General features: G+C 39.5%; 1 protein-coding gene across 1 annotated transcript; it reads right to left on the bottom strand.

The window, feature by feature from the left end:
• Nucleotides 1–44,457: 44,457 nt before the first annotated feature.
• Nucleotides 44,458–105,840, bottom strand: MXRA5 (matrix remodeling associated 5). Its single transcript, XM_063450165.1, has 7 exons — nucleotides 105,737–105,840; nucleotides 75,822–76,023; nucleotides 73,582–73,711; nucleotides 67,263–67,653; nucleotides 60,681–65,717; nucleotides 55,711–56,611; nucleotides 44,458–46,504 (listed from the first exon to the last, which is right to left on the bottom strand). The coding sequence occupies exons 2-7, from the start codon at nucleotides 75,995–75,997 to the stop codon at nucleotides 44,599–44,601; spliced, it is 8,541 nt and encodes a 2,846-aa protein (XP_063306235.1). The 5' UTR covers nucleotides 75,998–76,023; nucleotides 105,737–105,840; the 3' UTR covers nucleotides 44,458–44,598.
• Between the last annotated feature and the right edge of the window lie 38,339 nt (nucleotides 105,841–144,179).

Genomic DNA, 144,179 nt, shown 5'->3' with positions numbered 1-144,179 from the left:
CACTTGTTTTAATATCTTGATAAAGACCTTAGGGTCGAAACGTTGATTTTCTTCACCGAATAAATAATTTTGAATAAGACCTCTGGAGTGCTCTATCTACTTCCTGCATATATTTCCACGCTCTGCAGCACCGAGGCTTTTTGCATTTGAATCTATTTTAAGGTAGAGTGCCAGACTTTGAACATTTTATATATATATTTATATATATATATATATATATATATATATATATATAATTTTAGAGTGTTGGGCTTTGGTAATTTGGCATGTGTACATTTTGTAATGTACAGCTACCTCAATTAAAGAAACCACAGCACATACAGCATAATACAAACCTAGATAGGACCAACACATGGTTCAGAATGGAGGACAGGGAAATTGGTCAGTTTGCAAAAGAATCTCATGAACTCCTTAACCGTTCAACAATATTATTTTGACTATATTCCCTGTTTATATTTCTATGAGCTAGATGAAAAATAGAGCTATTTAGAGTTTAGCACTATTATACAATTCTCTTTGGTTTACGTACATGCTGATAATTTGGGTGATTAAAGTGGTTAAATAAATCTGTTAATGGTTTTGCTAGTACACCACTAAGCTATTTTAATCACTTTGGTGTATTCCATCAGGTCCCATTGACTTATTTGTCTTTACTTTTGACAGTTGAAATAGAACTTCTTCCTCTGTAAACTCACATGTAACAAATGACTAATTTGTCCCTTTCCTTCATTTTCATCTGTAAATACTGAACAAAAAATATTCATTGAGGCAGTCAATCCTCTTCTACATACCTTCCTTCTTTTGTTTTTAATCTAACTAATCCTTGTTATACTTTCCTTTTCTCATTTATGTATCTAAAAAATTGTTCTGTCCCCTTTTTTTACTGACTGTGCTATTTTCTCTTCTGTGTGATTTGGAAGCTCTTATAACTTGATTATAAGAGCTTCCAAATCATCTTATAGATGATTCTGTCTTCCTCACTCTGTTTTTTTGAATAATTACTAAATGCTAACTTTTAGTTTTTTACTTTTTTGGCCACATCTGCGGAGTACCACAGTGGTTTCTTGAATTTTTTTGCTTTTACTGACAAGCCTAATGCAATTTTCTGTTGCGTTCAGCAGTGCAACTTTTGAATAATCCCATTTCTCTTGGACTCCATTTAAATTACTCAATTCTGATAATGACTCCTTTACACATATTCTAATTTTTAGAAAAGTCTGTTATGGTTTTAAAGCTAATCCTTTGCTTTGCCAAGACTATAATTGTCCAAAAACCCTTATACAAAAGTATATATTTGTAGAACATAGACCCCCAGGGGTATGTAACTCAGCTGCTGATTGATCACTGTGAGAGACGGTCATGGTTACATTGTCAGCAAAGGTATTTCATCAATGCAATTGGCTCCCAGGGCAATCAGACAGCCTAGAAGACAATCAATCATTATTGCTTGACTGTCTTACTGCTGAAGGAGTCGGCTATAGCCCATAAACAGCTGATCTCAGCAGGCGCTACTGGCTGTAATCCTATGCTAGTAACATACTGTTCTGAGACTTCCAGTAATAGAATGGTACTGCAATCATGGCTTATATCATTCTCAATGGAGGACCCAAGGAGTACTGTACTGATTGGCAAACAATCACTGGGGCACACTGTTTGGGTGATCACTAGCTTGGGAGCCCACCAGATGGCTCTTTCTGTAATATCTGATTGGTGTATGTTGTTGGCCACCATGTGTGCAACTGATTACTTATTACATACTTCCTACTACAACACAGCATGTTGTTGGTCACAAAGAGGCTAAATGAGTAAAGGGAGTCATATGGTAGAGGTCTTCTGTGGGACAGGATGAGCAATTAGAAATAAGGAGGTGAACTTTACAATGCAGGTTTCCCGCATTTTAAGCCATAAAGGAGATGAGAAGTGAAATAAGCATGAGAGTGGTAGTAGTGTAGAAGGGATTGAGCTAATAGGCTGGAATGTAGGAGATTTAGAGAGGCAATCCAAATTGGAAGAAGTATTTGGATACGAGAAGGAGTATTTTCATGTCTTGAGGGAGGAGTGCAAGGACATACAGACTAAATAACAATATAGTATGAGAGATCACAAAAAGTATATATCAAATATTACACTAAAACAGTTATAAAAAAAAAAACAATATATGCTATACATATAAGTAGCTATACACATAAAACCTTTCAATAGCTTAAAATGCCATAAAACAAGTGTGAGGACTTAGTGGATATGTTCCTAATGTAGACAATAACATGGTTGCCAAAATGACATATAATACTAATATCAAAATAAGTAGAATTCTGCAAGTATTGACACATACTTCTTACTATAGTATAACAACCAGTTTATCAATAAAAGTGGTTATTTTTATCCAGTAGGCGATGCTGCTGATTGTCTCCTATATTCAGTGTATGTATGCACTTTCAAACACTGTAAAAGATATAAAAAAAACACAAAGTGTAATATTGTAACTTTATTGAATTCCCCGTCCAGGTTAAGAACTCTTATATTGTTAAAATGTGATACTTATTTCCAAGGATCATAATGCAGGTAAATACAGTATTTGAGTGATGTAATTCAGTTTCTTAGTGTCTTATACAGAAGTTGAGGCATCAATCCTGGATTCCGCAAGACTATGGGGATGGATACCACTGAAATAACCGAGATACCTGGACATACACACTGCTCTACGCCCTTCAATGCATTTCACCTGTCGACAACTCGGCTTTCCCAACATAGGCACAGAGGCATTGAAAAACATTTTCATATTGTCTCACAATAAATTTCTTTAACCCCTTAAGGACACATGACATGTGTGACATGTCATGATTCCCTTTTATTCCAGAAGTTTGGTCCTTAAGGGGTTAAAGGGACTAATTTTAGTAAAGTATTTCTCAACAACAGTATTAGTGATCTAATTTTAGTAAAGTTTTTCTCAACAACGGGAACATTGGATTTCTCTCTTTACATTTACATTTCAAGATTAAAAAAGCATTATAGGAACCTTCTTCTCATATGAATTGAATACAATATGTAAATGTAAAATACAAAGTGAGCAGTGTAAATCAACTATATATGTATTTCAAATATTCAGAAAAATTGTATAAATATACAAAATATAAAAAATATTAAATGGGGGGGCGGGGCCTGCCGCCGACAGGATCAGACGTGCTCCGTCTGAGCTCCTGCTTCTGGGCCGAAACATCGGTGCCAACTAGGTGCCAATTGCAACTGCAGACCCATACTGGAGCCCACATTAACCTCCAGCAGCTGGGGGTCACGGAGATACCGCTCAAGACCATGCCTGGCATTCCGAAGTAACCTGATGAGGCCTGAAGCGCTCCGGAGCTTGAGCCGGGTAGGGATGGCCGCTCTCCCGGGTCTACGACTGGTGTCTGGCTTACCCCCCCCAGTTGGACCGGGGGGGTCATCCCGGTCCCCACCCAGTGGCCACAACACCTACAGGCCTACCAAGACCCTGCAGCACCACTACCGCGATCAACGGCCTAAACATCCCACCAAAGATGGCGGACGCCATGCGTGCTGAAGGCAAGGAGGAGGCCTGCAACACCAACTGAGCACTCACAAAGCGTGCCTACAGGTACAAACTAACCGGTTACCTCCCAAAGTCAAGGGTGATCCCCCAGCGAGACGCCATCGCACAATTCTCACTATCGGAGACACAATGTTGGACTCCAACACTAGCACCAGGGCAGGCCCAAAAAGTGAGAGTGAGATGGAGGCACAGTAAACCAACACCCGCACCGCACTGGAACACGCCGCAGTCGCACAGGCAAACGCCTACATCCCAGACACGCAAGGGAACCGTCCTGCCATACAAAGAGCCTCACTCCACCCGCAGGAGAACGAACACCGCTCTACCACCAGCACAGAAAACGCCGCACAGCACAGAAACAGCCGGTTCGCAGCAGGACCTCACGCCGCCCTGGGAGGGCTTCAGCACAGCGGAGAAAAATGGCAAGCTCATAAAATGAACCACGCTTACTCTTGTTTTATTCTTAGCTTGAGTGTAATCATTACTGTAAGCATGTTAAAGAGACGCTACCCTCATACAATCTGCTACTGAAACCTAAGAAATCGCCTAATTTTCATAACGGTTCATAAGCTCATTTAATAACATAATCTACAGGCTCTGCTATTCTTGTTTAATTCTAACTACTGTGGTATCGCATTTGTCAAACAAAAAAAAACAAAAAACATAAAAATTCTCACAGTAATCGATGTTACCAAATATGTCTAAATACAATTGTTTAAGCCTGATAAAAACAAAAAATTGTGCTTGTTATGTTCCACGTGGGAAAAGCCAGAGGACTGCTTCTGGGGCACCTCTCGCCAGATTGTATTATGTATATGCACGTCAAAAATAAAGAATTAAAAAAAAAAATATTAAATGTAATTAAAATTATATTAAAACATATTTAAAAAATATATTTGAAAAATCTTAAGTGTAAATTAATTTTTTTTTTAAGAATGTAATACTATTTACCCTTGTGAAGCCATTCAAAATACATATTACAAATATTACTGTGGTGGAATCTCGGTAAAAATAAATTTAGTAGGCCGAGATTACCACGTGGCATGCGTACGTGCATATACTGACGTATCGGTCGGTTGGTTGCACGTGGCAAGATACGATCAGTAGTGTACGGAGCATGTGCGAGAATACAGGATGTAGTATTCCCCTCCTCCATTGTGCTGGACAGGCCATGCGGTCAAGCAGGAAGTTAATTCTTATTTGTTTTGATTGGTTAAGAGAATGTGCGGGTGGAGCTTAATATGGGAGGAGTTATATGCCTATATAAGGAGCCTGCACTATTGTCCGGGGCTCAGAACTTGTTGTATTTTGGTGACATTAGTCCCTCTGAGTCCCGATCGGTGAACCGAATAAAGAATCTCTTCCTTCCTGAAGAAACCTGTGTCCATCTCTCTGTGCTTGGCTTCCGTCAGTTTCTCTGGTATCATTTGGTGCATTGGCCGGGAAGCTCATCGTTCAACGGTAGCTGAGAAGCAGAGGCGTGAGACGGTCTATCTTTGCCCACGTTCTCTACGGCTGCACCCCTGAACTTCTGCGTGGACCTCCCTTCGTCTCGGCGCCACTGGTCTGTTGTCCAGGAGATCATCGGCCTCTACGTAGTAAGTGCTGGGGTGTCCCCGTCGATGAGTGTGAACTCAGGTTCAGGAATGAGGAGGTAAGACGACCGCTGTTTTAGACGGCGGACCCACTAGGGGTATACCGATTGTGCGGTAGGCCCATAAGGGGTTAATCTGTGTATGGAATCTGCCCCCTCTGTCGGAGGGAAGGAGCGAAGGCGCACCGCTCAATCGAATGCTCTTTAGTAAGACCGTTTTATTTGGTTTGGAGTCAGGAGGGGTTCTGTGTAAATAGCCCTAGCCGGACACCGGTGTCTTGTCTAGACTAGCGTTCTAGGGTGTACAATTTGTTCGCTAGGTCGGAGGGACCGGGAGACTAAGCGGCGTCTGTGTAAATTCGGTCCGCTAGCTCTCAACCTATCTTGGCTAAGTGGGAAGGCGTGTAAATTTGGAACCCACTAGACTATTAATAGAGTAGAAAGACTAAAAGGGTTCTGTTGTAAATTCCGCCCTCTAGTTCGCTATATGTGGTGCTTGGGCAGTGTGGCTAACCAAAACGGATGTAGATAGTTTTAGGTAGTCCATCAAGGTACTGGCCAATAGATTAGTTGGGATTGTATATGTGATAAAGATTGTTTAGTAACGTGTATATCTTGTTAGATAGTGTGTTGCTGTATTATAGTGCACGGTACCATAACCCTGTATATTTACTGACACTGTATTTAAGTACTAATAATTGTCGTCTATTGCATGTCTAACACCATAACCACTAATAATTGTATTGTGACCTTAAATTGTACTTTGACCTATGCTAACCGTACTGTAACTGCTGTTTGTAAAGACGATGTTACTGGGGTGTGTTATAGACGGGTAATTCATATATAGGGAATTATAGCGTGGGTGACTGTATAGTTTCGCCAAAGGGCATAATATCGATTACTTAGTGACTGGTGTAACAGCTGTGTGTGTACGGGAATTCCCTGAGTGTTTTTATTGTGTTACTGTGTACGTTTCACTTGGTAACTGTACCACGTGGTGCTGTTGCCAAAGGAACGGGTGTGACTGTTGCATAGAGTGTGTGTATAGCATTCGTAGTCAACGACGCTCCATTGATAAGTATGGGCGCGTCAGAGTCGACGATTTTGTATCCCTTAGGATGTATGGTAAAGAATTTTAAAAAGGGATTCACAGTATGTGATTTTGGGGTTAAAATGTCTCCTGCACGTTTGATCACTTTGTGCACTAGGGAATGGCCTACTTTGGTTACGGCATGGCCGCCACGTGGCAGTTTGGATCGAAATCTGGTGCAGCGTGTACACGTGGCTGTATCAGGTAGGCCTGAACTTTACGGATAGTTTCCATACATTGATTGTTGGAGGCAGGCCGTAAACGACTCGCCAGGATGGATCCGAATATGCCACGAGGAGCAATGTCGCCTCATGGTGGCCAGGACTTGTTTGTCCACTAGGACCATGGTTAAGCCCATTTTGGACACGCCCCCTGAGTCCGAGATCCCTATGCCGCCCCCTTATTCTTATTTTTTTTTAAATTCTTTATTTGTAATATGCAGGTGGTTACACAGTGCCTGTATTGTCATAACAACGTCAGCAGGCTCGATTTGTATAGTTATAGCATAACATCGTGACGTGTTAGGATTGCATATATTTTTTTTAAAAAAGACATAACGGTTCATGGTAGGTAAGTTTCAGCAAACTATAACTTGAAAGTAGTGATTGTTTAAGTTGTCTGTATATGTCATGAGAGGTGATAAGATTAAAGTAAAGTATATTTGCTGGTCAGCATATGGGTTGAGTGTATGCTGGGCTAGCGTGTCCAAAGTAGTGGGTCCTGTTGAGGTCTGCTAGCTGTCTGCCTGGTGCCCAAATGACTGCTCAGTTGTGTAAATGTCAGCTTGTCTAAAAAGCTCCAGCGTAACATCATGACTTGTTAGGTTTACATATACTTTTAGGATAAAAAGAAATAACGACGCATGATGGATAAGTTTCAGAGGAAAGTAAAGTATATTTGCCGGTCAACCCATAGGTTGAGTGCATGCTGGGCTAGTGTGTCTAAAGTGGCGGATCCTGGTAAGGTCTGCTATCTGTCAGCTTGGTGCCCAAGTGACTGCCCCGGTGTGTAAGTGTCAGCTTGTCTAAAAGAGTCCTGTGATAACGTAGTGGGTGTCATGTACGCTCGCTTATCCATTAATAACTATGTGTTGGGTTATATAGCTTGTAGGTCTGGGCAGTGCATACTCATATTTGAAGACCGTAAAATGCAAACAACAATAAGAATAAAGATAGGATAAAACATATGGATAAAGATAAAACCAAATAGCACCCCCATCAGGGTGAGAATATAAGTCTGGAGATGGAGGAGGGATGTGACGTGTAGGCACCGGTTTCGATAGTGGCAAAGCGAGTCCTCTTTTCGGCATCTCCTCTCCTGACGCCGTTCTGACGCTGTAGCAAGTCGTCCCCTCCGCGGTTCGATAGGTTGGTTCTCGATACAGGGTGCTTCTGGATCAAGTTGTGGGTACTGTCCTGAGCCTTATATAGACACCATGGGCTATTTGCCATATTGTGTAGCTGTGTGTGGGTCTATTGGTAGCTGCTGGTTAGGGCTCTATTACAATTGTGGGAACAATCTGGCACAGCCTGTTGGCAAATATTTAAAGGTATATAATATAAAAACGAAAAAAGAGGGAAAGGGTAGTCGCAAGTGTTCACTCCGATGTCATCCAGCATAGTGAAGCTCGGTAAGGTATACACACAGTTCTGGTTGTAAGTCCAGGTGGTAAACCCGGGTGGCCCACCCTGAGTGTCAGCGTGGCCTACGCTAGTCCTGTTTTGTGGGACTTATGAGGGATCCTCGCGCCCCAGCGGGCGTGCAGCCCCTGCAGGTCTGTTTCCTCGCTTCTGTTTCCCTTCAGGATGTACTGTCTTTTGTTCACCTGTATCCTGGTGCTCCGAGGGGGTCGGTGTTGGTATGTTGAGTCTCCTTAGTATCTCCCTATGGTCTTCTGTGGCCGACAGGGTGTGTATCGTGTCGCCCTGTGGTACCACCAGTGTTCCGGATAACCCCCACCGGTAATTAATGCCGTGGTCTCGCAGGGTCCGGGTGATGGGTGCGAACTTGCGCCTTTCAAGGAGGACTGTGAAGGGTAAGTCGTCATATATCGAGACCCTGTTGTTTTCCACCACCAAGTTCGGCTTTTGCCTGGAACGCGCCATGATAGCGGATTTTACAGTTATGTCCCTTGTGACAACTATGATGTCGCGGGGTGCGTCCGCGGGTGCCGTGGGGGCTTTCCTGACTCTAAAGGCCGATATCAGTGGCGGCCGGTCGTCCTCTGTCTGAGTCCCAAGTGCCTGCAGGACTTTGTTGGCAAACTCGAGAAGGGCTTCTTGGCTTATTGTCTCAGAGGCCCCGCGAATTCTGACATTTTTTCGTCGGTGCCGAGTTTCCAGGGAGGTCACCGTGCGCGTAAGTTGTTGCACTTGGATGGTGAGGGCCGCAACACGGGAGTCGGTGTCATCCATCTTTGTACCTCTCTCCCCTTCACGGGTCTCGATTGCTCCCATGCGGCGGTGCAGGCCTCCTATTTCTTCTTGGACACCCGCTAGGTCCGCCTTCCATACTTCTCGTAGGTCCCGCAGTAGATTTTTTATATCTCCTTTGGTGGATGGGGACCTATCGGAGTCCGAGTCTGAGCTCTGGTGTACTCCACCATGGGTCCGAGGTGCTGGAACTGTCTCTTCTTCCATCGAGATCTCGGAGTCGCTCGAGTCTCGTGGTTTGCCATGTTCCATGTCCGATCGGGCCTGCTGCTGCGGCCTACTGAATGACAGTCGTATGTCTGCATGATTCTGTCCCCCTATTTGGACCGTTTTTCGGTGCTTTCTGCCCATGTCTCTTGGAGGGGTGTTCCGAGTCGGTAAACGGTAGGTTTTATAGCCACTTTGCGGTAATTATCATCCGATTATTAGTCTCTGGAGCAGGAGCTCTGCAAACGTGCGACCGTTCACCAGCTCGGCTAGCCACGCCCCCCATTAGTGACATTATTTAACAATGAGGAGAGGACTAGGATAAATCAAGCGGCTATTAAAGCACTGGAGGAAGAAGCCCATACTTTAAACCAAGCAAATCCAGCAGCATGGGCCGCAACTCATTATCCTAATACTGATCCCGACTGGGATGTTAATGGTGCAGATATGGTTCATCTAAAAGCCTACAGAGACGCTATAATTGCTGGCATGAAAGCCGGAGGGAAGAAAGCCATAAATATGTCAAAGACGGTTGAGGTGATTCAGAAAAGTGATGAAGCGCCTAGTGTCTTTTATGATCGATTATTGGAGGCATACCGTCTGTATACCCCCTTTAATCCGGAAGACACTGAGAATTCCCGAATGGTAAACTCTGCCTTTGTCAGCCAAGCTTACGGAGATATTAAGCGCAAGCTACAGAAGTTAGAAGGGTTTGCAGGAATGTCCATCACCCAACTAATGGAGGTAGCAAATAAGGTATACATGAATAGGGAATCAGAAAGTAAGAAAGAGGAAGAGCGCAAGATGCGTAAAAAGGCGGATATGCTAGCGGTAGCGATCGCAGGCGTAGATAGACGGGGCCCAGATAGAGGCGATAGTAGGTGGAATAGGGAACCCCTGAGTAGGAATCAGTGCGCGTACTGTAGAGAAGAAGGGCATTGGAGAAGCGAGTGTCCAAAAAGAGAGCAGTACGAGAGAGACCCACCCAGGGCAGGTTATGGAAACTTTAGAGGCAGAGCGAGAGGTAGAGGAGGTCCCGGAGGGAGTAATAGTGGTGACAGAGGAAGTGTAAGAGAAGATAGATACTATCCCGCAGCGCAAAGGTCCCGCGATAGAGAAGATAGGGACTTTGTAGGATTGGCTGACACGGTTATGGAGAGCTATTGATACCGACCGGGCTCCATCCCCCTTGGTCGAGCGGAGCCTATGGTCGAAGTATCAATAGGGGGAAAAAGGAGTGCATTCATGATTGACACTGGTGCTGAACATTCGGTGGTGACTGACCTAGTTGCTCCTCCATCTGGAAGAACTATTACCGTGATAGGAGCAACTGGAAGGAGTACTGCAAAACCGGTTCTTAAAAGTCGACAATGTACATTGGGAGGCCACGTAGTAAAACATCAATTCCTTTACATGCCTGAATGTCCAGTCCAATTGTTGGGACGTGATATGCTATCCAAATTACAAGCACAGATTACGTTCCTACCAAACAGAACAACATCCTTAAAGTTTAATGGACCTTCAGGTATTATGACATTATCCGTACCAAAGGAAGAAGAGTGGCGACTTTATACAGCGTTGACTAGCCAAAACCCTAAGAGTGATGAATCCTTATTCAACATACCAGGAGTTTGGGCAGAGAACAACCCACCAGGACTGGCAATATTCCACCCATTCGAATTGAACTAAAGCTTGGGGTTTATCCAGTGAGCCTACGGCAATATCACATCCCGCAGAAGGCTAAGACAAATATTCAATCTTATCTGGATAAGTTCATACGGTATGGTATCCTAAAATTCTGTACTTCCCCCTGGAACACCCCATTGCTGCCTGTTCAAAAGCCCGGTACAGATGAGTATCGCCCTGTGCAGGACTTGAGAGCAGTCAATGATGCGGTTGTTAGTATACACCCAGTTGTTCCCAATCCGTATAACCTGCTTGCTTTAATTCTGGGCGGGGCTACCTATTTTACAGTCTTAGACCTCAAAGATGCCTTCTTTTGCCTCCGAATTGCTGCAGAAAGCCAATGTATCTTCGCTTTCCAATGGGAAAATGCTGTAACGGGCTCGAAACGCCAGATGACTTGGACAAGACTGCCCCAAGGGTTTAAAAATTCGCCCACCCTATTTGGTTCAGCTCTGAGTCAAGATCTACTGGATTTCAAGTCCATCCCAGGAGAGTGTGTATTATTACAATATGTAGACGACTTGTTGATAGCAGCAGTTACAAGAGAAATATGTCAGCAAGCAACACACGATCTACTACACATTCTCTGGAAGGCAGGATACAAGGTGTCTAGGAAGAAGGCTCAGTTGTGTTTGCCAACTGTCAAATATCTGGGATTCCATATCTCTGAAGGTCAAAGAATAATGGGGCCAGAGAGAAAAGAAGCTGTGTGCCAAATACCAATACCCAAGAATAGAAGACAAGTGCGAGAGTTCTTGGGGGCAGCAGGCTTCTGTAGGATATGGATTCCCAGTTATGCGACATTGGCGAAACCATTGTATGCATCTATCAAGGGTACAGAACACGACCCCTTCCTATGGACTCAAGAACAGCAAACGGCATTTGAAGATGTGAAGAGGGCTTTGATGAGTGCCCCAGCATTAGGTCTACCTGATCACACACGACCATTCTACCTGTATGTACACGAGCAAAGAAGAATGGCTGTGGGAGTATTGACACAGTACTTGGGATCATGGCAAAGACCTGTTGCCTACATGTCTAAGCAACTGGACGCAGTGGCCAGCGATCTTCCACCTTGTCTAAGAGCTGTAGCTGCAGCCGCCCTGCTGGTAGCTGAAGCCGATAAACTCACTCTGGGTCAAGAACTTTATGTACGAGTCCCACATGCAGTACAGACGTTGTTGGATTACAAAGGAAATCATTGGTTCAGTAATAGCCGTATGACCAAGTATCAAGCAATGTTGTGTGAAAACCCAAGAGTGCATTTAGAGACTGTAAATACCTTAAATCCAGCTACCCTTCTGCCGCAACCTACTGAAAGTCAACACGATTGTTTGGAAGTGATGGATGAAGTATTTTCAAGTAGACCAGATCTCTGTGATTTTCCCATCCAGAACCCCGATGTCCAATATTATACAAACGGTAGTAGTTATGTGAAAGAAGGGATTCGCTATGCAGGATATGCAGTAACAACGGTAGATAAGGTGATAGAAGCTCGGCCACTGTCAAAAGGAACATCAGCACAAAAAGCAGAATTGATAGCACTGACACGAGCATTACAATTGGCTGAAGGTTTAAGAGTAAACATCTACACGGACTCCAAGTATGCGTTTTTAACCACTCATGCCCACGGAGCTTTGTATAAAGAAAGAGGACTATTGAATTCAGAGGGCAAAGAAATCAAGTACGCAGCTGAAATACTACAACTACTGGAGGCAGTATGGGAACCGAAAGAAGTCGGTATTATACATTGTCGAGCGCATCTGAGAGGAGATGGTGATGTAACCAAAGGAAATCGGATGGCAGATAGTGCAGCTAAGCGTGCCGCTGAATCAGGAAGACAGGAATATGTGGAACATATAGCTGCTCTTATTCCAACTCCACTGTCTCAATGGACTCCAGTTTATACAGCTCAAGAAGAGGAGTGGTTAAAGACTGAACCTGGAAAGTACCTGGAGAACAAATGGTATCAGTTAGAAGATGGGAGAATAGTTATTCCAGCATCACTAGCGGTAGAAATTGTTCAAAACTATCATAATGGGACGCATTCTGGGAGAGATCTCTCAGAAAACATTTCTACATACCAAGATTGTCCAACTTAACTCAAGCCATTGTACGAAGATGTGTAACGTGTGCTAAAAATAATGCAAGGCAAGGACCAGTAAAGCCACCAGGAGTTCAGTATATGGGGGGACTCCCTATGTCCGATCTACAAATTGACTATACAGTTATGCCTAAATCTGGTGGACATCGCTACCTACTAGTAGTTGTGTGCACCTATTCAGGCTGGGTAGAAGCATGTCCTACTCGTACAGAGAAAGCAGGAGAAGTTGTGAGATTCCTGCTACGAGAAATAATACCCCGATATGGACTACCCTGCTCTATAGGATCGGACAATGGTCCAGCCTTTGTTCACCAGTGCCTACAACAACTGACTCATATGCTTGGTATAAAGTGGAGACTTCATACGGCATATAGACCTCAGAGTTCTGGTAAAGTAGAGAGAATGAATAGAACTATTAAGAATCAGTTGGCAAAGATGTGTCAGGAAACCCAACTTAAGTGGAACGTCCTTTTGCCTAGAGCTCTATTGCGAATTCGCAGTACACCTACCAGAAGGATGGGTCTCTCTCCTTTTGAAATCATGTATGTGCGTCCACCTCCCGTACTTGGTAACTTAAGGGGGGATTTGAGTCAGTTGGGAGAAGGAATTACTCGGCAGCAGGTTGTAGAGTTGGGTAAGACTATGGAGGAGGTACAGAAATGGGTACAAGATAGATTACCTGTGAATATTTATCCCCCTGTTCATAGTTATCACCCAGGAGATCAAGTGTGGATTAAAGAGTGGAATAATGTACCGTTAGGGCCCAAGTGGAGAGGTCCTTATGTTGTTCTTTTGTCTACCCCTACAGCGATAAAAGTGGCTGAAGTGACTCCGTGGATTCATCACTCTAGAGTTAAACCAGCAGCGGTAGATTCTTGGCAAGCTACACCAGATCCAGAGAATCCCTGCAAGATCCGGTTAAAGCGCACGACTCAGTCGGAGTGACGAGGAACCTTGTGGATTACAAATTTTATTGTTTCAGCGATTGGTAAGTGAGTGAGAAGGCCATAATAAAGCCTGTCCGCTCACCAACGTGTAGTTTAAAAGCCAGGAAAGTCTCGAAGGGACTCCTGTGAAGACGAGCAGAACTCCATTCCCAGCAGCCCTTACATCCTGGAAGCTGAGGTGCCATCGCACGGACGAAGACTGAGGATGCAGCCGACGAAAGATGTATTTGTGATAATGTTTATTTATATGTATTTTTATATTCAGGAAGGTAGAGGTACCGACACTCCTAGCTGTGAGGTATGCATTAAGACTACAAGAACAGGTAACCATATTTCCCAGACCCTAATTTGGCATTCGCAATATGAGTGTAAAGGTGATGTGTCTAGGTGTAGATACTTAAATGTAGAGTATAGTGTATGCCATTTAGGAGTAGGAGAACCTAAGTGCTTCAATCCAGAGTATCAACCCCGTACAATTTGGTTGACTCTCAGGAATGGAGATCCTCAGGGGACCCTAATAAATAAAATAGTGTTAGAATCCATACATTCTTCGGGTGTTCTGCTATTTGATGCATGTAAAGCAATATCAAGTGGTAGAAAGCCGTGGAATGTATGTGGGGATCTTAGATGGGAGAGAACGTATGGGTCTAATGATAAATATATATGTCCCAGTAGTAAAAATAAGTATGTGGAATAGGGATTATAACTTTTGCCCATATTGGTCTTGTGTGGGGTGGGCAACTTGGGGACAGACAGCAGACAAGGACATGATTGTGACTAAGTTGCCTACCAATCCATATTGTAAGTCTATGGAATGCAATCCAGTCCATATTCTTATAAATAATCCTGACCAATTCTTAGATAGATATGGTAACTTATTTGGGTTTCAAATATATGGGACGGGTTTAGACCATGGGACAGTATTGTTTATAGGGATAGAGACCGATACGGTAACCTCCCAAACTCATCAGGTATTCCATTCGTTTTATGAAGAGATGAGTATAGATAATAAGATCCCCCATAACGCTAAAAACCTGTTCATAGATTTAGCTGAGAGTATTGCCGGTAGTCTTAATGTAACCAACTGCTATGTGTGTGGAGGTACTAACATGGGAGACCAATGGCCTTGGGAAGCAAAGGAGGTAATGTCCGGTTATGAGGCAGTTGAACAATTAATATCTTCACAAGCCAATTATCATATGAGTGTTAGAGGTAAATCTGAGTGGAGATTAAAGACCTCCATCATAGGTTATGTTTGCATAGCAAGGAAAGGAATGATGTTTAATACTTCTGTAGGAGAGTTAACTTGTCTAGGGCAAAAAGCTTATGATGATGATACAAAGAATACAACTTGGTGGTCGGCTTCAAATGTCTCAGAACCATCTAACCCGTTTGCAAGATATGCCAATTTAAAGGACGTATGGTTTGATTTATCTATCACATCTAGTTGGAAAGCCCCAGCAAATTTGTACTGGATCTGTGGTAAGAAGGCCTACTCGGAGTTGCCACAGGACTGGGAAGGGGCATGTGTGTTGGGTATGCTCAAACCATCCTTCTTCTTGTTACCTATTGAAACAGGTGAGACTTTAGGTGTTAAAGTGTATGATGTGAATCATAGGAAGAAAAGGGGACCCATAGAGATAGGTGCCTGGGAAGATGATGAATGGCCTCCCCAGCGTATAATAGATTATTATGGGCCAGCCACATGGGCAGAGGATGGTACATTCGGATATAGAACCCCAATTTATATGCTCAACCGCATTATAAGGTTACAGGCAGTGGTTAAGATAATTACTAATGAGACCTCACAAGCGCTCAATCTTCTAGCGAAGCATAATACCAGGATGAGGACAGCAGTGTACCAAAATAGATTAGCTTTGGATTACCTATTGGCAGTAGAGGGAGGTGTATGTGGGAAGTTTAAGCTGAGCAATTGCTGTCTTCAAATAGATGACGAAGGGCAAGCAATAGCTGAGCTTACTAGCCATATGGTTAAACTAGCGCATGTGCTTACTCAGGTATGGAAAGGGTACAATCCAAGTAGTTGGTTTGGTAACTGGTATGAGCAGTTTGGAGGGCTTAAGGCATTGGTAGGCGGAGTCATACTGATTTTAATGTTATGTCTACTCCTGCCATGTCTTATTCCCTTAGTAGTTAGGTCTGTGCAAAGCCTGATAGAAAATATAGCAGAAAGGAAGGCTGCAGCACAGATAATGGCCATATATAAATATGAGGCTCTAGATCAAGGAGAACCAATGCAGGAAGAGGAGTGTTGAGGGATTCACATCATAGGAAAAAGTCTGGTCTGGTTCATGGTAACCTGAGGTGTATGCAAACCAAGGTTAAGTGATGCCTCAAGTAATTGTGAAATATCAAGAGGCATCAAAGGGGGGAATGTGGTGGAATCTCGGTAAAAATAAATTTAGTAGGCCGAGATTACCACGTGGCATGCGTACGTGCATATACTGATGTATCGGTCGGTTTTTTGCACGTGGCAAGATACGATCAGTAGTGTACGGAGCATGTGCGAGAATACAGGATGTAGTATTCCCCTCCTCCATTGTGCTGGACAGGCCATGCGGTCAAGCAGGAAGTTAATTCTTATTTGTTTTGATTGGTTAAGAGAATGTGCGGGTGGAGCTTAATATGGGAGGAGTTATATGCCTATATAAGGAGCCTGCACTATTGTCCGGGGCTCAGAACTTGTTGTATTTTGGTGACATTAGTCCCTCTGAGTCCCGATCGGTGAACCGAGTAAAGAATCTCTTCCTTCCTGAAGAAACCTGTGTCCATCTCTCTGTGCTTGGCTTCCGTCAGTTTCTCCGGTATCATTACAATATATTTGTCAATTCTAATTTTGCATTGAGGCCTGAGGGAATTTATATTTTTAACCCCTTAGTGACCAGACCGTTTTTCAATTTTCTTACCGTTTAGACCTGGGCTGTTTTTACATTTCTGCAGTGTTTGTGTTTAGCTGTAATTTTCCTCTAACTCACTTACTGTACACACACATAGTAAATACAGTTTTTCTCACCATTAAATGGTCTTTCTAAAGATACCATTTTTTTCATCATATCATATAATTTACTATAACATTTTTTTATAAAATATGATGCAAAAAATTAAAAAAAAACTAATTTTTTCTAACTTTGACCCCCAAAATCTGCTACACATCTACAACCGCCAAAAAAAACCAATGCTAAATAGTTTCTACATTTTGTCCTGAGTTTAGAAATACTCAATGCTAACATGTTCTTAGCTTTTGTTTGCAAGTTTAGGGCTATAAGTACAGGTAGGACATTGCTGTTTCAAAATATATATTTTTAAAATGTATCATTAGTGATATTGTAACACTGTTATCTGTCATAAATCTCTGAATCACACCTCACATGTACATTTTTTTTTAAAGTAGACAACCAAGTGTATTCAATATGGGGTATGTCCAGTCTTTTTAAGTAGCCACTTAGTCACAAACACTGGCCAAACGTGTTAAAAATGCAAAAAACAATTATGTCACCAAAATACCCATACCAAGTGAGTGGACTCGTTGCGAGTGGGCATTGGGGCGCCCCCAAAGGTTTTCGGCCTGGGTTATGATGCATTTAGGTGTGTGATGGTGATCTGTTTGTTCCGTGTACGTGTGTCTTGTGAATATCTCATCCTAGTATGGTCTTCAAGTGTGGGTGGTGTCAGGGGTATGGGACAGAGAGATAGGGGCTGGTCATGGGGGGGACAAGGGGGGAGAAGTTGCGGGTAGACTGGTGCTGGGTCTAGATTTTGCCAATTGTCTCTTATGAGTGGGTCGTTTATGTGTGAGTTATGTGGTCTTGTTTGGTCATGAATTTCTCCCATGGTCTCCATATCTCCCGAAAAAGGGGGTATGTGTGGGTTATGGATGCGTGGATTACTTCCATGGTTTTAATCCCATCTACTTTTGTGATCCATTCTCTGACTATGGGGACGTCAGGATTTTTCCATTTTGCGGGGAGTTGGCAGGTATAAGAAGCTGCGCGACTAGTGTGCGTAGTGGCTTCGGTAGGGGGGGGGGGTGTGGGAGTAGAAACAATAGGATGTGGGGTGTTGTGGGGAGTTGCAGCCCTGTCACTATTCTGATCATCGATAATATGTGGTTCCAGTATGTTTGTATGCTAGGACAGTGCTACCAAATGTCTGCTAACGTCGCCCCCTGCTGGTGGCATTTCCAGCATTCACCTGGCGTTTGTGGGAAGAGAGTGTGTAGTTTAGCAGGCAAATAGTGCCAACAGGATATTCTCTTGTATCCACTTTCTTGTAGCCTGTTACAGATGGAGGTTTTGTGTATTTGGGAAAATACAGTTTTCCAATTAAGGGCAGTGAGTGTTATGTTGAGGTCCTTCTCCCAGGACTCCGTGATGGCAGGTGCTGGGTTGTTGTGGTTACTTTGAATGGTTTTGTAAAAAGTCAAGAGATGTTTGGTTTTGACTTTATGGGTTATGCAGTATAATTCAAAGTCTGTGAGTGTGCGGGAGCCCTTCTTTAGTATTGGGTTAATCTCTAGGAAGTGGGTCATTTGTGCGTAGTGGAAAGTCTACATTGTAGTCGGTATGTCTTGCTTCGTCAGGCTGGGGAGGGGTCGGATAGTATTACCGTCTAAAACACTCCCTAGTGTGAGGAAGAGCGTATCAGCAGGAGTCTTTATATTTTGGTAGGTGGTGGCCTGTAGCCCCGGGGGAAGAGTGGATTATGTGCAATTGGGTATGGGGGATGGGTGTGGGGAAATGTTCTGGGGTTCTGCCCCCCTTGTGTGCTAATTATGTCCCCTCCACCCAGATGGTATTCAATTTCTAGTTACTGCAATATTGTAAAGTTCTTGTATTTTCTGTATGTTTTCAAAACTGTAAAATGGTTTGACAAAGTATGTTTATTAAAATGTCTTTTTACTTTATAGACATGTTCTCTCATCCTCGCTTTCAACATTCTTTTGGTTTGCCCTCATATTGTAAGACACAAAGTCAACTAATTCAATAAATAACCTGTTTTGAGAGGCATAGTCTTGGATTTCAAATATATTTTTAGTTACTAATGATTCAAAACAAATCCTTACAAATAAATATTAGTTATTAGTACCAAAATTATGTTTATTGACAAATTACTGTCAATGCCATGGGGACTAGGTTTGCACTTAGTTATGCCAACATTTGTAGGTCCCATTGGGAATATCTATCTATCCGGGAAGGAAATCCCTAGATAGCAAACCTAGTCCTGTGAAAACATGTTATGGATGACTGCTTTTTTATCTGAGAGTGTAAAGAATCTGACTTACTCCACCCTTTCCCCACCACATACCACTCCCTTTCCCCATTTTTTCACCCTGTCCTCTGCCACATACCCCCTAACAACAGAGAATTGGCATAGAGAGAGTGTACCAGACCTAAGTGGCAACTGCCACATGATGCAGAAGAATGGCATTTCTACACGTACCTGATCAGTTTAGTCAATAAGGCACACACCGGTTAAGGCTGCTGAAGCTCCATTGATCTGCTGTCGATGGGGGTTGACCCACCTTTCCAGCTTCATATATCCCTGCACTCAACACTTTAGTTTGCCCGAAAGCATCATTTTTTTTTTCTTTTTCTCTTTCATACTATACAGTTCCTTTTGCAGGCAACTCAATTACTCCAAAAATTAACCCATTGCAAGATGGATTTTATTATTCAACTCTTGAAATGTCTCAACAACATTTGCATATGCTTGTTATAATAGCTATATTATTATATGTAATATCTGTATTGCCAAAGTTGATGTGTAACTGGTGGAATACACGAACTGTACACAATGTACATATGTCACTGTTCTATTTATCCTATGCAAAAAAAAAATATATAAAGATTCTCAAAAAAAAAAAAATCTGACTTACTATGTTGTTTATCCCTTTTTAATCAAAATACATCCATTCCTTCTTTAACATATAAGTATATCTCCAATAGTCTTGATTTTTTTTTTACATATGGAGCTATATGTGGAAAATAATGCTTTAAAATCTTCAACTCATTTTAAAAGTGTGGATGTCAACAGCTTTATTTTAATGTCTAGTTGTTACCATCCTCCATGGTTGTCTAATGTCCCGTTTTGGACAATTTCAGAGAATTAATACAATTTTCACCAATCAAGATGTATTTATATAACAAGTAAAGTAGACAAAAATCTCAATTTGTTGAAAAAACTATTATATTACACTGTTAAATGAATCTGTAGATAGAGTTAATTTAATTAATAGAAAATACTTTTTATTTTTTTCTTAAAATAGGGAAAGGAAATCAATAGGATTTTCCAAATATATAAATTGTCCTATAATTTTCAATTGCAGCACAGTATAATATTCCTAAAAAAAAAAATAGTGTGACAAACTTCCCTTTTTAAGGGAGTTTGCCATGAGTTTTTGGAGGGGCCTGCTTGCCAGCCTCCTACCCTGGGACTATGGGTGCTGTGATAACCCATGTTCAAAAGTACTGTTTCTGCCCCTTGGACTTTTAACTGGAACAGATTCAAACATGTGGCTGTGGCCATCTTAAATTGTCCAGCAGTGTTTTGTCGTTGAGTGTATGGAACTGTTTTGGGCATGGGACCTTGTGCACGGTGGGGCAAAAATAAGACTTCAAGGAAATTCCTGAACTCCTGAACCGATCTGGGTGATTTTTTGGATATGCTGTTCACCCAGATCAGGGCTATCAGGGGATGTGACTTTGTGGGGATATGTTGTATTTTGGGGTACTTTTTGGGGTTTGTAAAAATGTATGTTTTTTCTGCTTAGAGATAATTGAGTTAGTCCATTGTCTTTGTTAATTATATCACAGGCAGAGGGGAGGGATTGTGTACACTGTATGGGAGTGTCTGAATGTAAACCTCTGCTTTTATTGGCTTGTATGTTTTGTATTCGGAGCCCAACCAGGTCCACCTGGGCGTCACCTTTGCTGTATAACTTGTATAAAAGACCAGTGTGTGCCATAAAATTTCCTGTTCCTGCTTACACTCCAAAACTGTGTGTTGTCCTGTTATTGGAGGGAAAGAAGAGTTGCTGCTGTTCCAGCTTGTAGGAGATTCAACTGGGAAAGTCCTTGTAAGGACTAGAGCTAATTCCCCATTCGATTCCAGAGTTCCCAGGACTGAGTGTTGTCCAGTGCCGGGAGGTGTCAGAGCTAATTTCCCCTCCGGCTCCAGGAGGGAGGTGGCAGTTCCAGGGTCCCAGTTAAGCTACGGCGACTGAGGGCAAGAAGTGCTGTGGTTTGGCCCCTGTTCCTGCTATGCTGTCTGGACTAGGAGAGGTCTACCCACTGGAAGTCTTGGGTCCAGGGTGGGTGGAGGACGGCGAGACCCCAACCAAGCTGCTGTGGTTCATGGGGTCTAAGGTGGTTATGGTGTTCCAGTGCAGTGATTATGGTACTCACAAGTACTAGGAAGCAGTGATAGACGGAGGTACCCGGTTAGGGTGCCAGGTGGTCCATTACAAAGAGTATTGAAAACAGTGGCATTTATTAATACAAGACTCCATTTTTTTTTTACAAACATGTCCCAAGATAGTCTTTATATGTGCTACTACTAGCTATAGGTTTTTTAAATGTGTAAAACCTGTAAAACTGTATGGGAAACTAACAAGTTTACAATCATTTGTAACTAAAAATATTTTTGATATCCAAGAATGTATAACATGCCAGTCCAAGCAGGTAATTTATTTCATTAGTTGCCCTTGTGACTCTTTAGGGCAAACCAAAAGAATGTTGAAAGTGAGGCTGAGAGAACATGTCTATAACATAAAAAGACATTTTGTTAAACCTAGTTTTTCAAACCATTTTACAGAATTTCATAAAGAAAATCAAAGCATTCTATAATATTATGGTATCCAGAAGGTTAATACCTCCTTGGCAGGTGGGGGGATAAGCAAAGAAACTTACATGCCAAGAAATTTTTTGGATCTACAACATTTTTCATGGGCCTCAATGCAGAATTAGAATTGATGGATATAATATAATCTTTGTGATATATATGTTGTACATCTTCATCATTTATTTTTATATTCTTTTTATGGTGAGGTGATAAGTATTTTTATGCATTTCCAATTTACGCTTGCAATTTTTCAAAGATATTTCTATACATATTTTTTATATATTTGTTATAATATTTTTAGATTTTTGATATTTTTATATATTTATACAATTTTTCTGAATATTTTATATTCATATGTAATTGATTTACACTGATCTTTTAATGTTGTATTTAAATATTGTATTTAATTAGTATAAAAACATGCATTTATATATTGCATTTAATTTATATGTGGAGAAGATTGCTATAATGCTTTTTTAATCCTAAAATGTAATCGCAAGGAGATAATCCAATTTTCCTATTGCTGAGAAATACTAAACATTAATTAAATCATGTCCCTTTAACTCCTTAAGAATGGCGGGTGTGCTATGCCGTCCTTGGGGACCCGTCCAAACCGTCCAAACCGTCCTTCCCACACACCTGTTTGCCAGAGATCCCATATCAGTCTCGCAGAAACCTACACTGTCTTGACCTACAGCGATTCTCCACCAAAGTCTCCTTTAACCCATCTCAAGCCTCACCTGCCCTAAAGCTAAAACCTCCCTCTACAACTCCACTCTCTCCTCTCAACTATACATTGTGGCACCTCCTATATTTAAAAGCAGCCAGCGCCCCCAATTACAACCATGGCACACCAATCTGACCTAATACCTCCAAAAATGTTCCAGAACTGCAAAATGCTGCTGGAGAAAGTCTCACTCTGCGTTTGACTTCCTCCACTATAAAAATATGTTGCGCTCCTACAGTCCAGCTCTTTCCCCTGCACAAGCAAACTACTTCAAAATGCTCATAACAACACTCTCCTGTGAACCCAAATGCCTATTTCATGCTTTTAACTCTTTTCTTTGCCCTCTTGCTCCACCCCTCCCACCAACTTGACCGCCACAAACTTTGCAATTCACTTCACTTAGAAGATTTCTACAATCAGGGAACAGATCTCTCACCTCTCTCTACCCCCTACCAATTATTTCCCCAACACTCTCTCCGCTGTCCTATGCTCATCTGCACCCACTCCAGCAGAAGAAGTGTCTGCTCTGATTCAGTTATCCTGCCCACCTGTTCCCTCAATTCCATTCCCTCATATCTTATCATCACTTTGTCTCCTTCTCTTGCTCTGCCTCTCACTAAAATATTCAATCTTTCCCCCTCCTCTGGCTTATTTCCTCTTCCTTTCAAACATGCAACCGTAACCCTGATTCTGAAAAAGCCCAACCTTGACCCTAATTCCCCATCCAAATACCACTCTATCTCGCTACTGCCATTTGTCTTCAAGATCCTTGAAAGCATTGTTTATGCAAGATTGACAGACTTTCTCAAATCCAACTTTCTGCTTGCCCCGCTTCAATCTGTATTTCGCACTCGTCACTCTGTGGAAACAGGTGTGACCAAAGTATCCAATGATCTTATCACTGCATAATCCCCTGGCCACTACTCTATCCTAATTCTCCTTGACCATTCTGCTGCTTTTGACACCGTTGATCACCAACATCAGCTCCTTTGGCTTCCAATATCATTTCTATGCGGATGTCACGCAAATCCGCCTGTCCCCCCTGATTTCTCACCACCACTCTTTACTCGTGTCTCTGACTGCCTCTCTGCTATTTCTGACTGGATGGTTGCTAATTTCCTTAAACTTAACCAGTCCAAAACAGAACTTTTCTCATCCCTCAAGTGTTGCTACTCCCTTGACTGTTTCCCTCCAAGTCATCAGCTATCGTTGAAAACTACCATCAGCTCTACATTTCATGCTTGCTACCTAGGCATTCTCTTTGTCTCTGATTTTTCCTTCACCCCTCATGTCCAGTCAACTGTCAAATACTGCCATTTCTATCATAAAAAACCCTATTTATCGGCTGATACAGCTAAATTGCTTTTCTGAGTTGCTGTCCTCTCTCGCCTTGACTTCTGCAATCCGCTTCTCAGTGGTCTTATGTGTTCCCAGCTTGCCCTGTTACAGTCTATAATAAATGGGATGGAGAGACTCATCTTCCTGTCTGCCCGCAGCTCCTACACCTCCACCTCTGTCAGTCCCTGTGTTTGCTTCCCGTAAGATATAGGGCCCAATTTAAGATCCTGGTACTTGCTTGCAAATCTCTACACAATGCTGCTCCAATTTACTTATCCTCACTAATACACAAATATGTCCCATCTAGGCCCCTACACTCTGCCGAAGACCTACATATATCCTGTGTTCGTACTCCTACCTGATGCTCACCTTAAAGAGTTCTCTAGGGCTGCATCATTCCTATGGAACGCCCTTCCCCTCTCTGTTGGACTTTTACCCAGTCTCCACTCCTTCAAAAAATCTTTGAAAACTTACTTCTTCAGGACAGCATATCAATAAAACTGTCAACAGCTTTCCCTCACTGCACCATGATTCATTTCCTGCAACTGTCATCAAAACAAAACACTTAGCCCTCAGTGAATACTATCCTAACAACCTACTTTTCTACCCTACCCTTTCCTTTTTTGTCACTATACCCCACTCCCTTTAGCATGTAAGCTCATTGAGCTGGGCCCTCAATCCCCCTGTTCCTGTGTGTCCAACATGTCTGGTTGCAAATACGTGTCTGTTAATCCACCCATTGTACAACACTGCAGAATTTTTTTGGCGCTTTATAAATAATAATAATAATATTATGAATATAGGAGACAATTCAGAAGCACCAGATACTATATAAAGAGAAACCCTTTTATTGATAAACTGGTTGTTATACTATTTTACAAAGTATTCGTCAATACTTGAAGAACTCTACTTCTATTGTTTTGGTTCTATATGTTTATTGTGGCAATCCTGTTACTTTACATATTAGGGGAATGTCCATTACACTTCTTGTCTGGTTTATATGCTGGCTGATGTTCTGAAGTATAGCATGCAGTAAATTAAGTACCCCAAGACAGGTTGGGTATTTTCATTGGCCATCGTATTATCATGAAAGGATTAACAGACATGGTAGACACAGAGAAGTTGCTCAGTGGGTGGATTGGCAGCCTGAATGTTTGTGTGAACACTAATTTCACCATCAATGTCCTCTCTACAATTGCAGAATATTTTGGGGGATAAGTTCAAGAAAGTGCCCCTGGTTCTGTAAAGCTTGGCTCTCTTCCATTTTCAACTTGGTCTCTGTATGAGTACTGCAGTTAAAAGCAACAGCTTCTTACTGGCTAGCAGATGTGAGCCTGAAGTCATCATGCCAATCTGCACTCCTCAAAATTTGCAACAGCTCTAGGCTGAAGAATTGAGCGTCTTGTGTGTATACAGTAAGGGAAAAAAAGTATTTGATCCCCTGCTGATATTGAACGTTTGCCCTCTGACAAATAAATGATCAGTCTATAAATTTAATGGTAGGTGTATTTTAACAGTGAAAGTCAAAATAACAAAACAAAAAAATCCTGAAAACGCATGTCAAAAAAGTTAAAATTAGTTAAAAATAAATTGATTTGCATATCAATGAGTGATATAAGTATTTGATCCCCTATCAAACAACAAGATTTCTGGCTCCCAGGTGTCTTTTATACAGGTAAGAGCTGAGATTAGGAGCACTCTCTTAAAGGGAGGGCTCCTAATCTCAGCTTGTTTCCTGTACAAAAGACACCTGTCCACAGAAGCAATCAATCAGATTCCAAACTCTCCACAATGGACAAGACGAAAGAGTTGTCCAAGGATGTCAGGGACAAGATTGTAGACCTACAAAATGCTGTAATGGGCTACAAGACCATCGCCAAGCTGCTTTTTGAGAAGGTGACAACAGTTGTTGCGATTATTCACAACTGGAAAAAACACAAAATAACTGTCAGTGTCCCTCGGTCTGGTGTTCCATGCAAGATCTCACCTCATGGAGTTTTAATGATCATGAGAACAGTGAGGAATCAGCCCAAAATTAAACGGGAGGATCATGTTAATGATCTCAAGGCAGCTGGGACCATAGACACCAAGAAAACAATTGGTAACACACTATGCTGTGAAAGACTGAAATACTGCACCGCCCATAAGAAAGTGTTGTGGTCAGATGAGACTAAAATCAAGCTCTTTGGCATCAACTCAACTCGCCGTGTTTGGAGGAGGAGGAATGTTGCCTATGACCCGAAGAATACCATCCCCACCGTCAAACATGGAGGTGGAAACATTATGCTTTGGGTTGTTTTTCTGCTTATGGGACAGGACAACTGCACCACATCAAAAGGACGATGGATGGGGCCATGTAGCATCAAAACTGGAGTGAGAACTTCCTTCCCTCAGCCAGGGCATTGATAATAAGTCGTGGATGGGTATTCCAGCATGACAATGACAATGACAGAGTCCAGATTGGTGTATGTAGGTAAGTATGGAGCAGACAAGTTGTATGGAAAAAGCCGGTAGAAATCAGGTGGGTAAGATAAAGTGTAGTTCAGGCTGGTATTGAGCAGGGTTGGAAGTAAGTAAGATTGAGCAATAGTTAAGGCTGGTATTGTGCAGGGTTGGAAGTAAGCAAGATTGAGGAATAGTACTTCAGGCTGGTATTGTTCAGAGTTGGAAGTAAGCAATATTGAGGAGTAGTTTAGGCTGGTATTGTGCAGTGTTGGAAGGAAGCAAGATTGAGGAGTAGTTCAGGCTGGTATTGTGCAGGGTTGGAAGTAAGCAAGATTGAGGAGTAGTTCAGGCTGGTATTGTGCAGGGTTGGAAGTAAGCAAGATTGAGGAATAGTACTTCAGGCTGGTATTGTTCAGGGTTGGAAGGAAGCAAGAATGAGGAGTAGTTTAGGCTGGTATTGTGCAGTGTTGGAAGGAAGCAAGATTGAGGAGTAGTTCAGGCTGGTATTGTGCAGGGTTGGAAGTAAGCAAGATTGAGGAGTAGTTCAGGCTGGTATTGTGCAGGTTTGGAAGGAAGCAGGATTGAAGCAAAGAAGGTAAGTCCACAGGAGCCAGGATCTGAAGTGTTTCAGGATGAGCATCAACTTCAATGTAAAGGCCATGTGGTGAGTTGGGTGTAGTCTTTTTAGGTAGTTCAATTAGTCCAGGCAGGTGAGGATTATAAGGTAAGTTTTCAGAACTAGAGGCAAGGGAGGCATCTAATGGTCAAACATAATCAGTGCAGTAACTTGATTTTAAAGGAACAGTCTTGTTTGTTAGGATAGGATCCTGACAACAGGAAGTAAGTCGAATGCAGAAGCATTGATCATGGATATTACAAAGTGCGAAAAATAAATCTAGACTTACATAGGCTTTTATTATGCTAACAGCTAACACAAATGTTTAAAAACTGAACATTTTTGTTAGGCACTATTTTAATAGGATGCTACTGAAATATATTTGTATTGTAAATGTAGTTGAAAGGTAATAAAAAGTAATCTAGATTAGAAAGCTTAACTGGTTATTTTATTGTAAACACAATATTTAAATAAATATTTTTTAAGGGAAACCTCTCCTGTATCCGAGGAGTTAATTGTGGGTCTGAACACATACCTTATTTTTCTGTCTTCTGACTGACCTCCTGGGAATTATAAACCCTTGCAATTTTAATAGTGATTCCTTGAGAAGAATAGGACATTTGTCTGAAACATATTTCAGACCTGTGGGTCAGCTAGCATACAACTCCCACCCCGTTCTCAGAGAAAAATATATTAGAAGTGCTGAATTACAAATAAACCTGACCTAATATATATCCTTTTGATCTTTAGGCTATGATCGCATTACATCATTCTTCAAAGGCTCCCAACAAGTTTGCATTTTGTATTAACTTCATGCCAAATTTGGTGTAATGATTAATTAAACATATTATTTGGCAACTGAACAATTTGTTATTTGTAATTGTTCTTTATGAGTAACATGAGAAGAGGATTATCATAATATTGAAAGTCTTGATCCAATGAACTATACTGGGGTATCTGTTCCGTACAGGTAGACCAATTCTCAAAAAAGCTCAACTGTGCAATGTTCAAGCACAGCAGATGCCTCTGATCTTTTAAAGTTGGCCTTTGAAAATGATTTATTATTTTAATAAAAAAAAAAATATATATATATATATATATATATATATATATATATATACACCAACCTTATTATTTAGCAAATCTGAAAAGATATATCTCTGACGTCAGAAGAAAGAAGCATAGATGGAGAATATTGTGATTAATACCAGATAACCATGTGATGCTGTAAATACTCAAACCCCAGCAATGCATTCCTTAACCACAGTCATGCTATTTGCCATGTGCAGTAAAACTATGAAAAAGCTTGTTTCTATACATCAAGAACATTATACTTGTCTGAACATTTAGAAACTACTTTTATATCATAAAATGCTAAGAAGTAATTATTAAAATGGACGTTTTGTTCGTATTTGGGTTATTTAAAGCCTGTTTAATAAATCAAAATGTCAAATTATCGTATCTTGAAATCAATGGGGAGGATCATTTCAAAGCAAAAACTGAAACTATACTGACAGAGAAAAAATAATTCAGTGCAACATATGCCTCTTAGGACCAAAATGATTAAATGTCTAGTCATTAAATATTAGTAGAATGTATATACTAGTTTGAAATGTTACCAAAGAATGTTTTTTTTTTTTTTTGCAACAACTGTATGGAACTCCTCGGATAAAATATTACAAATCTGATGTTCCTCTATCTATCTATCATCAATCTAACTCTCTTTCTCCATGTCTGTCTGTCTGACTGTCTATCTAGAGAACATCTAGGGGTGAACTGTGTTTTGTGGAAAAATGCAGTTGAAGGGTTCTGAAGATATAACAATAAACCATACAACCTTGATACATTCTAAATAGCTATGTACCTGGTATGCCCAAGATTAGTGGAAGCTACACTTCTGGGCAGCATCTTATATTCACATCATAATTGCCTTATTTACCATCTGTCTTACAATCTCCTAATTTCTCTGAGTCCATAATGCCATAAATCACATACCATGGTCACTCCATTCCCATATATCCATCAAGGGTAGCTACCCCATCTCATGGGTATCCCCAGATAGCTTGTGACCCAAATAGCTTCTGGATGAGAGCCCGAGTGACAACACTTTAATAATTGACAGGGTTATGACTATCCTTCTATCCAGCTCAGAGTTTCACACGTGTTGCTGATTGATTCCGGTCTTGAAAAAGGGGTTCCTTGAGCCTCAAAGAGAAGAGTGCCCTCATGTCCCAGGTATCCCTGTATGCCTCATCACCTCCGTGATTGGTTGTCAGGGGAATGAGTGACACTCAATCAAAGATTCACCAGATCATTGCACAGTTCCAATCTCATGAATAGATCCATTGCGATTCAGGCTATCCTCTGGTCAGGAGCTTGAGAATAGGTACAGATGATCCCCAGAGGTCATTCAGCTCAAGCTGGAGAAATGAACAAGCACAGTTTCCCACCTTCTCCCGACCCCCCACCCCCTCCACCTCCACACTGACAACAGCCCTTTTTGAAAATATAGTTATTAATGTATTTTAGGGGGATCCCTCCGTGACAGTATGTATTTTGCAATTATTATGGTATCGTGACCACTTTTTGTCTGTAATGATGGGTTTAAACTTTTTACCATATTCCTCACCCCCATCTACCTCACTCCAGCCATATAAACCATTAAGCCACTCACCCATGTAACTTAATTCCCTTATCAGTCCAGCTATACAACCATCTCAACCCCTCTACATAATCCTCTTATTCCCCAGTCCCATCCCAATAATCGTATCACCCAAAGTTCCAGTTCCATAAAATCACCATATGCAGCTCCAATTGTATTACTATTTTATACTGTCAACAACTCCATATTTAATCACATTACCCCACCTCCATATTCGCATCACTTCCAGCATCAACAATCACAATAATCACCTAAACAATACCCTTTATCACACCTCATATCCTAGCTCCTGGTGGTCTTGTGGTATGGCTTACATTTGGGAGCTGTTTAGGTACACAGACCAGCGTCTGAGGCTGTGCAGTGTGGGGCGCAAAGCCAGAGGTTCTTCTTTGCTTTGTTGTAGGCAGAGATAGAGGGATGGGATTATGATATTGTATCCTTGTTTATACTACAGATAAGAGAGGGGAGGAAAGAGGACACATGCAGGTTTTGATGCACATGCAGGCCCTGAGGCACAGCCAACTAGGACTTGGGAAAGACTGCATTGATCTGTTCCTTAGTGTGACAGTCTATATATCAACACCACTGTTATTACAACCTCACCATTTATCATGCATGAGATGGCCCCAGCATCTATTTGGTCTAATACTGTGGCCGCCTCTGATGAAGCCCTAGTAATATAGTATATCTTTTTGTAACTCATAAGTTTTATGGAATGACAGATGCTTAACCCCTTAAGGACCAAACTTCTGGAATAAAAGAGAATCATGACATGTCACACATGTCATGTGTCCTTAAGGGGTTAAAATAAATTCTTAAAATGTTTTCTTGCTCTAATTTCACGGCTCAACAATTAAAATGTTTCTGACTGAGAATACTTCTAATTGATTTTAGCATGCAAAAAAAAAACAAATATGACGTTCAAAATTCTCAGTTAACTCTTGAGATATAGCCCATTTATGATGATGTAGGGTATGGGTATAGATTAAAGTGCGTGGCAAACCTGAGTAAAGGAATGATGAGTTATTTTAGGCATCATATTGTTTATTATCTGTGTATAGCTTGCATGAAGGTAAGAGTGTTTTCCTTTCATTGTTTCCAGTTTTGTGGTTATGCATTACGGTAAAAGCCAGGATGCAGCGTAAAGGTGTCATGCATGACTTTTTTTGGTAACCAAAGCTGGAAACTATGTGTTGAGCTTGCAAACAACCTTCTAGAAAAGCATAATCAATTAGACTGCAATATGTAACTCAAAATCCACTTTCTTGACGCTCGTCTGTATCCTGACAACTGCGGTGCATATGGTGAGCTGTTCCACCAAGACATTTCAGCAATGGAATGAAGACATCAGGGTAGGTGAAACACTTCAATCTATGCTTTCTGACTACTATTCAACAGTGACAAGATTCCCCAGCGACAAGGAAAGAGAAAGGTCTCTCTTAAATAGGCCACTACTTCAGATATTACCTTCCCATTGTGTTCCACTTCTGACCAATCTTACCGATGTGTGTGTGTCTCCAAAATCTTCCCCTATGTGTGCATCTCTAATGCCCCTTACTATTTGTTTAACTCTTTTCCTCACTTTGTGTGTCTCTTAGCCAACCCCCAACTATTAATATTACAAAGTGACCAAGTGGTACTATTGCAGAGGAAGAGGATCTGCATGTTCCTCGGCCCAGTCTGTAAGTGAATCCATGATGCAGCATGCAGTGATTTGTAGTGACAAAAAATTGTGTTCCTTGCTCTTCCCTTCCGGTGCAATGCCATGCAGCAGTCTCTCTTTCCCTGCACATAGTTCCCTCAACCACAAAATTATTTAGAAGAGAAAAGGTAGGAGAAGAGGAGATGACTTGAACCATGACTGGGAGCTTGCTTGGGACTTAGACCTGTGTGAATTAGGTACATGCACTGCAATGAGACAGTATGAAGGCAGAGTGGGAGCCTATTCACTAGCAGATATACAAAGCATTGCTGCATACACTGCACCCATGTTAATTGGTTTCTAATATTTAGTTTTTTAGCATAATGATTGCTACAAAACACACATATTACATTATGCCCCAATGACCTGCAGACCATCGATATAATGAATTTATTCAATGAGTTTCACCACATTAACTGGTCGCCAAGCCCCACATTTCACAGAGGCCCTATGCACGTATCCAGAATTGCCTAATCAATAGGTGTTTTGAAAAGGTGTTTTGAAAACATTCAAATAAAGAAATGACCTTCATGACCCAAGATTTAACTCAAAATGAAAATGTTTTCATATTACAGTATTCACTTTAATCAGGACGTGTATGGATCAAATGACCTTTTGAACATGCTAAGGTCTAAACTTTTTTTTTTTAATACCTGGTCAAGCTTTAAATAAAAAATAAAATAAAAAAGGCTGCCATTCAGTTATAACTTATTTTACGAATACTCAAAAACTGTTCAGTGAATTCCAGGGAGCATGGGGTGGGGGGAGGGCTTATTTGCATTGACTGCTACATGGTTTTTAATATACTAAAGCCTAACCAACACAGTTACCTGCAAACTATCCTAAAATTTAAAGAACAACTGATTAGTTTATAGGGATCCATATGATTATCCACTTCTGTGAATTGTTAGTGTATCATTTTTCCATTTTGGAGATAGGTGTGGTAACTATGATACTTAAAATGACAAGTGACTTTGAATAGTATATTGGATAATTAATTGCTTTAATCAGATTTTTAAATTTGAGTTGGTGAATACTCTGCCTATTGCTGATACCCAAGAGTATTGGGAGTTTCGTCACAGTACTCATTTCTGTGTACTTATATTAAAACGTAGTAGTTGGTAAATATATAACGTTTTGTTCTGCAATATCATAGCCACTTTATGCAGTTTAGTTTAAAAATGACAAGGTTTTTTTAAAGACAATCATTTTTTTTGTACCCCCCCCCCCCCCCCAAACATTACTGGGTTTTTACTAAAATTAGATTCAAGGAGAATTCAATGAGAATTTCAAATTTAAGAACAAACTAGCCGAACTGGAAACATTACATGGATCAGCTACTCTGACCTCAAATGTAAAATTCACCTTAGTATATAACCCTGATAGGGTCTATCCTCAAAAGAAAAAAAACCTTTCTAATCTGAGTAAGATAATGTTTTTTCCCAATTAATCTTATTTGTTCTAAATTATACAACAATCACCACAACTTCCTGTTTAATGAATAGACCCCTTAGAGTGGTCTACTTGTGTTCTGTGAAATTCCAAGGCTTTTTGGTTTTTAGTAACTATCAATCAATGTTTCTTTTGGTTTCTTACACTCTCTATGTCTCCCTTAAGAACAATGAAAAGATATTGCTTATTTATCTTACATCTGACATTGGAAGAACATTTGTAGCTTTTAGGGGAACCTTGTCATCAAGCTGGGTGGCTTGTCTTGAAATACCTTTTTAATTTATCCTGTTAATAATAAAAGTAAGTGTCTACCTCGCCTTATTTCCTTTAGTTAAATGGCAAGTTCAATCAAGTTTTCTTGTAAAGTAAATATTTTTCATTCCATTCTAATGCTCATTTAATACAAGTAAAACTGCACAAATAGGAACCAACTGAACAAGATTAGAATGTATTTTATTACATATAATTGTATTTGTTTTTGCTAACTCAATGCAGATATACAACCTTTTAAGAAATAGGATTTTTTTTACGTGAATTACACTCTGCCAACAAAGCAAGAAATCTTCAAATCTGATGTTCAATAATAGTGTCAGCTGCAAACAAATCTGTTTAGATAAATTTGATTAAATATACTAATTATAGTATAGAAAGTAACTACAAAGCTCAGTCTAGGACCCTCGGACCTAGGATCATATTAGAGTATGAGGCAATGTACAGTATGCAGCATATTTTGCTACCCTCCCAAACCAACTATAATAATAATACAATATGAATGCAATGCCTAAATGTAATATTGATATACCAATACTATCCTCTTAAAGGCTATATATGCTAGACTTAACCATCCATTGTTAGATGAATGAGCATATGCTTACATTTTGGGTGAGAACGACAGCCTCAATCTCTGTTTGATTGGGACTGGGTGCAACAAATGTATTATTCATGGGACCTAGTACAGGGTTCCCCACCTGCCCTCACCCCTTGGTGACCATGAAGGTTTAAGAAGGGAAGAGATAGGAATGGAGCAAATCGGATGAATGTGTTCTTCCATTGCCATTTCTAACACAGCCCCTCTACTGTCACTCAGGCATCACACTGAATCGAGACTCACTCACACTCTTTCATGTCTTCCATCACATTTTGACATTTACTGTATCCTGCCATGTAACGTCATATCAAATATCCATTTTCAAATATCCATTACCCGCCCTCCCATTTTATGACCAGCATTCCACCATGTAATGCCGCCCTCCCATTTTACACTACTTTGTCCCTTATCTAAGCATTTGTTGACATCTTCCACACCCGCTCTTTTATGTCAAAACCTTCATGCTGCTATTTCATGCCTTCTTGTCACTCAACCCTTTCATGACTAATCCCACATTTTTCTATGCCTTCACATAAAAAAATCACATACAGCACACGTTTTCATATACACACATTAGCATAATTGCCTAATACTATTTTGTTTACAGCTTTATTAGTGATAGTGCAAGATAAGTCATTGATGGCCTGATTCAAATCAAAAACATAAAATCTGCAAACTTCTTCATCACTTCAAGTGTTTTTTTTTTCCCTTCATAATAACTTTTCATAATATCACATTCCTTTGCCTTGCAAAGTAGCCTTTATAATGTAAGTAGTCAGTCTTAATACTTCCATTTTGCATGGGAATGTCATCTCGGTTAGTGTAAAAAAGAAAATAAATAAATGAGTCAAGAAGGCTCAGTGGAGAAGAACTTATTCTGTTAGTGATAGATTGACATCAAAATGATTTGTCAGCCATAAGTTACTTAACCACTTTTTTTTCTATACCCCAATCAGTGGGACAGAGAGTATTATTAGAATAATATTGAAGAACTTGCTCCAGAATACCCTAATCCTCCTGCTCAGTATTTAGGAAGGCTAAGTAAATCAGCGGTGACTGCCCACTGATTTCTACACCACACACAAAGTGGTGAGATGAGGAATGCTAATAAGTAACTGCAAGGTGCCTGCCAGTGATATTTATGGATAACCGTAAATAGGAATTAGAAAGAATTATAGGCAACAGGTAATGCTTGTTATCTAGACAATAGTTTGACACTGACACAATTTTCATCATTTTGGCTCTGAATGCCACCACAATGGATTTGAAATTAAACAACCAACATGCAATTGAACAGCAGACTTTCAGCTTTAATTCAAGGGGTCGAACAAGAATATCGTATGAAACAATTAGGAATATAACCATTTTCATACACAGTCCCCTTGTTTTTAAAGGCTCAAACGTAATTGGAAAAATTAGCACAATCATAAATAAAAAATGTAAAATTTGTAATATTTTGTGGAGTGACCTTTGCAGGCAATGACTGCTTGAAGTCTGGAACGCATGGACATCATCAAATGCTGAGTTTCCTCCTTTGTGAGGCTTTGCACCATGTGGTGAGCGCTCTGAATTTGCTCTTGTGAAGTCTTCTCTTTATGGTAGATCTGTATACTGATATATGTACCTCCTGGAAAGTGTTCTTCACTTGGCTGGATAAAGTGGAAGGGTTTTTCTTTACCGTAGAAAGGATCCTACAAACATCTACCACCACTGTTTTCCATGGACATCCAGGACTTTTTGTGTTGCAGAGCTCACCAGTGTATTATTTGTTTTCTCAGAATGTAGCAAACTGTTGATTGGCCACTCCTAATGTTCCTGCTATCTCTCTGATAAATTATTTATTTTTTGCAGCCTAAGGATGACCTGTTTCACTTGCATTGAGAGCTCCTTTGACCGCATGTTGTGGGATCACAGCAACAGCTACAAAATGTGAATGCCACAACTAGAATCAACTACAGAATTGTACCTGCTTACCTGAAGAACAAATAACAAAGGAATAGCCAACAGCTAACAAAAGAGGACTAAATATTTAGGAGCTGTAATTCCTAAACGTTTCCTCCAATTTGGATGTGAATACCCTTAAATTAAAGCTGACAGACTGCACTTTAAGCCTTTATTCATTATTTAACCGTAACTTGAATTTATCACCAAAATAGCAAAAAATTGTGTCAGTGTCAAAATATTTCCAGACCAAACTCTAAGTAAAAATAATTAAAAAAAAAAATTTTTTTCACTAATGTAAATTGTTTTCAATTGCTTCCTTTTTGCCTTCTTCATGATCTGCAACCTACGCACATGTATAAAAGTTTCAACTTTTTTCTTTTGTTGACATTCTTTATGATGAAAAAGTTTGAATATTACTACTAGTATTACTAGACTATTACTACTGCTAAATACTATTGAGGAGAGCAGATCGTTTGGGAATCAGAACACAAAATATTATTCATCCAACACATAAAAGGTCCTGAGCATACACACTTGTCAATACAGCAACATAGCAAAACATTTAAATAAATTCACAAAATAAAGGAATCGAGAATAAAGAGGTATACTATTCTGGTTTTCAAAAGAATCATCCAGGTCTTTTAAAACAAATAAAAAATCTTCAGCACTTGATAAGATAATCTCTTTGGGTAGAGATTTAAAATTCTCCTAGAGGAGAAATTAACTTAAACAAAACCATATTTAACCATCCTGGCCTGTAAAGATATGATCATATTCTCCATTACCGTGACATAGTACACCACCCTGTTGAGCCATTTCTGAATCGTGGGAACTGGAACTGTGGGAATAACTGTTAAGCTTTTCAAAAACATTAAAAAGTCTAATAAACCAGTGCTATAATTCCACTGTCTCCACTTATACATCCAAGCTAGAATTCCTGCAGGTAATGAATGGGGACATTATGTCCAGAGATTTAGAGTATGATGTAGGCAACATTTAACACTCCAGATGTTGTGAACTTCATCTTCCATAATGCTCCTCTTACAGCCATAATGCTGGTAAAGCAGAATAGTGTATAATATAATCAAGGCTAAAAAGAACATCAAACTTAAAAGTTTCATTATTCATAATTTAGGGATCAATCTCTAGCCACTGAAATAATGAATGAGGCAAGACATTTTATCGTATAAATTGGCATCTAATTTTCAAAAAAATAAACAAAAATAGACAAACTGTAACTATGATAGAGTTGGAGAATTAGAGAACAGCAAGATTTCTTCACTGGGATTTAATGTTTAGTCAATAACCTTGACTGTGTTGTCCACACTTATATATATATATATATATATATATATATATATATTTATCCAAGGATATGTATACACAATGCTACAATTTATTTACTTAAAGCATGCAGTGATCATTATTGTGAGTGGTTAGGGGTTGTTCCTCTTTGAATAGTTAATTGTATTGCTTTGTTTTCAAAGTACAGTCACACAGTGACAAAAAGGTATATAGAGTGCTGTATTGTATTCACAAGAAATCTGAGACAGTTAGAGGGTTATTCACTACAGTGAGACTTGTTGGGAAGTAAATTTAAAATGTAAGGCCAAAATAACCAAATTGGACAAAGTCAGCTATGTCAAAATTCAGCTAACCATTTTGGCTATTTTGGCCTTAAATTTAAATACCCAGCAGTTGTCACTTTAGTAAATAGCCTTGTTATTTATATAAGTGTGTAAATGTTCTGCCATCCTGAAACCTAAAAATTTAATTTTAAACATTTCCAAACTAAAAATAAATCGGTTTAGTATGGTCCACTTCATTTTCAGTAACATAGCATTTGTGTAATGTTAAATGACTTTAAAAATGAATCTAGCACATATGGAAGTAGTTTTAGAGGCTTTTTCATCTTTATGGGTACTCTTTTTTTATATTTTTTTCCTTTAATGTGGATTCCTAGGTACATTTACTTACCATATGAACACATCTATAGAGCCGCTCACCTATTCACAGTAGTATATGTCCACTTCATTTAAATACATAATTTGGTTGAAGACTTAAATTTAAAAGCATTTAGCAAGTTAGATTGATGTGTTATTGTGTAAATGATTAACTAGCCAATGTTAAAGCAGATTAAGGCAGTCTTATTGACGATGCATTGGTTAGTGGAGATATAGAATTACCTTTCTAAATTAGTCTCTTTTTGTTTTATCTCATAAGTCATTATAAATAGAGATGTTTTTGAGTTTACTTTGAGAGTCTAAGAGCTTAAAGTCACTGCATATGCTGACATAAGGCTATTTTTCAGAGATAAACCCAGGTTTCCTTGCCCAATATTCTAAATTAATTTATATAGCCACCTTAACCACCACATGCTGATGTGCGATTTATGATGCATTTAGGCTAAGCAGTTGATTTTGGTTTTTGTCAAATTGTTTTTGAATGGTTTGACCAAAAAGGGATGGGTCCCTAAGGCTCCCTTCTCAACTTTCATCTATTGCTAGTTCAGTCATCAATATCAATTTCATCAATATATATATATAGTAAATATTTTATTGAAAAAGAGTAATGATTATAAACAATTTCATTATAAAAACAATCTTTGTATATCATCATATAATGACAACTCTATTTAGTGCATTAGGCCTTCCCCATAGGAAAGCATTGACTCAATGCTCTTCTGTGGCATTTTAGAAGACTCTGGATGTCCTCATGCAAAGCGTGAGGATGTCCAACTCCATTTCAAAGAGTCAAACTCTGTGAAAGGTCAGGAAGCACCTTTAGTGACTATCTGGAAGACAGCCATTAAAGGCTGTCTCAACGCTGCAATTTAAGCATTGCCGTCAGGGCCGGCCTTAGGGGTGTGAGAGTTGTGCGGCCGCACAGGGCGCCATGCGGCCGACACACCTTGCACATGGCCGGGATTAGAAAAAACTTCACAGCATTGCGATGGGGGCGGGGCTTACCTTGCGACGGGGTGGGTCTAACACGGGGCTGGGGCGGAGCTAAAAGTGCCGGCTGCATGGGAAGCAGGAAGGAGTCCCTACTTCCCCAACAACCAGACACCAGGAGCTGCACTGCCTCCTCTCCTCCCAGACCATAAAGGACAGAGGTAACCATGTATGACTGTCTGTTTGTGAGTGTGTGTGAGTATGTGCAACTGTCTGCCTCTGTGTGTGTGAGTACCTGTGTGTGTGACTGTCTGCCTGTATGTGTGTGTGTATGACTGTGTGTGTGTGTGTGTGTGTGTGTGTGTGACTGTCTGCCTGTATGTGTGTGTGTGTGTGTGTGTGTGTGCAACTGTCTGCCTCTGTGTGTGTGCTGTGTGTGTGCTGTCTGCCTGTATGTGCGACTATCTGCCTGTGTGTGTGTGACTGTCTGCCTGTGTGTGTGACTGTCTGTATGTGTGACTGTGTGTGTGTGTGCCTGTCTGCCTATGTGTGTGTGTGTGTGTGTGTGTGTATGACTGTCTGCCTGTGTGTGTGGCTTTCTGCCTGTGTGTGTGTGTGTGTGACTGTCTGTTTGTGTGTGTGTGTGTAACTGTCTGCCTGTGTGTGTGACTGTCTGCCTCTGTGTGTGTGAGTACATGTGTGTGTGTGTTTGACTGCCTGTGTAACTGTCTGTGTGTGTAACTGTCTGCCTGTGTGTGTGCGTGTGACTGTCTGCCTGCGTGTGTGTGAGTACCTGTGTGTATGGCTGTCTGCCTGTGTGGCTGTCTGCCTGTGTGTGACTGTCTGCCTGTGTGACTGTCTGCCTGTGTGTGACTTTCTGCCTGTGCGTGTGGCTGTCTGCCTCTGTGTGTGTGAGTACCTGTGTGCGTGGCTGTCTGCCTCTGTCTGTGTTTGTTTGACTATCTGCCTGTGTGACTGTCTGCCTCTGTGTGTGTGATTGTCTGCCTCTCTGTGTGACTGTCTGCCTCTCTGTGTGTTATTGTTTGCCTCTCTGTGTGACTGTCTGCCTCTCTGTGTGTTATTGTTTGTGTGTGACTGTCTGCCTCTATGTATGTGACTGACTGCATGTAACTGTGTGTGTGTGTGTGTGTGTGTGAGACTGTATGTGTGGCTGTATGTATGTGACTGTCTGTCTGTACCTGTGTGTGTTTTTCATTGTCTGCCTGTAACTGTGTGTGTATGTGTGTGTTCCTGTCTGATTGTAATTGTGTGTGCGTGTGACTGCCTGCCTGCAATTGTGTGTGTGACTGTATGTAACTGTGTGTTACTGTCTGCCTGTAACTGTGTGAGTGTGCCTATCTGCCTGTAACTGTTTATATGTGTAACTGTCTGTAACTGTGTGTTTCTGCCTGATCCTGTGTATTTGACAGTATATATGTATAGCTGAGTGCATTTGACTGTGGGACTGTGTGCATGTGACTCTGCAGTCAGACACATCTGACATGCACTTCTGTTGGCTGCAGACCATAAGTAGCTGTCTTCCAATCAGAGCACTGACGCAGATTACCACAGGGCACTGCAAGTCCCTCAGCTTGCAAGACAGTTACCAATGGTCTGCACCCAGTGGAAGGGCAGACCAGGTACAGATCAGCATGCCCCTCTCCCAACTAGGTAACAACAGGAAAGGAGGAATTAATATTTGTTTTTAAATCATTATTTATTTAATACACTATAAAAAGAATGACGGGGAGGAGGGAGGGGGGGGGGGCTGCAAAATTTTTTTGCACAGGGCTCCGAAGGGCCTAAGCCCGGCCCTGATTGCAGTTTCTTTGAAGCTTCAATGTTTGCAGCTGCAGGGCTAAGGGGACAGGGAGAGTGCTCACTGACCACTTCAATGTGATGAAGTGGTCTGAATGCCTATAGTATCCCTTTAAGTGGTCTAGGTGGCTATAGTGGCCCTTTAACATAAAACACATTGATGCTACAGCAGTAAATCCACCAAGCACTAGCCTATTTCGCAACACAAACATCTATTTTTTCTGAATAAAGTAAAGTTTTAGTTTACATAATATCCAATCATTTGTATACCTCATTTACTGTAATAAGAAAAATAAATCCACTATAATTAATGGTATGTAATAGAGAGAGGGTAGAGGAAGGGTCCTGTTCCCAAACTATCACCAGTAGTGCCATGGCTTCTGAGAGTTGGAACACTTTGGCCATGAGAACTGCTTACTCCTCCACCACTGCCTTGACCACTGCTGCCACCACCACCACTGTTAGTAGTATTCAGCCTCAGGATAGTGGGCTTAGCAGCATGTCATCTACATATTGATTGATGAGGCTTTTCATGTTGTGAGATGTAACATCATACACCCCTGTTACCTCCATCAATATGACTTCCAGAACTTGGCAAAGCGTTTACTGAGATCTGTACTTGCATAAGAGATGCAGACTCTGTTTCCCGTGATTCCATTGCCACCACACAATGAATATGTATTTCAATGTCAGAAACCACCAAGGACAATGTATGTACTCATCATAGTCTGGCAAACCCAAACACTGCAGTCTATTGAGATGCATTGCCAGTAAGACCTACTTCCCAAATATTGTCTCACTTAATATCCTAACTGAGACAGACCATTCACATCAACTAAGCACTATGTCCATTTTAGTGATTTGAGTGCTTTAAGTCAGTATGTGTAGTGTTTTACCTTTATACCCTCACAAATGCTGAAGGCTCTGTTACTTACCAGTTGGGAGGTTTTGCTTTTTTTGGTTTCCTCCTATTCCTTCTTTCTTTTTTTTCTATTTTCAGCATTAAATGTTGCACTTATAGTAATAGCCATATTTAGCAACATTTTGTTTTTCAGTTTGAGTAATTTTTTTTTGTTTTTAAACTGCATCTGGAAATGCTAGTATTTATTTAACTACCCCAACACACAAGGAATTTGGTAATTCTAGTGTTCAGGCATTTACAGCCATTGTAAGCAAAAGATTGTGATAGACAGACACCACCTTCTTGGCAGCAGCGCCTACATTCCTACTCCTCACTCACCATCTTCACTTGTGCACCTTTCTTGCACTGTACTACACACACAATCACCCTCAGCAACACGTAACTCACCTAATTGCGTCAGCCAGTGCAGCATGTCTATCTTGCTATTCCTCACATGAGGCAGGAAAATGTTGGGTAAGCTTTTGGAAGGGCATCAGAAGCAGGGGGAAATGCCAGGTATATTAATTTAAAGTCCCAGAGGCCCCTGCTTTATTGTTATCCTTTCTCCTCATCCAGTAAGCCACATATGATAGATTATAAATAGAATGGATGAGCCACTTATAGCTCATGTGATTCAATCCCCTGTGCAAGGACATAGGACCACCATATCACCATATGCTAAAGTGGAAGGCTTGCCATGAGTCTTACCCCTCACAAAAGACTTGTCCTCTCTATCGTTTACCTAGTACTACTAAATTATGTATAGTAAAAGGTAATTAAATACTTTGTCAAATCCAATTGCTTAAATGACTGTTTGATTTCTACTTACTAATTCAGCTTGTAGTAGGATGTGCTAGTGCAAGAAAGTTCCAGCACTGTATGAAACTTCATGAGTTTTGTGACTTTATACACTAGACAATGAAGCACAAAAAACAGAGGAGGGTTGGGGTAGCGCCACAGTATAAAGGAATATAGAATAGGCAAATAAATAAAAGCAATTGGAAGCTATAATATAGTGCACAAATAAATAAGTATAAAAAAGTCCCGAGAGGAGTACAAAAAAAAGTCCAATAAATGAAAGTCCACGTTCTTCATTTATTTTGTAATCTACTATTATTTTATATAGAAAGCACTATTGCGTTTCCTTTTTATATTTTATGGTCCTGATACTACAAAGACACCACTCTCATGTATCCTTGCAAGTGGGGATTGTACCACTGTATGCCATTCATACTGGAGCTAGGTACAGCTCCATAAAACGTGAGTATGACTGTATCTTATTCCTTTTATCAGCTCCCAGATAGAACATTCTATCCTATTATTCCTTCTTTTCTCTGTTGTTACATATGGAACCCACTGCTAAACCCTACCTGGTACTCCCATCGACGAATCGCGCAGACATCTTGTTGGACCAGTACTATCTGCAAGTGAATTCTCATCCTATTGGACTTTTTTGTACTCCTCTTGGGGCTTTTTTATACTTATTTATTTGTGCACTATATTGTAGCCTCCAATAGTTTTTATTTATTTGCCTATTCTATATTCCTTTATACTGTGGAGCTACCCCTACCCTCCTCTGTTTTTTTGTGTCTCATTTCCATTAGTAGGACTAGAGGGATTCCTACTTTGGGGTCAGCTGCCGCTTCTCAAACAAATAACCTCACTTAGATATTTTAGCGCTTTGCCTTTCCTTCCATTACCACACAATGAAGGCCAAATAGTTCTGTGGCCTGGGAAGGATTGTTGGAGGCACTTATACTTGCCCGGTGCTTGTCAAGCAAAAATACAGAATGAATAATCCATAGATATATAAAATGAATATTCCAGATAGCACTCCCAGGACTTTTTAGAGAATAAAGCTTAGCTTTTAATGAGCTTTTAAAAAATCAAGATTGATTTTTTAAAAGCTCATTAAAAGCTAAGCTTTATTCTATAAAAAGTCCTGGGAGTGTTATCTGGATTATTCATTCTATATATCTATATATACATACATATATAGTTCTTATGCTCAGTGCTGCCCAGCTAAGTGCATCATCACTGAAGATCTGACACTGTGCAGTCATGTGCCAGAACTTTAGGGATGAGGCTGGCCCCAGGCAGCACATGAGCTCTTAACTGAACCTTGTCTTCCTCAAACTCTGTGGCACTTGCAACAGATGTGGAGCAGTGAAACTTGTGCATATGAAGGAGGTATGTACTGCAAGCAGTAGAGGGGTATTGGCAGATATGGGCTAGGAATATGCAGGGTGCTGTGGAGTGTGGAATGTGTATGGGGGCTGTGGAATGGGAATGTGTATGGGGGATGTGGATGCAGGAGTGTGTATGGGGGCTGTGGAACAGGTAGTGTGTATGGGGCTGTGGAGGGGGAATGTGTATTGGACCTGTGGATATGGGAGGATATATAAAGGAGCAGGGGGAGTACCAAGTCGAGCTGTGGAGAAGGAATGAGAGTGTATGTGGGACATTTGAAGCTGAGTGGTATGTAAAGGGTGGCTTGTCGGTAGCCATCCCCACCATCACAAATTCCTAGAATTGATTCACACAATGGACCACATTGTACAAGACATGGGTGATTATAACACACCATTGCATATTTCACGAATACAATTTTCATGAGTGTATTATCCACCCACAGCATCCCTTTTTTATTTTGGTCTGTCTGTTTTTGGTGTCTGATTTTAATATAGGGAGGTATTTTGATGTTGCTTGGCATAGGATAACATTACAATAATTATATTTGAATTCAGTAATTTATGCAGATATCAGAAATATGTTCGACTATTATGTTGTTTGGAAAATATTATTTATTATAAAATGTACAGTACAATGATTTTAATAATATAAACATGTTTTGCATCAAAGTCTTTTAAAGACCAATAAATTATAAAATGAGACAGGTATTGTAACATTTTGTGTCTCATGGTAAGATTACAAATATGTAAAACATATGCAGAAAGCATCAACGGGTCAGATCTTTATCTGTTGCATGTTAAAAAGTTCATATCTCTCAAATCACAGTTCAGTGAAGATCGTTTGAAATTGTACATGATGAAATATTGACTCTGTGGTTGTACATACGAGAATCATTTAAGTCACTTACAAATATATTACACATTTCAGGAGATTGTGTTCCTCAGAGTTAAAGTTAACTATGATACTTGCCTTTAGACAAAGAAATAAACATATTACTGCAGCATGTCTTAGTATTAATACTTTTTGGTAGTAAGGTGCAAATCAAGCCATTATTACACTGTATCATACAGAAATGTTTGCGGTGCATAATATGATCTTAGATTGTGAAATTTTAGATATTACAGAGAGTAATTCACTTAACAATACTTGCACATTTAAAATGGAGACATTTTCAAAAGTATTATAAATTTACTTTTAACTCACAGCTACACATTGTCTAGTCAATCAGCTCCGTTGGGGTGTGTGTGTATATATATATATATATATATATATATATATATATATATGTATATATATATATATATATATATATATATATATATATATATATATATATATATATATAAATACATTTTGGCCTGATCATTGTTCTCTTCTTAGAGTGATAGAAATAAATGTTATTTTAAAAAAAATGTCTACTCTTTATCATGCATGCATTTGTTCTTCACCATAATTATTATTAAAAAAAGCTCCTTTTGGAAGTAATGATACAGTATATTGTGCACACATATGGCAGTCTTGGGCATTTTACCGGTATAATGAAAACATTCTTAATATATGTGTATGTATGTTGTTTTAGTGTCACTACCTAATATGTTTTTAGCTGTGCATTTATAATAGCCCATATCTCTTTTTGAAATGTGTTGAATTACTAATGTCCCTTGAGGGTGGAGAAATTTGTTTCCATATAAACGTGATTGCGCTAATGAAGTCAACTGAGATTTGTCAGGAAGATTCCAAGTTATTTCAGCTTTTGGTATTCCGATGGACATGCAATTTAACTGGACCGAACTTCCTGGTCTTGCATAAATAACAGGTGCAGGACTTGTTGTTATGCGTGGTGGATATGCAATAACTATTACTGGGACACTCATGGTTGAAGAACCATATTGCGTTTTTGCTTTGCATAGATAACTTCCTCTATCATATACAGATGTATCTCGTATCACTAGGGTTCCATTTTGTAAAAGGGAAAAGCGGTCCTTGTTTTGTGGGCCATCAATAACCATGCCATTTGGTAATGTCCACGATATATGGGGCTTTAGTTCCCCTTGGGTAGTGCAGTGAAGTTGTAATGTTTCCCCATTAATTATACTGATTAAATTGTTATAGTGGTTATTCATTTGTGGTTTACGACCAATCTGTAAGCTGACCATTTTGTCTGCATGTCCAGCCACATTTTGGGCTCTGCAGCGATAAGTCCCAGCATCAGCAATGGCTACTGAACCAATATGTAGTGTGCCATCTGTTTTATGAAAAATTCTATGGAGATGATTACCATTTTTAATCACTGTGCCATTGGGAAGAATCCAACTTATCTCAGGCTCAGGTGACCCTGTAACCGAACAGTTAAGATTTACAGTCTCACCTTCTGCCACGACAATATTCTCATTATCAGTTATAAACTTCGGTTTTTCAGCTGGTTCAGTAACAGTCAACTGCACAATCAATCTGGCCTCTCCACCTTCATTACGTCCAATGCATGTTAAGTGAACAGAATCAGTTTTCCTTAGAACTTTGATGTCTAGTGTACCATTCCTGTGGACAGTAATTCTATTTCCATAGTAAGGTGCAGGGAGAATGACTCCTTCAGGAAATGCCCACATGACACGAGGTGTTGGAATTCCTTCAGCATTACAGTCAATCAGAATGCGTGAATCTTTCATTGCAGTTTCTTCTACTGTGGTTATTTTATTGGAATGGCCATTGATTTTAGGTGGGAGGACATTAATTTGAATTTGAACAATCTTTTTCTCTTCCCCACCACTATTGTGTGCTAGGCATGTATAATTGCCACTATCCGACCTTTGTGCCTTTTGGATGAGTAGAGTACCATCTCTGTAAATCTGATACTTCTCTGACAATACAGGTATTGGTCTATTTGCAGGAGTTAGCCAGGTAATTTGTGGTAGAGGTTCTCCTTTAGCTTCACAGGAAACCATAACAACATCTCCATATGGCACATTGATAATGGAATATGTTTTATTCTTAATAAAAGCTCGTTCTGCCACCACTTTAACGCTAACACGCATCTCATCTTGACCAATCTGATTCACTGCATAGCACGTATAGTCTCCTTCTTCTTTCATTCCCACTTCATTGAAGTACAAGGTTCCATTATTAAATACTCCATATCTCTTTGTCCTTGAGCCGCTGTCATCTGACTGCATAACGTTGTTCACCATGCTACCATCTGGTAAACTCCAGGAAATTTCAGGGTTTGGAACTCCAGTTGCTACACAATCAACTTTCAAATCCCCCCCATAAGTAACTTTGTGATCATTTTCCTTCTTATGTTGTATTTTAGCTGGTTTCATCATTACATTTACTTTAAGTACCACATAGTCATCTCCGAGTTTGTTCCGTGCCATGCACAGATAGTCCCCAGCATCCTTGTCTGTAACAGAATAGACGATCAGTGTGCCATTTGCAAATGTCTTGATTCTGGAGTCAAAGCTGTATTAAAGAAAACAAAAGAAATCTTAGACATTGTAGAACAATTTATTCATTATCAGTAGAATTTCATGTGACAAAATTTGATTTTTTTTTTTTCTAAGGTGTAAAAGTAGAACAAACATCATGGGATCCAATGATGATCATGGAAACCAATGGACCATTCTTATTGATTTTTCCAATTTTAGAAATGCATTATAGTTGTTAAACTGTATAATACATGTATGAATCCTCCATATAATCATAACCCATAACAACAGCATTGACTTTCAGAAGTGGTATTGTGATGTAATTCCAGTAAAATACAAGTTTAGCAGGCTAAGATTGCCACAAGGCATATGTATGTATATGTGTTTGTAGTATCAGTTAGTTAATTACACGTAGCTAAGATACTGTTATCACTGTACTGACCAGGTGCAGGAATGTAAGAACTGGAATTACGCGTCCCTCTCCTTTGTATCAGATGAGCCACGTGGTTAGACCGGATGGATGAGTTTAGACTCTATTTATTAAATAGGTTAAGGGTATGTGTGGGTGTAGTTAATTGTGGGAGGAGCTACAGTGCTATATAAGGAATGTACTCTATGTATTCAGTACTCAGACTTTGCTGTATTTTGGTGACGCTAGTCCCTCTGAGTCCCGATCGGTGATCCAATAAAGAATCTCTTCCTTCCTGAAGAAACCTGTGTCCATCTCTCTGTGCTTGGCTTCCGTCAGTTTCTCCGGTATCATTTGGTGCGTTGGCCGGGAAGCTCATCGTTCAACGGTAGCTGAGAGGCAGAGGCGTGAGACGGTCTATCTTTGCCCACGTTCTCTACGGCTGCACCCCTGAACTTCTGCGTGGACCTCCCTTCGTCTCGGCGCCACTGGTCTGTTGTCCAGGAGATCATCGGCCTCTACGTGAGAAGTGCTGGGGTGTCCCCGTCGATGAGTGTGAACTCAGGTTCAGGAACGAGGAGGTAAGACAACTGCTGTTTTAGACGGCAGGACCCACTAGGGGTATACCGATTGTGCGGTAGGCCCAAAGGGGTTTTTGAATCTGTATCTGCCCCCTCTGTCGGAGGGAAGGAGCGAAGGCGCACCGCTCGATCGAACGCTCTTTAGTCAGACCGTTTGATTTGGTTAGTCAGGCGGGGTCCTGGTGTAAATAGCCCTAGCCGGACACCGGTGTCTTGTCTAGACTAGCGTTCTAGGGTGTATATTACGTTCGCTAGGTCGGAGGGACCGGGAGACTAAGCGGCGCCTGTGTAAATTCGGTTCGCTAGTTCTCATCCTATCTGGGCTAAGTGGGAAGGCGTGTAAATTTGGAACCCACTAGACTTTTGATAGTACGACTAAGAGGCGCCTGTGTAAATTCGGATCTCTAGCTCGTTGTATAGTGCGACTAAGAGGCGCCTGTGTAAATTCGGATCTCTAGCTCGCTATGTATATGTGGTGATTGGGCAGTGTGGCTAACCAAAACGGGTGTATATAGTTTTAGGTAGTCCATTCAAGGTACTGGCCAATAGTTTAGTTGGGAATTGTAAATGTGTTAACGATTGTTTTAGTAAAGTGTATATCTTGTTAGATAGCGCGAGCTCAGCCGTCTAGCGAGAGTGTTAATAGTGTGTTGCTGTATTATAGTGCACGGTACCATAACCCTGTATATTTACTGACATTATATAATAAGTACTAATCATTGTCGTCCATTGCATGTTTAACACCATAACCACTAATAATTGTATTGTGACCTTAACTTGTGCTTTGACCTATGCTAACCGTACTGTAACCGCTATTTGTAAAAGACGATGTTACTGGGGTGTGTTATAGACGGGTAATTCGTATATAGAGAATTATAGCGTGGGTGACTGTGTAGTTACGCCAAAGGGCATAATATTGATTATATAGTGACTGGTGTAGCAGCTGTGTGTGTACGGGAATTCCCTGAGTGTTTATTGTTATTGTGTACGTTTCACTTGATAACCGTACCACGTGGTGCTGTTGCCAGAGGAAACGGGTGTGACTGTTGAATAGTACGCGTGTATAGTAATCGTTGTCGACAACGTTCCACTGTTAAATATGGGTGCGTCGCAGTCAACGATTCCGGATCCCTTAGGATGTATGGTTAAGAATTTTAAAAAGGGATTCAAAGTTTGTGATTTTGGGGTAAAGATGTCTCCTGTACGTTTGGTCACTTTGTGTACTAGGGAGTGGCCTACTTTGGTTGCGGCATGGCCGCCACGTGGCAGTTTGGATCCAACTCTGGTACAGCGCTTACACGTGGCTGTATCGGGTAGGCCTGAACTTTACGGCCAGTTTCCTTATATTGACTGTTGGAGACAGGCCGTAAATGACTCGCCAAAATGGCTCCGGACATGCCACGAGGAACAGTGTCGCCTCATGGTAGCTAGGACTTGTTCGTCCACTAGGGCTGGTGTTAGGCCCATTTTGGACACGCCCCCTGAGTCCGAGATCCCTTTGCCGCCCCCTTACTTTCCGTTAAGAAGAAGTGACGCAAACGCAGGAAGTCCTGTAACCCTTCCCTCACTACCCCCATCCACTTCCGCTTCCTCCTCCAGTGCAGGATCCACCCCCCCTCGTACTAAATCCCCCCTTCCGGAACCAGATAGACCAACCTCCATTAAAAATGAATATCCTGATTTGGCGCCACTTCAGACTTCCGGTCAAGCTTCATCTAGCTCGGCCCGAAGTGTTCTATTCACTACCTTTTCCCAAAACCAACCTCCCACATCCCCATACCCTATCTCTCCCCGACCGGAACCCATGACTGACGCTTCCCTACGTAGCCCCATCCAAACCCGACAGTTGACTGGTGCCCAACAATTAAAGCACTATCAGATGCCTCTTCGCTTAAATCCCGGGTCAGCTTATATCGATGCCGCAGGTCAAATGGCACACGCTGACCCTGTCTTCGTATATGTCCCTTTCACCACTACCGACCTTTTAAACTGGAAGACCCATAATTCCTCGTATACTGAGAAACCACAAGCTATGACTGATCTGTTCACCTCAATAGTACAGACGCATAATCCGACATGGGCTGATTGCCAGCAGTTACTAATGACTTTATTTAACAATGAGGAAAGGACAAGAATAAATCAAGCAGCCATTAAAGCATTAGAGGATAGAGCCCGTGCTTTGAACCAAGCCAATCCAGCAGCATGGGCCGCGACACACTATCCCAACACCGATCCCGATTGGAACGTAAATGGTGCTGATATGGTTCAACTCAGAGCCTATAGAGACGCTATAATTGCTGGCATGAAAGCCGGAGGAAAGAAAGCCATTAACATGTCGAAGACAGTTGAGGTGATCCAGAAAAGCGATGAAGCGCCCAGTGTCTTTTATGACCGATTATTGGAGGCGTACCGCTTGTACACCCCCTTTAATCCGGAAGACGCAGACAATTCCCGAATGGTGAACTCCGCCTTTGTCAGCCAAGCTTACGGAGATATTAAGCGCAAGCTACAAAAGCTAGAAGGGTTTGCAGGTATGTCAATCACCCAACTAATGGAGGTAGCTAATAAGGTGTATATGAATAGGGAAACAGAAAGCAAGAAAGAGGAGGAGCGCAAGATGCGTAAAAAGGCTGATATGCTAGCGGTAGCGATCGCAGGCGTAGATAAACGGGGCCCAGATAGAGGCAATAATAGATGGAGTAGGGAGCCTTTGAGTAGGGATCAATGTGCGTATTGCAAGGAAGAAGGGCATTGGAGGAACGAATGTCCGCAAAGAGAGCAGTACGAGAGGGTCCTACCCAGGGCAGGCTACGGAAACTTTAGAGGCAGAGCGAGAGGTAGAGGAGGCCCCGGAGGGAGTAATGGTTATAGAGGGAGTAATGGGAACAGAGGAAGTGTTAGGGAAGACAGATATATTCCAGCAGCGCAAAGGTCCCGCGATAGAGAAGGTAGGGACTTCGTAGGATTGGCTGACACGGTCATGGAGGACTATTGATACCGACCGGGCTCCATCCCCCTTGGTCGAGCGGAGCCTATGGTCGATGTATCAATAGGGGGGAAAAGGAGTGCGTTCATGATCGACACTGGTGCTGAACATTCAGTGGTGACTAATCTAGTTGCTCCTCCATCTGGAAGGACTATTACTGTGATAGGAGCAACTGGAAGAAGTGCTGAAAAACCGGTTCTTAAAAGTCGACTCTGTACATTGGGAGGCCACGTAGTAAAACACCAATTCCTTTATATGCCTGAATGTCCAGTCCAATTGCTGGGACGTGATATGCTATCCAAATTACAAGCGCAGATTACGTTCCTACCAGATGGAACAACATCTTTAAAGTTTAATGGACCTTCAGGTATTATGACTTTATCCGTACCAAAGGAAGAAGAGTGGCGACTTTATACAGTGTTGACTAGCCAAAACCCTAGGAGTGATGAGACATTGTTTAACATACCAGGAGTTTGGGCAGAGAACAACCCACCAGGACTGGCCCGCAATATTCCACCAATAAAAATTGAACTGAAACATGGGGTTTATCCAGTGAGCCTAAGACAATATCACATTCCGCAGAAGGCTAAGAAGAACATCCAATTATCATCCAGGAGACCAAGTGTGGATTAAAGAGTGGAATAATGTACCGTTAGGGCCCAAGTGGAGAGGTCCTTATGTTGTTCTTTTGTCTACCCCTACAGCGATAAAAGTAGCCGAAGTAACTCCGTGGATACATCACTGCAGGGTTAAACCAGCAGCAGTCGATTCTTGGCAAATTACAGCAGATCCAGAGAATCCCTGCAAGATCCGGTTGAAACGCACTACTCAGTCGGAGTAACGAGGAATTATTGTGGATTACAAATTTTATTGTTACAGGTGTGAGTGAGAAGGCCATAATAAAGCCTGTCCGCTTACCATCACATAGTGTATAAGCCAGGAAAGTCTCGAAGGGACACCTGTGAAGACGAGCAGAACTCCATTCCCTGCAGCCCTCACATCCTGGAAGCTGAGGTTCCATCGCACGGACGAAGACTGAGGATGACGGCGAAAGATGTGCTTTTGATTGTGTTTATTTATATGTGTTTTTATATTCAGGAAGGTAGAGGTACCGACACTCCTAGCTGTGAGGTATGCATTAAGACTACGAGAACAGGTAACCATATTTCCCAAACCCTAATTTGGCATTCACAATACGAATGTAAAGGAGAGGTATCAAGATGTAGATACCTAAATATAGACTATAGTGTGTGCTATTTAGGAGTAGGAGAACCTAAGTGCTTCAGTCCAGAGTATCAACCTCGTACAATTTGGTTGACTCTCAGGAATGGAGATCCTCAGGGGACCCTAATTAATAAGACGGTGTTAGAATCCGTACATTCTTCGGGTGTTCTGCTATTTGATGCGTGTAAAGCGATATCGAGTGGTAGAAAGCCGTGGAATGTATGTGGGGATCTTAGATGGGAGAGGACGTATGGGTCTAACGATAAATATATTTGTCCCAGTAGCAAAAATAAATATGTAAGTCCTAGATGCCCAAATAGAGATTATAACTTTTGCCCATATTGGTCTTGTGTGGGGTGGGCGACTTGGGGACAGACAGTAGATAAAGACATGATAGTGACTAAGTTGCCGACTAGCCCTTATTGTAAGTCTATGGAATGCAACCCAGTCCATATACTTATTAATAACCCCGACAAGTTCTTAGATAAGTATGGAAATTTATTTGGGTTTCAGATATACGGGACGGGTTTAGATCCTGGGACATTATTGTTTATAGGAATAGAGACTGATACGGTATCCTCCCAGACTCATCAAGTATACCATTCCTTTTACGAAGAGATGAGTATAGATAATAAGATCCCCCATAATGCTAAAAACCTGTTCATCGATTTAGCTGAAAGTATTGCCGGTAGTCTTAATGTTACCAACTGCTATGTGTGTGGAGGTACTAACATGGGAGACCAATGGCCTTGGGAAGCAAAGGAGGTAATGTCCGGTTCTGAGGCAGTTGACCAATTAATATCTACACAAGCCGATTATCATATGAGTGTTAGAGGTAAATCTGAGTGGAGATTAAAGACCTCCATCATAGGTTATGTTTGCATAGCAAGGAAAGGAATAATGTATAATACTTCTGTAGGAGAATTAACTTGTCTAGGGCAAAAAGCTTATGATGATGATACTAAAAATACAACTTGGTGGTCGGCTTCAAATGTCTCAGAACCATCTAACCCGTTTGCTAGATATGCCAGTTTAAAGGATGTGTGGTTTGATTTATCCATCACATCTACCTGGAGAGCCCCAGCAAATTTGTACTGGATCTGTGGTAAGAAAGCCTATTCGGAGTTGCCACAGGACTGGGAAGGGGCATGTGTGTTGGGTATGCTCAAACCATCCTTCTTCTTGTTACCGATTGAAACAGGTGAGACTTTAGGTGTTAAAGTGTATGATGTGAATCATAGGAAGAAAAGGGGACCCATAGAGATAGGCACCTGGGAAGATAATGAATGGCCTCCCCAGCGTATTATAGATTATTATGGGCCAGCCACGTGGGCAGAAGATGGTACCTTTGGTTATAGAACCCCTATTTATATGCTCAACCGTATTATAAGATTACAGGCGGTGGTTGAGATTATCACAAATGAGACATCACAAGCGCTCAATCTTCTAGCGAAGCATAACACCAGGATGAGGACAGCAGTCTACCAAAATAGATTAGCCTTGGATTACCTTTTGGCAGTAGAGGGAGGTGTATGTGGGAAGTTTAACCTAAGTAATTGCTGTCTTCAAATAGATGACGAAGGGCAAGCAATAGCTGAGCTTACTAGCCATATGGTTAAACTAGCGCATGTGCCTACTCAGGTATGGAAAGGGTACAATCCAAGTAGTTGGTTTGGTAGCTGGTATGAGTGGTTTGGAGGGCTTAAGGCAGTGGTAGGTGGAGTCCTACTGATTTTACTGTTGTGTCTACTCCTACCGTGTCTTATACCCTTAGTAGTTAGGTCTGTGCAAAGCCTGATAGGAAGTATAGCAGAGAGGAAGGCTGCTGCACAGATAATGGCGATATATAAGTATAAGGCTCTAGATCAGGGAGAACCAATGCAAGAAGATGAATGTTGAAGATTCACATCATAAGATAAGTCTGGTCTGGTTCATGGTAACCTGAGGTATATGCAAACCAAGGTTAAGTGATGCCTCAAGTAATTGTGAAATATCAGAGGCATCAAAGGGGGGAATGTGATGTAATTCCAGTAAAATACAAGTTTAGCAGGCTAAGATTGCCACAAGGCATATGTATGTATATGTGTTTGTAGTATCAGTTAGTTAATTACACGTAGCTAAGATACTGTTATCACTGTACTGACCAGGTGCAGGAATGTAAGAACTGGAATTACGCGTCCCTCTCCTTTGTATCAGATGAGCCACGTGGTTAGACCGGATGGATGAGTTTAGACTCTATTTATTAAATAGGTTAAGGGTATGTGTGGGTGTAGTTAATTGTGGGAGGAGCTACAGTGCTATATAAGGAATGTACTCTATGTATTCAGTACTCAGACTTTGCTGTATTTTGGTGACGCTAGTCCCTCTGAGTCCCGATCGGTGATCCAATAAAGAATCTCTTCCTTCCTGAAGAAACCTGTGTCCATCTCTCTGTGCTTGGCTTCCGTCAGTTTCTCCGGTATCAGTATTAGTTAGGTGAAAAACAGTTTCTTCTTCAGGCTAATTATTTTTTCTGCTCTGCAATTGATCCATTCACAGGAGACATTAAACATATTTTTGATACATTTATATTTTTGACTGAACAAGAAATTTAACACAGATATCCCATGTTAGTTTAGTATTGTGTATATATATTTAGCCTGATTAATACCATAGCCATTGCTACCACCTACAAGTAGTTGGAGTGGCGTGGGGCTAATTTCTGTGGTTTAAAATAAATTATAAACCTACATTTATGATAGGATTTACGATAATATTTAAAAGGTAAATATGCTTATTATGAATATTCCATAAGCATTACAACTGGTGCTGTGTATGTAACATCCACTCCATTTTTACATCCACTTTCAAATGATACATTAATTCATTCACTTATTCCTATAACTGTGCACACTTTGTTCCTGGGTTAATACACCACATACATTCTTTTACGCCATAGATATATGCATGCACACACATCAATGTTGCATTGGCCCAGAAACTTCATGAACTCATAAAATGCATTAATACACATACATTAAGACAAAAATAGACCTATGCACAAATACACTAAATAGCACATTGCACACATGCATTTGCTGATTACATACAGGTATACACCAATACATCTACAAACTATATGTATGCCATGCACAGACATACAACCATTCATTATCACACAACACACAGATAAATACACACGAGTTGACACAGAAACATACCCATGCATTTACACCCAAATGCACATTTTCTAGAACACACCACACACTACTTCTATACGTAAATGATAATATACAGTTGTTGAAAAGATCTCAAATATGCAATGAACTAGGAAAGGATTTTGAATATGCCTGCTCAGTTCAAATACAGAAATAGTTTATAAATTATTGCATGCACAGTTTATATATCGTATGAACGGAAGAGGTTTTTTTTTTAATAAATGTTTGCATGTCCAGATTATACATACATGCATGAGTGACAGTTTTGTACATACAGCAATAGCGTTTATTTGTCTCCAATGTTCACTAGATATGTTTATGCTGGCCTGAAGTTGACTCCTCTCTCCTTTATTTTTGATTGTAATATCAAGTTAACCCATATGTGCACAAGATGTCTTTACATATGCCTGCAACACTCATTTCATATATGTACACTGGACAATTTAGTATATTAATTTCTTTGTAGGTACTCGAAAATTCTATGCATTTAGGAGCTTTCAATGTAAATGCAGTCTGCTGGTTCAGGGCCCTGTTTCATATAATAGCACATCTTGTAGCATGCTTCCTGCGCACACCTGTCTAAAATATGTCCAAGAACTTCAGTTTTAAATTTATATTAAGGATTCTACATATCAACGAGAAAAACAAACACATTTAAGGCTACCACAGCAAGGCTTCCACAGCAAGACTCCAACTCGTGCCCACTGGGCTACAAAATGCCACATACAGGCTGTGGAGTCACTTGCTCAAGCACTTATTCAACATTTTTGATGTTCTATTCTTTATATTTTCAATTTGTTGCGTTAGCAACCTAACTCTGCAATAAAATTCACGATTATTTACCTGAAGAAAGAGTCCACAAGTCTTTTTGAAGGAAGCCGCCATAATATTCTTGGCCAAGGATCACCGGCTGCACTGCAGTCAAGACGCAGAGTGCTCCCATAGGTTACATCAGTTTTCTGGGGAGAAGTTGCAGTTATTTTGGCATTCTGTGTAAATTTCCGTACATCCAGAATGATTACCCTTCTAGAAGTCCCAACAATGTTCGTTGCAATGCATTCATACTTCCCAGTGTCCTTCTGTGAAATATTCCGTATGTAAAGTGTGCCATTTGGAAACACAAACATATTTCCATTTGCGAATTGAGAAGGACGAACCTGTGTACCATCTAGAAGAATCCAGCGAATATTTGGTAGTGGGGCACCTTTTGCCAAACAGTGGATATATATGCTGTGACCTTGAGGAAGAGATATGTTTTCTAACTTTTCTTGTTGAATAATAGGAGGCAGAGCAGCTATATGAACCCTCACAGTCAAACTGTCAGCTCCGGCCACATTGCTAGCCACACACTTATAGATTCCTCTATCGGTAAATGTAATATCCTTTATGGATAAAGTTCCATTTTCAGAAAGCATGATGCGACTCTCCGTAGCTGAAATGGCTCGCATTATTTTCCTGTCAGGGAATATCCAAGATATATGGGGTGATGGTACACCACTTGCCCGACAATCCATTGTAACTGTATCCCCAAGATATACCGTAACATCCTTATAGCGCGTCAGAAGTATTTTTGGCTGCTGGGACATAACTGTCAATGTAATTATCATCTTGTCTGAGCCATGCAGATTCTGCGCCGTGCAGAGATATTGACCACGGTCTTGTAGCTGAAGATTTAGAATATGTAAAGTGCCATTGTCCAAGACTTCAAATCGTTGTATCTTTGTGTTTGCTGTCATCACGGCACCTATCAAAAAAACAATGAGAAATATTTTTAAACATAATGTTTATTTGTTTTTAGAAATTTACATTGTTAAAAAATATTAATGCAGTACAATAATATTGCCATTTTTGTTTTAATTTCAAATGTATTTAAAAAATTAATCTTTGAAAGAAACAAATAGAATTTGGTTTTGTAAGGGAATGTTATTTTAATTAGTATTCTTTAAAAATATATAGATTTCTGACTGTAAAAAAAAAAAAAATAGATATGCATATGTGGTTGTTCTGGAGATATAAAATGTGCATGATACACTATATATGTTATGTACTTATTTATGTACTGTGAAAACTTGATAACATAATAATAATAACAAAGATTAATTTATTTTGAAGGTAAATTCCGCTTATGGGAATACTAAATAATACCTACATTATAGGTACTGTATACCTGTGGTACACAAACATGTGGATTTTACTAGACTTGTGCATGGTGAGAAAATTCGGCTTCACCGAACCATTTTACTCCAAAATATAACTTTTTTCGGAACACTCAAATTTTGGCTATATCTCGGTACAGTTTGGCAGAATTTTGTTACCGAAAAACTGATTCATAACCTGAATCAGATTAAACAAATTGCGCTAAAATGGGTCAAATTTATATAATATTTTTACAGCTTTCTTTCCTTTCAATCACTTCACTCTGAATAAAATCAACATTTAGTGAATGTTCCATCAATCATCTTTTTGCCATCAATCATCTAATTTTTGGCACTACAGGCAGAATCCAGAATCACAAATCAAAACAAACATGCTTGGCCATTGGGCATTTTGGTTGGTTCATTTCGACCCTGATTGCATTTCTGACTTAAACAAATCTCCAAGTCTAGATGTTACTATGTTTCACCTAGGGAATCCAATTTAATCTATTGATGACAGTTCCATATTAAAATAATCTAGCTCATGGAGCTCACTCTCAAAAAAAAAAAAAATGTCAAATAAATCTATTGCTACTTTTTTTGCTTTTTTTTCTCTTAAATATTATCTAACACATGGGATTTATAACTCACACACAAAATAGGGAAACACGTCAGATAATGCTTACATTGTTGTTACCTACATTTAAGAAAAAATGTCACCAAATATTCACATCTCGTTTGTAAATGTTTGTTACATTTAATAAAATAAAATAAAAAAATTTAAAGTTGTCAATTGATTTTTTGTTGTTGAAGATTTCACTCTTATGTGGGTCAGACTTATTATCTGATCACCTGCTACTCAACCTAATATGCTTTGCAATATGTTAATTCACAATATTATCCCGTGTTTGCAACCATTACCATTTCTATTTATTAAGGGGGGAAAAAATAATTAAAGGTTACAAATTATAAGTGGTCATGAAATATTTTATATCAGAAAGCTGATATAAATGTTATAACCTATTTTAGGTGAGGAGCTAAAATTAAAGGGTTCCTCCGAGCATCATACAATGTACAGCCTGCTGGTCTGGGCCCCCAGTAATGGGGCAAGGTAACCTTTTAGCAACATTTTGCCCTCTAACTGGGTCCTCATTGATCTCCAAAGACCTGGTGGTCTCGTAACAAGTTTCTGGCTTCTGCAGAACCGCAGAAGATGGAAGCTAATGCCATCGCAATTCATTAGCTGAGAGCACCAGCTGACTGCTCTTAATCAATGACTGATACTCTGTGCAATTAAATCTGCGCAAAGTCAGCCCAATGATGTTGTCAGAGTTATATATCGTTGGCAGTAGAGGTGTTAAACTTCATATGTGCATGATTTCATATTGAAATGCTACACATGCAACAAATCCAGGCACTCATGGTGCTTGGAGTAACGTTTAAAAAAACTGTAAATATTTTGAGAATACTGATTCCAAATATACTACCAGAGGGAGAAAAGTATATATTCATACTGGTTGCATACAGCAAATACAGTAAATATACCAGCAAGGATAAAACCAGCCATCTGTATTTTATAGGGCATTGCAAGCTGCAAATACAGCAGATAAGTATAAGTAAAAAACTCTAGGAGATCTCACCTTCCTGTGCTTGAAGAATACAGGATTGTACTTATTGACCCTTGCAAACTCCTACACAATGTCAGAGAAGAGCATGCATTACATACAAGGACACATATACTGTACTACACCCATACCCAGTCACATTAGGGAAAATGTCATGACTAGGGACAGGAAATTTTAGACTTTTTTTTTTTAATTACTGGTACTTTAAAAAAAAAAAAAAGTGTTTTTTAAAACAAAATTCTAAGAATTTATCCTTTCAGTGCTGATCACATACTGTATCAGTGATCAGTGTGATCAGTGGGCTGACTTTTTTGGGAGGAGTTATTTCTATAAAAAATAAATAAATTCAAAAAAAATATCCTTTTTGTGCTTGATGCAGCTGTTTGACCTGCAAGCAGTAATTTTATTTTAATTTTCGGGTTGGATTTTCTTTGGGTGGAAGTGGGAATTGGGAGGTGGGTAGCATGTATTAGGCACAAAGGCATATTAATCAAATTATTCCCTTAGTGTCATAGGTTAAATTATGCCCCCTACGTTGGCATGCTATTATACAGCATTCTGGCGGGCTCTGATAATGGTACACTCACAGACAATAGCACTATAACAGCCTCTAACATTGAGCCCCTAAGTGAGTCATCCAGTGATGATGCCCCACCACCGTCTATTAGAAGTAGCTTAGGATTCCTAGCAGTGCCAGAGGAAAACTGTCTACCTCCAAACTGCCCCAGAAATTCCCCCATTTATGGCTACACCTAGCATCATAATAACAGTAGATATATGTGAGTCTGTGAACTAGTTTAGCCTCTTTAGTTTGGATGACATATTTGAGCTGATAGTTGAGCAAACCAACTTTTTTGCCAGCCACCATGTGGCAACCCACAGATGTTAGAGAAATACATAGATCATGGGCTCTAATCCTAGTAATGTATATCGTGGAAAAAACAAGTATAAGGCCCTACTGGCACAATCACCACATCCTGGCTACCCCTCTTTTTCCAGAGACTGATAAGGAATCGCTATGAACAAATACTGCAATTCCTCAATTTTAGCAATAATGCACTCTCATCCCTAGTAATGACCCATTCTTTGACAGGGTCTACAAAATTCAGCTCCATATCTCACTCCTATCTGACAAATTTCCCCAAAATTATATGCCAGACCAAAATATTTCTATTGAATCCCTCATGAAATTCAAAGGTAGACTACTTTACATGTGGCATCAAATTTTATAAATTATGTGAAACCACTACTGGCTATACATGGGTGTTTTGGATTTATCAAGGGAATGATGGCATCCATCTAGACCCATCAGAATGCCCTGATTCTGTGAGCTCAAGTGGCAAGATTGTGAGGGATTTGATGATTTATTTAACCCTTATATTACCCTTGTTACATAGGGTTTTTAAGCTATGGGTAAATTTAAACCTTGTTAACCTCTTCGTGAGCAGACCGGCTTTCAATTTTCTTACCATTAAGGACCAGGACTCTTTTTACATTTCTGCAGTGTTTGTGTTTTGCTGTAATTTTTCTCTTACCGATTTACTGTACCCACAAATATTATAAACCGAACAGCGGCGATCGGGTAAGTATATATTACTGTTATGACGGATCAGGACCGTCATCGGTCCTCAAGGGGATGTTTTCGATGACGGTCCTGAACTATCAGCAGTCGTTAAGGGGTTAAATACCATTTTTTGTCAGACGTACCTGATACGTCCAAGGTCGGGAAAGGGTTAAATAAGGGTTATATGCTATGGGTTGAAAATTGTTATAACAGTATTGAGTAATGTATTTTTCTATAAAACTAGTGGACACACATGGATGTGCAAATGGGAGAGGCTCATTAAGCCATATCCATTGATCCATCAACCCTTGACTCACTCCTGAAATTAGATAATATATATCAAATCACAACATACATTTGGATTCTAATATTGTAGGAAACACATCACAGGTCAAATACACTTAAAGTTAGGAATCATTTAGTATCATCTCCACCTTATTTTAAAAACTACAACTTATTACAAATGGGTAATTATCTTTAAAAGATTACCTGTGGAAACTTTTGTCCAAGATATTGAAGGTTTGGGCTCACCAACAGTTTCACATGGTAAAACAGCATCCATTTCAAATGGCACAGATAGAGACTGGAATCCTGTAGTTGTAATCCTAGGTTTAACCCCTTGTGCGCTAGAGTATATAGGTGGCTGAACAACATTGGGATGTCTAAGTGTTGAGCCATCTTCACGTGATGTAATTGGTGGTCTCTGGTTAAAGGGGTTATTATACGAGTGTGACTGAATAGTTGAGCTGGGCCTGAACAAGCCGGTTTGCACAACATATGAAAAAGGCGTAGTGAATATTGGGTACCTAAAAGGGATTTTTGAAGTTATTGTCTCTCTGACAGTTGTAAAAGGAGTAGTAGTTCTTAATACTGTACTTGATACTGTTGTTCTTTTAAATGAATTACCGAGACTGTCCTTAGTGGTCATGATTATTGGTGCAGCCAAAGTTGGAAGAGGAGATTTAGGAGTTCCACTAAATCGATATAGCTTTGTCCTGTTATAACGGTATTGAAATCGTGGATTCATGTAGAATGGATGTCCTTGATAAGGAATTTTTGGCATAGTACCTTTACCATCTGTAAATACATTATTTCCAAAAGGTCTGTAGTTAATTGGAAGCCTTTGGCCTTGATTAAATTTGCTTGGAGTTATAGGTCTTGGTCTAAATAATGGTGGAACTGTTGTTGTACTTGTTGAAGTACTTGTGGAGAATACTAGGGTAGATGTTCTTCTATCTTGAATGTTCTGTGCTGTATAAGCAGTAATTTCCGGTTTATTTGTGATATACAGTGGTTGATTAGTTACAAAATAACGTAGTGGTCCATGTGTTCCAATATAGGGAGTTCTTACAGTCACTCTTGCTGGACTCTGCTGGACTGGAGGTATTGCGTGGTGTTGCTTATGAGCCGTTTGAGATTGGCTATTCTGTTTTGTAAAATAAGGAATACTATTACTGGACTTAGTACCATGAATTTCCTTAAAGTTCTCTTGTCTTGGCTGTGCAAATTCCTTTTTTTGACTGGCTGAAACTCTATCCAGTTCATTTTGTCTTAGTGAATGTATGTTTTCTTGTACTGATTTTGCTGATTGTGTTGATGACTCTCTCATTGTGGTTTCATAAACCTTGACTGTAGATGGTAAGTGTTCATTTGTAGTGGGAACTAAAAACCTAGGACTTGATTGAGTATATTCTGTACTCTTAGTATAAACAGTTGGTTTAATAAGCTTTTCCTCTTGTTTCTTTCCTCCATAAGATGTGTCTGGAGCGTTGAAACTATATTTTTCAATATTGACTTGTACTGTAGTTCCAATTGCATCATGGACAGAAGCATTAGTAGGTATATTTGTAACTTTTGTTGTTAAATCAAAGGAACCATAATTTAATTCTTTTAAAGTATTCTCAATTGTACTAGCAATAGTTGGAGGTGCTTCTGTGATAGATGCTGTATATATTCCTGCCTCATTTGGTATATCCATTGGGATAGTTTTTTGCTGCATGGGAGCACTAGTACTAAATTCTCTGTATGGCTGTAATGGTTTTAGTGCAGTGTGTGTAGTACTGAATACATCTTCATCAGGAAGAGGGCTGAAGAATTCCTCAGGTGCCTTGTCCTTATATGTATCAAGTAGTAATTGATTTATTTTCGTAGCAACTGTAACTTGTTCTAATGTGTTAAGATCATAGATTTTTTCAGTGTTGTGTGTTTTTAATGGCTCTGTTGTTGTAGGAGGTGTCACGACCGGTATTTCTGAATTTTCTATAATTGCTGTGTGTAGCTGATTCGTGTATTCTGGAGCTGAAGTAACAAATGAACTTTTTAAATTGGTCTTTTCTGGTGAATGGATTACAATGGGTTTAGTCAGCACTGATGTTGTTGTAGTTTTTCTATCAGATGGAGTATTAATCGTTGTTTTGTAAAGTTGCATTTCTTTTGTTGTTGGTAGTGGTGGTGGTAAAATTGATTTAGTGGTATTTTCCCTATGAGAGAGTGACACAACGGGTTGTTCAATTAATGGCTTTATGGCTACTTGTGTTGTTGCTGAAAAATTAGGAATAACATTGTTTTGACGATGTCTAAAACGATTAGGTCTAAACCGTCTCTTTCCATTGGGCCTGCGCCTTGGGTTATGAATGCTGCCATTTGTAGCCATGGAAGTTGTTGTAGTTGGTCTCTGGGTATGTGTAGGAACTGTTGGCATTTTTCTTGATGTTGATGTTTGTTTGTCTTCTACGTAAGCCATATTTATATTCATAGTTGTACTTTCGTTTTCTGCACCGTTTTCTTTATCAAATGAATCAATACCTTCTTTTTTTATATTAGTAGAAAGGATTTCTGTTTGTTTAGCATAGTCTTCAGAACGAACATCCTCATTTATATCTTTAACAATATTTTCACTGGTCATTGTCAAAGATATCGCTGTAGTAGGAAGTTGGAAGTTAATACTTGATGTGGTTTCCATCAGTGAAGGTGTAACAGGGATTGTTTCTGGTATCATACCACCAATTGCTTTGGAAAATATTGGATCATAGTCTTCCATACTTTTAGCAGTCTGCAGTTTGCTAGTTGTGAAATGCATATAGTTATCTTCTATCTGTGAGATGTAGTTAGTGCTTTGTATCATATTTTCAGAAGTAGTGCCTTCATAAGGAGATGTACTTTTAAAAGAGTGTGTGCTGGAATAGTAAGCATCATTTTCCATTGGAATTGTGTACATTTCGGCTGTAGTGGTTTCCATTTTAACTAGAACATTTCCAGCTGTATTCATGTTTGCAAATGTTTGCCTATTAATGTAATTCGACTCTTCCTCTAGGTATTGTCCATATAGAACATTTCTGGTTGTATAGTCCTGTTTGTGTTCTCCTTCTACTGTTGGACTGTTAGGGATCGTATCAATGCTGTCTTTATCTTCCCACTCAGTAAAAGCATTCATTGTTTCCTCTTCATCTATTGAATAGGCTAAGTCATTGATATCCAAGGTTTCAGGTGTTGACATCACAGGCTTGGATGTACTATAAACTGCCCATTCATGGTCTGACTTAGTGGTCAAGGTATCTTGATTTCCTTCAGAAAATAACTTTTTACTGTCATCTTCTGTTATATCAGAAATTATATCTAAATCTATGTGACTTGACAATGATGTTAGATCATGGTTATAATGTGTGATTGCTGGCTGTGGTGAAGAAGTGATCATTAATAGTTCCTCTTCATCTGCAGATATTTCATCCACATTTGTTTCTGATTCTGTTGTAGATTTAATTGGTGGCCTTGAAATTGTAGAAGGGGTTTTGGTCTTATATATAGGTATAGCGGTGACTTCTGTTGTGGTTAAAAGAGGAGTCTCTGTGGTTTTGGGGACATTTTTGCCTCTAACCTTTGCTAAAATGTTAGCCCATTGACTAGGATCTATCTGTTTATTCCCCATATTTATTCTCCTCCTTGATTCAAATTTCCTTCTACCTTCTGCTATATTGGTTCCTTTATCTATCTCTGTACCTTTCCATACATTCATTTTCCTTCTGTCTTTTCTTTTTTTTCCTTTGTCTGATAATCTAGATAACTGTGATCCTTTACTTTTGCCTGATCCTATTTTAACAATGTTATATTTCTCGGTCTCTTCTTGCACCACTTTTTCCCCTGATCCTTCATCATCACCAACTATATTAATCTTTGCTTTTAATGGAATTTTTATAATTGGACGCATTTTTATTTTTGGCACTTCATATGACTTTTTAGCAACTTTGTTACTTACGTCTATTTGCACGCTATAGTGATCAGTTCCATGTTGATTTGCTGCTATACATACATAGAGTCCACTGTCAGACACTTTAGTCTGAGGGATTACCAGTGAGCCATTAGTTAACAGATATGCATTTGATTTGTTTGCCTGAGCATCAATAATGACATTGTCGGGTAATATCCAGTTGACATCTGCATCGGGATTGGCAAGTGCATTGCAAGTCAATGTTATAGTTTCCCCAACCGTTTTTGTAATCACTTTAGTACTACGCTCAGATATTTGGCTTGTTGGTGGCTTTACAACAACTCGAATGGTCAATATATCAATTTCATGCCTGACTTGAGCAATGCAATGGTATGACCCAGAGTCCATAGCATCTGCTGTGTTTATGATCAAATGTCCTCCAGCAGATACAGAGAATCTACTATCCTGGCTATTGAAGGGAGCTTTCAATATTGTCCCATCAGGAAGACTCCATTGTATGGAGGGAGTTTCTGATGACTTCACATTACAACTAAGCTGGCAGGTTTTTCCTTTGATAGAAATGTAAGATGTTTTTGTTTTGGCATTTGTGTCTATCATCACCCAGTTATTTTTTGGATACTGGATTTCCTTAGTATGAATTAACTGTGAATACTGAGTAGAAAATGATAATGTTACTTTCTTAGCTGTACTCAACTTTCTGTTTAACTGGAGACGAACAGTTGGTTGGATCACCCAGTCAGGTTCTGCTGTAATTAAAGATCTAACACCTGTAAAGTAATATGAATCTTGATCTGGGTTCTGTCGATATCTGTAAGTCACTTTTGGATTGTCTGTAAACATCAGTTCCCTTTCCAACTTCACAGGTACTTCACTGTAGTAAGCTATCAGTTTCCATAATTTTTCATAGTTTTCACGATTCATTGGGCATTCAAAATCAAGACTAAAGGTAGCATTTATGTCTATTTCTTCTGGTTGGGGTTGATTCCAATTGATTTTACTGAAGTCAGTTGACTTTTTCATGCCACAATCCAAATTGACTTTGTTTCCGTGTTCATCGGTCATATTTAGAATGACTTTCCCTATATAATCTTTATACATATGCATCAACTGTTGGTCATTTTCATCATCTTCTGTATAGGTTTCACTACTGTTTATTCTGTCTGGTGAATAAATCACCGGTTTAGAACAGGAAATATCTTTCAGACTCTGAATTTCTTGATTTTGTAGTTGCTTTGGACTTGTACACATTGGACACAGCTGCCCGTTTTCATATGATCTGTCCTTCTTACATTTTAAAACACCTGCAAGAACAATGCAAAAATGAATGGTCAGAGAAAAATTCAAGTCACAAAGTTGATAAATAAAATGATGTCTATTGGCTTATATACTTTCTTATGCTTTAAGTAAAGCAGTTGCAAGTTTAATTCTTGTTTGCGCCCCTCATGCAGTTTTGATTTTCTGAAACAGGTTAGCAGCTTTCACAGTCACATAAATAAAAACGTTCTTCAAACTGTGCATAGATCTTTTTTTTTTTTTTTTTTAGTGATATAACTCATTTGTCTTATTTTGACAAATATTGCTAAACTTTTTAAAAATAAAGTAACTAAATTTGCCCTTCAAGGGTTCTCCTTCAGAATTTCTAACTGTAGAAAGAAGAAACACTTAAAAATTGAGGTTGAACAGTAAAAATCAAACTTCTAAACTGATTAAAAAAAAAATTATCTTTAGAACTTTTGAAAGGTCTTCCCTAATCACAGTTAGAATAAACTCTACTACATAATAAAAAATGAACAATGCTAAAACTGACAATAAAATACACATAACATTAATCAACTACAAGATCTGTCCTTGACGTGATAACCCCCATCTGCACACCCACCAGCAAACCTAAAATTTAAATTATTTTAAGATAACCTTAACAAACTAAAAAGAACAAGTCAAAGAGACAAATTATAGTTGCTCCAAGACCAAATGAAAATGTTAGGACACTCTGGAGAAGCATTAAAGGGACACTTTAGGCACCCAGACCACTTCAGCTCATTGAAGTGGACTGGGTGCAATGTCCCATGTCGCTTAACCCTGCAGTGGTAATTATTTGCAGTTTCTGAGAAACTGCAATAATTGCCTCTCAGGGTTAACTCCACCTCTAGTGGCTGATGACTGTTTGAAACAGACCTTTGGTCCAGTATCTGATGCTGGACGTCCTCCCACTCTGTATGAGGACCTCCAGCATCAGATTTTTCACCATAGGAAAGCATTGATTTATGCTTTCCTATGGGGAAATCCTGATGCTAGCGCGTCCATTGCCGCACATGTGCATTAGGTCTCCACCGTTGGCTGAAGTCAGCGGGGGAGGAGCGTGGGTGGTTCATTACTCAGCGCCGAGGGACATCGGTGCTGGATTCAGGTATGTGACTGAAGGGATTCTAACCCCTTCAGCGCCACGGGAGGGGGAGAGCAAAGGAGGGGGGCACTGTAGGGACATATAGTGCCAGGAAAATAGTGCCAGGAAATTTGTTTTCCTGGCACTTCAGAATTCCTTTAAACATAAGTGGCTTGAATGTGGCTATTTTTGTGCAACCTACAAGTGAATTCCCAACAATTCATGATTTGCTAAGCAACAATAACAGAAATGTCTATTTTAACATAAAATTTGCCATATCACTGTGCAAAAATAAAGATTTAAAAAATTCATTAGATTTGCAACCCACATATAATGTATAAATTAAAATTAGTGTATGGCAGGGATTGTATTTAATTTCATAGGAGGTTATTATTAACTCAAACTAATTATGAAACTAATCAATAAACACAAGCATATAAACTGTCCCAACAATTGTTCTTACCATTAGATTGTTCATCCCATTCCAGGAGCCATTTTAAGTGGCAGTCACATGTCCATGGGTTTCCATGGAGATACAGGTTTTCCAGTAATGGCATAGATTCTATCATGCCAGCAGGGAGTGTTTGAATCAAATTGTCTGATAAATACAGGTGTTTTAATGTGGACTGTCTGAAATAATCTAGGAAATTAAAAGTGCAGAATGTATTGGCATGAAGCTGTTGAAGCAAATTTCCTTCCAAGTGAAGCAGCCTTAAAGATGTTAAGCCATGAAAAGCATTGGGGTGTATAAATTCAATTTTATTGTGGTCGACATGTAATCTTGTTAAGCTGAAAAGTCCATGAAATGTGTGACTTGTTAGTACTTTAAGTTTGTTGTAGCTCATTTTAAAAACCTATAAGTAAGGAGTAAAAAAAAAAAATGAATAAAAGTTAGTCCAAAATGAAATGGCAAACACAATATTCTACTGTGCAATTCAATAGCAAAAAAAGTAATGAAATAAATAAATTAAAAAAATAAAAACAAACATATATATATATATATATATATATATATATATATATATATAAACATATATATAAAAACAAAAAAAATCTTGCACTCCACCAAAAAATGCCTATAATGCCTGGTGCTTGTCAGCCAAGAATACAAAATTTGCAAAGGATAGCACTCCAAGGACTTACATAAAATATAACTTCTATTTACCTTCCAATAAAAAACGGTCAACGTTTCAGCTTGATTGGTGTCCTGATGAAAGCTTGAGGGAGTGCCTGGAGTGCTATCCTTTGCAAATTTTGTATATATATATATATATATATATATATATATATATATATATATATATATATATATATATATATCATTTGATAACTATTTTTTTTAAATGAATCCAGAGAATTTTGTGTAATGTGAATTATTGCGACCTATTGGGTCAATTACATAGTGTGAGGATTACTGATTGATCCAGCACGTAGCATGTGTCACACCTAGGACTAAAAGGTAACGTCTTACCGGGCCTTAAAATGGCCGGACTTAATGTACCAAAGAATAGTCAAGATACTTGCTGAGGTCAGGGGACACAGAATGGGACACAACGATAAGGCAAAGCCAGAAGTCAGGAATGCCAGAATACAGGGAAGTCAAATGAAGCCAAAGTCAATAACCAAAAATACCTGCTCAGGAACACACTCTCGGACAACCACTAAGGGAAACCATGACAGGGCAATGAGAAAAAGTAAGATTGCATTTAAATAAGACTTTTTTTGATTGGTCTAAATCGGCCTTTGACCCCAGAAAGTGTGCGCGCGCCTCCCGCATGACTTCACATGCACGCCGACGTCGTCATCAACGTTGGTGGATGTGGGGCTATAATTTGGCATGGATCTGCAGTGGCCAGCGTCCATCATCATGTTGCAGGAGACAGTTATACAGACGCACGACTGCTGAGCGCAAACACCGCAAGGTGAGGAGGAATATGTTACACATAGAAAGTGAGTTATGGCTGATAGATAATAATACACTAATAATTTTTAGGTTAAAATTGGGTTTAATTATAGTCAAAATATGTTTATTTGCATGTTGTTTATCATCCTATACATCTCCCTAGATACGTGTTAGTTAATTGCAATGTCAATCAGTCCACTGGCTGCTATGTGGTTTAGAGGAGATTGTATATCACCTCTATAGCTACATACCTCACCTGTAATTCGATGTGTGTCACTGCAACACAAACAAAAGAAAAAAAATGGCGCTCACAATGTCCCAGGATAAATGTTTATTAGGCCTTTAAAAAAAGCCATGTCTGAGCTGAAACGTTAAAAAAAAAATCACAAACACAAAAAATAGTGTCAGACAGTAAAAAAAATATTAGCATTACTGTTGAGCTGTGAAATGCTGAAGAAGCGTTGACTGCCAATGCTTTGTGTTTTTGTGTGTAATTTTTAAGTATTGGATGTTAATATTAACTTTTTAACCACTGTGTACTGTTTCCATTTTGAGTGCAAGGACACCGTATGTAAATTTTTGGGTAATCCTGGAAGGAATTTTCCTGAAAAAAGCTTTGGGATAATGAGTTTTGGATTGTTACGTTTGTGTAGTATGCAGGACAGGAGGCAGAAACTTGCAGCGAACAGAATGGTGTGAAGGTGACCAGCAGGTCTGTTTATGGGTAAATGTTTCCTAGCATCAAATCCAAAGGGCAATATAAAAGGCAAATTGAAGCTGAGCAATTGTGGTGCAACGGTTCATAGTGAGTGGCAGGCCAAAGTCAGAGCAGTTGGCAATATGTCTGTGCACTGTTTGAGTTCCTTAGACAGTATACAGCAGTGATGGCGAACCTATGGCACGCGTGCCACAGGTGGCACGCCGGGCCCTTTCTGTGGGCACGCGGCCACAGGTCCGCCATCACTGCAGAGTAGGCACCTGCCTGCCCGAAACGGCAGGCGCCTACTCTGCTTCCGGTTCGGGAGGCAGGGGAAGGATCTGTGATGCTGATCCCTGTCCTCCCGCGCGATGCTGTGTGGAGCGTTGCCGAGCGTTACCATGGCAACGCTCCACACAGCATCGCGCGGGAAGACAGAGGGTTCAGCATCACAGATCCCTCCCCTGCCTCCCGAACCGGAAGCACTGCCTGCCACCACCGGACCACCAGGGATGGCTGTGTGTCCCCCCCCCCACTTCATTAAAGGTAAGAAGGAGGGAGGGGGGGATACTGACACACAGCACCCCTACCCCCCCAGAAGTACCCTTACCCCCCATCTCCCCAGCACCACCCCTAGCCCCCACAGCACCACCCCACCCCCCAGAAGTACCCTTACCCCCCACAGCACCCCCCCCCAGAAGTACCCTTACCCCCCACAGCACCCCCCACCCCCCAGAAGTACCCTTACCCCCCACAGCACCCCCCACCCCTCCAGAAGTACCCTTACCTCCCAGCACCACCCCTCCAGAAGTACCCTTACCCCCCAGCACCACCCCTCCAGAAGTACCCTTACCCCCCAGCACCACCCCTCCAGAAGTACCCTTACCCCCCAGCACCACCCCTATCTCCCCAGCACCACCCCTACCCCCCACAGCACCCCCCCAGCAGCACCCTACCCCCCCAGAAGTACCCTTACCCCCCACAGCACCACCCCTATCTCCCCAGCACCACCCCTACCCCCCACACGACCACCCCACCCCCCCCAGCAGTACCCCTACCATCCCAGCAGTACCCCTACCATCCCAGCAGTACCTCTCCTCCCCCACAACAGTACCCCTACCCCCCCTCAGCAGTACCCCTACCCCCCCTCAGCAGTACCCCTACCCCCCCAGCAGTACCCCTACCACCCCCAGCAGTACTCCTACCCCCCCACACACAGTACCCCTACCCACACACAGCACCCCTACCCACACACAGCACCCCTATACCCCCCAGCAGTACCCCTACCCCCCCACACAGTACCCCTACCCCTCCACACAGTACCCCTACCCCCCACACAGTACCCCTACCACCCCACACAGTACCCCTACCCCCCCACACAGTACCCCTACCCCCCCACACAGTACCCCTACCCCCCACACAGTACCCCTACCCCTCAGCAGTACCCCTACTTCCCAGCAGTACCCCTACCCCCCACACACAGCACCCCTACCCACACACAGCACCCCTACCCCCCCACAGCACCCCTACCCCCTACAGCACCCCTACCCCCTACAGCACCCCTACCCCCCACACACAGTATCCCTACCCCCCACAGCAGTACCCATACCCCGCCAGCAGTATCCCTACCCCCCAGCAGTACCCCTACCTCCCACACAGCACAGCACCCGTCGCACACACACATACAGCACCCCTACCCCACGCACAGCACCCATCTCACACCCACACAGCACAGCACCCGTCTCACACACACATACAGCACCCCTACCCCACGCACAGCACCCCCCTCACACACACACACAGCACCCCCCTCACACACACACTCAGCACCCCCCTCACACACACACACAGCACCCCCTCACACACACAGCACCCCCCTCACACACACACACACAGCACCCCCTCACACACACAGCACCCCCCACACACACACACACAGCACCCCCCCAAACACACACACAGCACCCCCCCCAAACACACACACAGCACCCCCCCCAAGCACACACACACAGCACCCCCCCAAACACACACACACAGCACCCCCCCCCAAACACACACACACATCACCCCTCAAACACACACACACATCACCCCCCCCCCCAAACACACACACACAGCACCCCCCCACACTTACACAGCACTTACACACCACACAGCACCGCCCCCAAACACACAGCACGCACAGCACCCGTCTCACACACACACACAGCACCCCCCTCACACACAACACCCCTCACACACACACACAACACCCCTCACACACACACACACTTACACAGCACCCCTCATACACTTACACAGCACCCCTCATACACACACACACACAGCACCCCTCACATACAACACCCCCCCCACACACACACGCACCCCCCCACACACACACGCACCCCCCCCCCCACACGCAATTGCCGTGTTGGCACTTTAAGGAAAAAAAAGTTGGCATGTATTGCGGTTTGGGCACTCGGGCTCAAAAAGGTTCGCCATCACTGGTATACAGCATACATAGGAAACAAATGAAATGTTACACCTACTGGGATACAGATAATATTAGGCCTGCAATTAAGTGGTTGATTCACGTTTAAGATAAAAGACGCCACCCTGCTGGCAAATATGCCTAAGCAATGAATTATCCTGACCCTGCTGGACCCCTTCCGCTGTCATGGGATGTCATAAAAGCCCTGTGGTGGTAGACTGTTCCGTTTAGCAGTGGACACTGTGAATGTGGCCATGGCACAGCCTTGTAGGATGTGTTTGAAAGAAGGGATCCTCAGCGGCTGAGTACTGCCGGCAGCTATCTTTATGGTAGTCCTCTTGTGAAATTGATATATCAAAATTACATTATAGTGCCAGAAGGACACTGACACTGACTCACCTTTAGCCTTTAAGCCCAAAGTCTGGATCTCCCTGGCCCCCTGCCCTTCAGTTTGATTAAATTCTGGAAACCAAAAAGCCTATGCTGCATTGGGCAGTGGCATTGATGACTGGCTGAGAGTAGTCAGCAGATGCCAATCAATGACTCCCCATCCATAAAGCCAGCTTTTTTTTTTCAAGCCAGTTTTATGAATGGGGAGACAGTGATTGGTTCAGAGTGTCAGCTGACTTGTCGCAGCCAATCAGCAGAGCCACTGCACAATGTCGCCTGAGTGTTCAGATTTTTTAGAATTTGAGCAAGCGGAAGGACAGGAGGTAGCAATCAAACAAGGTGGAGTAAAGCAGAGCTGGAGGAGAGACTAGAGTGCTGCACTTTAGGAGAGAGCAAGGGACAGTTATGTGAGGTTACTCTGGGAGGCCCTAAGCTTTCATGAAAAGATGGGTTTTGAGGCACTTTTTAAATGATTGAAGACCAGGGGAGAGTCTGATGGTGGTAGACAGACTATTCCAAATGAAAGGTGCCACCCGTGAGAAGTCATGCAAGAGTGGGTTGCGGACAGGAGAAGTTAATGGGCAGAGCGGAGAGACCGAGAAGGGACATACCTACAGATCAGTGAAGAATTATAGGAGGGGCTAGAATTGTTCAGTGCTTTATAGGTGTGGATTAGTACATTGAATTGACTCCTATAGAATACAGGAAGCCAATTTAAGGACTGACAGAAGAAAAAGGTGCAAGAGTTTGCCAAGAGAGGCAGTATAAAGAGAAAATAAAAGGGGATCAAGTACAGAGCCTTGGTCGACTCCAACAGAGACAGGATGAAGGGAGGAGGTATCATTAGAAAAGGAGACACTGAATGAGCATATGGAAAGATAGGGGGAAAACCAAGAAAGGACAGTGTCACAGAGACTGAGTGATTGAAGAGTTTGGAGAAGGAGAACATGGTCAACAGTGTCAAAGGCAGTAGAGAGGTCAAGAAGAATTAGTATGGAGTAGTGACCTTTGGATTAAGCTGTGATTAGGTCATTAGTGACTTTGATAAGAGCAGTGTACAGTCGCAGCTTGTAACAGTACCAGCAGTATACATGTGCAGCTGGTACAGAACCTAGCTATTGCAAGTTATCCCTGATAAATAACCCTGAAGAAAAAATACAAAATATAGTATGCATGTTTTCTACTAATTTTTTTAATGAAATGTTCTTTTAATATTAATCTTTGCCTCTGATTTCTGAAGAGTTCTTTTATCATGACTGCACATAATCTATACATCTCTAATGTCTTTAAAGTATGAAATAACAAATAACAAATAGTACCTGCAATGAAATCAGGTCTTGAAAGGCACCATTGGGAATGTTATGGACTTCATTGCTGTGAATTAGAAGCATCTCCAGTTTTGCTAGTCCTGCGAAAGAGTCCTCAGCAATACTCTGAATGCTGTTGAACCTGACAAAAAGACAAACGCAAATACTGAACTACTAAAACCCAATTTTGGAACCTTCTATCAAACTGCTGCTAACTGACCTACGCTACCTTGTGCATTTATTAGAAGAAAATGTTATAAGTGTATAAAGAAATGTAATTATGTATGATGCATTTTGAGAATGTTTTGCTTTTATTTGGGAATATATATAAAACTAAATAGTATTTCTCTTAAATCATCTTCTTAAAATTAAATGCCATTTAGATAAAAAAAATATTCATGCTTAATACAGGCCTGAACTTAGTAATTTTGGATACACATTTCAAAGGATTTAATATTCTGAAAAATGATTTAATAGCTTAATACTGATATATATATATTATGATATATATTACTGATATATATATATATATATATATATATATATATATATATATATATATATATATATATATATTAAGCATGTTCAGGTGAGTGCAACCATCCCCCATGTTTCATATATATATATATATATATATATATATTTTTTTTTTTTTTTATATTTTCACATTTTGAAAAAAAAATTACAAAGTTTTTCCAAAAATATTAAATAATTTGAAAAGCTTATTAATATTAAATTGAGGCCACAGATTCTAATAATTCTTGAATGGTTTTGGATAACAAATAAAAAAGGTTTGGAAATCCCAGAAAAATACACACATAAGTCTAAGGCCTAATACAATTAATTGGTACCTGCCACATCAAGCATCCCAAGATGCGAACCGATGGTTTCCTGTCTAGGAATTGTGGATTGGATATCAAACTACTAATTTGAGGAAAATACCCACTGTGCTTTGCCAAATTATCTGTTTAACACTATTAATTAGCTTGTGCATAATAGTCATCACAGCGTAATGTCTCAAATTGTGGCGGAACTAATGTAGAGAGGGACCTGCTACAAAAAATTTGTATGCTACCCTCTAGCACAGAGATGGCCAGAAGGTAGATCCTCATCTGTTGTGCAACTGCATTTGAACATAAGCTTGTTTTTCTATGGAATCAGTAAATGAACAAACTTTTCTATGGAGCATGTGTGTAAATGTAGGAGTGTATTTGTACTATACTGTTGCCTTTTGCATGCAGTGATGTGTTTGTAAGTAATGTTGGCAGTCGATTGCAGTGGTGTGTTTGTATTTAGTGTTTATGTTTTAATGCAGGAAAGCATGGACAAATGCACACACACTGCTGCACACACCTTCTGACACATATACAAATACACAATTGCCCACACACAGATACATACATTCTGACACAGTTAAACAAACACAACACATTGACACACACAAATACACATACATACTGATACACACAGATACACACACTGACAAAAAGACACTCAACCTCTTCTCTTTCTCCCTGTGAGGCTCTCTGTTAGCTGGAAATGACGCCTGAAATCACCCACTGGTGTAGCTCCGCCAGACAGTGCAGCCTATCTAAATATTATATAACTGCATGCACTATGACAGTTTACGTAGGATTAAATATAAAATGTGTAAATTATATTTCTAGCATCTTTTATTTCATGTCTTTTTCCAGATATTCCAAATGCTGTATTCATTTTTGCTTTAGTCATTCTGCCCTATATAAAATAGTAAAAAAAAGTAGAAGGTTTTCTCAAGACGATGAAGGTAAAATGTCTAGATTTGATTAATTTTACTTTTATCTGTGATTTATGATTTTACAGTTAATTGAGTTAGTTATATTGACAAGATGTCATTTGAAAAGCAAACCTTTAGACTTTCCAAAAACCGAAAGTAAATCTCAAAGCAAAAAACTTATATTACAACTTTACAAGTCACTCTGCATAGAAGAAACTCAATGGCCTTATTCATAAAAGGATTGTGGTTTAATGAACAACTGTTTAACACAACCATAACACAGTAGGACATAATTTCATCTTCCAGAATAATAGGAACAGTATTAGGTTATGTTTTGACAAGTGCCGGAAAATGTCATGCAGATTTATTTTTAATGCGTAAATATATACCGGGGTAGTCATCCGTAACAGCAAAGTCAATTCAACATCTGTGCAATATCAGCTAATAATGTGTAACAATGCAAAAGATGTGCAGGGAAATAAAGTTTGATACCTACCCCAAATTGATTCTTTCCACATGTTTTGGCATTCTCGCCGGCACTGCTATGAGAGACCGGAATGTACAGTGGACTTCAGAGTTGACATAACAGGCACATGATTGTGGACAAGACAATCCATGTTGTGGAAACCTCAGAATTAAAAAAATAACAGGGAATATATGTATCCAATACATGTTGATTGAAGTCTTCCTTTCTGTTACTGTTTAAAAGGAAAAAAATAAAAAATATATATTGTAAATAAAAGTTGCAATTTTATTAAACGTTCTACTATAGATGTGTGTGTTAGGTTTTCTCTTTGTTAAATGTAAGTTTAATTCTTCACATGAATTAAATATTTGCTTTATACTGATTGCATTTCCTTCCGGTCAATTTACTTCTAGCTAACTCATGAGAAGTAACAGTAGGTTATTATGGTGGTTAGATGAGCACAGTAACATTAGTTCAGTGTTATCACATAGAGCAAGGAGAAGGCCACTTTTTTCCACTCCAGTTATTGTGACAATAGCAATGAAGACCATGGTTATTAATTGCAGTTCAAAAACCCAAGAATGGAAGGTAGAAGAGAGCATTGGGAGAGATTTCAGTGACATCCTGTCCAGTTCCACATGGAAAAGCTCAAAGTGTCACTTAGGGCTAAATTTCATAACCAGGCCTCCCAACACTCCTCATTTTGGACCTATTTTGGTCCTATTGACCTGACACCAGATAACTATTCCCAAAAAGCATAGTGTGAGTGCATCAGCTTGCATTACACTTGGGGCAGTATGATCCCGCAGAAAGTACTGAAACAGTGCTCCTTGCATGGCCCATTCTCAATGGCCAACCTGGGTGATTAGCAGGAAGCCTGACATGCCTTAAGAGGGACTGCCTATTTTTGGACATGCCTGCTCCAATTTGGGTGGGTCTGCTACTTTGGGCAGTGCCAGCAATGTGATTTGCATGACTGGCCTACCTGATTTTACCCCTTCAACAAGGGCCTCATGAGCAGAATGACAATATTAGGGGTTACGCTTAACTAGAGAAGAATGTAAATCTGAAACATTGATTGTAACATTCCAAAAGACTTTAGTGGCAGAACTGCTATTCAATACCTATAGGTAAAGATATCTATGGTCATGGAATCCTAAACCAACTAATACCATTTAGAACATCAGTTAAAGCTGAAAACAACCACCAAAATCAAATTATAATTCTGACATTTCTTGGTGTTAAATTACTCATTTATACAAAATAAAATATAAGTTTCTACAACACTTAGTATATGAATGTTAAGCACTAACTATAACATCTTATCAATGAGTAAGGTGACTTTTTTGTTGATTTGAATAATTAAACAATTTTCTCATCTATTTGCAACTTGAATGTGATATATTTATTGTAAGTGAAAAAATCAACGAACGCCTCTTCAGTTCATAGAAAAAAAATCAAAGCAAGTTCTCATTCAATGATTAAATTAATTCTTCCCAAAATAAATGATAAAATGTTTACGTTAACTAGAGAAGACTAAATATTTAGGTGTGCAGTATGCAATATGGTTTATAGAACCTTGTCTGTCTCCCAGCCTACCTAAAAATATCTGTAAAAAGAAATACGAACCATAGTATTTTTTCAAGCTAAAACTTGCCTTAATATATTATTTGTCAACATGCTAGGGAAACCACTTCCCTTGGGGAGAGGCAGAATTTTTTTGTTAGATTTATAATGTAGATAATGAACTACAGAACTATATAACCCAGGGGGATAAAACATCATCCTGACAGACAAGTGAAATGATCTTTCCAACATTTGTTTAAAAAAAAAAAAAAAAAAAAAAAAGAACTGAATGATTTAGTTGTTGCAGTTACGTATGAAGAGTAATAAGAAACCAGTAGTGAAATGCATAATTTAATTTCCTTTTATAGCATAATTGTTTTAGTATAAGGAAAATAAAACAGCAATATGACTTACTGCTGCACAAAAAGCATTAGTTTTACATTGTGATTAATTATGGTGACATTCATCGTAATGGGCCAATTCTTATATTTATCTAATTTATTTTCAAAGAGTTTTAGTTTGGATATATCTCTGGGCAAGTTGGCGCCCCTTTATAGTTGGAACACTCACAAAACTCTATATTTTGCCAAGTTATGGCAATATTTCCCTTGTCTTGATTTAAGAACCATTTTAGTCAAACATTCATCTCTCCTCTTTTCCTTATAGACTAGTTTCCACAAATGAGAAATAAAATTTGCAACACGGTGGATAATTGTGAACGATTCTTGTCTTAAAGGTAAAAGCAAATATATTCTGCTCAATACTATATATAGAAGGCGTATGCCTGAAGTTGTGGGAGGGATTTAGGCATATATAAACCCAGCAAACCCCTACTCACCTGTCTTCGTCGATTCCAGAAGTTCCGCCTTCATTCCGCTTCACAGACCCTCTGACGTCATTCGTCCACGACGTTCGCACAGCCCGCCGGTCAGTGCAGTATCCACGCGAACGCTGGCATCAGTAAAATCACCCGACAACCGTAAGTCCACTTCGTTAGACGATTAATTCATGTCGTTTATACATTCGCATTCGGCTAACATAACAGCTCATAATATCACTTGCTCACATTTAAAAACGCTGTTCGAACAACGCATCTGATGTCTACAGTACAATCAGTTATCCTCCATAACGGCTATTCTTAGCTCAAATTCTCGTAAGTTTCGGTCTATGTTGGTGTTACTAAACTAGTTATTTTATATCCTTAGAGTGGCATGCATTTAAACACGTATAACATTTCTAATTTGCAACCAATTCAAGTACATGAACGTTTCTGCATGACAGGAAGGTATTATAATCTAGTATAGTGAGTTATGGTGACAGATTGGCAATATTTTGGGTTAACATTAAATTCTACACATTACCATATCTTGAATTTCACTAGCAGTTGTTGTGGTATATACAAATGGGTTAACCTAGTATGAGTATGTTTTCGTTTACTTGCTAATTTAATTTCTTTATTGGTTGCTAAATTCATGGGTCTCCTCTGTATGCTTTTTTTTTAAAATTACAGGGGTAATTCTTCCAGGATACGTTTCTTCAATTAAAGCTGTATTACAAGTTACGGTTTGGTTAGTAATATTTCCCTTCCTACACTACGTTATTCCTTCCTACCTTGCTCATTACTAATTGGAGTCGGTAACTAGTTTGTCTATTCTAAAAAAAAAAAAAAAAAAATTCATAAACTAAAATTGGCTTGTTTCTTTTCTATTTTATCTAACGTCACCTGTGTCCGTTTTTCTGCAATTCGGGACGTCAGCAGTACAAGCCGACAGTGTAAATTACTCTCTAGGTCATCTTAAGTTAATCCTGTCACTAATTCATCGTTCAGGTAAGTTTAATAATATTACAATACGAGCACGTTCAGTCTCGCCGCTATTCCCCCGTCCAGTTAGTCGTTGCTGGTTGCCAGAGTTTTAGGAGCCCAATAGCGGTAATCTTCCCCTGGCTTCTTTGCCTAGGTTAGTGGTCCCGCGAGGCCAACTCCCATCCTCAATTCGGAGGTACTACGTCCCTCGGGCCAAATCATAGTTAGCCGCCTCGCATTTTGTATAGAGAGGGCCTCATCAGTCACCCCCAGTCTGTCTTATGATTACTTCTCACCGAGAGGCCAACACCCCGCCACAACGCTCAGTGGCCTCAAATCCCCTCGCGCCAACTCATAGATAGAGCCTCTCAAGCCACTTGGCACTTAGCAGGGCCTCACCAGTCACCAACCTAGTTTAATTGCTTCGCCACGGTGGCACTAGCTAGTCAACCAGCACACACACACACACATAAAAAAAAAAAAATATTAACACTAAGTTTCCTCTCATGCCGTAGCATGTCAACAGCCTCGGTACCAGACGATGAACTGTCAGTCGCAAGCACTCCGTCCAGATCTAGCTCCCAGCCAAGACAGCCTAGTACCTCATCCAGCTACAGATCCTGGACTATTCCAAAGATTACGGCCGAGCTGAATAGGAGGAATATTCCCTTCCCGGCTACAGCCAGGAAAGCTGAACTCTTCCGTTTGCTTAATGCCCAAATTGCGGAGGATTCACCTGGCCCTAGTTCTGACGGTTCTATACAGAATAGTTTAGCTGAACTGCGGAGCATGATGTCCTCTTTGGTGTCCTCTGTAGCCGGCATAAGTACCAGGTTAGATACCCTGGAAGCCTCTGGTCGGTCCGGCGTTACGGAAGTTCAGGTTCCTCTGGTACAACCAGAGTCCGACTTAGGAGGTAACTCCACTACTACTCCTGTCAAAAAGTCTAATATCGTTAATCCAGTTCATTTAATCCCACAAAACCTTAGACGGGACCTAATAGAAGGGAAGGATGTTAACTTAGCTTCCCTCCTCATCGCATCACAGGATGTTATTGAGAACAGGGCTTACACCTTTGAAGATATATCCGTAGTGATGAAATCCAGGGACCCTAGGCTTAATAAAAAACTTAATATTCCCGAATTCGTATTAGCCTTTGGATTATATAGAGACGTAATTTGCTCCGCTTTCCCGCACCGTAGGGAAGAGCTGGACTTATATTTGCACAAGCTGGTGGACCTAGCCTACAAGTACGGTGGTTATGCGTTCTACGACTACCACAAGTCTTTTTCAGCCAGATCAGCCGCATCCCTGGCACAGTTCAACACTCCCACTGATTGGAGTCAGTTGGACACTGAATTATTTTGTAGGCATTTCGCCGGGCTTAAGACACCAGCATGTGCAATATGCGCTTCAGCTTCTCATACTTCGAACTTTTGTCCTAGTACCGCAGCTAGTCCGTCTACTAGTTTCGCAAACCCAGACTATTCTAGTCAAAGGGAAATGAAGGACAAATTAGGCAGACCCATAGTGTTTCTCGGGAAAACGCAGGTATGTAATAACTTTAATGAAGGGGGATGTAGTTATAGCGCATGTAGATTGCTCCACGTTTGTTCTGTCTGTTTCAGGGCACACACAAAAACGATGTGCCCGAACAAACTGTTTCCGAAAAAGGCAATTACTCCAATAAATGTACCGAATTTGCAACGTTACCTGACTGCACATCCTTCTTCTCAATTGGCGGACTTTTTCATCTCCGGTTTCACCAAAGGCTTTCACACAGGTTTTGTGGCACTCCCTTCAGGCACACTAGAATGCCCCAACCTGCAGTCGGCAATATCCGACCCAGCCAGTCTAAAACATCTCCTCGACAAAGAGGTGGAAAATGGTTTCATGATAGGTCCCTTCACCACACCACCTTTCACGTCCTGGAGAACAAGTCCTTTAGGTATAGCCACGGGTAAATTCAACGACAAAAAGAGGTTAATAATTGACTTCTCTGCACCGCACTCTTCCACCTCCCTAAGTTTAAATTCCCTTATTCCATCCGAAGACTTCTCACTGCAATACGCCAAGATAGACGATGCCATTCAAGCCATTGTCAACCTCGGTAAGGCAGCCTGGTTGAGCAAAACGGACATCTCAAATGCTTTTAAGCTGCTACCTATTAAGCAGTCGCTCTGGCACCTACACGGGGTCAAGTGGCAAGGGGAATATTATTTTGCAACCAGGCTGACCTTTGGCTCGAAAAGTAGCCCGAAACTTTTCGACTTGTTTGCAGAGACCCTGAATTGGCTGTTACTCAAGGAGTCCAGATGCCCAGTAGTAATCCACTACCTCGACGATTTTCTGTATATAGAACCTCACTACTGCACACCGCTCAGCCTACATAGGGCACTCTCCTTATTTGAGGAACTTGGTGTTCCCATAGCCGCAAATAAGACTGAGGGTCCCAATACAGAAATCACCTTTTTAGGGATCACGATCAATTCTGTATCCATGCAAGCTAGCCTCCCTCAAATCAAGGTGGATAGGATTCTAGATTGCATTCACACCTGCACCAACCTCGGGTCATGCACCAGGAAAGAATTACAGTCTCTCTTGGGCTCTCTTAACTTTGCCATGAGAGTTATCCCGCAAGGCAGATCTTTTATCTCCAGGTTACTCTCGCTACTACACGGCCTCCCTGACGACGACACTAAGATCAGTTTAGACAATTCAGCAAGGGCTGACCTAGAAATGTGGAAGCTATTCTTGTCCTCGTGGAATGGTAGGTCATTGTTCATTCCTCCCATCTCCGACGATTCTCCAGTTATCTGGACAGACGCTGCAGCTTCAGTCGGGTACGCAGCAATATTTGGGGACAAATGGGTATATGACAGTTGGCCGCCTGAGACTAACACACTAGATAACTTCGACAAAACCTCAGCGTTATTCGAAATCTTTCCCATAGTAGCAGCAGCACACATTTGGGGTGAAAACTGGAGGGGTAAAGCGGTTAAGTGTCTTTCGGATAACATAGCAGCCTGCAATATAATTAACAAAGGCCGGTCTCAGTCCCTGTCTATCATGAAGTTAGTAAGAAAGCTCACTTGGTTGGCAGCAAACTGGCAGTTTTACATTTGTTGTATACATGTTCCAGGAATGTTCAATAAGGCAGCTGACGCATTGTCACGTTTCAATTTTCAGGAATTTTTCCGCCTTCACCCTACTGCGAACAAGCAACCCAAAACTCCCCCACAGTTCGGAGATCTAATCATGCTTTAGATCAATTATTGGCCCAGGGTAGAGTTCTAGCACAGGCCGGGTTATCGGCAAACACAAAAAAAGCATACAATAGGGCATTTGAAATGTTTAATAATTTTGTACGCAACTTTAACATAATAAATCGATTTTCAGTAGAAACTATGGTTGCATTTTCAACTTTTTGCCACATCTCATTAAAGCTTGCATACAACACCATCAAACTATACTTAACAGGTGTACAACACTTCATGCTTACTAGCTATCCCGATAAGACCCCTTTCTTGTCCACATACCCAATTAAAAACATTCTTAAAGGTATCCAGAGACTAAATAACCATAAAACCCTTGAGAGACTCCCAATTGATAGTAACATCTTTGAGAGGATCTCTGAGCTGTTAGATAAAGGTCCTTTTGATTGTCCTACTAATCTGATAATTAAATCCGCAGCTTATTTGGCTTTTTTCGGATTCCTACGGCCCAAAGAGTTTTCAGTAGAAAAAATAACAGACACAGACACGTGCCTTAAACAGAAAAATTTGACCAAAATAAGTGATCATTATATATTAGTTATTCCCCGTACAAAAACAAATCAAACAGGCCCCCCCGTGGAGGTTAAGTATTTCCCTACAGGGTCTAAATGTTGCCCAGTTCAGGTGCTGGATAACTTGTTAAGTCAGCAGATTAGGAATCCAGAACTGCCGCTTTTGTCCCTACAAGGAAAACCACTCACGACAAAACATTTCATGCTATACATACGTTCATTATTAGACTTAGACTTGGCCTCAATCCAAACTCCTTCTCAGGACACTCGTTTCGAATCGGAGCAGCCACCACGGCTTCAAGTAATCATGTCCCATCACATATAATAAAGAAAATGGGACGCTGGAAATCTGCAGTGTATAACCGGTACATTCCAAACCCAGAGAAAGAGATCAGACTCGCTTTTCACAGTATGTCTAAATAATGTTTATTATTGTGATGTTAATAAATATATAAACGTTACTTACTTTTTGGCCTCTTTTTTACAGGCCTAGCCTCTCGTCGGTTTCGGCACACCTCAACCGACTATTATTTGTTAAAACTAAACCTACTTGGAATGTACGCCCCTTTTCATAATCCCGTACACAAATAGAAGGCGTATGCCTGAAGTTGTGGGAGGGATTTAGGCATATATAAACCCAGCAAACCCCTACTCACCTGTCTTCGTCGATTCCGGAAGTTCCCCTCCCACCACACCCTCTTCACATATCATTATAACCAGGCGGGCCCTCTTTTTTACAGGCCTAGCCTCTCGTCGGTTTCGGCACACCTCAACCGACTATTATTTGTTAAAACTAAACCTACTTGGAATGTACGCCCCTTTTCATAATCCCGTACATAAATATATATATATATATATATATATAAAAAAAAAAAAAAAATAATAATCTTGCACTCCACCTGATCCGTAGTCCAATGCCCGGTGCTTGTCAGCCAAAATTCAACGAAAGATTCAAAGATAGCACTCCAGGGACTTGATAAAATGTAACTTTTATTTTTCTTACTAAAACATCAAAGGTGTCAACGTTTCAGCTTGATCCCCTCAAGCTTTCGTCAGGACATACTGTGCAGACAAATAAACCCACATATATACCATACAGATAATGATAACTCACCACACATGTGAAGCCTCTGACTCCATGGACGCCCGGACCGGGACTGCCGCGGGCTACCCGACGTACGTCTGTAGCCGCACGGCGTCACGCTCAATGACGCGGCCAAGGGTCATCACCATGGTGACATATATCAACAATTATAAAAAAGCAACCTTACACATAGATCGTGCAATTAAAAGAATTCAACTAAACTATTTTACGCTAGGGGAATCAATTACTTAAACATTAGTCACACTGGCCGCATAGAATAGTAACTACTGCAATGAATATCCTTCCTAATGTATAAACTGGACTCATAGAAAGCAGGGCTGAAAATCAACAGGAATGCTCGTAACTCTGAAAAAGTTCAGACAAAAACCAATCAAAAGCATCTTTAAACATCATTATAAAGGCATATGTCCCACTGGAGTTCACTCCACAAAAGATCGCTAGGATAGGGGTAGATCGCCTAACTGATTACAAGAATAGACTCCATAATTAAACTGACTGGAAATTGGCCAGTTACTAGATCAAAATAACTACTAATGGTCTCAAAATTAATCCCACTGGCCACATAGAGCTGTGACTGATGCACTATATTCGATTTCTTAGTATATACAACGGACTCTAACAAAGCCCATACGAGATAACAAGATTATTTAACAAAAGGATAACACATAAATGCATGAGCACATATATCCTCAGAGTTAACTAAATCCCAGTTGTTTAAAATAGGGGTTGATAACCTAAACGGTTCCAAATGGACTACCCAATTAAACTAATACTGACTAGTGTAGTTACTAGAAATAAACTCGATCTTACTTAGATGAAATACTAAACAAAGCTGCGACTGTCTCACATAGTAAAAACCCATGCATTTCAAACCTCTGTATCATCATCATGATGAGTTACAATTCTGAGGCACATGGAAACTATTGAGGTTTCAAAATAATGAATGTGCCAGTGCCACCATGAGTCAAAGGGAGGATTGCCTATCCCCCAGGGTGGGCATCCACATCCCGCCCCATGATCTATATATATATAGTATGGATATATATTATCGAGCAGAATATGTTTGCTTTTACCTTTAAGACAAGAATCGTTCACAATTATCCACCGTGTTGCAAATTTTATTTGTGTGTATATATATATATATATATGTGTGTATATTTATAAATATATATAAAAGTAAAAAAAATAATGATAATATATATATATATATATATATATATATATAAAACAAAAAAATAAAGTAGACAATCCTATACACCACCAGTTATGGCAAAACAAGCAGCAAGTCTTAGTTTTCTCAAAATTTGGTCTTGATAATATATTATCTACATGAAACACATAGACTATGTATGCTGCCATTTTTTCCCATGTCTGTCAGTGTATGGGATTGCCTTTTGTATAACGTAAATGAACACATCATTTTGGTTTTTAATGCCCCCTGGGGATGAATGAAGCAGTTGTATGCATATATGTTCAAGCCCCTTTTGTCATTAGCCCACCATTTACCATTTGTCTGTATTCACTAACAACCAAATGGAAAGAAAATTGATCCATATAGGTTTCTGTCTCTCTTCTAAATTCAAGTTTTGTTAATAGACTACAATAAATGCTAAATTTAAAAGGGAAATCTCTTTAAATCCATGTGTGCTCATGTTTCCTACCCCCTGCCCAATACTAGCCCTGAATTTTCTGTCACAATTTGTCCCTCCTCTCATAAGAGTTTCCCTATAATGGTAAACAGATATATTACAGAGGATGTTTAACCAAGCACCGCTCATTCAAGCACATACATCAGTCGCCAACTGTCTCCTTCATCCTTTAATGGAACCTACGTTCTCCTCAATGCTGGGCAGCTGTCCAACTGAGGCAATAAACATGACCACCACTCACCACACACACCAAGCCCTGGAGATACTGTGCATTTGTGGAGAAAATCAGGCAATGGAAAATAGACGCAGTCCCCTGAAAACATTTTAATCTCCTTTCAGCAACAGGTGTTTTGTCTGAGCAATACAAAAACAAAAAACACCTGAAAAATACCCCAAAAATAGATATACAAAGAAGAGAATTCCTTGATATGAACTTGAATGCTACTTATCATTCTGCTACTGCACTAATTTATTCCACACTATTTTGCATGCAGTTGTACAATGAAAAAATGTCTGTATCTATAAAGCTATTATAAAGTAAGTGCAACACACAGACATCAGCATGTGCTGCTAATTTCAAAGCCTAGAAGTTCAAAGAGGCTGTTACAGATCAGAATACACATGTATAACCTCTGTGGTAGTCTCTAAATACCTCAATACTGACTTGGGTTTAACCCCTTAAGGACACAACTTCTGGAATAAAAGGGAATCATGATGGAATATTTCCATCATGTGTCCTTAAGGGGTTAATAATTCTGAAGCCTACTGCTGAACTCGCAGTAGGACTAGTGTAAGAGTCTTTAATTATACCATAACGACCAGTCTATTATTAACATCATATTGAAATATGCTGTGCCTCATATAGGATGTGGAAACCAGACAAGATGTTTGTGTTAATATAATCACAATCTATCTTCAGTAGAATTATTGTAAAATTTAAATGAATTGCTGTCACAATTTTTTTTTTGTGCCTAGGCTCTCTCATAGAAAAAGACAGCTGCACTATTGTGCATGCACAAGGTTACAGTCATGATATCAGCTACTGGCACTGAAGAGCCAGGAGCAGAAGAGGACTGGCTAGAAGATGATGGCAGCACCTTCAAGGGACATGTTCATGTAAATTTACCTTACCTTGCCCCCCTCACCATCACCAGACCCCCAGTAACAGTTCCATTTTAAGAAGGTGTGAAAACAAGAGAATGAAAGGTAAAGGAAAACACTTGAAAATTGGATAGAACACCAATGACTAATCTCTTAACTGAAGATGTCTGGGAACTGTCTTTACCTTTGAAGCTAACAGAGTATTAAAAATGAAGATCACACATATCTGCAACTTAGCCATTAAAGGCTGAGGCTATGTTACCCATTTTGTTCTGCTTCATACATTTCATTGCAATGTAGCAGTTGAATTTTTAGCCTCTTGAAAAGCCTACAGATTAAAATGTGGTCAAAATATACTCCATCTAGCTTTGATACGATTTAAAAACACATCTGGAAACTAAGACCACTTGCTTTCATATCAACCACAATTCTTTTTTTGAACTCTGTATTCCTTTAATTTTCCATATTATCAAAGAGAAGAAAAAAATTATAAACTTTGGATAAATGCTGGGGTCGGCTTATATCCTGACTTCATCAATCAAAATCTCATTGCCACTCTCACACTACTCATCTCCAAGACCAACATGCAGCCAGGAGACTCTTAGATTTCTCAGTTACCTCATTGAATACATCACACAGATTACTTTTTGAGATGCATGAACCTAATACAAGTTTAATTATGAATGCTTGACAAATACAAAACTAAATAAAAAGGAATACAATTGACATTAGAGTATGTTATGTACCTATAATGGATCATTGAAAATGAAATATTTTTTAGTGTAGAACCTTATATTTTAGTATTACGCATCACTAAAAAGTATTACGCATCACTAAATCCAGTTCTGAATTTCAATCCCTTTGTTTTTCTAGAAAGTGGTGCTTGACATTACTAGCTCTACAATTTCTTCTATAATGGTACATGCTCAAAGGGGTTGCGGGGTTCCCCAGTCCTCCTGGCACTGATAGTAGCAACTCTGCCACATCGATACATAAAATAAAATTACCCACCCCCATTGAGTTGAATGATTTGTCACTGCTAAAATTGTAAGGGCAGGCATTTATAATTTTGGCACTGTACGCCACCACAATGGGTTGGAAATTAATCAGCCGAGATGCAATTAAAGTGCAGACTTTCAGCTTGAATTCAAAGGGTTGAACAAAATTATTGTATGAAACATTTAAGAATTGTATCCATTTTCATACACAGTCCTCTCATTTCAGGGGCTAAAATGTAATTGTACAAATTAGCACAATCATAAAAAATATGTAAATTTTTAATACTTTGATGAGAATCCTTTGCAGGCAATGACAGCTTGAAGTCTGAAATGCATATGACATCACCAAATGCTGTGTTTCCTCCTTTCGTGATGCTTTGCCAGGCCTTTACTGCAGCTGTCTTCAGTTGTTGCTTGTTCGTTGGTCCTTCTGTCTTAGGGTTTGTCTTCGAAATAGAAACAGAGGGCTGTACTCACCTGAACATGCATAAATAGGGTGCTGCTGCGGCCAATAAGTTTTGTATTCAGCACGTGAAATTAATACTTGATCAGTTTGCAATCAGGTGATTGACTTGGCCATTGTAAGATATTTCACTTCTTTGCCTTAAAATTTCCTGAGTTGCTTTCACAGTATGTTTTGGGTCATTGTCCATCTGCAAAGTGAAGCGCTGTCCAATCAACTTCGATGAATTTGACTGAATATGAGTAGACAATATATCCTTATATGCTTCAAAATTCATCCAGCTGCTTCTGTCTTCTGTCACATCACATGGAAGCCATGCTTGCCAATGCCATCACACTGCCTCCACCATGTTTAACAGATGATGTGGTATGCTTCGGGTCATGAGCCATTCCTAGCCTTCACCATATTTTTTCTTTCCATCATTCTGGTATGGGTTAATCTTACCATATGTCCAAACAATGATGTTCAAGTAATACATAAAATACTATACATACAATAAAGTAAAATAAAAGTTACAAAGTCTTCATAAACACATATAGCCCAAAAGGAAATCTGTTGCAGCTTTAAAGGAGAAATGTCCCGATAGGATTCTTGTGTTCACTGCTTAGTTGATGTGCCTAAAAAGCGCAAAACAGAGGAGGAGGGCTTTTATGGTGAAGTAAGTTTATTCAAAAATAAGTAATCAATTACAAATATGCTACATTAAAAATAAATAAAAGTATATAAGTAAAAATACAAATACAAACAATGAGAAATATAAAAAATATATATAAAAAGTAAAATCTGTGGGTACTCTTTTGGTGAGTGTTGTAAAAAGTTATATCTGTATAAGTCTGTAAAAAGTAATATCCATGACCAGGGTTTATAACGCTTCCTTCTTTGACTAAGATCTTGAATAAATTTCGACCTAACCCATGTTTGTATAGACTCACCAATTTGACATCAAGCCTTTACCTCCAAGTCCACCAGCAAACATTTCTAGATAACAAACAATATGGAACTTAATTAGAACAATTAACATTTGTGTGAGCTAATTGTTGCTGAATTATGGCTTTCAATTTGTAAAACACAGACAATTTAATTCTGCAGCAATGCACATTGTTTACTAAAATGTACACACTAAAATGTAGATCTGGAAATAGACTATGATGGTAAATGAATCAGCACCAGTATTTGACAAATTCATCATTCTAAGGTTTGTTATTGAGAATATTTAATATGGCATGCTTATTTGGAAAATGGAAGAGTTTAGCAGTTTGGCAATTATGGACAAAAAAGGTACATTTTTGGATAACCTTGCTGCTGTTGCTATGCGTATCATCTTCCCTCTCTCAAGGTACTCATGATACAAAGAAGGATTAGGGGAGATAATAGAAAACCACCAGAAGCCCTGTGGTAGTAGCACCTTGTATATGTCCATTGGTAAGCCTCTTATTTTGCTTAGTTAAAATCTTCAATCTACTTGCTAAAATGCTGAATTGGGCATTTACATTCTGAATTAATCAAATGCTTGTTTATACAAATAACTCTGGGTAGCAGTTGACATTAGAGATTACACAGACTCTACAATGAAGGCAAGAAGAGGCGAGTGCTGGTCATTTCACAGTTGCACTGACAACACTATTACACTAGTTCAGTGTGTTTGCTACCCTCTGCAGAATTTGCAAATAGGAACTCGTCATAAATAGTGATGTCGCGAACATAAAATTTTCTGTTCGCGAACAGCGAACGTGAACTTCCACAAATGTTCGCGAACGGGCGAACCTGGCGAACCGCCATAGACTTCAATAGGCAGGCGAATTTTAAAACCCACAGGGACTCTTTCTGGCCACAATAGTGATGGGAAAGTTTTTTCAAGGGGACTAACACCTGGACTGTGGCATGCCGGAGGGGGATCCATGGCAAAACTCCCATGGAAAATTACATAGTTGATGCAGAGTCTGGTTTTAATCCATAAAGGGCATAAATCACCTAACATTCCTAAATTGTTTGGAATAACGTGCTTTAAAACATCAGGTATGATGTTGTATCGATCAGGTAGTGTAAGGGTTACGCCCGCTTCACAGTGACAGACCAAACTCCCCGCTTAACGCACCGCAAAGAGTCCATTTGCACAACCGCAAACTCCCCATTTGCACAAGGTTGGATACCAAGCTAGTCATGTCCGTTCCTTGTCCTCACTGATGTAATTAAATGTCTCTTCCTCCACCCAGCCACGTACAACACCAAGGGTCCCGAAAGGTGACAACAAGCCCCCTGTATTTTTTTTTTTTTTTAATGTACACTACTGTTACACCAGATATGAGTTGCACTGGTGTGACACTGTGCCATGGCAGGCCCTGAAATGCACACGTGTGAAGGAAACTGACTGCTATTATTTCACAGTCAAATTTCTAGTTTTTTTTTTTTTAATGTACACTACTGTTACACCAGATATGAGTTGCACTATATACTTTCTCTACAAACCTCTAAAACGAACCAAACTACTCATCCATCCACTATACCACTTTATCCCACCTAGAACTAGTGCCCAGTTAAAATACTTGACTCTTACTTACCACACTCAGTCATGCCACACACATTTCACCACTACTCTCACTGAATCCCTCTGACTACGGCTAAATTCATCTTCTAGATCAGAACACTACTCCTAAGATTGGAGTTTCATTTAGAATTGGGGCAGCTTCGGTCTCCTTCAACACTGACACTCCAGCGCATATTATTAAAAGATTGGGCAGATGGAAATCCTCAGTCTACAACCAATATATTCCTCATCCCGAGAAAGAAATGAGGAAAGCTTTTAAAAGTTTGGCTTTGTAAATTTGATGCAATAAGTGTGTTTTTCTTTAATACCTTTTCACCCTCTTTGCATGAACCCGATTTACATATATTACTAATATGTTTCTGAACATATATATTATATTATTCACTCACTCACTCTCTGGGCCGGCCTAAGACAGCATGCTGCCTAGGTCCAATGATAAATGACTATGGGGGATAATGTATAACAAAAACAGGTTACTGGCTATGAGGGGGGTAATGTATAATAAACACAGGTTACTGGCTATGGGAGGGATAATGTATAATAAGCACAGGTTACTGGCTATGGGAGGATAATGTATAATAAACACAGGTTACTGGCTATGGAGGGATAATGTATAATAAACACAGGTTACTGACTATGGGAGGATAATGTATAATAAACACAGGTTACTGGCTATGGGGGGGTAATGCATAATAAACACAGGTTACTGGCTATGGGGAGGATAATGTATAATAAACACAGGTTACTGGCTATGGGGGATAATGTATAATAAACACAGGTTACTGGTTGTGGGGGATAATGTATAATAAACACAGGTTACTGGTTGTGGGGGATAATATATATACAACACAGGTTACTGGTTGTGGGGGGATAATGTATAATAAACACAGGTTACTGGCTATGGGGGAGATAATGTATAACAAACACAGGTTACTGGCTATGGGAGGATAATGTATAATAAACATAGGTTACTGGCTATGGGGGAGATAATGTATAATAAGCACAGGTTACTGGCTATGGGGGGTAATGTATAATAAACACAGGTTACTGGCTATGGGAGGATAATGTATAATAAACACAGGTTACTGGCTATGGGGGATAATGTATAATAAACACAGGTTACTGGCTATGGGGGATAATGTATAATAAACACAAACACAAAAAATAAAAATAATAAAAAAAAAATTAATCCAGCTTCAGAATTAATCTAAATTGTATGCTGTCTAGGAGGTGGGAGGGTCTGGGAGGGAGGGTCTGCTGCTGATTGGCTGGAATGTGTCTGCTGACTGTGAGGTACAGGGTCTAAGTTTACTCAATGATGACGAATAGGGGGCGGACCGAACATCGCATATGTTCGCCATCCATGGCGAACGCGAACACGCTATGTTCGCCAGGAACTATTCGCCAGCTAACCATTCGGGACATCACTATTCATAAAGATTGATAAGCAGCAGCCAATCACTATAAAGTCTAGGAATAACAAAACAATGAAAAAGATAATCCAGTAGCATTGCGATAGTGGAAATAGATAAACATGGACAATTAGGAGACAAGATCTCACAAAACTGGAAGGCTGAAGTAATTACGTGGAGTGCCAAAAATAACCGGTAGTCCATGATCCAACAACTATCCCAAGAGAACCTGTTCTGTGGTCTGCCAATTCACTAATACAAGTGCAGCAGAGTGGGAATAAACAGTTACTTAAAAAGCTGCCCTGGAGCACTTTTTCACCAGAGCTAGAACTCTCTTCCCTTCCACATATATGATAGAGTGAGAGTAATTTATAAATTAGGGGGACAATGCACATAGATATGGCATACATTTTTATTACACATTTATCTCTTTACTTATTATTTTTACATATTTTATTGCTGTATGCCTTTATATTGTTTCATAAAATTATAGGTAGAACGTTTAATGCACAACTGTTATAAATGCTAGCTGTCCTTATCCGTATAAAAACAAAGAAAACTACAGTGACACCTTGTTACAAAATCTTTTGGAAAATCTACTTCCTTTAAAGATTTTACACCTCTTCAAGGATTATGACTAGATTGTAAAATTACTTTTCCAGCACTGATGTTCCAATCATATTATTTCCCATTGCTAACTCAATCAGATAGAATTTCAGAAAGAAAAATATAGCTGTTTAGCAGCAACGTTCAGACTGTTAGCAGTAAAGAATACTTGTACTTCTTGTAAACTGTCTTCCAGATGTAGGACAATGATCTACTGTCTCCATCATCAGTTTAGACTTATTCCAATTGGTACATATTACTAACATTGCCTCAGTTATGTATTAGTCATGTTACTGTTAATGAGGCAAATGTATGTGGCAATCTAATAACAATGTTTTCGACAATGAATCATGAACACAGCATAGTTTTGTGGGTTTTCAAATTCTCTTAAAGGGTACCTGTCATTACATTTATACCTTACGCTCATCTTAAAAAAACAGAATTCTATCTAAGTATTGTGCTAGCAAATTTTTTTAATATATTGAGAGAAAATCCTATTTAAAAATAGGTAATCCTCTCACCTGACGATCAATTCTTCAGCATAATCCCCATGCCAAAGAATTGAGTGACAGGGAGAGAAAAAGAGACCTCTAACAGGCAGTTCTTCTGCTCAACGTGGATAACTGACAGATTGTGTGCTGTTAGCTGGCTAGGGAGTATAGGATTATTGGGACTCTTGTCACTCCATTCTGACAATGATGCCAGTATGTTGGCGTCTCACATGAGGTTTGTTTTGTTTGGACATATCAAAGAAGACTGTGGGTTGAGTACGGGTGGACAGGAGATGGGTGTTACAGAAGTGCAAAACCTACCTCTGGGAGGACATGGAAGCATTGGATGGGAGGATGACATGGGCCCATAACAAGTTAACTTTAGATATGCAAAATACCAACTATACAGTGACAGAAGATTTATAACAAGGAACAACTTAAAAAAATATGCCATACCACTTTCATTAATCAGTTTTTCACATGTGATAACGCCTGCATATCAAGGACAATTGTAAGATTGCACAGTATATAAACATTCTTTCCATTTTCTGATCAGGTAATTAAACTAGAATAGATGTCTACAACAAATTGTTTTAAAAACAGTGATTTACTAAAGTGAGAATTGCCAGGAATTTTAAGTGAATTTCAAAATTCAGACCAAAATAACAGAATTAGAAATATTTTCCAAGTCAATTCTGATTTAATTTTGGCCTTACATTTGAAATGGATTTTGAATTCCCAGGAATTCTTTAGTAAATAGCTCTGTAAATTTGTTGTAAGTTAATAATTCATTTTTAGATTAGTTTTTAGATTAGTTTGGAATGCCTCATTTTTAAGTCTTCCTACAACCTATGGATGGTATAGAATAAAAATTGGGAAACACTGCTATCTACTAACCAAAGAATCACCATAAACCATACATTTTGTATGCAAGTCATTTTTAATTTGTGTTCATCTGATATTTGTCAATGCTGACCTAAATTTACACAGTATGTGAATATTTGTGCTTATTTATTTATTCACTTGACCTTTACTCTTCTTCAGAAATACTGACGTGAAAGAAGAAGAGAACCCTAATAATGAGTTTCAATACAATTCCTGCAGCATTCCCAGCAACATGCTTTGGAAGACAGCTTGTGAGCTTACAATCTAAAGTGATAGTATACTTTGAGTAAATAGTTTGCAGGGTGAAAAGCAAATGATAAAATACAGTTGTTCAAATCCACGAACATTCATGTGAAATCATTGCAGATGCTTTGATCATGTTCCTTCATAAATGAGCTGTTTCATCCTAATGTCTGGGTATTTGTTTGTAGTTTTTTTTTCCTGTAAACTGTGTATAAATGTGTCTAAGCGTCACCCAAAACATGCCTAATGAAGGAACCTTAGTGCTGAAAGCTTTTAAAATATCTCTTTCACCAACCAAAAAAGGTTCACTTATACATTTTTGTAAATGTACACTCAATAAGTATTTTAAAATGCATTTCTGCTACAGGTGCCATGAACCCTAGGTACACCTCATGGAGAGACCAATTCTCCAGACATCCTGTGGTGAAGACAGGGTGGAGGTGAGAATAAGTGGGTGTACGGGAGAAGAGAGATCACCAGGTGCAGTCTGAAAATCTAGTTTGGTCATGTGTCAAAGGTCAGGTTGACTTTAAATAGGCATAGTTGCATCTGGAGAGGGACAGGTGAAGGCTAGGATAAATATTACATTGGGGATAGTGGGAGGAGTATATGGTCAGGTGTGTTGGGAGCACAGAGGTGTGTTGGCTGGACAAGGGATGCTGAAGTGTGGGGGCGTGGTAAGGAGGGGCAGAGATATAGCGGGATATAAGTGATGAGTTTGATAAGAGGTAGAGAGGAGCAAGGTTATGGATGGTTTTGCACACAGGTCAAAGACATTTGAAGATAAATAAACAGATAAAGAGTGGAGCTTTTGCAGGTGAAGTCAGGCATGTGTAGATTAGAGCATGTTGAGAAATATAGAGGTCACTCAATTTAAAAAGCAGGTACATGGTCAATAATGAACATATTGACTATGTTTTATTCATTTTCATGTATTTTGCAATGTGAAATTTACCGTAGTTTATAAGGCTTCACGCACCCTCATTTATACTCCAGCAATAACAGCTTGTAAAAGAATATATTTCTCTATTAGAAGCCACTAGTTACTGATACAATTCCTGCAATCTTGTTGAAAAGTAGGATAACCCTCAGGTTTTAAATAGTCTAGGAGGTTTTAATAGGCCATATAACTCCTACAGTAGTCAGGAAGGGGGAGGGGGGGGGGGGTTGGAGGGGTGAATAAACATAACCATTTTGCTGTTATTATTTTATGATTATTTTTTTTTTAAAGCCTTCTCTACATATAGAGATTTCTGGTCTCTCTCTTGATTCCACATGGCTGATTATTTGTGATTAGCTGTCTTAACAAGTGTTATCATTTGGGTTAGCATTTTATAATATATATACATTTTATAATATATTCTGTCCTCAGTATTTAGCATTGCTCTGTTTTCTATTTCCTTAAGCGTATTTTGAAGAAAAAGAAAAAAAAACACTGTGAACTTAAACAAAAGATAACATATGGCTAAAAACTCATCACAATTTGACAGTGTTTTACTGTCACAAATAACCCTGTGTTTTCACAATCAAGTGACAATTTGGCATGAAACCTGTTAAGGTCTGTGCATTTGCTTGTAAATACCATCTTTGCCCAGTGGAATGCAGAACCTCTTGCTTCCATGTTTTTCAATTAGTATGCATTTTGTCACAGCAATAAAAAGATATGTAACATATGGCACTTCTGCAAAAAGTGATTACAATAGACATCTTTTATTTGACACTGTAACCAAAAAAATTAATAAATACAAAACAGCTCAAATTTTTGTTGCAGATACGTTTTATAGGCCAAACAATATCAAATCTTAATGCCATATCACAAAAATGCAGAATCTGTAAAAGTTTTTTTTATTTTTTCTAATTTGGCTTTTTTAGCATGCATTTTGTTATTTTTTTCTACAGGTTATTTGTCAGCTCAACAAATATCACTGTTTAGTGAACAGAACCCACATTATGCTTTTATATTTGACAAGTATGGGTTAGCAAATATAGCTATTTTTCTAAAGTTTGGCCCCCAACCCCCTCTGTTCCTGTACGTCCAGTGGTCTGATCTCAATTATGTGTCTGTTAGTCCACCCATTGTACAGCGCTACGGAATTTGTTGGTGCTATATAAATAATGAAATAATAATAATAATAAGGCTTATATCTCAAACTCTGCTCCCCCACCACTCCCCCCTCCCAGTTGTTGCTGCACTACAATTCTCATGATTCTCTGGCCATCTATTGCATTCAGAGAATTCTGGGAGTTTTAGGCCGTCAACACTTGGGGGGCAGAGTTTGAGATCCCTGTAATAGAGTATGTAACAAAAATGTTACATTCAGAAACACAAATTAAATGCTATAGCTTTACAGGACAACTGTCAGCAAAATGTCACTCCTCATTTTTTTTAAATGCTTAGTACAGTTAATGAAACATATATATATATATATATATATATATATATATATATATATATATATATATATATATATTTTTTTTTATTATTATTATTTTTTTTTTAATGATATAAATTGTTTTTTTTTGTTTTAATTTTAACTTTTGTTTCTCACATCACCAACAAAATATAAATCACAAGAGATTGTTTAAAATAATGAATAAACTTAAAGCTGTAGGACTTAAAACAAACACAATAGATCACAGTAAAAATTAAAGAAAATTATAGAAAATCACCTTCTATTAGCATTTGCATGGAGTAAAGGAGTAAACTCCTGAAGCATGGCCATAGCTGTACTCTTTTCCTCCCTGAGAGGCCTGGGCTACAGATTTACATGGATAAGAAAAGGGGAACTGCTGCTGAGGGCCCATGCTGTATAGTTGAGGGAAGCCATGATCCAGTCCCCAGGCAGAAAAACTGGCTTGCACCACATGCCGACCAGTTCAAGCCATCCAATTGCCCAGATCACTCTGCATATAAGCTGGATATTTGCGTTGGGGTGTAGGACAATGGAGATGCACCATGCTATGCAGATACCCCCTCTGTCTTACTCCTGGGATGCATGAACAATATTTGTGTGGAAGGTTACTCTTCCTTACAGCCCACTGCCAAGAGAGAAGAAAGGTACGTGGCCATAACTTGGACCATCAAACCAAGTGACATGCAGGTTTATTCAGCAGAGGGTGAGGTCTTCCTCCCAGTTGCTGTTTCAGAGTTCCACACTATGCTGATGGACACCTGACCCTCCACAGAGTTGCAGTTGCTCTCAGAAAGCACAGAGACCAGATGCCATCAGGAATCCCTGTTGATGCTGCACAGGACACCCACGAGCCATGGAATTTATTGACCAGTATCATTAGGTCCATATAAGAACCTTCATTGGGTGTATTCAGGTAAGTTCTAGTCGAGAATCTGTAGCTAGAAATGCCAGGATAACCCTCATTGGCAAAGGGGGCAAACAGGGTATCCACTGAAGCTTCCACCATGCGATTTATGGAGGGCTGATAGATGGTTTGACTTCCTCATGCCCTTGTCGCCAAGTAGACCGCAGTGTTGCCAAAGCAGAAAGTTGACAAAGTGAAGCAGAGCTGTCAGCAACAAGTGCAGATTATATGCCAACAGGATGGCAGCAGAGTTATCAGGATTAAGTTAGGCAATGTACAGAACACTGGTGAGACCTCACTTGGAGTATTGTACGCAGTACTGGAGACCGTATCTCCAGAAGGATATTGATACTTTAGAGAGAGTTCAGAGAAGGGCTACTAAACTGGTTCATAGATTGCAGGATAAAACTTACAATGTAAGGTTAAAGGAACTTAACATGTATAGCTTGGAGGAAAGACGAGACAGGGGGGATATGATAGAAACATTTAAATACATAAAGGGAATCAACACAGTAAAGGAGGAGACTATATTTAAAAGAAGAAAAACTACCACAACAAGAGGACATAGTCTTAAATTAGAGGGGCAAAGGTTTAAAAATAATATCCGGAAGTATTACTTTACTGAGAGGGTAGTGGATGCATGGAATAGGCTTCCAGTTGAAGTGGTAGAGGTTAACACAGTAAAAGAGTTTAAGCATGCGTGGGATACGCATAAAACTATCCTAACTATAAGATAAGGCCAGGGACTAATGAAAGTATTTTTAAAAAATTGGGCAGACTAGATGGGCCGAATGGTTCTTATCTGCCGTCACATTCTATGTTTCTATGTTTCAATCAGAAAGTCATAAAAAATGATTAAATTCAGCATGTCTAATGGAGCTCAAGCAATGTGCGACTGCTCACCAAGCCAGTCAAGCCCTGGCCGTAATATATACTGTCTTGTGGGTTTTATTTTTGAGAAATAACACTTTTTTTATCAGACTTAGCAGCCATGTTGGTTCAGATAGTACTGTTATCAGACCAACGTAGCATACCTGCTGCTGCAAGTTCACCTAGAACAAGAAGTGCTCACAGATGTCCAGTGGCGTACTAGCCAGAAGAGGTAAGTAGGAAGACATGCAGCAGTGAGATGCACTAACCACCACCATCCAACCAAAGCAGGAATCTGCCTACCAACTGAGTTGCCTTTCGGCAACGGCCTGCACTGCCTGTGCAACCATGCAGACCAAGCAGTCATTCCGTACTAATTCTATATGCCATATCGTAACATCATCCCAGTCCCAGTCTCATGCAGAGCTACAGAGAGCTGTGCAGTCACTGTACATGCTGATCCCAGCAGCATATCACTGTAGCCCAGGTATATTGATCTAGATAAAAATCAAATGAGTGTGTGTGTATGGATTTTAGTATGCATGTGTGTATAAATCTGTGTGCATATAAATGTGAGAGCATGTATTTGAATGTGTTTGTGTGCATGTACATATGAATGTGAGCGTGTGTGAATATTGTATTTATAAATGTGTGCATACATATGAATATGAGTGCATATGAATGTTAGTGTGTTAATGATGAGTATGTGAATATTTGTGGGTAGGTCTGTACAAGTGTGTGTATAGGATTATTATTATTATTATTATTATTATTATTTATAAAACGCCAACAAATTCTGCAGAACTGTACAATAGGTGGACTAACAAAAAGTATTTAAAATAAAACGAGGTGTTGAGGGCCCTGCTCAAATGAGCTTACATTCTAGAGGTAACAGCAAAGTTACAGGATGCGCAAATAGTTAAATATAAAACTGCAACTTTAAAAGGAAAGACAAAAATCCAAAATAAAAAGTCCAAAGGCAAATACAAGATAAAATACCAGGTAATCAGACACAGTTCCGCAAGAGCAATGCTTCTTTTCTCAGATTTTCATCTAATTCTCTTGAATAAGACTTCATGTATGACTGTGTATGGAAGAGAGCAGAAAACCAGGGGAAACCAATAGTGCAGTATGTCACTAAAATATATAACATTCAACACTTAAGTCCAATTGCCAACTCACATTTGATGGAACTTTAACCAAAGTCCAATTGCCAACTCACATTTGATGGAGCTTTAACCAGCTGTGGAAAAAACAGCATACAGTGTTTTTTATTATGTTATTATTATGTTATTATTTATATAGCTCCATCAAATTCCACAGAACTTTACAATGGGTGGACGAACAGACATGTAGTTGTAACCAGACAAGTTGGACACACAGGAACAGATGGGTTGAGGGCCTTGCTCAATGAGCTTACATGCTAGAGGGAGTGGGATAAAGTGACACAAAAGGTAAGGATAGTATTAGACTAGTGACAGTTGCAGAAGAGGAATCAGTTTTGACCCCCACTTGTAGGATATCCCTCTGGTAATAATTCACAACAGAGTGGCGGTAAGGTGGACCACATAGGATAGAAAGGAATAACTATGTGGTACTCTCCATATGGGTAAGTATACATGATAAATGGAAATAAAATGAGCAGACAAAACACTACATGTTTCAAGTGTGGGTGGTATAATCCCCACCTAGGATTCTTTTGATGGTTGTCTGCAGGTATCACAGGTTATAAATCCAAATGCCAGGTTGGAAACAAAATACTGAGGATAAAAGTAATAAAAAAACAATGTTTTTATTACTCAACGACACAATAAATCCACAAGGCGTTTCACCCTTTGGGGCTTTAACAAGTGGAAAAAGATGCTTAATAAAGCCCCCAAAGGGGTGAAACACATGGATTTTTTGTGTCTTTAATAGAAGTACGAATGCTTATTATTTTTAGATGATACAGTTGCAGAAGAGGAAACTAGGTGGGTTTTCAAGGTGTGGGGGAGGAAAGCTATTACCTGTTTAATTGATACAGTTTCCTAAAGAAGTGAGTTTTCATTGATTTTTTAAAAGGATTAGAGAGTGCGTGAGAGTCTAATGGAGCAACAAAAAGAGTTCCATAAGAACAGTGCAGCGCTAGAGAAGTCTTGCTGGTGTGTGTTAGAGGACACACTTGTGTATTAGTGACGATAGGTTGATAGGAGCAGTGTTATGAAGAGATTTGTAAGCAAATACCAGTATTTTAAATTGAGCCCTACATATGAATGTGCATGTGTATATGAATGTTTGTGTGTGTATATATGAATGGAAGCTTGTATATGAGTATGTTTGTGTATAAAAATGTGTATGTAATATCGCTAAAATAAAAATAATGTTAGGGGCAGTGTAGAGTGACACCCCCAAAAAGGTCTACAGTCAGGGTGGTGCCAACATACACTCCCAACCAGGGTGCCTGGTAGCCTAGGCACCTCTGCAGTTGTCCTTTAATAAACTGATTGGAGTCTAACAAGGATAACCGTTTGATGTGTTTTAAAAGACATATACTTGACTCTGAGAGTTTTTCCAAATGACAATATCAGAGAGGAAAAGGGAATTAATTAGCCCCACATGTATTTTATCAAAGCTTGGGACAGCTGGGAAAAGTTGGCTCCAGGAAATGAATGCTGTTTGGGGGGGGGGGGGGGGTATTCTTGCTTATATGGGCATTTAGCATAAAAGTGTTTTTAAGATGCTTTTACTTATTCCAGATTATGTACAACGTGTACAGCAATGAATGCAGGAAATTGGTTAGTGAGACAGAGATAAAAACAATTAGATCTTAAGAAAAAGAGGCCTGGGATTTAAAGCCAATAAGGTAGCAGTCAAAAACTTAGCTGACAAATTAATTTGCAATGCCCATCTTAGATGTGTTTTGGCATCTCTCTAAACGCAACAGTTCCGCTCATGTTATTTTCTATGTAGACTGTGAGTTGTATAAGCTCCCTTGTAAAGCAAGCTTTCATTTAAGTCAAATAAAAGTAGTAAGATCCTTACTTATTAAAGAATGGTGACTTATTTTGTTACCCATAACAAAAACAATTTTACACTTGGATCAGAGGTTGCTTAATGTTAACATATTAACAAATTAAAATAAAACAAAACTTAAATGGACACTTAATGCCAAAGCTGACTGTTATTTTTAATGCTTGATACAAACAAATGAATGACTTTGCATGGAAAAAAAATCCATATTTGATACAAATCCCCAGAATGTACCGCTTCTACTGTAAGCGCTTCACAAACCAAGAAGTGGCTAAAACTTCTAATTTATTGCAACTTATATCCGGGTGATGAAATTATCCATTCACTTTGCTTAGTGAATGAAGCTAGATGAGGAAGCACCAAGCGTGTCTTTGTGGGAGCTCTCCAGGAGTAGTAGAGACTTCTGTGGGTGGGATTGCAAAATTTTCCTTGAGCGATGAATACTCCTATAGCTATAGAGAGTTTTGGAAGTCTGTGCAGTTAAAAGTAGGTGCAAAATGCCAGGAAGAAGGAAGTTTATTGGACCATAACCTATGCCTGAAGCATAGACTGTAATGGGACTTGATGTGTCCCTAACAAACAAGTACATTTTGTTTGAAGAATTAGTAGCAATCTCTGCATAATATAATGACTTGTTATTAAGTGCCATTATTACACAAATATATACATAAAACAGAAACAACTTAATCCGTTTTTTTAACTTGCCTTTCCCTCGATACATTTTTCATCTATAAAATACCAATATAATTAATATGTTCTATGAGATACAATTAAATGCCACCATAATAACAAGTTCCATATCAGCTTAATGTGTTTTATCTCATGGGTGTATATATGGCAAAATAAGAAACAGAATAAAAGAATCAGAGGCAAGATAGATTCATTAGAATGACCTACATGACAGTACAGGATACATGCAATACATACAATCCCTAGAGCTATTGTGAGATTCATTCCATAAGAGAGCAGCCTATTGGAGTGGACCTTTCAGGGGCCGCTTATGCATGTAGAAATTACAAGAATGAAGTTCCACACGGTTGTCATGTGATGTCATTAGCATAAGGACATCACATGGGATTTTCCTTTACTTGGTTTGGAGTCAGACCAGGAGACATCTAATGCTCCACAGTTCCTTCAACTACATTATAGTATAGTGGAAAGGCGGGATATGTGTAAAGTTTGCAACAGTGATACGACACTTGCCCTGATCCTAGTTATACAAGCCAAGATGCATTCAGTATCAGTGACTTTGAGTAGCAATTTCCAATCTACCAACATGATTGACCAGACAACATTTCTCAAACATATTTAAACTCTAAAAGCTTGAAAGGTCAGTTAATGCATACAAGTTTTCATATTTAATAAAAGAATAATAAAGTTGAGGATGCACAAGAACATTTTTTTTCTTTAATGATAAAGGCATGATTAAAACATGTGGATAAAGGCATAAATATTTAAATAACACTACTAGGAGCAATAAAAAACCCTAATATTTAATAAATGTCAGGAACTTTTTAAAATCAACTGGGCGACTAAGACTTGAGATTTTTCTTAGAAAGGAATGGGGCCATACCACACTACACCCAAAGTTAAGAACTTGCAAAGCAGATGGTCATAGGGCAATAATTGGCTCTGATCCATATTATGTTGGGCATTATGTTATTTTGTCCACCACATGTAAGAAAAGGAGTAATACATTACAAATAGCAAAATAACTGCATTGAAAAATGATGACACCCAGTTTATAATCAGGCGTGAATGTGTTAGATTCATTGTATTGGACTTCCCAGGTTTGACCAAGACTCTGTATCTACTTCCACCACAGGATCTCAGGGTCAAAGGGCATTTTTGTTTGACGTAACACTTTAGGAATAGTTCATCCCAAAATTTGCTAATGCAGTTTCAGGTAAACAAAAATCAGAGTAACATGCAATTAGTATTTGGAATAAATACATTTTTGGTGTAAAACTCTGTTTGGCAACCTACCTCTTGGATGGTTCTACTGGTCCAAACTGAAGCCACTTTGAATTCATAGAAAATGGACCTAAATAACCATAAATGCCCTCGGGTTGGGCAAATTACCACAGAAATTGTCAGAGTATTAAATCATAAATATTTCTTAGCTAGCCATGACAGAAAAATTCATTTGCTGATGTCTGTAGATGCAGGTTTTTTTTTTAGTTTGGCGTGAGAAAAATAATTGATTAATTAATTAATCAATCAATCATTTAAACTATAAAAGAAGACCCATACTTCCCCTCTCCACCCACCCAGATACATAAGAAGACTGGCAAAACCGTATGGGCTAATAGGTCTCATAAAAATGGTATCATATCCCTTCTCCAGCACATGCTGTAAAGAGGGAGATTTAAAAAACAAATCAATATATGGATCTAGAGGATCCCATTCACAGTGGACGGCCCCAAAATCTCTACACCTCAAGTATAGGGGGCGTGATTGAACGAATACCCATCACCTGGCTAAAAAAGCTAGTGCCATTAACAGTTCAGTTGGACAAACTCCCATTTGCATATCCCATATGTTTCATGGTATGCTATGGGATCACACATCTCTATAAACATATGCATCCCCCATTTTAAGTGTTAGGATGGAGCCTACTCCTGTGGAAATATTAATGCATGCCACCTCAGTAATGTGTACCCAGTATATAACATTCCTAACTATAAATAATAAAATTTAATTTAGAGAAATCTTATGCAATGGTAGGTCACTCACAAACAGAGAGCAATAATTTGCTCTAATATATACAATCTGAAATGGAAATAGATCTTCGATTTCATTTTTTATTTTTTTTGAGTGGAAGAAAAACAGAGGCAAACGAATAACTAATATAGATAGATAGGCAGACAGACAGGCAGACTGACGGAAAGACAAACAAAAGATAGATAGATAGATATTGACAGACCTATTAATAAATATCTATTAACTGTACTAAGAGGGAAAGTTTTAACATTATTGGTGAATCCCTACAAAGCAATCTCTATAATGGGCTAGTAAAGAACTCATATTTGCATTGTATTAAGATTGGGTGATCTAAAGCGCCCCCGGGCAGGTTTATGATGCTACCCACAGTGTCCATTTTAAAACCCATGTATAGAATGGGCTGTCAGGTCTTCTTATACAGAGGGACTGCCATCTTTCCCTTTCTAGTCTGACACATTTAGGGGGCATTTGATTTAGTACAGAGGTGGAATTACTTGGCAAGAATTTCCTGAAATCTCTCCAACTGAGAAAAATACAGAAACTAATGACTTAAGCAGCTATATAAGCAGCAGAGGAAGCTTTTACTCCTTCTGTTTTATTGTCTCACTTCTCTGTCTAGTGGGAGCCAGTGTGTTGGATGTGAACACACCTGCCCCCTGCCTGCCATTTCTCTCACTGACACATGATTCTCATTAACCAACTTAGCTACTTAACTGAGTTCTAATGAACACCATGTACCCCTACTGCAGTTCAGACTTCACTATAAAAGGCTGGAAATCTGAACAAGCCAGGGATACAGTAGTGGAAAAAAAGAACAAATATTTCATTATAGATTATTTTTTTATACTTGATGATACTTTCCATTCATAAGTCTAGGCATATATTTTCCTTTATTTCATGTACTGCTTTTGGCATAGCAATCTAAGATTATTGTAGAAAACATTTCATACTGCACAATAATGAAATGATCTATACACCTTGGTTCATGTAGATTGTTTTGTTGTTAGTATAGGACATGAATAAAAACAGTAGTAACAACAAAAATAAAAAAAATAATTTAAATAAACACAATAATAACATGCACATTTCGATTCCCCATATATATTAAATTTTTTACTACAGTTTACAATATTTTTTTTAATCAAAATGTGTCCCTTTGCATCCCATAACTTCATATTAAGTGATTTTATAAATATTAATAAAGTATAGCAATATTTGTGTATTCATGTACAGTAATGATTAAGTGATAATGTGCATATACAAATGTATATATTTGTAAGTTGTGTGTGTGTGTGTGTATGATATTTGTATTTCATTTTGCAAAAGTTGGTTGAAATTCAAGAAATAATAGAAATACAGCTTACACTACCTGGATTCTGGTAAAACAAAAAACTGTCACAGGAGGCTGTCACTGTCCATCTCCAAGTTCCTGATGGCAATACATAGGCTTAGATATAATTAGGAAACTGTGGTTAAGATCTTTCAGCAGAGAAGACTGTGCTAGCAAATTAAAAAAAAAGAAAAAAAGTTTAAAGATGTAAAAATCCAATGACTGGCTTCCTTGAAACTCTCAGTTCTTTGTGCTGGTCATGATACAAGTCACACTATCCACTTTGCAGAACTGCACATGACTATGTGCAAAACCAAACTTAAATCCATTGAATTCCTTTCATCACTCAAATTAATCCAAAATATTTAGCAAAATGACTCCAGGACAGAGAATCAGACTTGGCTCTTAGATCCAGAGAGGAATAAATTTAGGCAGCCTGAAGCCACATTTCATTTCAGCATCCACTAGAATTTTAGCAGAGATCCAAGATAAGGAATAAGTAAGGGTAGCAGCATGAACCTTGAAATAAGGACGGATGCCCCACTCCCTCCTTCTTTTGTGGAGAGTGTTAAGGGAGGAGGGAGCTGCTGCTGTGCCTAGCTCACTTCACTGTTTCATGGTGGGCGTCTCTCTCCAGTCAGGAGCTGATGTGCAAAGATTGGGAAAACTCACTGGGCATGTTGCAATGAGGTTGCATGGACATTGCTAAGTGATGCTACAGGCAGACAGGCTAAAAACTTTAGAGGAAAGTAAGGAAGAAATACTCAAATTCAAAGACAAATGTAATTTAAAAATAGGAAACATTTAGCAGTAGATTGTAGATGTTGCAAGTTGCAACTCCCAATGTGATCAAACACACTTTTATTTTCAGTGAAATTTATACAGGATCCCACATATTTACACATTAACACTTACAAGAATACTCTATTCGACACAGCATAAGGTTGAACACTTTTGTGTCAGATTCACTTTATAAACAAACTTAAAAAGCAGTGAGAATATATGGCAATGATGTAAGTATCCTGCATTTATATAACCACAGCATTTTAAAATGACCCAAAAGGTGCATTTAAAATGAATGGACAGGAAACACAGTGTAACCCCTGCTGCAGGTTTAGGAGGTTTAGAATGAACAAAGGGGCTTATTGCTAAAGGGGTATAAATTAGATTAGGGGAATTTGCCTGGAAGGTGGTAGACGTGGACTTACATGATTTTTGACAGTGAAGCTTAGGGTTTCTGTGAAAAAGCAGTGTTTACATTTGCCACTAATGACACCTCAATTGCTGTCACTCAGACAGCCACTAGTGGTGCTTCCGATTACAGTCCTGCAATCTTTGCAGGACCAGGTTTGGCATCTTCACGCTCTGCATAAGGACCTGGAAATGCACTGTGATAATGTGTCTTTATGTTGAGATGGTGATAGTGCAGATCAGGGATTGTCGAGCATGCCCAGCTTACCCTTCAGTCTCTATGGAGAATAGTTGGCTGGGCTGCGATCATAATCACTGATGAAGTCCGCCAAGGTTAAAATTGGCACTGCATGGGATTAAAGATAAATAAACTGTATTTATTTAATGGTTCTGCTTCATCTAAAACTGCAGGACAGGAGAAAAAGCTAACTTCAGAAATATTGTATTCCTAACATTAGAGTATCAGCCTGACAGCCACTAGATTAGTGTTTTCAGACAAATGCAACATTGCTGTTTCTCAGAAACGGTAATATTTTACTTTGTCTGAAAAAAGGGACTGTGTTTTTGAACCCAAATCACTGCATTTAGTGGTTTTGCCACTGAGAATGTCCCTTTCCTATTTTTTTCTGTACAGGGCGCCATGACTGTCTGTGTGACTGTCTGCCGGTCTGTGTGTTACTGCCTGCCTGTGTGAGTGCCTGCCTGTGTGACTGCCTGTATGTGTGTGACTGTCTGTGTGTGGGACTGTCTATTTACTAAAGAGCATGCTGTGATGAACTGACAGTCAGTTTCTAAAATTATAAACCTAAAAATTTAACTAGAAAGATGCCTAACTGGAGATTATTTTTCTGTTTGTTTTTCCCATACATTTGTCCACTCATCACTACTTATTCGTTAGTGGATTTTCCGCTGTGAATATAACAGTAATACTCCCTTTAATTTCATGCTTTTGTTTACAAGGGGAAAAAGGCAAATTAAATGTACTGACAGCTGGATTTTATGGGTTGTGCTCACCCCCTATCTAGCCTACCCTAAGATAAGACACAGTCGTCACCACCGACCCCAACCCTCTGAGCTGGTCAAGTCCCAGGAACAGCAAAAAAGTGACGGCAAAGTCTCTAAAACTGCAATGTTTTACATTGCAAATTGCAAAAAAATGAAATGTTTTACATTGCAAATTGCAAACTAAAATGAGATGAAGTGGTCTGGGTGCATGTAGTGTCCCTTTAAGTCCTTCCACCCCCCCCCCCCCCCCCCACACACACACACACACTATACTGAGCAATTCCAGAATTTTAATAGCAAGATGTACATTGTTAACTTACAAAAAATCCTGTTAAAACTACAAATGTAAAAAATAATATAGAAAAAAAAATATTTGTCAAAAAAATCACACAAAAGGAATGAAAATCAAACAAAGTAATTACTAAACAGTGATTAATGCTTTGCTTAGACATTACTGGGCATAGTTTTTTCGTTGTAGATAAATGTGAATTGTGTATCCTAAGGCCTAGATTAAATGTTTAAATGAGAGCTACTGGATTACATTTTTACTGCCTCATTTAAATAATTAATTTTCACAGGTGTTTTCTCACTACTGTCACCCATCTGTGGTTATTTACGAAACTATACATGGGAACCTGTTTTCTAAATAGTGTTGTAAGGTTAATATTGTTGTTGTTCCTTCTCTATTTCTTTTTTCTTCACTCTTCCATAATGTCCCATGGGGACCTGCATACTTGGAATCAACTCACCAAGACCACAAGGTCAGTCCCGAAAACATTTGAGAGCATGTTTCTTGCCACCCCTCTTAATCTACAACCATGATGCCCTCTTTCATAATTTTCTCTATTACTGCTAAGGAGATAAATAGCTCACACAAGGTGAATTATTCTACTCAAAGCTTTGACCTCTCTGACTGTGATTTTTTGCTGTCAAGAAAGGCAATTCTGCACACAGTGTCCACCTAAATTTTTATCCCTGCAGGTCAAGATGTGTATCCATATTGTTTCACAGAGATTTGTCCTTTTTATTCATCAAGTCAATACGGCGACCCCAAAAGCCACCTCCTCATTTTGGTAGGCCTTCTCAACAATAAACCCATATCAATAGCATCCTTATACTCACCTAACGGAAACTAAAGCCCATTTCTCAATAGATGCCTCAAACGAATCAAACAAATTGTCACGACTGTCATGGTGCCTTCCACATTTATTGTGAGTTTGGTCCTGACTGGGCTCAAACCTGAGTCTCCTGTATCCCAGCCAGTGGCCTTATCCTTGGCTCCATGTGTTTGTGTATTATCTGCTTGTTCCAGGTATCCAGTAGCCTGAACCTGCACTTTTGGACTGACTCACCTGTTCCTAATACCTGCTGATACCAGCCTATATAAACCCCGCCTTGGCTAGTGATCTTGGTCAGATCGTTGTTCCTGTTTGGGTATCCTGTTATTCCTCTGACTCCTGAACTTTTGCTTGACCTTCGTTTCCGTCTGTCTGCTGCCTGTCCTGACCTCGGTTCCGTCCCTGACCAGTTCTTTGGATTCTCCTTGTCTGTACTTCGCACCTGGAAGCACTGGTTGTTATCAGCCCCAGTGCACTGGTTCACAGCCTTGGGGATTTCTGCCTTGAGTCCCTTTGGCTTGTGTATAATTGCAAGGGGAGCTTTAACTCTGCGTGTCGGACTCATCATCAAGGTAAGATCCTTACACAAATTCAACAAGGAAGACTTATAGTTGGTCACTTTAACTGTCCCCTAGACCAAGAAGCAGATGGCAGAGACACAATATTTGAATCCACACAAAAAATACTCATGCATTGATCTTTGCCGGTCAGATACTAAACCTCTTCAGACCCTGATCAAAGTCAAACTTAGACTTATTACTTGGTCCAATCACCCCTTCATTAACTTCCTTTACAGCTCACTAGCCAGCCAGAGGATTGGGCTAAAATCTTAACTACAAATGCCAGGTGTCAAAGAACAAATCTCCCAAAGCTACATATGATGACACATCAATCTCTACTGCATGACTGGCTCACAAAGCCTACATTAGAAGCTGAAAATAAACCTGATTTTCAATTGGAGTTGTACAACTGTAAGATCTTTGCTGAGATACTAGTGCCAATATGCTGAAAAAAGACTTGCGTCCATCAAGTTCCGCCTTCCTCACATTGGTTTTTGCTGTTGATTGTTGATTGTTCTAACCAATAGAACAATATTGGGTAGTCTACAGTGCAGCACACAGATATGTAATCTCTGCAATGGCACGTTGTTCTTATATATTTGTTGAAATCCAACATAAATGATACATTGGAAAGAAAAAAAGCTGGGCAAAATAGTCTAAAGCAGATGTGTGTATGAATAAGTTCTGTGTGCATTAGGTTTTTCTATTGCTGCCATTTTCATAAATACTTTTCTCAATGTTTATTTTATTTTCTGGTCAAGCTGAATTTGAAAGTTACTCAATGACCATTTTCCATATTTCACTATAAATGTGACACTGAGTGGCTAGAATATTATTACATATGTTTCAGACATACTGACAATTTGAATAATTTCACTGATCCAGATTAAAACCTTAGCATGGTTGTGCTTTGTCACAAATTAGACATTTCATAAATGTATTTATTTATTCGAAAGGCGCAAAAACACTAAATGAGTCAATGGCTTTATTCTTTTTCACCTGGAAACAATGTCCAGTATTGAGTTGGCAGAAATGGCTAGACCATGTGTTCGTCATCATAGGCTGGAAACCATGAGCAAAGAAATCCAAGGAAACATAGATTTAGGTCTAGAAAAGGACACTCCTTTGGCTGGATTCTTTGACAAGACATAAGGCTATCACTGGTTATAGATGAGTCACTTTAAAACTGTTGACAAGGAAAAAAAAGCAAAAGCCGTTAGTAAGGGGTAGGAATTTAAAAAGAAAGCAAACGTTGTTATCATAATGGTGTTGTTTTGCATCCTTATTAAATAAATTGGCTTCAAATTCAGGCCCCAGTTTAAAAAAAAATATATGAACTATTTGCCCACTGGAGGCGCTTGTAGCCAGCAGGTAAGTAGTTAAAAAACCCTTGGTTAGCATGGGGTATAATTATGTGGTGGCGGTCCAACAATTTCTAGTCAGTCGCAACATTACATTGTTTAATATAAGACTTTTTTATTACTATAAGGGAGTTAATAAGACCCTTTTATTACTATAAGGGAGTTTTACAACCTCGCTATGCCCTATTAGATGTAAGTAGGGGAACCTAGTGTACCACCTGGACCCCAATCACCTAACCATCCCTGCATTAAAGTCTGAACTGAGCCTTCTAGGGGCGAAGATGGGTTATTTTTAATGTGTTCTTTCTTTTATTGTTTTCGTCTGCTTCTTTTTGTTTGGCAAATCAAGTTTTTTTTAAATCTTTGGCTATGGATTTTAATTGGGTACTGAATAAAAGAAGAGTTAGGAGAAAGAAGACTTCAGATGATGCGTATATATTTTTTTATTTTAGATGTTTGCGTTTATTGTCCCCCCTCCCCCCTGACTAATATTAGGGTTGTATGATTGTGTATTATTATGTATATACTTGTATAATTATTGAGAGCCCTCACTGCCCTTGGATGGTGGCTTGGTGATTACACTGGTCCTCCCCTTCTTATATAATTTGGGCCCCCAGCCACTCCCAATGGTTCTCCCCTTATACTATAACAGCATCCATACAGTGATCTGTCCACCCCTTATTAGAGCACCATATAAGCCAGTGTAGGTAAGACATGTTGGTACTATAAAACAAATCCTACTAATTAAACATCAACGTTTTATAGAGTTATTAAGGTACCAATAAAACTGTATATGTCAAATCTGGCTCCAGTAAATATTCTCTAATGGGTGTGTAGTGACCGGAGGTTTGGGAAATATTGAAAGAGATTACTATAAGTAATACAATGAAAAAGACAAAAACAAAAAGAAAACTCACTCCCTCTTGTACTACCTTAAAGAAATCCTATACCATCATTAACTAAAAACATCAAACAATCTCCTTTCTAAATCTTCTCCAAAAATTCTGTCCCTTTACATTCCCCTAGACACAACCAACTTCTCCCAAACCGTTGTCTACATGGAAAGCAATCTTTGCCACTCCAGATGTTTTGGATTACATCTCCCCTTCCACTTTCTCATGGCTGTACATCTCCCCTTCTACTTTCTCATGGCTGTAAGAGCATTAATGGGAGATGTAGTCCACAACATCTGGAGTGAAGAAGGTTGCCTTCTCCTGGTCTATATTCATTTTTCTACCCCATAACTTACTTTTTCTACCCCATAACTGAATGTGACTGCTGTTGTGCTTGAATATCAAGGCTTAAATAGAAGACTATTTATAGATGTAACTAGTTTAATGTGTCCTGGTGGGCTCCCCCTGTCTTGGGCTGCAGCACTGAGCGAGCGGCTCTTGAGTCACCCCCCCCCCTTCCTCCTAGCACCGGGCCGATCCTCCAGGTGCCCGAAGGTGGGGGCGCCCAGAGGAGACCCCCGATGCGGTGCTTTTAAGGAATGGCAGACCAGGCACCTGCTTACCTTGATGGCAGGTGTTTGCTTTGCCGAGAAATGACAGAGGAGAGGGGGGACAGGAGGCAGGCGGCTGTAATGTGGGCACGAGGGAGGCTGTTCTTGCAACTTCTTACTCCTCCCTCGCGCCCTCTGTGATGCCGGGAGCCATAATATGACGTCATTCTGGCCCCGGAACACTAAACAGCGCGCTGGAGTGAGAAGCTGCCGCACACTGGACACCAGGGAGGTAGGGAAACTGAAAATTGTGTAAGTCTGTGTGTCAGTGAGTGTATATTTGACTGTCAGTGAGTGTGTGTGTGTGTGTGTGTCAGTAAGTGAGTATAAGTGAGTTCATGTGTCTGTCAGTGTGTGTCTGTCAGTGTGTGTGTCTGTCAGTGTGTGTGCTCGTCTGTGCTAGTCTTATTAAGAAAATTCACTAAATGCATTGAATACATAATTTATCACAGCGATAAATTATGTATTCCATGTAAAAATGTATGTATTAGGCAGTATGTGTGAATGGATGTAAGTATTAGGCAGGTTGTGTGTATGGATGTAGGTATTAGGCAGTGTGTGCATGGATGTAGGTATTAAGCAGTGTGTGTTTATGGATGTAGGTAAGAGGCAGTGTGTGTTTATGGATGTACGCATTAAGCAGTATGTGTGTATGGATGCATGTATTAGGCAGTGTGTGTGTGGATGTACGCATTAAGCAGTATGTGTACATTAGGCAGACTTAACTGAAAACCATATGGCAAAATTTGAATAAACCTCTGAGATTGTATTTGCTTTCATGAGGGGGCGGTAAAATGGATCTTTGCCTAGGGCGGCAGAAATCCTTGCACTGGCCCTGGCTGGCCATGATAGAAAGGTGTCAGAACACATAGTTCAATGCAGTTTGCTGCGTATGGGTCTGTGAAGCCGCAGACCGCTGAAAGATGACCCCTGGTAAGGGGATGTGAGAATCAGAGCTGAACCAGGTCTGGATTGGAGGTAGGTTGCCAGGTCTGATAAATCCTGTTGTTTTTTTTAAAGACCAGGTGCATGTGGAAAAGATGGTAGCAGGATGTACTATGGAAAGAAGCAGGCTGGCAGAGGAAGTGTTATGCTCTGCGCACTGTTCTGCTGGGAAACCTTCGATCCTGGCATTCATTCATATGGATGCTACTTTGACACGTACCACCTGCCTAGAGATTGTTGCAGAAAATGTACACCTCTAATGGTGTTCCTTTATGGCAGTGGTCTCTTTCAGCAGGATAATACACCCTGCCACATTGCAAAAATTGCTCAGGAATGGTTTGAGGAGCATAAAAAAGAGTTCAAGGTGTTGCCTTGGCCTCCAATCCTCCAGAATTGAAGTGAGCATTTGTGGGATGAGCTAGAACAATAAATCCGATCAATGGAGAACCCATCTCCGAACTTGCAGGGCTTTACTGCTAATACTGCCACATACCACAGGACACGTACAGAGGTCTTCTAGAGTACCTGTCTCAATGCATCAGAGCTCTTTAGGCAGCACAAGAGGACCTACACAATATTAAGCAGGTGTTTTTAATGTTGTGGATGATCAGTGTACTAGTTCTAGAAAATGTGTGCAAATTAACAATATTTTTTTTTATATATGTTGGGATAAAATGTATGGGGATATTTTTATGTAAACCAATTGTACAATAATTATTTTTTCATTTTTTATGTGTAAAGTTCAGAGGATTTCCATAGGAGAAGAGTTATCTGTTTATGTTGTAGACATAGATGTGAATAGGCTGATTGTAAGAGCTCTACATTATACTTTTAAATGTTATTGGTTCCTATTTGTGGAGTGCTGTGGGTGAAGTGAACTAAAGTAGATGCTTGGAAGGGAGAGCAGGGAGTCCCAGACCCACATTTCTATTAGACTCAGCCAGCACCAGGAAACCATCCTCCTGCACATAAAAGGTATGTTAACAGGAGGAGTATGTTAACAGGACAGCGCCTAAAAATATAAAAATGATTACATGTATTTGTGTATCTGTGTGTCTGTGTGGGTGTGTGTCTCTGTGTGAGTATCTGTGTGTCAGTGTGTGCATCTGTGTGTGAATGTTTATCTGTGTGCATGAGTGTGTGAGTGCCTGTGTCAGTCTGTGTATCTGTGTGTGTGTGTGTTATGTGTCAGTTTGTGCATCTGTGTGTGTCTGTTTGTGAGTGTGTATGTGTCAATGTGTGTGTAAATGTGTATGTGTCAATGTGTGTGTAAATGTGTATGTGTCAGTGTGTATATTTATGTATGTGACAGTGTGCGTGTGTGTCAGTGTCTGTCTGTGTTTGTCAGTGTGTATGTGTATTTGTGTTATTATGTGTGTATGTGGCAGTGTATGTGTATATATGCACACATCCCATCATCAAAGCCAACACGACATGCAAACATACCTTTTGAATCAAATGCAAACATTACAAAATAACACCTCCTGATTAAAAGATACCAAAATTAGATACACACACCCTTTCATTGAAACATCAACACTGCACACAAAACTACAACTGCATTCAAATGCTAACATTACATAGAAGTACAGAGAGCAGAGGAGGAGAAGCAGGTGTTTAAAGAAGCAGTGGGTGCCTGGGGCAGAGGAAGACTATGGTAACCTGAGCCAGAAGATAAGCAGGGCAGTCTGATACAGAGAAAAGGGGGAGATGGGGCAGAGGAGAAGCAGGGAGATCCTGGAGCCAAGGAGAAACAGAGAGAGTTGCCAAGAAATAGCCAAAGGAGTACCTTCAGCTTCTGCTGACTATTTCATGCAAGCCCAGCTACAAAATGCTACAGTTTGCAACCCAACACCAGTTCACCACCACTGATGTGTTTTCCTATCTTTGTTTGCTGCCACCTGACTGGCTGAGCCAGACTTGTCTGGTACTTTAGTTTTGCTGTGCCTGAATTTTTGAGACCTCACAGAAAAATGCTCAAATAGGTGTTAGATTGCCATCTCTTGGGGCAATTACTGGTCTGTCCTACTCTCCAAGAAATGCAGTAATGTCCTCAAGAGTTTGTGATATAAGTCGAGTTAGCATTTTTGTGAGATGATTAAGGATCTGTCTGCCTCGGATAGTTTTACATAACATAGGCATGTGAATGTCAGTTATATCTTGGTTTATATTTGCAAAGGTGGAAGAGAATGGCCTCAAGAGCTTTCAGTCTAATTTAAGATAGCATTCTCGTTTATAATTTAACCTAAATTAACATAATTGATGTGGGCGTGTTTTGGTGGGCGTGTTTTTTTAGGAAGTGGGCAGCATTTCATTCTTGGACCTAGGAAGCATAATGTCTTGGTCAGGTGCTTCTCACATTTGCGACCAGCTCTCTAGTGTGGGGATTCGAGGCATTCCCCATGTTAGAGAGCTTTTCCCAAACATAGATTCACGGGATTCTCTGTGCTACTGAACTGGTCTTTATTCAGGGGAGTTCCCCAGAACATTGACCTGCTCTCTAGCACATCCTTACTTACAGACCAATTTGTTTTACGACGAGTCATAAGAACGAAACCCAGTTGGTAAATGAGGACTGTCTGTAATACTTTATATTATTTATACAATTCAAAGTAAAAGTTTGTTTATTAGTATTTCAGGCACTATGCATGTTACGTAGAAAAAAAAAAACCTATTTGTGTGCTATATTGAAGCGACGGAGAGGATATACAGCGTACATTTCTGTTATAGAAACTCATAAAATGTAATACTGCAGCCAATATGGTGCAATTTACAGAATCTCCTCCATACACATATTTTTTAGCAATGAATTAAAGATTTACTGCATGCCAAGGTATGTACTCTATTTTAAATATCATAATAAAGCAGCCAGTTTCAAATATGTAGTAAGCTAAAAATAGAGCATGCTAAATACTTAGGTTCCAGACATTAAAACCATAAAGTGGAAAGGAATGTTAATAAACGAGAGGTATAAATATGCATAAATTAGTATCACATTGCAAACTGTCATAGTTTGGAAAGGGAAGAGCAATTGAGACGTACATTGTGAAATCAGTGTAAACGGTAAATTCATTGTCACCCCTACCATTTCAGCCCCCCTTAAAAAAAAAAAAAAAAGAGTTTTCATTTTTTTCCTCTTTCTTAATTATCTAGGGTTGAGTAAGAAATAGGAGGTGTGTAGTTGGCAGGTTTTGGTACAGATACACCCACTTCACATCTCTCCTATAGAACCAGTTGCCAGAATAATAAACGGCAGAACTCCTGAGCAGCTTTTCAGAGTCAAGTGTGAGGCCTTCTATGCTATCTACTTGCTCTCCCTGGTTCAGCTGGTAATGGGGGTAAGGGTGTGTAATTAATAGCAGGGTAAAAGGCCTCACGCAACCTTTTATATGGGTCAATCCTGCAGACCCAGAGATTTTAGCTAAAAAAAAAAGAAGGTTTTTACACCTTGTAGGTATTTCTGTGATGTGCTTTATACTAGCAAAACTAAAACTATTTTTCTTGTTTAAACGTATCCAATGAGCATAAGTTGAGTATAGCTTCAAAAAATCATGTATGCCATCAAACTTTTTTTTTACTCAAACAATTTTGCAATGAGCAGAAGTTGAGTAAATCCCTTACACAATCTCCTATAGCTCCGGCTCCCACAGAAGAAGACAAGGGGAGTTATCATACAGCATAGCAGAGGCTTCAAAAGGGAAAAATATCACCACACATGTTGAATACTGATGTTCTCACTGGTGCTATTATCTAGGGATATCTTCAACAATGGAGGAGGAGAGGGAAGATATACATGACCAGTGTGCATTTCCTCAACATTAACACAGCCATTCATCCACACCCATAATACCATCCATCTCCACTAATTAACCCTAGCCATTCATCCACATCCATTAGCCCTAACTATCCAAACACACCCATTAATTCCATGTAACTTTCAACAGCCATCACCCACAGCAATCCAACATACCTTTCAAAAAGTCTGTTGAAATACTGGCACACTCCATCCACCAACGCCTCCAGTTCAGCTTCATTTGCTTTTTCCATTTTCTTTCCTGGTTAAATACTTTGTTATTATTATTATTATTTTACTGCTGCTCCCACTATTGCAACTTGAGGCCGCCATTCTTTTCATACAGGAATGAATCTCTTATAGAATTGGCTGCTGACATACACAATCATTTCAAACAGTAACCAAGTCAACAACATGGACAAATTATCCAAATAACTTGAGTGTGAACAAAAATGCAAGTAAAGTTTAAAGTCATTTTGAAGAATTTTGCTATTGGATGTAAATTGTGAGAGAACTGCTTGAGCTATTAATTACAAGATGCAAATCGCAGGCAGAGTATGTTAAAAAAAAACTGATGCAATTTAAAAAGCATGTGCAACGGAAACTGCTCAATTTTTACTACAGGATGTAAAAAGGGCTGGTACATTAATTTATAACTGTGCAACATGCTAGGCATTTGTTGTTCCTGTGTTCATTTTAAAATAAATGCTTTTATTTTGTTAAGAGCTCAGAGCAGCTTGAACCTAGGGAGGCTATTTGTCTGCAATCTTTATATATGTTTGTAGCATGCATCTGTGGAATATTTTGTTGATTTCCCTTAAGGAGTTGCTTATGGATTTCACATTTTAAGTGGTCCCTGTGTTATCCAAAGTAATTTCCCTTCATTCTTTGACATTTCTATAGACTGCATTGGAAAATATATATTTTTAAACTGTGCACAAACTACACTACCTTGTTAGTACATTCTGTCCACGAGATAGTTAACTTGTGCGCATGCTTTAACTATTTTGTGGGAATGATATAGTTAACTTTTGTACACGATCTACTAAATCATGCCCATAAGATAATTATATTGAAGGGCAGCAGGGGCAGGGCCGGACTGGCCCACCGGGATACTGGGAAATGTCCCGGTGGGCTGCGGCACCTGGGGGCTGCACAGTGCTGATTCTTCCCTCCAATAGAGAGGGAGCCCTGTGGCCAGCCTTAGTAACATCGCATGTAGGTGTCGCCGGGTGGCTAGTCCGGTGGTACACTCTGAGGGGCCTGCACGGCTGTGAGCTGTCAGTGAGTGTGCCCCTGACCGGCTAGGCGGCCACCAGGCTGCACCTCAATGTGTTACATTGTGTTACGCAATGTAACTATTGAACGTGGCCACCGCATCTCATGCAACACATGTAACACATGTAACTCATGTAGCACACTTACTAATACTGATGGTCGTGCAGCTGTTGGATGACACAGGATGTCTGACGGACGGGGCAGACCTGACTGTCATGCTACCTCATGGTTCCCACAATTCCCAGCACAGCCACATCATAGAGTAGTGATTACATGATGTGTCCATGCTGGGAATTGTGGGAAACGCGAGGGAGCATGATGGAGAGAGTGAGACAACAGCACATTGCACAGGTCAGTCTCAGGGGGTGGTGAAGGAGAAAAATGGGAGGGGGAGAAAGAGACAGAGGGAAAAGAGAGAAACACAGGGGGAGGGGGAGACAGGGAGAGAAAGAGAGACACAGGGGGAGAGGGAGGGGAGAAAGAGACACAGGGGGAAGAGTGAGACAGAGAGGTAGTGGGGAGAAAGAGGGGGAAGAGAGAGAGTAGGAATGGGGGAGAAAGAGTGGAAAGAGAGAGACACAGGAGGAGGGGGGAGCCAGGAGGAGAGAGAGAGAGAGAGAGAGAGAGAGAGAGAGAGGGGTAGGGGAGCAGGGGGAGAAAGAGACAGAGGAGGAAGAGAGAGACACAGAGGAGGAAGAGAGAGTCTAGGTGGATGGGGGAGAAAGAGACAGAGGGGAAGAAAGAGGCACAGGGGAATGGGGAGAAAGAGACAGAGGGGGAAGAGAGAAACACAGGAGGAGGGGGAAAAGACAGCAGAGGAAGAAAGAGAGACAGGAGGAGGAGGGAGAAAGAGACAGAGGGGGAAGAGAGACACATAGAGGGACTAGGGGGAGTCAAATAGACACACAGAAGGTTTGTTGGGGGGAAAGACACAGAAGGTTTGTTGGGGGACAAAGAGACATACGGAAAAGCTGGGCTGGGGGAGAAACATGCACACAGAGGGACTGGAGGGAGACAAAGGGACACAAAGAAGGTTTGTTGGGGGGAAATAGACACACACAAAAGAGACACAAGAGAAGATGCATTATTTTTGTGTGTTTGGGGGAGGAATGCATTTTCGCTTGTGCTAGCGAGACTCATTATTGGGCTGGTATAGAATTTTTTCCAGGTCTGCTTTTAGTTCCCAGTTCGGCTCTGAACAGGGCAAGTGCTTCGAGAAACTCCTCTCTCTCTGCTAAAAAAAAATAGTTTCAATGTCACCTCTAGGGCTGCGTACAGTTTTGGGTCTACTTCTCTGTTCTGCTATTTCTACTTGCAGCTGTAATTCTGTCAGGCAATGTGTCTCCAGTCTTGCCCTTTCATCTCTGTGTTTCCCCAGTTTTATTTAAATGTCTGGTTTTGTTATAATTTGTCTTGTGTTTGTTGTAATTCGAGATTCCTCTTGAAAGAATTATTGCTCAAAATAATTTTGCTACTGCAATATTGTTAGCAAATGCTCTGTCTTCCACAGCAAACTAAAAACGGTCTACCATATGATGTTTCTTAATTTTTTTTATTCATGTTGAAAAAAAAAGTGTTTTTCCGTAGCTACAATAGTCAATCGGGCAGTTCTCTTTTTTTTTTTTAACTCAAAGACTCCTAAAGTTTAGGTTTTTCATAATTAACACGAAACATAATGCTTCCCCTACCTAGACATTTTCTGTAGCCGCACCTTGTAACCCACTATCTCCAAACAGGACAACAGGTCAATGAAAAGCTAACAAGGTGACTTAGTTGTAGAAGGTAAGACAGCACAGTATTTTTTTTTTTTTTTTTAACGTCCTATTTGTGTTATATGTCTACTCCAGATTTAGATGTCAGCCTTGATAGCTGTGCTTTCTTTTCAGCGTCACACTTCTGCAGTACTGTAAAGAGAGACCCTCCACAAACTGTTTTTCTTTGCACTGATTTGTCTCTTTGAAACACCTGTCTCTGAAAACGTCAGCCTCCACTGTAGCTTTAGGGGACAATCCATCAACACCATGTGGCTTCTCACACCAGGCAACGCTTCTATTTCTAGTTAAAACCTGGCAGAAAAGACAAATTACTAACCAAATAATGTCCTAATAAAAACACATGCATTTTATACCCCTTTGGTATTTCACGTAAGGGACACTATAAAAACAGTCTGATGCACAGCACATATAAATAATAGTTATGAACCAAGTCTTTTGCTGAAAATGAAAATGCTACTTTCTTTAGCATTTATTTTATGACTGATTATGAACATATTTTAGAAATAATAAAATAAACATTTGTCTAAGAGGAAAATGTTCACAACCTCAGATAAATTTGCTGCACATCTTAATTAGGGGTGTGGGGACCTAAATATAATTTTTTATTAAGTATTTCAATGGTAGTTGCTGACGAGCATTACATATTGGAGCACTTTTGATTCAAGGAGTTGCAAGGCGTTCTTGACTTAGAATGTCTGTTCTGATGCATTGTCTTCCATTTTATTCACTTTTTGGAAAATGAGAATAATCAGAACATATTGAAAATGTAAAATTATGTTTATCCCTTTTTTTTTAATTAATTTGGTAAATCTCTCCTTAATCTTGGTTTGTTACAATTATTGTTAAACGTTGCTATGTTTCCTTTTCTGCCCTTACAATTAATGTATTTTTTAATCCATTTTATCACCAATAGGTTTGCAAATGCAAACACCACCAGAATCTGAGTATTTTGAATGTCCAGAAATGTAGTGTTTAAATGCATTTTTTTGTTTCCCTATACATAGATACCACATTGTTTAAAGGAACCAAATATAAAAAAAAAAAAAAAATGAAAATAATAATTTATCAAATAATGAAGTTACATGTAAGAAAACAGTGTTGTAAATAAATTAGGGTAACTGAGTGCATGAGGGTGACTGTGGCATGGTGAACACTCACAGACATGTTTAGAGTAGTACATTTTTGGCACATATACACTTTTTGTGCATGGCCTTAGCATGGAAACCCAAACCTCAAATGGAAAAAATATCTAAATAATCCTAAATAAGTGAAATCTTATTAATTTTAAAATACATGGTAAAAAAAAACAAAAACTAATCAATTATGCCCTTCCAGTACCTAAGAATAATGATTCCATTAGATTTAAAAATATAAATATTTTGGGCTACTGCATGTTGAATATAATGTGTATGTCCCTACCATTTGGGACCCATTACAATTACATTAAAATTACATGAGTGCTCATTTTTGTGACTCAATAGTTAAAAAAACTACCGGCTTAGACATTCGTACTTATGCTCCAACACATTCTCTCCCACACAGTCAAAAACAGTGAAATACACACTAAGGCATTTCATGGCAACATTTTAAATTTAACTTTTTAGTTTCAGATTTTAAAAGTGTGTGTGTGAACACTAATAAAGAGATGTCCTAAGCACTGAATCCACTTCATCCTCATTTCACAGAAATATTAATATTTCATAAGCACTCCTCTAGTAGTTGTCAGACTGACAGCTTATGGCGATGTTTCTCCAGTGAAAACAATTACAGATCAAAGGTTTCTCAGTTTGGCATCATCATTCCAAAATCTGTGATTGGTTTTCATTGAATGCGTCTAAGAGTTACATCTGATTGACAGTGTGGCAATATAGATTCTCAATTCTTCTCTATAAGAAGCATTGGATTAGACCAAGAGCATCCCTTTACATTAAGAGAGATTGTTACTACCATAATTGTTAGTTAATTGAATTTCTGGATATTAACATATTGCTGTATATAGAATCTACTTTGTGCATTGTATTATAACTGTAGTAAGTGGTAATGTTTCATTAGGTATTTTGTATGATGTGTAAATGTATCACTATAATTGGATTACTTGTAAACTTCAGAACTTCAGAATTCAACCGTTGAGAAATTTGAATGTATTCTTCTTGGTAAAGAAAATAAAAGATTGCAATTCATGAAAAATGTCACAGTGTTCTAATGAACTAATAGAGTGTCAGCACAGTCTGATCTGCTATACTAATCATTTGCTTTTTCCGAACAAGATGGTCTGATGTCTCCATTAGTAAAGTAGACACACATCTTGCTTACCATAATGATGACAGGGATTTCGCTACCACCAGAATCTGAACTGGAATTCAGTCTTCTATGACAAAACTCCAATAAATGTTTCACCAGATGTGGTCATTAGGATCACCATGAACTCTCTGTACTCCTAAGTCTGAAATTTCCAAAGTATCATTATTGAATGCTTTCTCTCTTTGAAGTGATCATTTGTGTTTATGATGTCCTCCATAGCTACTGACTCATCTCTAGCCCTCCTGGTGGGCATAAGTCTAATGGTAAAGGTCAAGTGAAATGAGAGAGTAGAGTTCACTTTACATGTTTTTTTTTTCTTCTACCTGTAAAGGGGTTTCATGGTTACTTAAAATTCCAAGCAAGTTACTTTTGTACTGATTGATTAGCAAATGTGTTGTACTAATAGTACCATAGACACAGAGCATCCCACGAAACAACATTTACGCCTGTTAATATAACTAGTTCTGGGATTCTTAACTGTATTTTAAAATATCCTATAGTACTTTGTATGCTGTTATTCTAGGGACCACATCATCACTTATATATATTAACTGAGATCTCTGAACATGTGTAGCCTTTGATGAGGCTATATGTATTCTATAAATCAGGATCTCTAGCTAATGAATTGAACAGTTAAGATTTTCCAACCACACTGTATTTAGACTGGACACCGACTGAACTCAGCTGTTCCTGTCACTAGTCACCATTGCCACATTCAGTCAACATTACTCCTGTATAAATGCCAATAAACATTAAGGTTTTCAGCTGTTAAGAGCTCAAAAAAACACTTTACCATAAGGAAAGGAAAACTCTCCCAAGCACCAGTCGCATCGAGCTATACGTGCAGATATGTGGGTGCAAATTAAGAAACAATCCTCAGAAAACTCATTGTTCTCAGGCACAGGTGCTTGTGGACACATCTTTTCAAGCCGCACTGTATCCAGCCAAAATGAAATAAAAAAAATATAAAGTCCAGGCACACTGAAGCACATGTGTGATACAGCTTCGTAAAGCTGTTGCATACCAGAGCTGCAGTATGAACCACAAAAATACAAAAATGGATCAGTGCTAAATAACCGCGCAAATAGGAAAGTAACTGACAGCACACCTGGGGATAGGGTGCTTGGTAAGAGAAATAAACAGGTTGCGACAAATGGAGAAATAAATTGTAATTAATCACAGACAATGTAAGTAATGGGAAACGATTTAAGATGAAGTAAAATAGTGAGCAAATATTAGCAGCAATGGAGCAATTACTAAATAAATAAAGCATATATACCAAAAATATATATATAAAAAAAAAAAAAAAAAACAGCCCCAGAGAGATAAGGAAAAAACTTCTTCTTGTAGCTTTAGTCCTTGCGATATTTCAGGTAAAATAGGATACATACAATGCATAGGTGTGTGATTGTCAACTCACATATAGTGGAGCTAAGACCAGCTCCAGTGTATAAAGCGTACAATGTCTTGATCCCCACTTACAGAATATCTTTTGCATAACCTTCTGAAACAGGATAATGATCAAATGGCCAATTTTGATGAAACAGATCGTTCTACATATAAAGAGTTAGTGGTACAAATCCCAACTTGGATTCTTTTGTATTCCTTATCCAAGTGTATGCAGGGATGATAGATAGGATGACAGGTAATAAAACTAGAAAATAAAATATTAAAAGTATATGGCAACACTAAAAGAGGTCAAGTAACCAAACAATATTTTATTGCTAAAAACATAAAATTGTAAAACACGTTTTACCTAAAAAAAGCTTTATCAAGTGATAAAGCCTTTTTTGTGCTGTCAGCTAATATTACAAAATAAAGAATACTAAAAAAAACTGCCTTAACTATTACTGAATTTATACACCTATATGACTCAATTCATAAGAATGGCATGCATTTTGCACTTACTTACCACCAGGCGACAGTGACAGCTGCACTCATCACTGCCATATCTTCACAGAAGTCACTTAGCAACATCTGACAATGAAAGCGACCAGCTGTCATAGCATCCACCCAGTATTGGCATCAGCAATGTATCAAGCTTTGTTGTAGTTGCATTCTTACTCTACTACAGGGGTCTCCAATATTTTCAGGATTAGGGCCACATTGTATTTTTTACATATTTTCGAGGGCCAAAGGAAACAGAGGTTTTATATTAGCATGTTGACATAGCAAACATCAGTCTATCATGGCCCCTCCACCACATAGTAGGTCCTACAGAATGGAAACTGTAAAGGCTCACAATCTTATTAAAGAAAGCCTGCCGGGCGGAGCCAAGCAACAGGGCCGAGCAGACATGCTCTATGAGAGATATTAGAGATTAGAGAGATATTATCACCCTATCTGGGCCCCAAAGTCGCCACTCAAAAGGTGCCTCGTGATACTCAGGCATCATGATGGGCCTAAAAACAAAAAAAGTAAAGCCGGACAAACCGCGGCAGGATCTGCACATCGGAGACCTCCTGCGCCAAGCAAGTGAGGTGGTTAGGACCAAGATGGCCGACTACCCCAAGAATTACTGGGAGGTGTCTGACGTCATCAACCTGGAGGATGAGATGGATGAAATGCCCACAGCACAGCCCCCAAAACCGGCTCCCACTAGTCCTGACACCTCTCCGATCACTACAAAGGTCCTGACGACACTACTGGCAGGCCTTCCAGAACACCATACTGGTGAACACAGCTAAGATACGCAAGGACATTAGAGGCCTGTCTGGCAGGATGGGTACCTTGGAGGGAACTACTAAAGAGCAAGCCAACCAAATCACCTCCCTACAATGGGAGATCGAGAATCTGCACAAGCAGAACAACACAAATGACCAATGCTTTGTTGCACTGGAAGACACATGGCACAGAACAAACATGAAAATAAAAAGATGTCCCGGCAGCTGAACTGCCTCAACTCCTGCGGTGCCTATTTACCGAGCTGCTGCCCCCGAGACAGGGTAAGGTGGTGTGCCTGGAGGGATTCTTTTGCATTCCCAAGTCGCCCAGGGCTCCAAGGCAGAACCCCAGGGACCTGGTGGTCCGCCTCCTGAACGGCAGGGACAGAGCTGCAATTATGAGAGTGGTAAAAGACCACACACCCTACGACTTTGAAGACATGCACCTCACTTTTTATGCGGATCTGTCATGGAGAAGAACACTCTCACCTTTCACAGCCTTGCTCTGACACCATAAGGTGCAATACCGCTGGCGAATGGCACACAAGCTCCAGGTCCTTAAGGACAATGCTCAGAACGAGATTCACGACATCACAGAAGCGAAGGAGCTACTGGCCAACCTGGGCCTGCCACATGACACTCTGGCAGCCACAGGGCATGGCACAGGTGACCAAGCCCCACAGAATGGAATCCGGCAACAGTGAAACCATTCACTGCAAGAGGGCCCCCACCGGACCAAAGGGCAGCGAACATTACCTGAACAGCCAGGTGAACCTGGTGATCACACCGATGTTCAATACCATAATTAATGTCAGGTCTCCTGTTTAGTGCTCAGTTCTCCATTTCCAGTTATTTTAATACATCATTTTCCATTATTTTAGAGCACACATGTAGGTAACATCATACCCTTGCACTGATCACCCTGAGCTTGAGGTTATAACCCCCACCGCCTTTAAACGACATCATGTGATATTAGCGCTACACAGCCTCCTCAAAGGCGTTAAACCTTACTCATTATTAACACATTGTTAAAAAGACCAGGTCCTCCCAATTCACTGTTTGAGACCCTTATATTGACCACACATAGGGAACCGACCTGGAATGACCCCAAGACGCTTACATTTTAAATTTCACTATGTATATCTAGTTTTACTGTTGTTCATTCAGTTTCTACATCATAAAACAAAAAATTCAGTTGACAGAATGTATACTTATCGCACGGATTGTTTGCTCTGTTGACAAATGTGAAAGAACCTGTCTCAACGACCATGCTTCTGTATACTGAAATGTGTTCTCTGTTTTGCTGTGAATGGACACAAAAATAAAGAATTAGACAAAAAATAAAAGAAAGGCTGAAGCCAGGTGACTCTAGGAACAATACATAGTTAGGGCAAATAAGATACCACTTACAAAACTGGAGGGTGGGGGGGAATACTAGTAATTTTGACCTGTAAAAAAAACTACTGAAAAAACTAAATATATATATATATATAGAAGAGAGAATTGACAGCACTCCAAGGACTTCTTCATAAAAAATAACCTTTATTGTTCCAAATAAAAATATCGACGTTTCAGTCTAGAGATTCTAGACTTTCATCAGGACATATTTTTTATGAAGAAGTCCTTGGAGTGCTGTCAATTCTCTCTTCTATATTTCTGCCGATCAAGCACCGGGCATTCGATTGGAGCAAACAGTGAGTGCAGCACCTTTCGAATTTATATATATATATATATATATATATATATATATATATATATATATATATATACACACACATACACATACACACACATATTCAGAAATGACAACATTAATTTCACTAATTTCATTTTACATCATTTTTATTATACTCACATGCAATATTGCCTATATTTTTTCAGTTTGCATTTATTCTATTATGCCAACATCTTGCCACATTGCCAAGATTACAGATATTTTTTTGCAGTTTACCTCCTCTATTTTATTATGCTACATTGCCTAAACTGTGCCTTGCCCACCTCCATGCCAGATGCCACTATGTCCACATGCCACTGGTGCCCACGTAACATTCATCCAAACACAGGGTGGGAATGGGGGATGAGGGATGGTGTCACTTACAATGCAGCACTAAAAGCAGCCTTTTGATTAGTGGGCCCTCCTCCCTTTCAAAGCTCCTTGTCTGGCTCTGACTGACTCTGTACGCTGAGGCCTCTACTCACTGCTGATCCCACTTCAGACCCATTGCTCCCCACCATGACCTAACCTCCCCTCTGTAACACCTCCATGTACAGGTCTGGGGGTGCATGAATGCTGCGCTCTCGCAAATCACAAGTGCTTTCTCCTCCTCGACCCAGCCATGTACAACACCAAGAGGTCCCGAAAGGTGACAACAAGCCCCCTGTATTTTTTTTTAAAATGTACTCTACTGTTACACCAGATATGAGTTGCACTGGTGTGACACTGTGCCCTGGCAGGCCCTGAAACGCACACGTGTGAAGGAAACTGACTGCTATTATATTACAGTCAAAAAAGTTTTGTTTTTTTAAATGCAAGCTATTGTGACACCAGATATGAGTGGTGGCACTGGGCAAGTGGGCACAGTATATGCTGTGAGCCTGACACACACACTGGCAGGCAGGCAACTGCAATTAGATTACACAGAAAAAAAAAAAAGCAGACTGATGTTCTAGCCCTAAAAATGGCTTTTTGGGGTGCTGTCCTTACAGCAGAGATCAAATGAGTCCTTCAGGACTGTAGTTGACACTGAATACACTAGCCTAGCTATTGATTTCCCTATTAAATCAGCAGCAGCTACACTGTCCCTCCTCTCACTAAGAATGCAGCTTCCGGGGGGCGGGGCCTAGCTGTCATGGAGGAAAGATGCACTTCGTGTGAGCTCCCTCAATATCTCACTTTAAGCAGCTATCAACAAGCGAATTTCACCCCAGAAGGGGATGACCCAGCAATGTTGCTCCTACCTGACATGCTTAATAGCGGTCAGCAACTCGACAGATTCTTACTTACCTCCGCGTGGCAAGTGTGGCCTGGTGCTCACCGGGCGGTAGAGGCGGCCGATCTCCCGATCCTGGGATGCCCAGGAGCAGCTACTTCCCGGCAGAAGCTCCGTTACCCCCCCCATCGGACTGGTGGGGGTTATCCCGGTCCACCCCTGAGAGGCTGTCTGGAGCTAATGGACGCACAGAGCACAGCCGCCCAGGCTGACATACTCATCTGCGACTCTCCCAATATGGCTGCAGCTGCGTGTCCTCCTGGTACCAGCAAAGCATGGCAGGATATTGAGTCTAAGCTGGACAGACTCTTTAATCAATTTTGGAAGCAAATAACAAGCAGGAAGCCCCAACAAGCTCCACCACAGCTCAACAAGCTCCACCACAGCTAAGCGAAGCAGTCCCCATTAAAATCCACCAACGCAAAAGGCGTCGAAGACGGGACCGGAGGCACAAACAGAAATGCAGAGCCTGCCCCACTTCAAGCACTCGCCTCCACCTTAAGCCACCACAAGCACCACCGGGACAGATCCGACCACCCGACAAAACAAGCTTCCACCACCTCAAGCCGCGAACCCGGCACTCAGCCAGAGACTTGCCTTTGTTGTTCCAGGTATCAGGCACTCCCAGGGTCTGCACCTGGCGCCCAGAAGGGATCGGATGAGCACAAGCAGTAAACAGCAGCCTGCCAAGCATGTCCCACTATAGCCGATCCTCCACACCATGCCTTTGATCACATGAACTGCTCTCTGCACATTAACTAATTGTAAAGTAGCAAGCGCTTAAACATGTCATTATTTCACCTCCTAAAGAGTTTATTGTCGTAGTTCCTTACATGCCTTTACCTTAACCGTTCATGTATTATGTTATTCACTAGTCTCATCTCATGGGGCAACTCACACTTGATTTATAACTAGTGGTGGAGCTGCTGATGTAAATACACAGTTGATAACGTGCAAGCCACACCCTAAACATGACAGCCATCTTTCACAACAATGTACTGCTATAGACTCATACCCTCAGTGCAACTAGCCATGATTTACGCACGTTCAGCCTAGCATGCTCAAATATAACACACAAAAAAATAGTACAAAAAAAAAAAACAATGCAGCTTCAGAATTAATCTAAATTGTATGCTGTCTAGGAGGTGGGAGGGTCCTGGAGGGAGGGTCTGCTGCTGATTGGCTGGAATGTGTCTGCTGACTGAGGTACAGGGTCAAAGTTTACTCAATGATGATGAATAGGGGGCGAACCAAACATCGCATATGTTCGCCATCCGTGGCGAACGTGAACATGCTAAGTTCACCGGGAACTATTCGCCAGCGAACCGTTCGGGACATCACTATTGGCTATGCCTCTGCCTCTGTGCGCACCATACCAATTCATACCAGAGATTGTCTGATACTGCTCACCTGATGTACATTGCAAATTTGTGTGAAGTTGAGGATAGCTCCCCTTCCTTTATATCATCACTGGAGGCCAAGCTTAAGGCATTCATATAAGATAATCTTTAGTAGACAAGACGCAAACAATTTAGTATGTTGCCCATGGACTCCAGGCACCATAACTTCTTTAATCCTTTGAAGTTGTTATGATGTACATAGACTTCCTTTAAACTATCATGGCATTCTAGCAGTTTAAAAATAACAAATAAATTGAGAACAAGTTATAATTTTTGGATCAGGTATGGTCACATCATTTTTAAGACTTCTACTTACACATTCTTCTGAAACTCCAAGAAAAAAAATTCAATTACTTTTATTTTATATTTATTATAATATGACATTCATCATGCATATAATATACTCAAATGAAAACAACATAACTTAATATTGTTATTTAACAACATTTTATAAAAGAAAGTAAGGTAACAAACTTGTCAGTATTTAGATGATACATTGTTAAGAAATGACAGGAATTTTTGGCATTTAAATTGATACCAAAAACGATATGATCTTACATAAATTGCTAGGGGATATGTCAGTTCCAAGTCAGAGAAATATGTTGTAACATATACACACAGCTGTTCATCAGTTTCCCTCAATAAGTGAGTTGAACTTGTAACAAAACTACTTTAATATGATATACATGCAGACTCATGCTCACCGCCTTAATCAATATTCTCCTTTTGATTAATACTAAACTGATAAAATATTTAAATTAATAAAAATGTTATGTTAAGACAATACTAGAGTAAATATCTGCATCTGTGTTCCTTTATGATTTATTTCAACAAAGCTAACTCGAATTCTCTATAAAAAGGAATATTTTATTAATTCCTCAATTAACATTAATTTATATGGGCTTAAGAAAAGGATTCTCATAAATATGACAACAAATGAAGGGGTGTATGCTTTCACAGTGAAATAAAATTGAAAATGAAAAATATTTATTTCAAATTCTAAAACCCTAAGAAAAATTCAGGAATGGAGAATTTGGTGTAGTGGATATTAAGTTGTTACCATGCATGATACAATCCGTTGATTTTCTATGTGACATGCTACATTGAATATTTGTTTATATGTTTATATGAACCTTTATACAGGTATTTGTTATAACACCTGCTGGTAAATTCTACAAGCAATAAGTGTATGTATATGCAGTCCCGTAGTGTGGGCGGGACCATAGGGGGCGGTTGCTAAAATTCTTAGTGGCGCTATATTTAAAAAAAAAAAATGTCAAATTAGCACACATGTTTGCGCATTCCACACAGTTCAGCACACATGTGGTAAGATACAGAGTTGAATGCTGCACCTATGATTGCCGAAATAAAGCGCCTTCGGTGCCACATTGTGTTATATAAGGAAGTCAATACTGATGAACATATTGATAGCTGGACATCTTTGGATTTGTTTCAGAGGATGCACAAGTAGAAGCTGCAAGATCGTTTGACTTAAGACGTTAAGAATCTTTTAAACTATCCCTTTTTAAAAAAATGACAATTCTGAAAGAAGTTTCTCAAAACTTAAATTAATCAAAATGTTTTAGAGATGTACAATGAGCCAAGAACAACTGAGGAACCTTGCAATGCTGTCGATTGAGAGAGAGAGTTCAATGCAGATTTCAATACGGTTTTAAAAAAATGTGCACAAATGAAAACCAGGTGATTTTAAGTTGATTTGAGTATAGTAGCATCAAATGCATTTTACTTTAATTACATCAGTATTTTCTTCAAATAAAATGCATGTGCTTGGGGACTGGGGGGTAAAGGGTTCAATACTAGTTTGGTGAAACGGACTCAGAGAGTGTGGTCCACAGATTAGGGGCTACATATACACAGTGGCTACAAAAAACAAGATACACCTAGAAAAAGTAAAAGCAGAGGTCATACATAGTGGAGTACCATTAAGTAGAGCAAACCCTACTAGAGATATATTGCACTCACGAAATAGAAGTATATCCCAAGCCAATCAGGATACCTTTGGAAGCTTTGAAGAAATTCCTTGTTTCTCAGGCATACATGTAAAAGAGATTGAACATAGTATAGGACTGTTGGTGTGATAAAAAGTATAATTGATTTGAAACACTTACAAGAAGCGAAAAGTAAAAATGCTCATCAAATATCTGTAGCCCTCCTTCAAGATGGTGTATAGAAGTAGCAGGTAACAGGTACAGAAAAAAGCTCTACGCATTTTTTCTAAGTAGTAGACTTCCTCAGGCGCAAAATAAAAGCAATTACAATCAAGTTCAATATCACAATAAAATGTCCCATCTGTTCGGTCTTCTTTTAAATGTCCCTCTGAATGTGTTCGGCTTTGCGTCAGCCAATCTGGGCGCATGATATCAGCAGTTCCGTGTAATCTTTAGTTAATGTCCATATATGGATTTCCGCCTGACGTCCCTGGAACGCATATGCGTTCCATCGATCCGGAAAGAGCAGTCTCCTTTTCATGATGTCATTCCTCATCGGCTGGAACGCATATGCGCTCCACCCGATCATCCCACAGAAAAGGGAGACCGGACAAAAAAAGATGTAAGAAAGATTAAGAAAAAACATACACATTGAGGATTAATAAAATACATCATATAGTAGTACGATATCCTATATACAGCAAAGTCATAAACATAAGTATAAAACTCCACCAACACCATATGGTGAATATGAAAGACCATAATTGTATTCAAAGCATAAAAGAGAGAGATCCTGGAATACTCTAAAAACAAATACTCAGCATGAGTTAGGTGGAATAATAAAAAGAAATAATAATAATGATAATAATAATAGAATAAATAAAGAATAATAATATAATAAAATAATCAATAATGATAATAAAATAATAATTAAATAATAATAATGATTAAAGACAACAAATTAAATCAAAATCTACATTCAACCCACGAGGTTGAAGAGTTTTCAATTTATGGATCCAGAATCCCTCTCTTTGTCTTAATCTCATAATAATATCTCCTCCCCTTGCATCAAGGTATACTTGTTCTATAATTATCCATGTATAATTGTGGATGCAAAATTGGGGGCCCTTATTACAATGGATAGGGATAGAATGGTTCTTAAGGTTCCGTCTGATGTTATTTTTATGTTCTAAAAAACGAGTTTTCGCCTTTCTCCCTGTTCTCCCACCATATTGTGCACCACATCCACATGTGAGGAGGTACACAAAATGTGAGGAAGAGCAGGTAACCCGTCTCTGAATCTGAAAAGTTTCCTTGGTAATGGAACTTGAAAAAGAACGCATATAGGACGGTAATCCCCTACATGCTTTGCAGGTTCCACAAGTATAAAATCCTTTGCTATCTTCACATTTGTTCTCATTCTTACTTGAAAAATGACTAGGCATTAAGTAAGAGGAGAAATTCTACCCTTTTCTATATACAATCTGTGGATATGTTGGCAATTGGGGGCCTATAAATTTGTCGTGTCTCAAGATGTCCCAATGTTTTCTAAAAATTTTATTGATGGCAAAAGCCTTAGAATTATATTTAGTATTTAGTAAAAAAATTTTAAAAAATAAAATTTTTAGAAAACATTGGGACATCTTGAGACACAACAAATTTATAGGCCCCCAATTACCAACATATCCACAGATTGTATATAGAAAAGGGAAGAATTTCTCCTCTTACTTAATGCCTAGTCATTTTTCAAGTAAGAATAAGAACAAATTTGAAGATAGCAAAGGATTTTATACTTGTGGAACCTGCAAAGCATGTAGGGGATTACCGTCCTATATGCGTTCTTTTTCAAGTTCCATTGAAATTACACGGAACAGCTGATATCAAGTGCCCAGATTGGCTGACGCAAAGCCGAACACGATCAGAGGGACATTTAAAAGAAGACCGAACAGATGGGACATTTTATTGTAATATTCAACTTGATTGTAATTGCTTTTATTTTGCTCCTGAGGAAGTCTACTACTTAGACGAAACGCGTAGAGCTTTTTTTCTGTACCTGTTACCTGCTACTTCTATACACCATCTTGAAGGAGGGCTACAGATATTTGATGAGCATTTTTACTTTTCGCTTCTTGTAAGTGTTTCAAATCAATTATACTTTTTATCACACCAACAGTACTATGCTATGTTCAATCTCTTTTACATGTATGCCTGAGAAACAAGGAATTTCTTCATAAGATCTTCAAAGGTTCCAAAGATATCCTGATGGGCTTGGAATACTTCTATTTCGTGAGTGCAGTATATCTCTAGTAGGGTTTGCTCTACTTAATGGTACTTCACTATGTATGCCCTCTGCTTTTACTTTTTTCTAGGTTTATCTTGTTTTTTGTGTATATATATATGTGAGGATTTGAGGAATCCTTAGTTACAGCCTAGAACATAAGGGGAGTAAATTTACATTTATTTTTTATTATACACTGCTGCACCTGGGTGGTCTGTTGAGATTTATATATACACAGTGGCATAGCATGGGTTGCCAGTTCACAGGGCGATCCCCTGGCCTGTGGACAGTTAGCATCCCCAAGTCACAGAGGGACTGTGTGTATATATATATATATATATATACATATACACACATATACACATATACATATACATATACACAATATTATTTAGACATTTTAACATATGCACATGTACTCAACGTTGTTGTGTCAGGTTTTCTTTAAGTGGCAGTTTGCCTCTTTAAGCAAATAAAGACAGCTGCACTATGCCCTGCTATGTGAAGCCATCTTTTTTTACGGACTTTAACAAATGGAGAGCTTGAGTTAAAGAATTCAAAGTCAAGAAACAAAAAAACAAACAAACATTGTATTAAATGCAAATTTAATCCTACAGGAGACACCGATTTCAATTTAAATGCTTACATACTTCTTCTTGTCATATAGAGTTCATATAATTAGACTAACTATAATTATCTTTTCTGTAAGAGAAAACGTATGTTAAATATAAGGCTATATCTTAAAGTAAACATTTTGTGAAGATTCAATTAACAGACTAAGACTTCCTTATTTAATGAATATATGACTTAATAAAAATTAAGATTATTAATTAGATTTTATTGCTTTAGAAGTTTTAAGTGAATTCTAACCTCTTCTATAGCACTATCACAGAGAAATTACCTCGATTTTATTGAAGCAAATCTAGGGTAACAGACCTACCATAACTTTGGCCTTCATGGCCCTGCTTGGAGGCACTTCCCCATTACATACACTAAGCTCACATAGATCTCAAAGCAATTTTTTATTAAAGGACCACTCTAGTGCCAGGAAAGCACTCGTTTTCCTGGCACTAGAGTGCCCTGAGGGTGCCCCCACCCTCAGGGACCCCCTCCCGCCCGGCTCTGGAAAGGGGAAAGGGGTTAAATCTTACCTTTTTCCAGCGCTGGGCGGAGAGATCTCCTCCTGCTCTCCTCCGATCCTCCTCTTCTCCTCCCCGTCGGCTGAATGCGCACGCGCGGCAATAGCTGCGCGCGCATTCAGCCGGTCACATAGGAAAGCATTCATAATGCTTACCTATGGACGCTGGCGTGCTCTCACTGTGAAAATCACAGTGAGAAGCACGCAAGCGCCTCTAGCGGCTGTCAATGAGACAGCCACTAGAGGACATAGGGGGAAGGCTTAACCCATTCATAAACATAGCAGTTTCTCTGAAACTGCTATGTTTATGAAAAAATGGGTTAACCCTAGAAGGACCTGGCACCCAGACCACCTCATTAAGCTGAAGTGGTCTGGGTGCCTAGAGTGGTCCATTAAGTCTGCAAACACAATGTGTGTATTAAATTGTGTGTTCTTTTATTTAAGCATAATGTTTGTATATCATGAATGGCACGGTTATTCATATTTTTATAAGTAAAGGAACACATTAAACACTACAATTTTATCTAATTTACATTGTTTATAGTGTCTCGAGTTGGTGCTGTCTCTGCATTCAGTGTTAAACCATGTTTGAGTAGTTTAACACTAAATAAGAATCAATGGCCAGCTACAGCCTGCCGCCTACTGTAGGTATGGTAAGGTTGAGATTGCTTCCTTCTAGTTCCTTCTAGTCATACCAATTCATACCAGCAGCGGTTGTTTTTAATCAGTCAGCTGACACTCTCAGACAATCACAGCCTCTCATTGCATTAAAAATGTTTTTAACAATTAATTAAGGAATGGCACTAGAGGACTCCATACACTACGACCACCTCAAAGAGATGAAGCAATTACGGCGTCTACAATGTCCCTTTAATATAAATTCTCATTAAAATTGTTTTTGTTTAATGCCTCTACTATTGAACTCATTCATCCTATACGATAGACTTGTTTTTCTGAATTGCTTTATAAGTACATTTTTTGAATAATTTATTACTGTCTTGTTGTGACTGAATATGAAAAGTTATGAAATGAGATATGGGCGGAAAACACCACAACCAGGTGTTTCACTTACTTTTTATTTGCCTTACTTTAACCTCAGATTTTTAAATAAATAATGTATTAGTATTGTGAAAGAAATTGAGGGTTTCCCAGATATATTAGTTTCTGCCATTTCTATGTATTTGTCTGTATTTAATGCAAAAGCACTTTATGTATTTCACAAAAATTTTCAATCAATAATATATACTATAAAAGGGCAGCCCTGCAAAACAATTTAAGAATATACATGACACATGATATACAAGATAGGGAATGGGCATGGGGGAAGGTAGAAAAAAAGAGCATTAACATAAACATTAATTGAGGTAACCTCCATCAATCTAGGTTGAGTCTAATTCTATTCTATCTACTTCTAATCTATCTCTAAAACTCTGGCAGAGCTTCAGCTATATCCATGGGCCTTATACATTCTCAATGCCATAGGGAGCTTTGCCCGAGTTGGATGTACCTGGATATTTGGAGCTTGACCCCTTCAATCTTGAGCAATGGAGGCCCTTTACAAGATTCTACACAATTTCTTCAGTACATTTAGGGTTCTATTTTTGTGCAACTATTTGTATCAAAAATTGGAGATTCTTAAACGAGGAAGGATATAATTTTAATCTTTGAATCTGCTGCATTAGGAGGATAGGAAATGGCTAGTGTCCAACATTAGTTCAGGTAACCTCCATCAATCTATGTCGGGTCTACTCGATCTATCTCTGTCTGTCTGTCACCTATATATCATACAACGTTATATCTTTCTGCTTGCCTCTCCCGTATGTCTGCCTTGCCATGTCAGTATATTTAAATAGCTAATGAAAATGCCCTGCTTCTAACAAAGTATTTGTAAAGTATTTTTAATGTCCAGAGGGAAGGGCAGTCTTTTAAGCCAAGGTTCCTCAGAGGTTTCCTCCACAAGAGGTTTTTCATTTCCTGAGAGCCAAAGGATGTATTTTTTGTGAGTCTAGAGGTACCCTGCATCTTGGCTACTTTCTGGTCAAATTTGTAATAATATTCAAGGAATATATTTTGTTTGTTATGTCCCCTTTCTACTTATTAGAGACTGAAAATTAAATTATTTAAAATAAATGTAATAAATGTAACATTCATTTACATGTATGTTTCATACTGATTTTCATAAATATGAAGAGAGTGGGATGCAAACTGACATTAGCAGAGAAAATCCATCTTCAAAAGCGAAATATGTGTTTTGTTTATGGCAGGTTCTCAATAGTGGGGATTTTAAGGACAATTGAGTAATTCAGTATACATTTCAGAAGACTGAAAACATGCATTTCAAAGTTAATTTCAAATTTGAACCAAAGTAGGTGGAGTGGAAAAAATTTCCACGTTAAAGCAGAACTGTCATGGCCGCATCCGTTTTGTTTTTTTAAATCCCCCTTCCAAATCCAATACATTTTATAGTGCCCATAGTCACCCCCAAATGCCCTTTGGCCCCCCAATTTACCTTTTAGAATAACTTTATTTTATGCCTGGACCTAGGTCCTGGGCACTGCCATCTTTGTGTGGGCAGATGAAAACCCTGCAAGACAAGTCATCTGCTCACACTAGATAGCACTATGAAATTCCCATTCATACCCAGTACCTGTTCTTGTTTTTGTAAAGCCATTCCAAAACTGTTTGAAATAACACAGGGAACAGTACTCATGGTCTCACAGCACTATAACCAAAACAATGAGTTGTAGTGGTTATGGTTTCCATTTAAATATTTTCCTTCAGCAACATTTATGAATGCCCTGGCACATGTATGAAGTAAGACTTATATATACTATATATAACGCTGAGCTTAAAGGTAAACAGAAAGCTTATATAGAAGAGAAGTGTTTGAACTTGCATGTTCTGCTTCAGGGTACAAGTAGAAAGGAAACTATCTTTTACTATGTTTTAACCAACTCGCTGCCAAATAGTCTGCTCTATATCACATTTAAAGCATTAAATACAAAGAATATTTTCAAACACTGGAGGCTAATTTACAGCCAGATAAGTAAGCAACAAACGTGGGTGTTTAGATGAACAACAATTACTTGGATATGTGTACATAGACATATAGCAAAGCAGATAGAAATAACAAATTTAAAAATACAAAAATGCCTTCAACAGTATAGATTAATATAGGTGTATTTTTTCCTTAATGTTTAACAGTACAGCTGTTAAAATGGTCTGGGAGATACTTTAGCAGTGAAGTGTCAAACTATAAAATCATTATCCCTAATAGACTTCTAAATGTTTGGAAGGTACCAATAAATCAAGCCAAGACACTTGTTTAATGATCACATTGTACACATCGTAAACCTCCTAAGGTACTCTTGACCTAAGAAGCATTCATTGTTCACAATATACACTAACAGTTAATTAGTAACCTAATGCATTGGTTGTTCAGTGTATTTTCAGGTCTTATTATTTCACTTCCCCAACGCATTTCATTATTTTTTAATAAATGTTTTCTTAAAGTTCGTATCTTTACCATTATCATTTAAATACATACATGATAAAAAGAATACAGCGAATTTAGAATGATTAAAAAAATACTTAGAATGCAGGAAAGAAGAAAGATCTTCACAGTGTTTATATCAGCATTAGGAGAACTCATTATTAGTATTTGTTAATTTTTAGGATTACCATTTTTTGTGTTTTTGTTTTTAAGATACAGATATAAAGACTAGAAAAGAAAGATACCAGAAAAAGTGCTACCAGCCCATATACACTCAGTCCTGTATTATCATTTTAGGTACCCATTACAAACACATATATAACAATGATATATGTGGTTATTCACTAAACAAATGTCTTTGGCGAAGTGACACAAGGCTTTAGGACATTATAGCTATATAGAGTGGTTTGGTCTCCTCTGTTTTAAACTTTATGATGATTATGTAAGTAAGCAGTTGGAATTCCCATGAATATGATGATATGATTTTAACATTTTATAATTTGCAATGTTTGGTGATGCAGTCCCTTTACTTTCCAAAACTGCTTTTTTAGATGAACCATGTTTAACCCATTCACATCCAAGGGACGTTCAAAACAAACACGCACCAAGATCGTTTTCTTAGTTCTGTAAAGTAATGAGTACATTTATTTTTATGTCACTTTGCAAAACTAGTGTATTTTAATGACAAAACAACATTGGCCAGTAGGAAAATAAAATAAATAAAATTTTTAGACTATTCACATTTATTTGTAACATTCTGAAATTTCACTCATAATGTAGTCTTCTTCAATGCAACACATTCCTCGCACATATGTAACAATCCTCTTACATGTGCTGTAATTCTTCAAAGTAATTAGCCACTGCTGCATAACCTATATGTGTTCTCTTATAGAGAATACTAAATATGTTATATTGTTCCTACTACATGCAAGCTCTTGAGCAGCTGCTTGAATGCTACAGACAAGAAGAGACACACACTTCTCCATCTTTTTTTAGGATTATTCTCTAAACTCCAAATTTTACAGGAATTGTATATAATTGGCCAAAATAGCCAAACTGTTTGAAGAATATTTGAAGAATATTTTTTTTAAATCAGATATTTCTGCCTCAATTTTTCATTCATATCTAATATACTATAATTCAATGTTTTGTGAATAACCCTCAAAGTGTCAATCACATTTGAGCAGTAAATGGAAAACCTACCTAGATTGGCCCTGCATCTCACACTGCTCCTCTTGAGAGAGCTGCCCATCTCTAGTATGTCCACATTGGTTTTTAAAAGTTGCTTAAAATTAATTAAATTAAATTGCAAGGGTTACATGTGCACTTATAGGCATAATTGCACATTTTGCTTAATTCTATTCTGGTGGTTAAAGGTCATGTTATGCTTATAGCAATACCCCTTTTTAACATGTCGGTGCACCAAAATAAAAAGAGATTAGAAAAACAGTGGTATTAAAAAGTTCAAGAACTCTTTTACCATATTTTTCAAGAACTTAGGCACTGGAGGAAACAAGAACAGATGCTAAATCTAAATGGGACGGTGCTACAAATGTCTTCAAACACAATGTACAGGTTATTATTTTAGTTTTTTTTTTTATCCACATTGTTAAAATTGTTTAGATACAAGATTGTCTTTGAAGGCACACTTTAGGCACCATAACCACTACAGTGGTTTTTAGTCAAACCTTTTTTTTAATGGTTTGACTTTTTACTAGGAGTCCGTCGGCGCTGCTCTTTGCCCTGGTTGTGAGAGAAGGAAGCTCCTGCTTCCATTAGCTCTCCTGAGTGAAGCTTTGCAGTGCATGGCCAGCTCTTTGGTCAATGGGCTAGTTATGCACCACCATTCTTTGCTCAGACAAGTTAGAAAACAGTTTAGTTATTTACATGGAAGGAAGCAACAGCACTCCTGACACCATCGCCACTACAGAGCACTGTAGTGGTGAAGTTGCTTGGAGTGTTCCTTTAAGGGAACATAGAGGCAAGAGTTTTTTTTGTAAAGAAGGACAATGCTATATACCAATAAATGTAACATATCGAAGAAAATCACATTGCTTTTCAGGTGTCTGTAAAAATATGTATTCCATCATTCCTCATCTTCTTTATAGTGTACTCAGGATTAAAGCTGTTTTATAGCCTGCTGACAGATTAAATAATTTTAAAATTCTTACATTCCAAAGTATTAGCAAGTCTACACCAATATTCTTTTGAAGGGAAATGAAAAAAATATATATATAATACCATTCAATATGCATATTTTAATGTTGCCAATGTGTCAACAGATCTAATCATCAAACAACCACAAAGAAGCCAATATTTAGCGAAACTCATTTTATTAACATGAAAGTTGGAAACTTACATTTGTTTTAGCCAGATGGGACATTTTCCATTTAATATTTAAAAAAGGGTGGGACTAACATTATAGCTTTAAGTCAGTATTCCATCCTATATATAGTATTGCCATAGTCCACCTTGTTTTCTTTGACACATAATTTCAGCAGGATATTAAAATGTTGCCCTGGAGTATGTAGAAGTTATATGCTGCATGATTCCTGGCTGATTTTTTTTAACTAAATTACTATTGTCAGTATTTGATAATGCATGCAATTACAATTATTTATATAGCACCAACACGCTAGCTATTTACAGCTCTGTGCAATAAGGAAACATGACATTTTATGTATACACAACTCATAATACATGCTTTACATAATTCTTATCAATGCTTTTCCATTACTTTTCCAATTTATCTGCACATGTTTATAGTCACGTAACATAGCAAATAAACATTGTGTACACAATATCATTTAAGTGAGAAATAATCATAGAAAAATAGAGAAGGAAAAAAGAAAAGAAAAAAAATCAAGATAATAACGTATTTTTCGCTCCATAAGACGCACTTTTTTTCCCCTCAAAAGTGAGGGGAAATGTCTGTGCGTCTTATGGAGCGAATATGAAGCTTTACTTACCTGTCTTGCAGCGTTGGCCGGCAGCACAGGGCGCACCGCGGTAGTGGAACTTGAATTTCATGTTCCGGTTTCCGGCGGGACTGAAAGGAAGTGTGCACAAGCTGAGTGCGCACTTCCTTTCAGTCCCGCCGGAAACCGGAACATGAAATTCAAGTTCCACTACCGCGGTGCGCCCTGTGCTGCCGGCCAACGCTGCAAGACAGGTAAGTAATTATGGGACAAGGGGAGGGGGACAGTATGGGAGAGAAGAATATGGGGAGGGGGATGAAGTCTATGGGGAGGGGGGGATGAAGTCTATGGGGAGGGGGGGATGAAGTCTATGGGGAGGGGGGGATGAAGTCTATGGGGGGGATGGGGAAGGGGGGAGGGGGAGGGGATGAAGTCTATGGGGAGGGGGGGGATGAAGTCTATGGGGAGGGGGGGGATGAAGTCTATGGGGAGGGGGGGGATGAAGTCTATGGGGAGGGGGGATGAAGTCTATGGGGAGGGGGGGGATGAAGTCTATGGGGAGGGGGGGGATGAAGTCTATGGGGAGGGGGGGGATGAAGTCTATGGGGAGGGGGGGGATGAAGTCTATGGGGAGGGGGGGGGATGAAGTCTATGGGGAGGGGGTGGATGAAGTCTATGGGGAGGGGGTGGATGAAGTCTATGGGGAGGGGGTGGATGAAGTCTATGGGGAGGGGGTGGATGAAGTCTATGGGGAGGGGGTGGATGAAGTCTATGGGGAGGGGGTGGATGAAGTCTATGGGGAGGGGGTGGATGAAGTCTATGGGGAGGGGGTGGATGAAGTCTATGGGGAGGGGGTGGATGAAGTCTATGGGGAGGGGGTGGATGAAGTCTATGGGGAGGGGGTGGATGAAGACTATGGGGAGAGGGTGGATGAAGACTATGGGGAGAGGGTGGATGAAGACTATGGGGAGAGGGTGGATGAAGACTATGGGGAGAGGGTGGATGAAGACTATGGGGAGAGGGTGGATGAAGACTATGGGGAGAGGGTGGATGAAGGTGGATGAAGACTATGGGGAGGGGGTGGGTGAAGTCTATGGGGAGGGGGTGGGTGAAGTCTATGGGGAGGGGGTGGGTGAAGTCTATGGGGAGGGGGTGGGTGAAGTCTATGGGGAGGGGGTGGGTGAAGTCTATGGGGAGGGGGTGGGTGAAGACTATGGGGAGGGGGTGGGTGAAGACTATGGGGAGGGGGTGGGTGAAGACTATGGGAGAGAGGAGAAGACTATGGGAGGGGGGGACACTATGGGACAGGGGAGAAAAAAATATTCTGTACAAACTGTCCCATAGTAAGAAACACTATGGGACAGTTTGTTCAGAATATTTTTTTTCTGGGTTTCTTCCTCTAAAAACTAGGTGCGTCTTATGGTGAGGTGCGTCTTATGGAGCGAAAAATACGGTAATTGGATAGAGTAAAATAAAAGGGGTTAGGGATTAGAGCTAGATTCTAGAATAGTTGACACCAACTTTAAAGACGTTATGCTTTTTGTAAAGCTTTAAAGTAAAAGATTTACAATTGTACAATATTTTAATTTCTCATGAGGTCCTCAGTGCTTACCTTATTTAAATTTTCAACCCTAATTGCATTGTACATTATTGCTCTTCTTGGTTTACGGGCAGAACTGTCAGATTATTCTAATCATTATTTGCATATATGTCAGACTTAACCTGTTTGATTTTCAATGTCTATTTTTTTTTTTTTTTCGTATCTGTCCCATTTAAGCAAGCTTTTTTCCAAAAAGTTTTGGGTGGCTTAGTAATCCCCTGTGATTGTAAGGTTTTATGGTGTGGAGAATCCTTGCTAATTGTGGTTTTAATTTTAAATTTGCTTCAGGAATTATATTAAGAACCTTATGTAAAAAATGCCATTGTTGGACATTTGGACTATGAATATTAATGAGAGTATAAGTAATATCATTAATTATACAATGCAAAATAACAAAGCGTCCTTGGCTATCTTTCTTTGTTGACAGAAGTTCAAATGATATAGATTTATGAATTAATATTGATACGCCTCTTGATTTAGAGTATTGTATCAGATAATCAAATAGGCCGAATTTTGGAACCCTATTGTGTGCAAAATGTGTTTCCTGGACACACCACACACCACACATCTATTTTGTTTTGTTTTGCCTCTTCCATTAGTACTCTTCTTTTGTGAGGGATATTTAGCCTTTTAATGTTTTGTGTATATATTTTCATATAATTCTTAACAGAATTACTTGTTTACCTAATTGCTTGTTTAATATGTGTTTCTAATGAAACATGAGGTCGTTAAGATACTCCACTTTCAAATTGAGAGGAGAAGCACTCCCAATCCTCTTAATTTAATAATATACATTGATTTGTTTGGTCATGTAAATCATAATTGTATAAAGTTGCTGGCTCCAAGAAGGTATTTTGTGGGAAAAATTTATAAAGGTAAGTGACAAAAGGCTGATATTTGAAAAAAAAAAAAAGAAAAGAAAAAGAAAGAAAAAAGAGAAAGGTATAATATATACATTGAAAGCTCCATTGGAGCTTTGATGCAGAATAACCGCACCTCGGGCAATAGAGGTTCATGTACCTCTTGTGTATGACTAGTGAGCCCCAGCTAAAGTCCTTAATGTATTCTTGTCTAATTGTGTCTACCCGCGCTATATATATATATATATATATATATATATATATATATATATATATATATATATACCATATCCTATAGCATGTTTGATTTGTATCAATTACCACTATTAAGCAAGCATTTCTTGTATGTACACCATATGTGT

Source organism: Pelobates fuscus, chromosome 1 (genome assembly GCF_036172605.1).
Source record: "Pelobates fuscus isolate aPelFus1 chromosome 1, aPelFus1.pri, whole genome shotgun sequence".
Classification (NCBI taxonomy): Eukaryota; Metazoa; Chordata; class Amphibia; order Anura; family Pelobatidae; genus Pelobates; species Pelobates fuscus.
This window is presented reverse-complemented; position numbering and strand designations above follow the sequence as displayed.

Coding starts and splice junctions, on each gene's coding strand:
- MXRA5 (XM_063450165.1), bottom strand. CDS start 75,997: ATGTATTGGATACATATATTCCCTGTTATTTTTTTAATTCTGAGGTTT. Junction 67,654..73,581: donor AAGACCTGATTTCATTGCAG/GTACTATTTGTT, acceptor CCTTACTTATAG/GTTTTTAAAATGAGCTACAA. Junction 65,718..67,262: donor ATGGGATGAACAATCTAATG/GTAAGAACAATT, acceptor TTGTTCTTGCAG/GTGTTTTAAAATGTAAGAAG.